Source organism: Melozone crissalis, unplaced genomic scaffold (assembly GCF_028551555.1).
Source record: "Melozone crissalis strain CALT ecotype California unplaced genomic scaffold, PUWL_Pcris_2 ptg000005l_1, whole genome shotgun sequence".
Taxonomy (NCBI): domain Eukaryota; kingdom Metazoa; phylum Chordata; class Aves; order Passeriformes; family Passerellidae; genus Melozone; species Melozone crissalis.
Genome location: NW_026535783.1, coordinates 31,630,925 through 31,765,487, shown reverse-complemented (window position 1 = coordinate 31,765,487; position 134,563 = coordinate 31,630,925). Strand labels below are relative to the sequence as shown.

At 39.3% G+C, this 134,563-nt stretch overlaps 1 protein-coding gene across 3 annotated transcripts; it reads right to left on the bottom strand.

Moving 5' to 3' along the window:
• Positions 1-51,790: 51,790 nt before the first annotated feature.
• Positions 51,791-132,488, bottom strand: CDC42SE2 (CDC42 small effector 2). 3 transcript variants are annotated; one of them, XM_054283511.1, is made up of 7 exons: positions 132,197-132,488; positions 131,233-131,298; positions 116,961-117,043; positions 83,482-83,794; positions 57,403-57,504; positions 52,841-52,958; positions 51,791-52,415 (listed from the first exon to the last, which is right to left on the bottom strand). In XM_054283511.1, the coding sequence occupies exons 4-6, from the start codon at positions 83,533-83,535 to the stop codon at positions 52,860-52,862; spliced, it is 255 nt and encodes an 84-aa protein (XP_054139486.1). In that variant the 5' UTR covers positions 83,536-83,794; positions 116,961-117,043; positions 131,233-131,298; positions 132,197-132,488; the 3' UTR covers positions 51,791-52,415; positions 52,841-52,859. The 3 variants fall into 3 exon arrangements, with proteins under 3 accessions (XP_054139486.1, XP_054139502.1, XP_054139494.1); XM_054283527.1 differs by lacking the exon at positions 132,197-132,488 and adding an exon at positions 131,994-132,012; XM_054283519.1 differs by lacking the exon at positions 132,197-132,488 and adding an exon at positions 131,835-131,918.
• Between the last annotated feature and the right edge of the window lie 2,075 nt (positions 132,489-134,563).

Below are 134,563 nucleotides of genomic sequence, written 5' to 3'. Positions count from 1 at the left end.
CTCCAAAGGTTCATATTCTACATATCTTTTAGCCGTTATCATGCAGGCCCCTTCTTGTAAGAATGAAACTGGAAGAGAAGCAAAGAAATATCAATCCTGCATCAATTACATTTATTTACCTGAAGAATTTGACTCCAGCCTCATACAAAGTGTTTTAGAAACTCTCTTGCCATCAGTGTTTTCCATACTTACTGTTTTGATGTAGAAATTTCAAAGGAGTATTTCATCTGCTGATGCTCTGACTAGGTAAAAGCCATGTGCTAATGGAACCCAAATAGACCTTTAGCCTCTGTGTGTTTACATAAAGGTCACACTGGTTTGTACAAACCCCTCTACTTTTACAGCACTGCTATCCACTTGTTGTCTTGTATAAAAGTGGGGTCTCTAATGACTTCTTCTGCAACAACAAACACTGGAACCATTACTTGAAGGTTTTTATGAGGCATAGGGCCTGTAATCTCTGTACTCAGAAACATGAAAATGTGATGCATGCAGTCTTCACGTAGTTGCAGCTAGATGCCTTGGAGAAGGATACACTAAAAATAAGGTGAGATGAAGTGAGAATTTGGTTGTTGTTGTCAGATACAGGTGTCTTTTGAAGCAAGATGATTTTTTTTTCAAAAATTCTGCAGTGTTTATTGTAGATTTTGTTTGCAAATAATAGGAAGATGAATAGTCGACCGCACAATCATATTATTATAGGTAGGGGCTACATCCTACTACAGTTACAAGAGGACTTACAGAGTCTGTGAAAGTGGTATCCATATCAAAGACAAGCTCGTTCCTGTACTGGACTGTGATTGCAAGATTGTAAGTGTTCCCTAAAATTAGCTTTTGAGTGTGGTTCAGATGTAGCAAATCTAATGGGAACCGTGAGTGGATTTAAAGCTGAATTTTTAAGATTAAAGTGGTGATTCTGTCCTCTTGATACACAGAAATGCAATAGATTCCTATTTTCCAGAACCATTCTTAGTGAATTGGTTTGGCTCAGGAGCCTCAGACATGAATGTTAAATTCATTCAGTAAGCTGATCATATTTGAATATTAACAACAGATTTAGCCTTCTCATTCTGCCACAGTTAGTTGACAGCAAATCTTTGTGATGAAAAATAGATAAAGAACTATTGAACTTCTTGAGGCCTACAATATTGCAGAACTCAGATTAAAACCAGGATGAAATTGTGCTTTGTCCAGTGACTATTTTTGTCTGCCATGGGAAAAAATAGAAAGATGGCAGATAGTTGCAGATTTTGCTAAAAGCAAAAACAGCTTTTGGTCTTACCTTCATTGTGGCTCACATGGCTCAATATCTGGTAGATTCTTACATCCATGTAACACTGCAGGGCTTTGAAGCATTTTAGAATCCCATTCTCTCTTAACCACCTCAGTCTAAATGTTTGTTTCAAGTTAAGCATTTAAGCAAACTGTAGATCTTCACAAACGCTTTCCAGGAGCTTTGAGAGTAGATAAAGCTGTCTGTGATGACACAATCTTTTTCTCCATAATGACTGGGTTTTGCCACTGAGGTAGGCAGAATAACGTGCTCTTAGTAACACCATTGTGCTGATTAAAGCAAGCATTGATTACTAATGCATCCCCTGACACCTTCTACAAATGGTGGGACTTTTGTCTTTGTGTTGTCTTCAGTTCATCTCCTTTGCTGTTTAGGTGGCTCTGTATTTTAATGGTAAAATTGCTGTCTGCAGTGTGTCTTACTAGCATACTTGATTTTAGAAACAATAGCATTCAGGTGATGTTATCGGAGTAGAGAGAAGTTTGAAAAGTCATGGAAACTTCAACTTTTTAATGCACAATGTTCACCATGGAGTTTGCTTCCCTGAAGGTACATATGTAAAAATGCCTGTGGAAGAGGCAACTAAATTTCATCCATAAAAATACAAAGTATTCCTTTGCCAGATCATCATTCTTGCCAATATACTGAAGCACAGAAAAGCACTGTATTGTTTGCAGGTCCGTGTAATGCATACCAGAGCACTAGTTGAAATTCTTTGTGGTTATAGGTAAAACGTGTGTGCGTGTGTTGGCAGAGTTAGTCTAGTCTGACAGGCAACACCTTGCATATATTTGTTACTCAGAGAGTTGCCACATCTACAAATTCAGACCAGATGTGGCTAAAAACATTTTTTTAATTGATAAACCAATGCCCTTTTGAGCATCTAAATTCTTACCTGGTTTTTAAATAATATGATTTTACCTGAGCAAGGCCTGAGTAAAAGCACAGTTCTGCATTCAACTACTGTTTCATAGCAAATTTGTGGAATACAATCTCTGTTCTCCATAGTCACCCCAGGTATTTCACAAAACAAAGTAATTGTAAGCTGTCAACATCTAAAAGATAAAATAAAACTAGAGAAAATGATAATGTTGGGGAATAAAGTGACTGAGAACCCCTCCAAAGACTTTCCAAACTTAGGGTAATTGTTGAAATGTAGCTTTCAGAGAGACCTGAACAGGGTAATTAGAGAACAATGAAGTCCTTGTAAATGGGTGGTTGGTGCCCTTATAAGACAGAATCTTACCTTTCTGACACCTCTGAAAACCTAAGTCTGCTGAAATCAAAGAAGAATAACTTGTTTTTGAAGCTTTTCAGAATTTCAAAGTGCATCACAAAACAATGGGTTTACAGCTTCACTTCTGTAAGATATTTGGAAAACAGTTTGCTGTAACAGTTTGCTTCAGCTCCAGTAGCTGAAGCTAGTAAACAGTTTCAAGTGAAAAAATTGTCACAACATAGCTTGTGCTCCATCTGAATATTCTCCTAATTATTCCTGAATTACCCTGACAGATTTTTCCCCTTTCTTGAAGAAAATGGCTTCAATTTTGTTGTTCTAACGGTAGGATATTTTCAATATAAATTCCCATTTATACCATTTTTTCACTTAAATATTCACATTAAAAATAGGACTGCTGATGTCTTAGAATAGGTTTCTGAGGAACACAGTGGACTGGAGCTCACCTAGCTTGTGTCTTTTTGGTTTTGAAAACAAGCAAGCTGATTTTCAGTTGCTAATTCTTCTTTGCAAATTTTATTTCTATACTGCTGAATTAGATTCTGAGTGATTATTTTAAAAGACAACAGTAGTCTTAATTAATATGTAAGAGGAAAAAGCAGCTTATAAGCAGTTTGTATTTGCTTAAACATAGTAAATGGAACAACTCCAGATATAATGATTGATTTTTCCAGAAGACAGGAAAGGACAAACATGTTCACTCTCAGGGCAGTTCACAACTGGAAAAGAGCGTGAGATGAGAGCTTACTTTCTTCAACTTGTGTCTGTAACAGGGATCACTGACTGATCCAAATGCAAATAGTTGATCCTTTGTGGGAGGCAAAAAATTTGGAGAAATGTCTGGTAAATTATTTGCCCTTGGAAAATTTACTTTTTGCTGAATTTCCATACAAAGAAGCTGATCAGCCCTACCAGCTCTGTTAATTGCTATCAAAACCAGGAAGTAAAGTAACTCAATCACTTTCTGTCTTCCTAAGCTTGTCACATTTTTCCAATTATAAAACATTCACATTTCATCAAAGCCAGAAAACAATTGATAACATTTAGAGGTACTTATAAGCAAATCTTAGTTCCTTCTGTACCTGGTAGGTAAAAAGTCTTGGCATTATTAATTGGAATATGTTTGTAGTTATGTAGAAAGAAAAGAAAGCCACTTGTTAAATTCTGTGGCATTTAAGTAGTGCCTGAAGATTCCATGTTCAGTTTTGTGATGCTGTAACATTGCCCATGTTTCTTTCTGCTCCAAGCACAGCTGGTGGAAGAAGAATAACACATTGTTTAATTGTCAATAGTCTTATCGTGAAACGGGTGGCTTTTGCAATAGGAGCTTTTATAGTCATTTCACATTTCAAGGCTTTTTGTATATGGATCTCATCAGGAAGTGAGTGAGACAATAAGAATTTGGAATTGTGGCACCAGCATTCCCAGACACTTCTTTATTCCATATGGAGAAAAAGATGCTTAAAAACATTTGCAAAATTACAGCACATTTTCCAAGTGATTTTTCTGTTAAATATTTTGACCAAAATCGGACACATGTAGCTAGCTACAGAAATAAGGCTAGTCACTGCCCCTCTTCCCTGCCCTTAACCACACAAATGTTTAAGGGTTTGAAAGAATAAGCAGGGTTTGAAAGAATATCATTGTTGGGTAGATCCTGCGGTCTCACCAAATAAGCAATTCTTGATGAGTGCTGTAGACTTCTATAACCTCACTGAAGTAGCTCTAGCAGCCTGTTGTCTGCAATCACTGACTCAGGAGGATTACTCTTGCTCTCACTATCTTAGAAGAGCCGTAGCGTCCTGGTATCCAAAGTGGAAAACTTTCCTTACTGAAGTAGTGCACACTTGGAAATTTAGCTAATCTCAAAAATGCAGGGTTAAGTAAAAGACATAAAATCCAAAATTCTCCAATTTTTGTACTTGCTTGCTGATTTGGATCCTTAATCTGCCAAAACCAGGATGTGAGGATGGGTTTCTAGGGGATCAACTACAAAAATTCAGGTTCTGTGTTAGAGGTGAAATATACCAACCAAGGAATCCCAGGGAAGAAGATTGACTCATTATTTTTGTGGCAAATTGGAAAAGTTACCTAAGAATAATCCTCCTCCTTTTTTGTTTTTTTTGTATGTTTGTTTGAAAGCATAAAGTGAAAACTGAATTAAGATTTACAGAATTTTAGTATTTTCTCCTGATCCTTCAGTCTTACATTTACACAAACATAGAACCAACACATTTTGCCTATTCTCAGACCTTTGTGGAAATCAGTGAAGTAAAAACATTATGTTGCTCCGCAGATGAAAACATGCCATTTTGCAAATAGGCTTTTTTACAGATGCAAAATGTTGCGCACATGGGGACATCTGCTGCCAGCAAGAGGCAGTGCACTGAAGGCACTGAACATTGAGTTCATGCAACAATGTTGAAGGAAAGTAAAAGTTACAGATGTCATCAATCATTGCAACTAAATTATTTTTAAAGTATATGGAACTTGTGTGGGATTGGTTAGCAGACTTGATCCAATACCTAGAAACTACATCAATGGACAAAAGGCAAGAGTAATACTAACATACTTCTTTAAAATCTGTTCAATATGTAAAGTGTGTCAGAGCAATTGTTAGGGGAATTTTAGATTGGGGCATAGTGATGTTTCACTGGAAAAAAATGTACTATTTATTCTTGATATCGTGTCTATTTTTAGTTGTGTAATTTTAATGAAAAACTGTTATGTTAGTTTTCCATTTGGAAAATCTGTAGCACACATTAGACAGCTGCTGAAGCTTCTTTCAAACATATATTTCTGTGTATTTATGGTGTTGTATTCTTTAGGAGGCCAATAAAATGCATTTCTGATCAGTAAGAGTATTTCTAATAATTTGGGCCCTTTAGCCTAAAAGTTAAGAAACAGACAATGTATTGTAAAGACAAAACTGAAATATTAAATATAATTGTGTTGCTTATATCTGTCATAAGGGGATTTTCAAATATTTTTTTGACTTCCGAGTGCAGCACATTGTCAGTGTGTTCACTAGAAACAACTATAAACATTATCTCATGTGCTTTGTTGATGAAAATATTGTAGCAGTAAGGAGCTGCTCAAGCTCAGCTACTTAGAGCAATTTCAGAGAAGACAAATCAAAATAATCATGGAGATCAGAAAAAAATGTGAAAAACATATCAGAGCTCTGAACTATATGGACTGGCTCTGTTTAAAGAAATCCAACAAAACAAAAACCAACAAAAAAACCAACCAATCTTACAGAAAACCCACAAAACACAAAGGTGTGTAGAAAAAGGCTCAGAATAGCATGCATCCCCTATTTTCTAGACTACATCTATGATTTAGTGTATTAATGACAGAAAAAATATGCATACACCACAGATTTAGGACACCATACTCACTGTACATAGATCTTAGCCTTAATAGTGCTCAGAAATTTAATATTTCCCTGCTTGGTGCCTTGAGTCAAGTTCATAAGTAGTTCTGTCTCTGGTTTCCACCAGAAACTCTGGCTATTGGAGCTTTATCTCTGACCCTGACACTGCTGTGACTGGGGTAAGACCATCTCCCACCCAGAAGGTAATACTGTAGCTGCATGTGGAACACCCTTGAGTGTGCTCTGCCACCCGCCAAGGGAACACTGCTGACTCAGTTTGTCAGGATGAGTCTGAAAAAATTTCCATGTTTTGGACCAAATCTCGGATAAAATAATTTTTCACCTGGGCCACAAAAAACCCACAATAACAATAAAAGCAAACCACCTTGAAAACAGAGGTCTTTACACACATTGCCTTCCTGGGGGAAGGATGAAAGTACAAACAACATATGGTTGATGTTAGCCATGCTGTTTTAAGCCCTAGCAGAAGCTCAGACAGCATGGGAATAGGTGCTGAGTGAGAACGCACAAGCAGTAGAAAAGTGGTCTTTAGGTAATTTCTGAGGGAGATTGCAAGTGCTGAAATGGAAAGACACACTGATGTTGCAGAAAACATTTTTGCTAGGATTATAAGAAAATAGACTGTTGAAGGGGGAGTTTAACATGTGGTGAATAATCCATTACCTGGTTTTTATTATTCAAGTTACAGCAGTTGGCCCTCAAACATTTATTAGCCGTTTAATGCACTTACATTTAATACAAGTGAAACATTTTTCTTGGTTTTCATTGCTGGGCCTTTTGAGGGAGGAGTTTGTGAGTTTTTGCAGGAACAGAAGAGGCTTGATGTTTTTGCTTTTAGCGTTATTGATCTATGTTCAAGTCAAGGAATTAGTAAATATTTTAGCTGGTGAGGAAAAGATTGCAGTTGTCAAATTTCATTTCTAATATTGCGTGGACACCAGAAGGAAAACCAAAATATAATTCTGGGCCCCATTTTGGGCTGTTAGACAGTTTTCAATTCTTATGAAACATGTTTTATATTTTATTATAAGTCACTAAACATGCAAGTCCTAAAGCAATGAATATCCCTCGAAGGATTATCTCTTGTTATTGCTCAAACTGCCAATTATATTATGCTGTTGAGCAATTTTTCTATCAGAGTTTGAAAACAAAAAGCAACTAATTTGTGGAAAAATATCAAACCGGAAAGGTTTCACTGGAAAAAATATAATTCCTGTATATGATACACTATCTTAAATTCTTCCTGTGGCTAGTCACTTATTCCTGACTGTCCTTCCTGTGAAGAATGTTGTCTTAACCATGAGGTCTTCCCTCGCTTCTCCACTGTTCGATGTTCAATGTTTCTACTTTTTGTGATCACCACTCACTCTCACAGGTTTAATAAAAATGTCTTAATACAGCTTGATCCCCACATGAAAATCTTAGTTTGCATATATGCATGTCTTCCATCTTCCTTCTCTTTGATCTCCTGCAAAACATTATCCCAGGATGATAGCAATTTCTGTATTCTGTGAGAACAGTGCTGTGACTCTATTTTTTCAATTCCTTTAGAAGCGCTGCAAGTATGTCTGACCCAGTGCTTCCTAAAAACATCAAGTTATTTTAGTACTAATCTTACAGTTACAGGATACTACATATGCAAGCAGTGACTTACAAATGTATTAGCTTTGAACTGGCTAGCTAAGAACAGCCTTTTATACTTAATGCAAATCTTTTATTGTTGTGCAAGTGCTTTTAAACAATACTGTGCAAAAGAAAAATTACAAAGTGGTAATATCCCATTGTCAGAGAGTGTGAGTAGAAGTGGAAATCCTTGGTTAATTACAAAAGGTGATGTGTATAACTCAAATCTAAGGTACACTGTCACCTTATGAGCGCAGAGCATGAGGTTTCCTTGTAGACTTACCATGTGTACTTATACAGATCAGCCAGGGAACTGCAGATACATATGTTTCCTTAACACTCAACTGTCCTGGGTAGTCCAATCAGAAAATTAAGGTAACTTTGCTGAACTGTTTTGTAGCGGTGATTCCACAGGAAATAATCTCCAGATTTTTTTTAAATTTCAAGTCTCAAACTGTATTAAAAATTTTTGTCTTAGAATTTGACATGCATCCTGATGTAAATATTTGTGTATTTAAGTTTCATTGGTATCCTTTGATATTACAGTATAACTTTGAGCCATGATAAGTTTAAATTTAGTGCTGCTGGGTTTTTTTTTTTCATACTGGAATATAATATTGTGGGAAATAGCAACAGACACTTGGACAATGGCCATCTAAGATATATCTGGAAGATAACAGCAAGATGTCTGGTTCTTACACAGTTGAACAGCTTGCTTCCCCAGGAGCTAGTTTGCCGTAACTACATTGTTTTCATTACACAAAACAAAATACCTGTGTCTACTTCACACAGGACTTTGATTAGCTTTGTACAGCAGCCTTGTCATAGCAGAAATCTGCAAGTACTGCAAAATGCAAAGAGTTTTATGCAAACATGAAGCAATTTTATTGCCCCCTTTAACTCTCCAGGGAGAGCATCTTCTACACTGTGCCACCATAGCATGTTTTTGCTAGTTAGGCAGCTGCTGCTCTGTTACGATTTTGGTTATAGGGACCATTCTGTCTGTCTCTCTCACCCTGGTAATTATGTTCAGCAATTGACACTTTGGTGCCTTAGATTGCTACCTGTTTGGGACAGGGATCAGCTGGTTTTATTTGGGGGTCATCTCTAATTATTTTATAAGGAGTGCGCATCAAAGGACTATGTGCAGTACTACAGTGCAGAATATATCAAGGGGAAAGTGCTAAAGGATCAGCTATTTATAGCTGTTCTTGGTAGACAGTTGCACAGGTTAGGCATCTGTGTGCCTTTACACATGTAAATGAGAAATTAGTTTTTCTTTTGCAAAACAAGACTCAGGACTTCAGATTATATAAACCTTTTACCACAGTGTCTAAAAAGAGAACTTCCAAAAGCTGTTGGTCTTCCTTCCCGAATGTAAGGGCTGGAAATTAAGAAAGTCAGCATGCTCTATGAAATCTCTGATTGTTATGAAGCACAACCTCATGTTTTGTATTCACCCACTTTTTTTTCACTCTTTTTTATTTTCCTTTTACTGAACATCTGAGAAACCCACCAAATGTCAATACAACTTCATTGATACAAGGAGAACTCCAAATATTTCTTAGAACTGTTAAATCCTCTTAACTGTTTATAAAATTCAATTTTATCCTGCCAATATTCTCAATTTTATTCTGCCAATGTGCTCTCAAATATCAGATGCCTTGGAGGCTATGGCAGTGGCAGAATTGGTCATCACCTACTTTTCTCTGCCAGTCAAAATGCACACTTGGCTGCTGCTGAATTTCTGCATATTAAAATGGCCAGTGTTGGGTAGCATTTACTTTCTGGACTGGAAACTAGTGGTTCATTCCTCACCCATGTATCTATTTCAGCCAGGTACTCACCTGTGGAAATTGTGGTAAATTTAGTTACTCTGCTGCAGTTTAATCTACCAGTGTTCATAAGTAAGCACACATCCATGTGTGAATTACTAAAATGAAGAATGAAGTAGCTGACAAGCTGGAAAGGGTTGTGCTACCCAGTCTAATCTAAACACAGTCATGATGTCAGGAGCTAATAACAAGGTGTAAGGGTCTTCATAGTGAAATGGGCAGACTTTAAATTCAGTTGTATTCACAGTCTTTCTTCAAAAAGTCTCCCTTGGAAACTTCTGCAAGGAAAGATGTAATTAGGAAATTATTGAAACGATCTAATGACATTGTTATCTCCTATTTCTATGGTTACTTCATAGTTTGAAGAGGAAGAAATGTTACTGACAGGTAATAACCTCCATGTGCATTGACAATTGACATTCCTTTCTTACAAGCTTTTAAGCTTGTTGATTCAAATCTGCCAAACTCAATTACCATTCATGCCAGTAGTACATTAGCTTTCCTGTGTTTTTTTTTTATTTGTTGTATTTCTTCTTATGATTTTCCACTATACCTCAATTGTATTTTAAGCTATATTAAAAGAGATTGATCTAGCACTGATAGAAAAATTAACTGGAATGATCAGATCTGAACAGAATTACGTACTCTCAAGTTCAATCACTCAAATATCTATTTCGGTTTTTTTTTTCTTTTACCCACTCTGCAAAACAACAATGAATTTACTGAATTACCTCAGGATTAACTAAGAATTTTTCTATAAAATTGTTGTGGTAATTTTGGCCACTAGAGAGCAGATTTGCACTGTAAAGAGTAATGCACGCTCATCTGAGATGTCAAGGCTGGGAACAGCATCCTGTGAATAGAACTTGGTAATATGCATATATTAATATCTTCTTCTGAAAGCTACTTTAGATTCTTTACTAATTATTATAAATTGTTTCTTTCAGAAACTATAGTGGTTTAAAGTTGCATGTGTTTGAGCACTTCAATAAAATTCTACAATTCTCTTCACATTAACCTGAAATTCAGGAAGGAATAAAACATTAATTATACTGTATTTCAAGTATACTACCCTGGTAGATGTTGTATGAACTGATAGAAGATAATTAACTCAAATTAGTTTATGTCTAATTCTTAAATTATTCACTATCTTAAGTCACCTTTCCTTTATTTGGACTTTCTATTAAGGTTTACCTAGGAGCAACTTGGACACACCTTTTTGCTATTGAGGTATTGCAAAGTACCTGTGGTGGGGCAGGGCAGGGCTTTCCCATTCTGTTTTCTGACCATCTGAAAGGAGCAAGGACTTGTCAAAAAGAGGAAAAGCTCAGAAACCCTGTTGTGTGTCCAAACACATCACAGAACTGTAATATTCAGGGGGTAATTCTTAGTTTGTTAAAATCAGTAGTTGTGCTAATTCTTTGATAAAATAGGTGTAAACCTAAGATTTACAGTCAGACAAATACCCTTACACATGTTGCATCCTTCAACTGAGGACACCTAATACATATAAAAAGTGATATTTGGTATATAATTTGTATATATTTAGAGATACTATTATGATATATATTTTGATACATATTTTTATAACAATGTTTATTTTTAAACACTTCAAGATGTTTTTAATGCTTCACTAGCACACCATGGAGAAAAAGTGCTGCTGAACAAGCTTACAAACTGACAGGGTCGGTGTGACAACCAAGATTCATGGGCCAACAGTGGTTTATCCCTTACATTATTCTGGCAGTACATACTGGTATACTAAGTAGTACATATTCTACACATGCAGTTTGCAAGTTGAGTTAGAAGCCAAACATGCAATATCCTGTGATCACTGCAGTATGCTTGAAGAACTTCAACAGTTAATTCTTCTTCTACTCAATTTTCTTTGTTGTGTTCTGTCCACTCGAATCCATGTACTGGTATTAAAAGGCAGTATCATAGCTCTAAAGAATTGAAAAAATATCTGCATCAGAAGCAGAGAGTGTTTTAAGTGTCCCATGATCTCATTTAAGATTACATTATAGTTTCTAAGTACAGAAAATCTAGCCTATATAACAGTTGTGTATCTCTTGTGAGGTGTGGCTTGAATGTTAAGAACCACAACAATTTCAAATTAAATTTTAATCACCTCTGAGTTATGTGACAGATCCCTTCTGTGAGGGGATTTAGAGACACATTTATTTCACTTAATCTTGTTATACTCAAAAAATTGATGAATATATTCTTGGACATTTTTACCATATGCTTGTTCTCTGGTTTGGGTGAACTGACTGTGGAAAAACAAATTAAACTGAGATGTGTAAAACATGACTAGGAAAAGAAATTCAAGTGCATGTCCTCAGAAAACTTCAACCATAAAATCTCGTGTTACTCAGATATTCTAAAATGCTTCTGCACTGAGTCCGTTCTCCCAACTATAGTCTCACTATTTTTGCCTTTGTGATATCTACTTGCTACTGGAGAACAAGATGATGGGAAGCAGAAAACATATCTCTCTACTACCCCAACAGGTACAACTTCTTGGTTGCTGTGCTGTACATAGAAATTATGTAATTGTTTTTTAAATACTAGGGTTTAATGAAAACCTAATATAATTTAAGCAGGGTTGAAGGTTCCTATGAGTAAAAGAGAAGAATGGTGAAATCCAGTTCTCTTCAGTGTTTCAGAAAGGAGATATGAGAATGATGAGCTATGGCTCAGTCTTGTCATATAATGTGCAATGATATGATGTCTCATTTGCTTTCTTCCTAAATAATTAAAGAGTATGTTCCCTTTGTCATTCCATGTGGTTTATTTCTCTAGATCTCCCTAGAGTCTCAAATATGCTAGGAGATGTCCCTCTCCTTGTCTAGTAATTTCTCTATCCATGATGAGGATCTGAGAATTCCACAACCAGCACCACAACCATAACTTTTGTGATGTCACCTTGACAATGTCCCCTAGGGTTCACTGAGATAAGAACTGGACACCTCAACAGCTGCTGGCAGAATTCAGCTCAGCAACTTGGGTCATGGCTGCCTATATTCCTTTACGGCAGCTACATTATTATAAACATTAAGTAAGGAGAGAAGCTTCAGCAGAATTTGTGCCTGCTACTATATCCAACTTAGCTGTGCTAGGACTCTCAACTGGATGTACATGGTACGGTTTAAGTATTATCCCTTTGGTTAGTTGCCATGCATTCAGCCCAACTACAAGGAAGCAGAAGTTGGTCTTAAGCATAGCAAACTCATCAGAAACCAGCTGATCAGAAGCCAACTGTTGCCCTGAAATACTTATCACAGTAGGAAAGTGTGTTAGGTGTGAGTCAAAGCAGTATTTCTTTGGGCACTAATGAAGTCAGATTTATAGCGCTGAGTAGGCAGTGTATTACTGGGCTTAATTATAATTACAGTATGTGCAACTACCATTTCTTCCCCACTTTATCATTAATGTGGGAAAGTGGGATCAAGAGGAAGTGTTCCCAGATCAGTGGTTTTATAATTGCAATTTTATTTACTCCATCAACACAATGGGAAAATCTGATTTTTCATATCACCTTTGCACCTTGGCTAAGGCAACTTTGCAAGATAGATCTTCATGTATTGGGCGTTCTGGTATTGATATTGATAGTAATACCCTGCATACTTCAGTGTGTACAGCGAATGATGAACAAAACGGTCTGAGAAATTTTTGTCATGCAAGAGAGAGAATTAGGAAGTAGAAGTACAAAGAGTGTTCGAAATCTCACGGAGGTAGTCGATGAAGGTGTAGACATGAAGGAAGGTTTTGAATTAAGACCCTGGAATCGACCAGAGTTTTTCAAACAATGACTTGTAACTATTGTCAAACGTGACTCATATCTCTTTCAAGGACTGGGCCTTCACAGCATTAAGTTGCTGTGCTGTAACATAGCAATGCTGAGGATCAGCAAGAATAGGCCTCCAGCAGATAATAAGCAGAAATTTTACAGTAGAGCTATGAAACACAAGTAGTAAATGACAAGAAAATGACAGTTTCTTTCTGAGTCAACAGAGAGGGGGAATTGCTGGGATTCATAAAATTAGAGGGTCTTGAGAAGGTGGTTAAAAAGGCAGGCCTCAGACAGCAGATTTGTGAACATTGCTAATACAGCAAAAAGTTTTCTAAGCAGTAGAGCAGACGTGAGAAATAGCACAATAGACTTCTGTAATCTGTCCCCATAGATTGCAACAAGGTTATTTAATGTATATCTTTAGAAGGTTAGCAGTATATCTTTAGAAGGTTAGCATGAATGAGTCTCTGTGCCATTGTGTTAACTACCATTACATGTGTTTCATACAATTGGATAGAATTTTTGTCAATATGTTTTGCTGTATGTGTGATTGGCTGAAACCTAGGCTGAGATGGCTTTATGCTATGCTGTAATGCAACACCTCCTTGGCATTCCATTTGGATCAGAGAGCTGTTAATATCCTGTTTCCATTGTCCTGAGACTGATGTGCTAAATAAACAGCTCACGACCCTGGTTCGGATTGCCCCGCCTCCGTTCATGACTGTATATAGATTGCCGTGGCAATCACAGATAGGAAAAAAAAGAAGCAAAACACAACTTCCTCCTTAGTCTGTCCAACTGAATTTCCCAATATTTGCAGTTTTGCAGAAGCTAATATGCCAAGCCTTATGTTTTAGTTCTGCTGACAGAGTACAGGAATGTTTTAAAGACTGATAGAAGTCAGAATATATCTTCTACCATCGATTGAAAAAAAAAATTCAGGCTAGATTAGTAGACTATTTAGATATTCAAATTTACAGCCTAGACAAATAGGTTGTTGCATAGGGTGAAATTAAGCACTGAGACACAGTGGATCATGGAGAGTCGACCAGCCTATGCACGAAGTTTTGAAGTTGGATGGAGTTCTTACATCTCTTCCTTCAATTCCATATGCAACTTTTTTGTCCTCCTTGGTACAGTATTCCTCCTGTTTAGCATGGAAATGCCAAGCTCATACTCCCACAGATTTTTGAAAAATAGATCTGTAACTAGTCAGAAGCTTCTCCTTATTGCAGGGAAGTGTGATTTCTTCCTTCTGTGCCAGAATGATCTTTGAGATTCAGGGGGAAAATAGCAGGGGCTATTTTAAATGTTGCAATATTAATCAAAAGCTACCATCCAGTACCAGTTCCAACTGAGAACAGTATCAAAGTATTTCAGATTCTTTCTAATACTGCTTTCTATGTGCCAGAAATATCTAGGACTATGTCATAGTATTGACTTTGTTCTTCTCTCTAGGACATATGGTTTCACAATGTGAAAGAGTATGTGAAACAGCCTCTGAATAACAGCACTTAAAAATTATAACTCTTTTTTCATGGAGTAGTGCATGGAGAGTACCTTCAAACAGTGGCTAATATTAAATATTCAAACCAAGACATCTTGATGTATTTCTAGTGTTAAGGTGCCAAACTGCAAAGATAGACTGGCAGTGAAATGTAATGATATATAAATATTGGAGTGTAATAAATAAATATGTCTTAGATGTTCAAATTAAAGTGGAATAGATAAATTTTAGTTAATAAGATTTATGCAGATTATTTAGGCTGGTTGAAGATTGTTGTGTATGTTCATTTCTTAAACTAGGGAAGACTCCAGCAGAAACTTAAGTAAGGATTCCAGCCATTTTTGCTCCTCTCTAAAGGCCTTCAGACTTCCAGCATAGTAAATATGTTTATTTAGTGCAGTACCTTCTTACAGTGCTGATGACTTTTTTTAACCTTATGTTGATGTTAGATAAAAAGTTTGTTGTGTATGTGATACTGCTTTTCATTACTGTGCAGCATTAGCCTGGAACTCAGGAGAATGATGTTGGATTCTCAGCACAAATGAATATTTCTAAGTGTCTCAATCTTACTTCGCTTTCAGAGAAGTGCAAGAAATGTTATTTCTCTAGTATGATACATCATAGAATTTTGAGGTACTCGCATGAGAAAGAAGCAGAAAAAATATTTAATATTGAGTGCAAAATTTTAATATTTGCACAGAAGAGCTAGCAGAGGATCATTAACTTTCTTTACCTTGCAGATGTTCAAGGATGTGAAATAAGCCTTCTATATTAATGTGAGAAGAAAAATACCCACACATAATATATTTCCTACAAGCTTTCTTAGTATTCATAGCATACAAAAAGAAAATTATAGTTTTGTTTATTTGACATACCAGTATATTTTCACAATGGTTTCAAATATTAGCAGCAGTATTTCTGAAATATTTCTGTCCTGGGACAATTTCAAATAAATAAGTAGTGTTTTCTACCACTACAAGCAGTCATCTTTTTTTGCATTGCTAGCCCTCTTCTTTGAATTCACGGTTTATTTGCTTTTATTAACTTATTTATGTAAGTTTAAATTATATACATTTTCTTCTGAAAAGAGAATCTATGCCATTGTTTTGCCCTGTGTCTTAGACTTAAACTGTTGCACAGTTTGAAGTTATTTGGTTCTTTATGTAGAGATAAAAAACTCAGATATGATGGTCTTTTTCCTTTGAAGATAGTTTAATAGTTATTTTTAAACCAGTAACATAATTAAAAAGCACTCTGAACTTCCTTTCAAATTATTCCAGTTTAATTTGTCCATATAACTATTCTGTTCTTTTTATCACTTGTTAAAGACATGTGATTTACAATACTTGTTATTGTGCAATGCTGCTTTTGAAGAAATGCATTAGATTTCTGAAAGTGATTGCATAAAATAAAAGACTCTCTGCCTCTTGAGGTTCATTCATAACCAGAACAGAAGCTGAAAAAAATTTTCTTCTTTTAGACACCTCTCAAAATATCTGTGTCACAGAATCAGTTCTGCTTTGTCTTGCTCAGTTGACTTCTTCTGGAAGAGGAGGAAGGGCAAATCTCTACATGGGTAGTTGTGGGAAAGTCACTAAAAACTTGTGCTTAGGCCTCTAAATTTAAAAAAAAAAAAAAAAAAAAAAAATTTTAAAAAAGTCCTCATGGGCTTAAATGTCCTTTACTAATGAAATGGTTTATATTTGTGCATTTTGAATAATTCATTATCATAATTTCTTTATGCAAACCCAGGAAAGAGATGATAAATGCTTATTCTCTTACCATTGAGCTCACTTTAACCAGAGATCTCAAATGTTTTATCTTTTTGGAGAACCCACAGGTCTATGCTTTAGCTTTTCATTGCATTTAAAATAAGACATATGTAATCAGCATGAAAATCCAGTGCCTTCTTTATTCTGAATGTTGTGTAAGTGAAAAGCTGACCTCACCGGGATGTTTTCACAATTAAACACTTTGAAGTAGAATGTGCATTCAAGGAACACTGGAGTGCCAGTGGCTCAGCTGGTGTGTTGAAATGAACTGGGAAGCCTGGTCGGTTAAGGCTGTTGAATGAAGTATTTGGGGATTATGGCAAAATACAGGGTCAGTTCTTCTGAAACTTTTTGTGATAGGGAGGTCCACCTTCACATCCCCCCACTGTTCCCAAGTCCTGAACTTTAGAATGGTACCAAAAAATCTTCTTAGTCCTATTTACCTCCTCTGATAAGCACAGAGAGCAAATGAGTGAAGTGCAGCATAGCAATACACCCTGAAATACACACCAAACCAGGATATACATCACAGGCATCAGTGGGGAAGAGGATTCTGCCAGCGCAAAAGCAGTGAACCTGTATGGGTTGTTGTTGCTGCTTGCTCTTTTTGTAATGGGTGCTGGTGAATATTGTCATCAAGAAGCAAGAGATACGGGACCAAATCAATTTCTGTAGATACTGAAAGATCAAAATAATCATGACAAACTGAATTCAGGGCATTCTTCTTCCACCTTGTCTGGTGCTGCCACTAAGCAAGGGGGAAAGTTCTACTGCCATAAGAAAACACTAGAACGATCATGGGTGATTGTCTAATCCTGATTGTGAAAAGCTGTGGATTAGGGCTACAGTTTCCAACCTCTGGGAATTTTTTTACTTGGTTTGACTGAGATTTTTCTTGGTTTGTTGGTTTGGTTTTTGGGGCCAGGGCGGGAGTATATTTTGTATTTGTTTGCTTATTTGTTTGCTTTTAATTTGGCTTTTAGAATTATTTTGTCAAAAATCAAATTTTAATGTAAAATTGTTCTATGAAGGACAAAGTAACCTTGAAGACATGCTGGAGTCTTCATGTGTTCCAGAGGAGCTAAGAAATGAGAAGAGTTTTAGTTGAAATCCTACTTTTTAGTAGTTTTTCAGCTATTACAGAAAAAAGCTATGGGATCATCCTTGCATCCTCTGGCCTACTCCTTTGAGAAATTATCAAAAGTATGATTTTATTGCATTGCAGACCTGGAGGCCCATCTTCTTTCTTGAGTTCCAAATACACGTGGGGTTTTTTGGCAGCCTTCCATCCTAAGCAGGTTTTGAAAGTGTATTTGGCTGAAATTTAATTTTGTCTTGCAGCAGTATTTAATTAACTTTGTCCCTCTGAGATGGAGATTAAAAACTGTCAGTAAGTCTGTTATCTATCTCAGTTTTCACAGGTAATTGCTAAATTGAGCTGACAAAATACTCCATCAGATCACTGTCAATTTTGGTAGCAATCTGTGAGGAGCTCTTCGGTACTAGTAAGCCTGTAGAGGCAGTAACTGATAAAACAAATATAACCATCTCACATTGTGTGTTCAGCTTCTACTGATGACTCAAGCTCTTTTTCTATACAGAATGAAGTCAGAATTATTGGCTCAACTACACATGTCCTTTCACACCAGGCACAGTACTGTAAGTACTGTTTAATGCATAATGCACAGCACAAGGTACTGCAAGGAACAAGGCTGCCTCTCTATACCTTATTTATTCTAGGCAAACCACATAAAAGGATGGATTAAAATGCTGACTCAAGATATCCCTAAATTATGTCACCATTTTGTTAGACTTGTATCAGCAAAGATGACTCAGTTCTTCGGTGGTGAAGTAATTTCCTAGATTGAAACATAGCTGTAGAATGTCGCATAGATTGCCCAGAAATTACAGTGGAAGGCAGAAGGCAAGAGAAGTGATGCAACTGTTTTTCTTCTCTAGATTTCTCCCTGGTTTTTTATTTGGTTGGTTTTGGCAGTCTCCTAAGATGTTTCTGTTCAGCTAAACACCAGGTACTTAGCTGCCAGTGTGCAAACCTCACTCCACTGACTTCAGGCTCCATCTTCTCAAAAACTCTGAGGTCAACAGTCAGCTACTGATCTTGGTGACAAGTGCAAACCCAGATCGATTTTGTCAGCTGCAATGGAGCCTTCCAGGTAAACCATGTTTTAATAGATTGGAATCTGGCCTGCTTACTAATTCCTTTTACTATAGTATTTTTGGAAAGTGGAAAGAGAAAATGAGAGAATTCTTGTCCAAGGAGAAGAGTTGACTCAGTTGCCTAGTCATATATGAAGGAGGTAAGTAACAGGACCCATTTTTTACCTCAGTTGCAGCACCTCAATGTCCTGATGCAGGAAGACCACAGAATTAATCACAGAATATGCTAATTACTTTCTTCCAAAAAGATATTTTACTTAAGGACTTTATTTGGTCAGATAAAAATGATTGATCCTTAAATTTATGTATTTCTTCCTTTCCTGGCAAAAAAGGTATCAACACACACATGTTCACATAGACTTTCAAGGTATCTGTCTAGTTTAGAGCAGATACTCCCAGTATTTTATGTACATCTTGAAGCTGCATTTTACAGTAAATTTGCTGTCCTTGGAGCATCAAGGCATTCCCAACCACCATGCTGTTCCCCTCAAAGGCCGCTTTGCAACATGTAAGCCTGGGAGTCCTGCAACTTGTCACCCTCAGCTCTTCAGTCTTCACTATTTTGCAGCAGATTTAAGTGCATTGATTTTACTTATTTTGACCTTTTTTTTTTTTTTTTTTTTTTACAGCACTTTGCTTTTTTTTTACAAGTGTCTTTTGGCTTTCCTGGAATAAATCTGGGCAATTTCTACTGTCTTCTCAAGCTCTGTAGCTCACTATGTGTTACACAGAGCAATTTTAGTTGCTGCATTCATGTCCTGCTTCATTATTCATAGCATGTGGTGTTTTTCCCCACTAGTCACACAAACCAGGAACAGGTGTCTGTTAAAATCTACAAATGTTCTTTCTTAATGAAAATGAAGACAATAACACCTGTTGGTTACAATTGTGTGCTCCTTATCTTCAGATACTTCTTAATACATAAAATACATGTGAACTTGAAGGAATGCTAAGTAAGTCTGCAGATGGAAGGCAGAGAGGCCTTGACAAATCAGAGGGCTTGACAATGATCAGCTGTTGGAAGTTCAACAAGGGCCAGTTCTGGATTCTGCATCTGGGAGGGGGCAACCCTGGATGAACTGGCAGAAAGGGGAATGACATGATGGAGAGCAACACTCAGAAATGGACGTTGGGGCCCTGGTCAAGGGCAAGTTGAACAAGAGTAAGCAGTGCCCTGGCAGCCTTGGGGGGTAACCCTGTCCTGTCCTGGGGTGCATCAGCCACAGCCTTGCCAGCCAGGGTGATGGAGGGGATTGTCCTGTTCTGCTCTTCACAGGGGCTGCCTCACCTCAAGTGCTGGGGCTTTCTATTTTGGCAGTTTTGGGTACCAAAACATAAAGAAGTAATTAGGGGCAAAGGTGGGCTACAAGGATGGTGAAGGGCTTGAAGGGGAAGCAATATGAGGAATGGCTGAGGTTACCTGGTTTGTTCATTGTGGTCTTCTACATTCTCATGTGGGTAGGTGGAGGGGCAGGCACTGATCTCTTTTCTGTGAGAAACAGTGTCAGGGCTCCAGAAAATGTCTTGAAGATGTGTCAGGGGAGGTTTAAGCTGGATATGAGGGAAAGGCTGGACTTGTGAGTCCCTTCCAACTCAGAATATTCTTTGATTCTACATATTAGTAGTCAAAACACTGGTATGTCATCAACACCCTTCTAGCTCCAAATAAAAAGTACTGCGTTATCAGGACTGCTATAGGGAAAATTAACAGGCCCAATACACAAGCTGGACATGATACCACAGTGAGTCAGTGGTGGAAGTTTTGCTTGAACTAGTTTTGGCTCAGTTTCCACCCTCTTAGCCTTGTGAAAGAGTAAATCTCCCTGGCAGTTCAGACAAATTAGATTCCTAGAAAATCCAAAAATTTATCTAAGCCTATAAAATGAATGCACCCTTAAAGGAGAGAGAAATTAGCTGTAAATAGTGTTTTCTACATATGTTATTTGGAGTAGTATAGCTCTGTAACAGGCTGCAAGTGTAGGGAAGAATGAGTAGATCCATATCCTGGAGTCAAATGTACAACGCTGTAACCAAGTGAGCTCTGTTATTTGTTTGAGAGTAGCTCCAAGAACATGGGAAAATTATTGTGGTAAGCAACTAAAGAAATGTTGTGTAATGTGGTGCTATCTGGACCAAATCGCTATCTAGCTGTACAAACTTAATACTGTCCATATGCACGAACACTGAAATAGTCCCCAAGAAATGCAAATGCAGTCTGCATTCAGCAAACCAGGACCACAGTATGCACTGGGGACCTAGAGCTGTAGAGGAACTTTCCAGCTGGGTCATGAGTGAGGTAAAGCTAAAAAATGCTGATTTCTTTGGAATTGTCAGTGATCTACATGTTTTTCTGTAGAAAATGCTGGAGTATGTGTAAAAAAAATGTGTCTGAAATAGCCTGCAAATTATTGTGAAGAAAATATTTTGTAACCTGAAGAATATATGTAGAGGTCCCAATTTAATATTTAAATTTAATAGCAGCTTCTTATCTTGTGTCTAAAGCGTACTCATTTTGATCTCTCATGACAGCACAAAGAATTTTAAGTGAGAATTTTTCTCACTGGGAGCTGTCAAACAAGCCTTAATGAACTGTGTTAGCTACTCCTTATCCCACGCAGTTATATTCTCAAACATGAGACCCTCTACAATCATGCTGAGCTGAAAAAGTTTCAAAGTCTCACTGGTCTGAATTCATCAACCACCCTGTGTGCCAACACAGAAAACAAATGCATGTTTCAAAGATGTACACTATGTCTTTTTACCCTACTCTCTTTAACCCCAGTAAGCAGAACAGGGCCTAACCTGTTAAGGTTTTTTTCAGATCAATCAATCTTTTGATACAGAATGTTACCTTTTGGTACCAGTAGTGAATTTCTTTAATGGGGAGGAAAGACAGAGCTGCTGATGCCAGTTCTGCTGGCATAGATATGAATAAGAGGCCTTCAGAGCAAGTGTTTACCCATCGGCGGTCAGGAAATAGGGAAGGCTGGAGGCTAAGGTCATGACAGCAAGGATTTAATATTTTACTGGGTAGCAGCCAACACTACACCTGCATGAATATATAAAGCTAAAATTTTTGAAGAAGTAGCAGCATTGAGATGTCTCTCCCAGCACCTCATCTGTTACATCTGCTCTCAATTCCTAAACAGCCATGTACATGCAGGAAGACTAAAGTGATTGATTCCATCTAAGCTGTTAGCAGAGACAGGACTGTGATACCTGATCAGTCTGATTATTTGCAGTTCTCTGCACATACGTAAGGAAAGCTGTACTGTCTTTCTACATTTATAAGCTTTCCAAGGGTGTTTCCTACAAAAAGTATCATAAACGAGATCACAAGATCACAGTGGTTTATTTCTATGGTTTATTAGTCGCAAGCAATGATCTCATTATCCCAGCAGAGGGAAATCTGGAGACATTGTCAAAGCAGATTGAATTTTACAGAAGTGAAAGCAGCTCAATGTCACAAATATACCAGAATTAGCTAGTGAATGCCTTCCTTTTCAATTATATGACTGCAGAAAATGAGTAGCTGATGTTATTGCTTAGTATGCATTAAGAAATATTCGTTTTTATGCTGCAGTCCCAATAGTAGTATCTGGAACCTTAAATTCATTAGTGGTATCACTTGACTTCCTATAAAAATTACATCTGCTTTTGTAAGTTATTCAAACTACTAAGTTATTGATAGAAGTGTGATATAGTATTTGGTATTTTTTTTCCTTCTTCTTTATGTATTTTACATGTGCCAAAAGTAGGTAACAGTTCTTCACAAAAAATAAAGTTATGCTTTAATATATTAAAAGGTTTTATAGAAAGGGATGTATATTACTTAATGAAAAATCTTCTGGTGCTTAATAGAAAGTTATGTTGTGGGCAAAAAGATGGTTTTTTTCCTTTCTTTTCTCTCTCAAGTTTTCATCTCCTGCAGAAACAAGAGAAAATATAATAGTATGTCCAAAAGGGAATTCTGCTGACCTACCTATGGTGGACAGTAACAGGAACTTCTGATGTCTGAAAAATGTATAAGTGACCAAAGTCTCTAATGTAAAGGTAATCATGAGAAAAAAAAGCCTCCTGATTAGTCATGAGACTGAGAAACAATAATTACTTGATTATTATTAAATGTATTGAAACTAGAATAGAACCACAACTGAGTGGCTTAGGATAAATTTGATCTCATTGTTCTAAAGGAAAAGTCTGGCAAAAACTACACAGTGCCAAGTTAGAATTATTCTGAAGTGATAGGAAATAAAATATTTGCAGAAACAACCAACTACAGACTCCTACTCAATTTACTGAGCAACTCTCCTTGGCCTTCTAGGCAAGCCCTTACCACAAAACTGCACTCCAGAATTTGAAATTTCATTTTAATACTGCTAGTTCTGAAAAGAAAAAATAAACATATAAGAAATGGAACCAGAGGCACACTGCTACTTGAAGCTCAAGAATGCTGACTCACCATCACAAGGAACTTCAAAACCAGTGGTTGATTTCTCTTCCTTCCTCAAGCCTTCCCCACAGACTGGTGACCCCAGCACTGCAGGAGCATGCAGTGCAAACATATATATCTTCTCCCTATTCTCCTCAGTTCATAATATAAACTAAGGTCATCAACAGTTTATATATGTCAGGCTGGAAGCAGTGGTAGGACTGTAAAGAGTATGCCATCCTCACTGTAGAGGTGATGGGTCCATGGATAGCTGGCTCCAGAGCAAAGGTACTTTTTTAAATTTGCTTATTTAAGAGTTAATTTTAACCTTAGTCAGTTCCTTGGTTTTGTCAATTGTGGCTTTAGAAGCAGTCTCACCAACTTCATAACCACCAAAACTGAGGGAGGACATGACAGGGGGGAGATGCTGGGGGACAGGGAGGCAGGAACTGTTGGCTTTAGTTTTGCCAGGAAGCAAAACTTTGCAAAGCTGTGACAGAGCAAAACTTAGCTCTGTTACCATAGCCAGCAGCAGGGCAAGGGACAATGCTGATTGTGGAAACAGGAGGTCTTCTGTGCCTGCAGCTGAGCCTACTGCAAATACAGTTTAATAATGTCTGTCTAGACAGCATGTGAACTCCATAATTTGTTTCAAGGATAAACTGTCCCAGCAGTGTATAGCAATTTGTGTCACTAGTCAGCTGTTCTGCAGAATACCTTGGTAATCTTCCTAGCCCCATTCACAAGAGCCTTCTAGGTGTTAAACTAGAATATTGAATTCAGAAACTGTGTATTTGAGAATCATCATTAGGATTTCAATGTTAGACTCTTCATCATCAGCACGTAAATCTGCAGTGACCTAAAGATATGGATGAAAAAAACCCTACCACACTGAAAAATCATGTAACTGTATTCTAATTTTAAAAAAAGAGAGAAGAAAGAGCACGTTGATTTTTAGAAGTTGGTTGTAATGGTGGAATGACTTTTAATTTTCTTAAGCAAGTTGACTTTATTCCTGAGACCTTGAGCCCTGGTCAACAAAGAACTACAGTGTCCTCTGCCAGATTCCTATAACCTGTGTATCTGTGAAGTTTGTCTGTTATGTCAAAGCTGAGGTGCTTTTACAGAGAGATGCTCTTTCCCTGGGGACTTGTTATCTGGCCTGCAGAGCAGGGCATAATACATTGTGCTTATATATAATTGAGGATAAACACAGACAATTCCTGACTTTGCATATATGTTAACTAGACACATTGGCTTTTTAAATTGCTGCTTCACATTTCATAGGTGATGAAGGTGCCATGTTCTATGCAAATACTCATGAGAAAAATCCCATTTCTGCATCACCTAAAAACAGCAAACCATTAAATTATCAAAAAATGGGTTACAGGTGAGTCAGGGGAAGAGGAGGATTTTACACCTGCTAAGCAAACCATTGCCAGGCTAAGTTAGTATATTGTCAATTTATTTTGCTCGTGGCTATTTAGAATAGAAGAGTGCTTCACATTTGTTGGCAGGAAAGAATCTTGTCATGTGGAAGTACCACAAAAATTAACTAGGATGTGCAGTTTAAGATACAATAGCTAGATAACAGGCCTTCCTAACTCACAGCGCTGCCCAGAGTTTTGATTTATCTCTACAAGGAATGAGTGTTATATGTGTTAGCACTAACACTATATGTGGTCCCCCAGGAGAAGTCTTTACTCTTTGGGACAAAGCCTCTACCTGATCAGCATTTCAAACCTATCTGCAAGTGCTAGGTCAGCAGGTTAATTGGAAATTTGTGACTGGTTTGACAATCCAGGAAAACTAGAGGAACATCTCACAGGTTTGTATTTGTAAGACACAAGTATGTTGAGGTCAGTAAGTCAAAGGCCTTACAGAAGCATCCCCAAATTTTTTCAATTCCTGTGTCAGCAGAGCACTCTTACTATTCAGTATTTTGAGATTTACTGCCAGCAGGAAACCTCTAATGCAAAAACCCCTGGGGCTTGTGACTGTATAATTCTAAACAGTGTAACAATATATTTTGTAGCTTTTATTGCTCTGACGCCTGAGGCTGACAAACTGCAATTCTGTGAGGTTTACTTCCTCAGAATGATTTAGGAGAGGGTATTTGAGTAGTAGAGATGTTCAGAAGCCAAATGAGAGTGAGTGGTCTGTGTCAAAAAGGGAACTGAACATAAAGGGGTTTCCTTAGGCAGACATCTCATTCTGTTTCTTTCTCTGGCTGCTACTCTTTTCCCATGCAAAGCAATATGCTCCTTCTGCACAGTGATTTGGTGTTCCTGTAGCTCTCCCATTGTTTCTGGCATATCTTTTCCAGCTGTTGCTTGGCAAGAGCCTTCCTGTCACCCTGTCAGTGTCTCAGTCTCTAGTGGAATGTTTGAAATGTGTATGCTTTTGGAAAGGCATGTATAATGATGGCCCAGGCAGCCTCTTGATGGTAGCTTCAGGCAAAAAAAGGACAGTGTGACTAATACCCAGTCCACATTTTGTCCTTTTACTATACATCACAGAACACAGTAATGCTTTCAAAATTTCTTATCTCTTTCATTAAATAATTATATTGTGATTTCTTTTATAAGATTCCGGGATGTTCTTTTTCAAAACTGAAAATATAGTTTAAGCCTTTTTCTTCAAATTTATCATCCTCCTTCTGTATGGATTATTAACCAAAGTTAATAATCCATACAGAACGAGGATGATAATTATTAACCAAAGTTAATAATCCATATTGAGGCAGATAATAATAATCCATATTGAGGCAGATACCATAAATTTTTAGGGACTAAATGTATTCATGTTGACATGAAAAGTTCCCCTCTTTGTTTCTGAGTTTCCTGCCTCACAACAGGCCAGATTCTTTAATCAAGAAATGCAAAGAAGTAAAAGAACCCCTTGTGGTCCATCCAAAGACAAACTGATACTTTGAGTCAGATGCTTTTAAAATCTGCTTTTGCCCTTCCTTCAGAGACTTACCCAATTTTCTGTCTGTAGAATTTCTCTGCTTTGGAGCAATAGTTACATGAGAAATTGTTTCCAGTATGTGTTCCGTGCTGTGACGTGCCTTATTTTCCAATAACTCTCCATAGAAGAGGTAGTTCTTGCTACCTGCTGAACTTGCTCTGTAGCTTTAGGCTGTTTGGAGTAAACCAATTTCCTGTCCTCTCCTCAATACTCCGTTAAGTCATCAGCTACTGCTAGTTCTCAGATGTGTCATGTTTGGTTAGCAAAACAGAAAACAGATTTAATTCTGTTGTATAACATTTCCTTGGATATGGTCTGTGTATGGAGAAAAAAAAGGATCTGCTGCCTTCACTATCAGATATTTCTGCTCAGGGCAATTAAAAAATTTATTGTCAAAAATCATATCTCATTTCTTGGAAGACAATAAATGTGGGTAACAAGAGTGAATGGCTGTTGGATGAAACATTTAATTTCCTCATTTTAATCTTCCATGCTAAAATTTAGTGCTCAGTTTTTAACAGTTCTGCTGGGAATTCACAGTAAGAAAGGACACATTTTGGTGGGACAATGTCATTATTCCATCACTGGTGAGCATGATCGTAGCCCAGAATGTTGATATCTTTGTCCATCAAGATAAACAACTCCTTTATTGCTTGGATTCTCTGATCTGTATCCTTTAAATATTTTACTGCAACATAGGAACCAAAGAGCTGGTTCCTCACATTTTCCTTCTTTATCAAACGCCACAGGGTCAATTGCAAAGAATGCAATGAATCTCATGATCTAATTTATTTCCAGATTTATAACTGTTGTCTTGGTGTTCATAAAATTCACATTTTTCAATAGATTCTGAATTTTGTCTAATAAAATTCGAGAACAAATTGTTTCGCTTGGGGTGTTTTGTTTTGGTTTCATTTAAGGTCTTTTATTTGTTTGTTTTTGCTTTTTCCTTTCTAATCTTACAGATTTGAAAGAAAATTGCTATACTGAATATGCAACACTTGTGAATTACCTAATATACTGTTTTGGAACAAATTATTTTGACATTCATGACCTTTTCTCCCTTGCGAATTTGCTGAAGATTTTCCTGACAAATCTGAAATGAGTACATTTCTGCACGTATTTTGTATTGTCAGACACATATTTGAAAATATGGAGAAACTTGTGTTTCAGCAACCTACCCAGTGTGCTTTCATCTAGCATTTTTTACAGGCATGGAAAATATCTCTTTGCACGCATGAGAGTAATTAAATCTCTTGTTTGCAGTAGCATTTTTTTTTGCTGACTGAGAGGTCTAGCATCAGGCAGGCTTGCTTCAGCCTGTGAAAAACTTGCCAGCCAACAGAACAGCTGACTTAATGTACTAAACAAATAACACCTTTATTAAGTGAATGTTTTTTCTGCCTTTCTGTACATATACTCCATTATTTGAGTAAAAGCTACATATGACTGTTTATTGAGCCTTTCTTCAGCCTTAGGACTGGGGATCATGAAATATCACTTTCCCTCATTAAGTCTTCTTCTAGAAGAAACTCCTTACTGATACCATTTGTGCATGGATGGCTCTGCCTGAGCTAGACAAAAATCACTTTTTTCTTTAGCAAAGGGATTGGAAAGGCAGAAATGCTTTGATGCCTCTGAACAAGAGAAACGTGACACACTGGATCTCTTGATGTAAGAGGACAAGGAATAAGAAAAAATAGATTTGGCTTGTTTGCTATGAGGTTATTCCAACACCATTGTGTAGTAAAATAAGGAAATAAAACATAAGGAAATTATGAGTGGAATGTACATCAGATCTACCAGATATGAGCAGATAACACACTTTTGAAGAAGGCAGATTATTTTCAGATGAGAAAGCGCATTGGAATGAACATTCCCTCATCTAACTCCTACTTTTTTAGTAGCTTTCGTCTAAAGAATGTTTTTTCATTGGGAAGGATTCCCAAGAGCTATTTCTAGGAGAAATGATAGAGAAACCATTGTGGTTTTCCTTTAAACTAGCATTCAATTACATCAGATGCCACCTACAATGTACTAAGCCATCTGGCTTGTATTTCTTTCATTACTGTAAGTTGGCTTATGGAAAAAGGAGAACTAGATTAATGTCAGTTCAAAGCTTGGACTGGCACACCTACCACCTAGAGAAAAAGCTAAGGTGATGTTAAAATTATTAATCCAGCAATTATTGTTCACTGTGGGCATAGTTATATTTTTTAATAGAATGGAAAGGGAGCACAACGGCTTTATATTTTATATGTTTTTAGGACTGGTGAAAGAAAATCACAAACTATTTCTGCATAAATACTTCCCAATTTGGCCTGTTATCTCCTTCATGAAATTATGCCACAACCTAAAGGCACTAAATTTTTGGGGTTGAAAAAGGGAAATTCCTTGTATTTTTGATCTCGCTCCCAAAAACGATGTTTTATCTCTTGTTTTGTTGGTTCAGATTTCCCTGGAGAGCTTACACTGACTAAACTGACTATCCAGAGCCTATTGAAAATGGTGTTCTCAGGCAGAGCTGGAGCCTCTAGGCACGATTCTAATTCAAAAAATATTTTAAAAAAATCCAAATTCACTGCATAAATGAATTTGATATCCTAAGGCCCTTGTTGTCCCTTGAGAGTTATCTTAAGTGTATTAACTATTTAGCAAGCATGACATTGCAGAGGTAGTCTGAAGACTGCTGCTAATACACTTCTCTGTCCCATTGGTTGCTACCTGTCCTTGAGGGAATGCATGCACTATTCATGCTTGTAAGTCAGGATATCAGCCTACTCTTCTGACATTGTTTGAATGTTTAGTTGGCTTGAGCAGTTAATAAAGATTTATAGTTGAGCAGAGACTTCAGAAATGTACCAACCCCATTATTAGCTGGGGACACTATGCTCTTGTATTTTGGGTTTGCTTCTAAGTAGAAAGGAAGAGTGGAAAAACATAGAAGAGGTCAGAATGACCTGATCTCAGTTCCTCTCAATCTTAGTCCTACGCTTCTTCCTCCACAGTCCCCAAAAATGTCAACAAGAAACACTCTCCAAGTTTCACTTCAAAATAACTGTCCCTTCTCAACCTGCTGTTAATTTAAAGCCAACATTACAGTATTCATACTTGCACATGGTAGTGATTTACTTAATTTAGCAAGACTGATAACTATCTTTATAGATATTTGTTAAAACAGATATGTAGCGTGGTACTGAAAATGTAAAAAAACCCCAAACCTAACAGCTACTAAGGAAAGGAAAAAGCAAACCAAAATTACACTTTTCACATTCTTGGGAGGCAGTTATTTTTCTGACCCTCTGGCTCCTATTTGGACATAGCTCAACTTTTTTGTCAGCATATTCTTGCAAAAACATCACAAAAGGTGTGCAACACTTTCAGAAGTGCCTGTAATTAGGATTCACTGTTTAGGGGAGCACCAACAACTGAGAGGGTATGTGGATCACATAAATTTCTTTCTTACTGCATTTACTCCTATGAGTCATGGAAAAGAAATGAATGGGTGATCCATTGGAAAACATCCAATGCATGTTTTCCAAAACTGCAGCAGCCAAGTTCCTTTTGGTAGCAATTGCTCGCCTACATATGCATATTGTACATAGACAGATTAATTTTGATCTACTTAAATGCAAAGGGAGAATATTTTTTTTAAGACAGAGAGCCCAAATGGAGGAATACCAAATATAGGTGCCTTGTGTGTCTCATCAGCTACTGGCCAATGAGTATATACTTTTCACCAAGCTGTTCAATCCTGGCTTGCCATGACAAAACTATTTCAAAACAGTTCACCCATATATGAATGACAGAAAAGAAATGAGAGAAGCCTGACTATCCCTGATGGCATTTGCCCATTGTTACTTCCTTTTGTTTGAGTCCTTACATATTGGAATATGAATCCAATATTATCAGTTAGATGGTGCCTGGGCCAGTCTGACCCTCGCTGCTGGGCCAAAGGCAGCAACTGTGGTGTAAATCACCCCAGAGATACCTTGGCTGCTGGAGATTGCAGCTGGGCACTGAGCAAGTCCAGGCTTGTCAGGAACTCCGTTTACCTCAGGAGAGAGAGCTTCTGGCGATGGTGAAGAGAAAAAGGAGAGGATTCCGCTGGAAGGTTTAATGTCCAGAAGTTTATTCCATGGTTACAGAGGTCTGGACGGCAGCAGCTGCTCCAGCAGAATGATCGAGCACATGGCCTGATCACCTTTTAAGCTCCCGGGGCAGGGGGAGGGGGGGACAGGTGAGCACCAACCAGGTGAAAGGGGCGGGGTCTCAAGGGACGAGGGACACCTAGACATAGGCCAATGACCCCTGAGCATAGGGGCATCTTTTGAACTTGACCAATCACAGGATGCCTTGCTGGAATGTTAAGCCTGACTGACACGACTCACTCAGCATGGGGGCAAGGGGGAAGGGAGAGAGGTATAGGCACACCTGGGAAAGGGACCGGGAAGCTCAAGACACACCGCAACATCTCCCCCTAGTTTTGTTTAAAAAGAAGAGGGCTGTGTTTGTGGTCCAGCGTGATTGCCAAACCATGGTTGGTAAATCAGTTCTTCCTCTACAGGAGGGTCAGTGTTTTCCACTGAGGCTTCCAGGTCATCCATTGGAGCACTGAGGGCTTCCAAATGGTAGACCTCAGGAGGGGGAGATGAGCTTGAAATTAACTTGAGGACCATGCGTTTGATTAGTCTAAAAACAATGCTGAAAACTACAATAACTATAGCTAAAATAAACAGCACTAAAAGACAGTTTTCAGAATAGATCCTAACCAGCCCGAGAGTCCCCAGCCTTTGAACAGTCTATTCAGCCAGTTGTCAGTTTCTCTGTTGATGTCTGAGAGCCTTTGTCAAGGTAGTCCATATGTGGTTTGGGCTGCGGCACTATGCAGGAGATCGCAGGTGGGATGATCACGAACAGAACGAGAAGCAGGCTCGGTCTCATGGCATCTCGAGGCTACACACGAACAGTGGGATCTAAACTGGTACAAAAACTTGAAACAAACATATATTACAAACTATTCCAGATAGGAGGCTTAAATGGAATTTCCTCCAGAGAACGCGTGCGGCGTTTTCTTCTCCAGGCAGCATGAGCAACCTGGGGTGCTTCTGCAGATTTCTCTGAGACCTTGGGAACATAGGGCTTTACCCATTTGGAAGGAACCCACCTTAAACCAGAGGGGGTGGACACACAGGCGTATCCACGTCCCCAAGTAACCAATTTGTAAGGTCCCACCATTTTCCAAGTCTCAGGGTCTTTTACTAAAACCGGAGGCTTTTCTTTCATCAACCTGTGACTGCTCCCCCCAAAGTGGCGTAGGATGGGTGGGTTCAGGCTGTCAAAAGAACAATTCAGAAAATTGATTGTGAATAGCGCCCTGGATAACCGGATATGGGGAGGTTCCACCTTCAGAACCTGTTGCTGCTGGTCCAGGACCCTTTTAATATCACGGTGAGTTCTTTCTACAATGGCTTGACCTGTAGGGGAGTAGGGGATGCCAGTTTTGTGCTCTACTCCCCATTGCTGCAGGAAGCTCCCAAATTCCTTGGATTTATAAGCAGGCCCATTATCAGTTTTCAGCTCCTTGGGGATGCCCATGAAAGAAAAAGCCTGTAAGAGGTGCTTAATAGCATCAATAGATGATTCTCCTGTGTGGGCAGAAGCATAGACCGCTCCAGAAAAGGTATCTACACTAACATGAACATATTTTTGCCGTCCAAAAGACTGTATGTGTGTTACATCTGTTTGCCACAGTTCACAACTGTTCAGTCCCCTTGGGTTTGCTCCCGTACTCACTGTAGGGAGTGCATGTTGTTGGCAATTTGGGCATGTGGCCACAATCGCTTTGGCCTGTTCTCGAGTGATGTTAAACTGACGAACCAGGCCAGGTGCATTTTGGTGGAAAAGCTGGTGGCTGATTTTTGCCTGTTCAAAAACATTTGGGAGAGTGGCCATCACTGCAGGTGCAGCAAGAGCATCTGCCCTTCTGTTGCCTTCAGCGATAAACCCTGGCAAGTCAGTGTGTGACCTGACATGCATCACATAAAATGGTTGCTCTCGGTGAGTGACTAACTTTACCAGTTTTGAGAGCAATTCGAAAAGTGCGATGTTAGATACATCTTGCAGAATTGCTTGATCTGCCCTGGATACTACTCCTGCCACGTATGCAGAGTCTGTAATCAGATTAAATGGTTCTGAGAACCTTTCAAAAGCCCTAACAACAGCAGCCAATTCAGCAACCTGAGGTGAACCTTCCACCTCAGCAATGTCCGTCTCCCACTGCTGGGTTTGAGGATCCTTCCAAGTCACAACAGACTTGTGGGACCTCCCAGACGCATCTGTAAAGACAGTCAGAGCCCTTTTTAAAGGTCTCCTACTTAGAGCACTTCTCAGTTTTAAAGTAAATTGAACGTCTTGTTCAAACAATTTGTGAGCGGGCCGCGCTACCGAAATTTGTCCTGAGTAGGAATCCAGAGCAAACTGCAACACTTCATTTTCTTGAAACAATTGTTCTAGTATTTTCATAGTATTTTGACCTGATTTTAACTCAACTGGAATGTGAATGCACTTAAAATCACATCCTGCTAACTCCATGATCCGGGTCCTTGCTTTCCGGATCAGTTCTGCTACCAGCTCCTGAGGCTTTGTCAGTCTCTTGGACCTTTTGTGACTGAGGAAAACCCACTCTATGATCAAAAGAGGGTCCCTCTGGTCCCAGTCCTTTTTTGGTGCGTCTTTTGCTTTAGGTGTTTGTTTTTCCTCCCACTGGAAAATAATTCCATGGAGGTGTGGCAACTTACCTAGAATGATAAATTTGAATGGCAGGTCAGGCCGGCATCGGTTGGCCTGTCTTGTGGACATTGCAATCTGCACCTTTTCTAGAGCTTTCCGTGCCTCTGGGGTAATAGACCTAGGAGCACCTGGGTCCTCTCCCCCTTTCAATAAATTGAAAAGAGGGGCAAGGTCTTCATTAGTCAGACCGAGCCATGGTCTTACCCAATTCAAAGACCCACACAACTTGTGGACATCCGCAAGGGTCTTGATCCTTGGATTGATTTCTAGTTTTTGAGGAACAATGGTCCTATTTCCAATTTCTAAGCCCAAATACTTCCAAGGTGGCATCTTTTGAATTTTCTTTTCCTGGAGCTCGAACCCTGCAACAATCAATGCATTGATCGTTAGGTCAAGCGCATGTGTGAGTAAATCATCATTGGGGGCACACACAAGGATATCATCCATGTAATGATAAATAATGGCCTTCTCTGCGGCTGCACGTACTGGGGAAAGCAGGGAAGAGACATACCACTGGCAGATAGCTGGAGATACCTTTAATCCCTGAGGAAGAACGGTCCAATGGTACCTTTTCATAGGGGCTTCCATGTTGATGGAAGGGACCGAGAATGCAAAACGCGGTGCATCGTCAGGGTGCAAGGGGATTTGGAAAAAACAATCTTTAATATCAATAACAGCTAATTTCCAATCTTGGGGAAGCATTGTTGGGGATGGCATACCAGGTTGGGGAGAACCCATATCTTCAATTACATTATTAATTTGTCGGAGGTCACAGAGGAGCCGCCATCTCTTTTTGTCAGCTTTTTGGATGACAAACACTGGAGAGTTCCATGGGGACATGGTCTCCACAATGTGGCCCTTTTTTAGTTGCTCTTGCACTAGTTCCTCAAGCGCCCTTATTTTTTGTTTACTGAGTGGCCACTGTTTCACCTGAACTGGTTTGTCTGTTTTCCACTTCAGTTTTTGGGTGGGGCGCTGTTGTTCAATGACTGCTGCACAAAAATGCTGTGGAGAGTCTGGAATATCAATTGTGACACCCCACTGGGCCATTAAATCTCTCCCTAACAAAGGTTCCGAATAATCTAACACAAATGGACGGATATTTGCCAATTGTCCGTTTGGACCCTCAAATTGAATAATACTTTTGGATTGTCTTGCTAATTGCAGACCTCCCACACCTTGAAGGTGACCGGCAACATTTTGCAAAGGCCAATGTGCTGGCCAGTCTTGTACTGGAATCACTGTGCAATCTGCACCTGTGTCTACAAGCATCTCAATGCATTTAGACTCCCCACCCCCACTGACATTGCACCATAATTTGGGTTTATCTTTCCCAATAACTTGGACCCGGGCAACTGTGGGCCCTTGTTTTTCGATATTTTCAGGTAAAGATGGCACAGGGATAGCTTGTGCAACAATTTGTCCCTTGGGAAGAAACAGGGGTGGGTGGAAACAGTGCAGGCCGAGAACAAATTGCTCAGGATCTGATGTTGTCATTCCTGGAGCAATTCTGATCTCTTGTGGTGTGTGTTTGGTGTCCCCAATGACGATGTACTTACAACGAATTCGGTTCCAAGTACCCTTCTGTTCAGGATTTACAGAGACAAAATGCCAGTTACTGTCCTTCAGGAGAAGTGACTCTGTCAGCTGCAACCTGTAAGGCTCATTGACAGAAGACGTGGTTAACACAGGATCACTTAAATCATAACAAAGGTTATTTTGTTTCACTTTCAACAAAGTACTAGCAGACTTGGTCTTTGAAGCACCTGCTTCACTTACACAAACATTAATATTATCGCGCGCTTGATTTGATTTGCTACCCATATTCCCTTGGCCTGCTCTTTTTATGTCTGCACGCCTGGCAGGCCGGCGCTCTGTTTTCAGTTTTTTTGTTGTTGTTGACCCCCAGGGAGGGCTTGTAGTTCTCCTCCCCTGCCATTTCTAAATTCATCAAATTCCCTTTTCAGGGGGCACTGGTTACTCCAGTGCCCTAGGTTATTACAAAGCAGACATGGTTTTGTGGGCTCAACCATTGCTGGTCTCCGCTGCTGCCCAGGGTACTGCTGTGCTGAGGGGAAAGGTGCAGGGCTGGCAACGGCGACACGCTGAGGTGGTCTTGGCAGCAGCCTTGGTCTGGAGTCTTCAGCCACACTCATCAGAGGCACTTTCCTGTTACAGACTAGAAGCATATCTTTTAATGTAGGAGTAAGTTCCGTAGGAAGGCTCAGGATTGCCGCTTGACACTGTGCATTTGCATTTGTAAATGCCATTTCCTCTAAAATTGCTTCTCTAGCATTTTCTTTTTTAACTTGTATTTCAATGGCTCTAGTTAACCTTTCTACAAATTTCACAAAAGGCTCTGATGGTAGCTGTTTAATTTTACTATAGGGCTCAAAAGGCCCCTCAAGTTGGAGGGAAAAGAATGCTTTTTCAGCTGCTTCTTTTACTTTCTCGAGTGTTTCTGCAGGAATTGCAGTAGCTTGGATTGAGGGGGAAGACCATTGGCCCTCACCACAGAGGTGCTCAATGGTGATAGGGTTACCACTGTTGTCTTTGGCTGTGTTTGGATCAGCATGCAAGCCTGGGAGAGCATCTTTTAGCAGCTGTTTCCATGCAGTTTCCCATAATTTGAATTCCGTGGAAGTCATGAGACAAGAAAAAAGCTGTTTTAAATCATGTGGAATCACTACAGTCCTACTCAATTCAGAATTTAAAAGGCCACGGAAATATGGACTGTGTGGACCATATTCTTTATGAGATTTACAGATCTCTTTAATCAATTGTCGTCCAAAAGAATTCCAAATAGCAGTCGGGGCTGCCCCCCCTTGTGCTGCAGGCTGAAAGGTAACAGGAGCCAGTGACAACATGGGACTATGCATTGAATCTGCTGTTCCCTGCTCTGTATCCCTTGAAACAGAAGCATTGGGATCACAGATACAGGTTTGGGGATAAGCAGTGGGTGTGTCCCCACCGTGGGAACTCGGGGAGGGGGCGGGGAAAGGGGGCAGGCAAGGGGCGGGGACACCTGGTGACATCACGTCAGCAGACGCCCCCTGGGAGGAGTAGAGGGGCGGAGCTGAGGGTACTGCAGGAAAGGGAGGGGGAGGGGGGAAGGGGTCACGAGGAACAGGAGGAGAGGGGGATGGGGCTGGAATTTTGGGATGTTTAAGAGGATTTTGGGAAGAAGAAGACCAGGTTTGGGAAGGTGCCACGTGGCATCCTCCATTTTGCGGACCCCCTAGGGATTGGGGGCCATTTTGGGCATCACTACTCTCCGGAAAGCTAACTTTGGGTTTCAGAGTGGGGGACACAGGGGATTGGGAAAGGTTCCACGCAGCCGGGCCAGGGCCTTGTGGACAGGGCAACTCAGGTATTTCAGCAGACTTTGAGAGTCGACTTCTCAATGAGTTTGCTCTCTTTAAAATACCAAGTTTTGGGGTAAGAGGTTTAGGGGTTTTAGAGCTAGGAGAGGGAGAAACAGGGAGAGCAGAGGTACATGGCTTGGCATTTGGCTTTTTCTCCATTTCCCTTTGTTTGAGCAATGCAGTTTGAATTTGTAAACTCCAGAACACAAATTTAGCTGAGGGTACATTGCCAGATTGTCCTAAGGTTATCAATGCATTCCCAACTTTATCCCAGAATTGAATATTGTGGATTTCTTCAGGGGAAATTTTTGGGAAGTGGAGGAAAAGCCATCTTATAAACTGTTTTAATTTTCCTTTAGAGAACTTCACATTACCACTGTCTAAAATGCTAACAATATTATAATACACTCCTTTTTGTACAATGCTGAGTTTGGAGCCCATGTTAGATGTAAAAAGCAAAGTACTTAATCCTGCCTGACCAAAAACGAACCTAAAATCAGCTACCGATTTCGAAAAGAAACCACAGATAGAAAGCGATAACGAACAGACAAAAGCTTCACAATGCAGCTGTATGTACTGCTTTTAAAATTCCCGGGCAGCAACAGCAGGGCACGCCCTGCCGAGCCGAGGTGGAAACAAAGCCTCCCCCGCCGTGGCAAGCCGAAACCGGGGCCCCCCCCCCCGCGCCGCGTGTACCGAGAACACCCCTCCCCCGCACCGAGAGAGAAAGAGAGAGAGAGCTCCCCCCTCCCCCGCACCGAGAAAGGGATCCCCCGGCCACGTGGAAAGAGCCGAGCACGCTGCGCTGCCGAGCGGGGGGGAAGGGCAGAGCACTCCCGCCGCTCCGGCGCGAATTCCAAAAGACAGTGAAACACACGGCAGAAAGCAACAGCTAGAACGCAAAGAATTCTTCTGTGGGGCTGCGCAGCCAAAAATGCAAAGGCAAAAAAAGGAACAGAACTCACGGCAGAGTCTGTTTTTGAGCTTCTGCTCCACTGAAAGCAGAAATACTCACCTGAAATGGAAGCTGAAGCTGGCTGGGTACAGGAAGGTCTCCTCACCGGACAGGACTTCTCTCTGGGCACGAGAGAGGCTCCCCTATCCTCCCTCTGGAAAATCTGCTCACCACAAAAGAGCTGGGCTTTCCAGAGGCACCGAACAGTCCACGAAACTTCTTCTGGGAATATTCCCAAAGTCTCTAGCTGAGGGCTATGCAACCAAAGCCCTTCCAGCTGGATGCACGGCTGCCGAAGCTTCTCCGAGGTGTTGGGAGTCCGTTCTCGGGCTGCAGAGTCGCTTGCCCACCCAGGGACGCCAAAATATTGGAATATGAATCCAATATTATCAGTTAGATGGTGCCTGGGCCAGTCTGACCCTCGCTGCTGGGCCAAAGGCAGCAACTGTGGTGTAAATCACCCCAGAGATACCTTGGCTGCTGGAGATTGCAGCTGGGCACTGAGCAAGTCCAGGCTTGTCAGGAACTCCGTTTACCTCAGGAGAGAGAGCTTCTGGCGATGGTGAAGAGAAAAAGGAGAGGATTCCGCTGGAAGGTTTAATGTCCAGAAGTTTATTCCATGGTTACAGAGGTCTGGACGGCAGCAGCTGCTCCAGCAGAATGATCGAGCACATGGCCTGATCACCTTTTAAGCTCCCGGGGCAGGGGGAGGGGGGGACAGGTGAGCACCAACCAGGTGAAAGGGGCGGGGTCTCAAGGGACGAGGGACACCTAGACATAGGCCAATGACCCCTGAGCATAGGGGCATCTTTTGAACTTGACCAATCACAGGATGCCTTGCTGGAATGTTAAGCCTGACTGACACGACTCACTCAGCATGGGGGCAAGGGGGAAGGGAGAGAGGTATAGGCACACCTGGGAAAGGGACCGGGAAGCTCAAGACACACCGCAACACTTACATATAGGTTTTCATTGTGAAGGTTGGAAATTTTTGTTGTTAGTAGCTACAGGCTGCATTTAGTCCCTATTTTCTCGTATGTCCACACAACCCTCAGCCTCACAGCTGAGTTCACACCTGTCCCATGATCTTGCTACATTGTGCCTCATTTATTCCTTCTTATAAGATGTGCTGCTGGGGCACTGTTTCCTCATCCCTAGTAAAACTCTTGCCTAAGGAATCAAACCACAAAAAGAAAATACAAGAAAGAATTTACTGTATACTTAGGAGGCTGTTTTCTAACAGGCTCATTCCCTTCACTACTGCCTGCAGAAGAGGTCAGCAGCAGTTGAGGAAATCACCGTACTTTGCAGAGCATACTTGACGTACAAGTGCAAATGCACTATCTACAGTGCTATTGCTTTGTCAGGCCCTCTGCTCTGCCATAGACTTGGGAACTCTCAACATTAAAACTTCCTTGCATCTTTCCTCAAGTGTATAACCACTTCTTAACTACTCAGGAAAAGCTCATAGGTTGAGTACGGGTAATCAAGGCACCCTTAATTAAGTTTCCACCCCAATATACACCACTTCCTGAGACCTGCCAGCCTGAGGATGCTCCCTTACAGTAGATGGGACCCAAGAGAAGCTTAATCACAGGAGATAATGATTTGTGGAAATAACAAAAGCATCAGAGGTGAAGACACATTTCACCAAAGATCGAAGTGTTCTAGTAGTTGAAATATTTCTCTGCAGAGCAGCTTTTGCCAAATGCTTCATTGCTATAATGAAGAACCTTAATTATATGAGCTCAAGAGTTGCTAGAGTATGTAGTTGCTGGTAGCTTATCACACTTATGGGACAGTGTACTATTATTGTAGTTCCAGATGTGTTGTTCATATACTCATTTAGTAATCTTCTCTCCCCTGATAATTTTTTCCTCTTTTTTTCTATGTCAAAGGTTGAGAAAATAGCGTTGTGCTTTGCACTGTCCTTTTGTGGTCATGCATAGAGGAACTAGAAAAAGGGACGCACACCACAAGGTTCTGCAAGAACACCAGAATAAAATAGGGCAAAAAGAGAACAAACAGAGAATCACCATGAAAAGCATGAGGGTGAAAAAAGTACAGTGTATGAGGAGTCTGGGAACAAGTAGAAGGCTGGGGGAGAAAGCAATTGCTGCACAAATATCTTGAAGATTTTCATGCTACAGATGGGCACAAGACAATGGGTTCTATAGGCAAATGAAATGCATGTGTGACAATTTTCCTGCCCTATACTTGCAGCGTACCTTGCTCTGGTTATTATATTACAGAATGCTAACTTTACTTTTTCTTTACTGTGGGGAGGATAGGTCCTATCTGTGTGATACATGTATCTGACACCTTCTAACAATCCAAGATGTGCAGACAAATGGAGCGAAGCGAGGGGAAAACTGGGCTATGTGTAAATTGTTGGAGCAATGTACCCAGCAGTCATGCTGCCACCATTTTCAGTGTGCAGGAAACAGCCAAGATAGCAGAGCTGCATGAAGCACAGAGCAACTATTCCCTTTGTAGCTGAACAGAATAATACCTTCAATGTAAATGGCTTCATCAAGAGTTGCAACAATGCTCTGTAGATCACCTAGGCAGCTTTAATATCTGCTCTCAAAATACTTCATGTGTCTGCAGAGCTGGTTTCTTATCCTAAGTGAAAATTTGGAGAAGCATGCATATGAGCTTTGCTGTTGCGCAAAGCGTATATTCCCAGGGCTGAAGGATGGGGAACTTTCTTTTCCTAGTGTGGGTAGGGAACTTCTACATCTGGTGCTAGAAACCAGCTTGTCCTCATGGAGCAGCATCTCAAGGCACAGCAAATCTAGAGGCCCAGAGTGGGGAACACTCAGTCACTCTGCCATTCCCTAGTGGAGAGAGACTGGAGCCTTCCCAAGGGAAATGGCAGTATCAGAGCAGCATGAGGCCCCTTGGGATTACTGCAGATATGATGTGCTATCTGTGTGGCTCATTCCTTATGCTTTATGCTGTTCATGCATGTTAGTCCTGCATATCCTACATTGCTAGATCAGCTTTAGAACAAGAAAGATGGAGTGGGATGTGAGAGCAAAGCACTGTAGGAAGACCTGAGTTGAGGCACGAAGGCTAGTTGTGCTCTTTTACACATGCAGAAGCAGGGTCTTGTGCAACTTATGCAACCGCTCTCACAAGCAGTTTAGAGCCAATGAAGCTTTGAAAGCCAATACCAGGCTGTAGCATGACCTGAGAACCAGGCATGCTTATGCCTGCACTGCTTTGTCCTGTGTACACTCTTGTACAGCATGTTTCAAAAACAGTATATTTCCTATCTAGTTCAGAATTGCCTTTATTCCACCTAGACAGAATAAAGGTGGTTGCACAAACAGCTCTTTGCATTTATCTATAGGGAAGTAATGGAGATGAAAGATGTCAAAAACCAACAATGGTTTCAATAGTGCTTGCCAGGTCAGCTGCTTGCCAGGTTTAAGATGGGACAAGAGATCAAGAATTCAGCCAGTCTTGTTGGAAAATCATAGTATCATAGTTTGAATAATGCATTTTCTTCTGCCTCATCCATATTTTTGTACTAACTAGGGCTTATTTCTGAGAGCCAAATGCAGCAGAAAATGTGTAACACTTTTCTTGGTCATGCACATATTTATTAGAACTTATTCGTCTCTTGCTGTGGGGGAAGGAGGAAAAAGCATTGTCACTAGTTATTTCTTTGGTTTGATCCTCAGAGGTTTGGGACAGTCTTAAGGGACATGCAGAGAAGCTTTTGTATTTCTGAGGTGGGAAATAAATTAGGGCCGTAAAATATTTCTTTTCAGTGTGTCTGGTGTGAAATGGGTAGTCTCTGGGTGGAACTGGTACTAAAATGCCTGGGAGCAAGGCTCATAGCTACAGTAAGGAGACACAGTGCAACAGGAGGTAGGACTGCCAGTAGAAAGCCACTGGCAGTGCCAGGTAGGATTTTCAGCTTTAGCTGAAGCAAAAGATTAGAGCCGATAGTAATATGGTGCATATGGCACTGTGTCAAACAAGAAACTCTGTTCTACCTTTTAGAAGGGAACTTTGTTGCTTTTTTTGCCTCTCTGTTGAGCTGAGGGTTCCCTGAATGTCATCGCAAAGCTAATCATAGCAGGTGCTAAACTCCGCCTGCGCTGCTGAAAGGCACAGCCCAGAGGAAGAAGGACTCACATTGCAGATGGGCACATGGCAGGAGTCCCAGTCTCACACAGCTCAGCTGAACCCACTGTAAGCTGATTTGATAAGCAAAAGCTTATCAAGTGTTTGGAATCTACTGGATAATGTCACACTGGGTTTTTTCTTAATTTACATGATTTTTCAGGGATTTAGACCATTTTAAGACAGACAACCAAATGCTCAGTGATAAATGGGGTTGCCCTGTGTGAGACAAGTCTCTGTGAATCTGCAGAATGTTCTGCAATGGCAAGAAAGTGAAGTCAAGGGGCAGAAAAAAAGCATTTAGGGTTTTATTATCCTGGTCTTGATCCATGTGTTTCTATTATTTTCTTGGAATGAGAAACCTATATACCAACAAAGTCAGTGTGCTTCTCACCTGTTCACGGTGCCTTCTTCCAGAGGGACATGCAGAGGACCAAGGGCAGCAGCACACCACAGAGACTTACATGGTGCCTCCCACCACCACTTCAGTATGCCAAAGGACGTTGAGGTTGTGCACCAGTTAAAATCACCTTTATACGTACTCTCAGAGGTAGGTCACCTGTTAATATGAATTTTGGTAGCAGACATCTTACACCACCTGTTCCATGCAATGTTGTGAAGAAAATGAAGCTTAGCACTCACCAGTTCACCTTGTCCAAAAGAGGATAATGTCAGCCCATCATATTTTTCAAAGAAACTCTCAGGTATAAAGGAGACCTTAATAACAGGGGTGTATTGGGGTTGTTTCGTTTATGCAGCAAGGTTTTGATAGAAGGGAGGACTGCAGGGATGGCTTCTGTGAGGTGATGCCAGAAGCTGCTCCCAACAGACAGTGCCAGTTCCAGCTGGCTCTCAGATGCACCCACTGCTGGCCAAAGCTGAGTCCATCAGGAACACTGGTAGCAACTACGTGACATAATTAGGTGCATAATTTGGAAAGAGTAAAAGAAACCCCACTATGCAACAGCAGCTGGGAGAGAGGAATAAAAATATGTGAGTGAAAGAACTCTGCAGACAGCAGGGTCAGTGAAGAAGGGAAGGAAATGAGATACTGCTGCCCTACTGCCGCTGGCGAAGAATAAGGCAGGCTGTCCCCTAAAGGATGTCCATAGTGGAGCAGGTATTGACTGCAGCTTGTGAAAGATCCCATGCTAGAGCAGCCCGAAGGATGCTGTAACTCTGTGGAAAGCCCATGCAGAAGCAGGGTCTTGTCAGGACATTTGGCCCCATGGGGGACTACACTGAAGCAATCTGCTCCTGAAGCACTGCACCCTCTGGAAGGGATACAACAGGAGCAGCTCTCACAGAGCTGCAGCCAGTGAGAAGGATCTGTTTTGGACAAGTTAATGGAGGACTGTCTCTCATGGGTGGGACCACTAACTGGAGCAGGAGAAGACTGTGAGAATTCATCTTGCTGGGGTGGAGGGAGCAGCAGAGACATATGATTCAATAACCCCATTCCCTGTCCCCCTGTGCCACTGCAGGGGAGGAGATGGAGAATTTGGAGTGAAGCTAAGCTTGGGAAAAGTACTTAACTAAATTAAACTGATTTCCCCAAACTGAGTCTCTTTTGCCTGTGATGGTAATTGCTGATGATCCTTTCTTGGCCCTCTCTTGATCCATGAGCTTTTTGTTATGTTTTCTTTCCACTGCCCAGCTGAGGAGGGGAGAGATAGAGCACCTTTAGTGGGCACCTGGTGTCCAGCCAGAACCAACCCACCACAGCTGGCAAACTGACACAAGGGTCAAAAGTAGAGGGAACGGAGCTGGACAATATAACTGTTCTGCAGAGTTACAATTCCTCAGACTACATGGCACGGTGAAAAAACCTGATGGGGAAATCAGGGTTGAAGAGTCCTGCAACAGTCAAAGTATTTCAGTTCATCAGCAGCTATCACCATGTCTTATCACTATCACCTTAGTCGCTTCTGCATCAAACCCATCACTGCTCCTCCTGAAGGCAGCTGCTGCTGTTCAAGGTCAGTTTCCAGTTTTCTGTGAGATTAAAGAAGTTAATGTCACTTAGCCTGCCATCTTCCTTGAGTCCCGATGCTGACAGTTGTGTCATCTGAGACTTTCCAGATTGCCATTTGTCAGTCCAGAGGACAAGGTGTCTGTCCCAAAAGGCTTCTTTCCTTCAGGGACCAGGCGTGGCACCACTCCAAAGACTTTTCCCATTTTCCTCTATCTAGGCAGTTTTACCTGACCAAAGAAAGTGAAACCTGGAAGTGCAGTAGCTGCTGTATTTTCCTTTTTTCACTCTCAAAAACTGCTGCCAAGGTCGGCTTGTATTTGTGGGCTTTTATTTTGAGACCTGTGCTCAGCCTCAAGGCAGCTGGACAGCTTCACTGTGGGTCTGGCTTTTTGGAGAACTGCTGATTCTGCAACATCTTCTAGTGTACTTTCACCTCCAGGCAGGCTGGGATTTTTCTGTTGTTTCCCATAACACATGAATGCAAACATCAAACCCACTTGCTGATTAAGGAATCTCAAACAATCAAAATCAATATTGAAGCATTTAGCTCTGATGAGTACATGGTGCCAGGTTCACAAAAGCATTTCTCAATTAATCACTCTGCAAGGAGAACAGGTGGTATGTTTTTCACACCTCTGTTCTCAGAGATAAGAGGTGAAGATGGTATTACATCAGTAACAATGTTGTGTCATTGGGGCTGACTAAGAGGATTACTGTTGTAAACAACTTCTCTGATGATCATATGCAGGCATAGAGCAAGAAATATTTGTCAAAACCATGCAAAGTTGCACAGCCAAAGAGCTCTGAGTCTTGCAAAGAGTTGCTGACATACTGTGACACTATGATCAAAATGCCAGATGAGCAGCCTTTGTGGACAGAGCTCTCAGTTGCAGTAGTCATGACTGTGACAGCCACCCTCCTGCTCTTCTTCCCTCTCTCCCTGGATGTATTGCTTACAGGAACCAGAAGTTTCCAGTATGGAAAAAAAGAAGTATCCCATATACCTGCTTAAGTTCCTGAGACTTACTGCCTATGTTTTGGTGTTTCTTTCATTGTGTCAAGATGTCAGTAGCAGGACTGTCTCTGCAGAAGCTTGGCAGAGGACAGATCTTTTTCCTGTGTCACAACAAATGAATAACTGATATATGTCACTAAAAGCTGTATCTGAAGCTGTATTAGAAGTGGAAGTTTCTTTCTTTTTTCACCAGATGATTCTAAGTGTTCTTACTGACATAAATGAACAAAGTAAAAGTAAGTTGCAAGAAGAAAAGTTGTCCTATCCTGGCTTAGTTCCTGCAGTCCTTGTTCAAATAAATCTTTTTATTAAAACAAATGAGACTTTTTGACAAGAATACTGTGACCCTTTATACTTTTCTCAGAGGATCTATTTTTTCTTATGTCATGGTAATTGCTTGAAGCAGCAGAGAACTCTCTTGTTACCCTGCTGCTTCTGCAGTAGTCTTATCTTTCTGACTGCAGAACATAGGCAAGGGACAAGGCAATTAGTTTATGGAAAAAATGGCTGGTTTTATATAATTATTACTAAATAATAGATGAGTTTTTCTTTTTCAAAGTGTCTTTTATGCCCTGTGTGCTTGTGCACCTCACTAGGAAGCTCTGAAGTAATCTTACAATAAGTATTACTGATGCAGTGAGGGTAAGGTATGGGATGCCAGTCATTTGATGTTACGTTACAAAAGCAGTAATGGTAACTTTTAAAAGATTTTAACCCTCAAACAAATTTCAAACCACTGCTGATGCTACTGGTTGAGGAGCATTGTAGGTATTTAGGGGCAGTTCTCCTATGTTTGCTGTTTCAAGCCTCTCTTAAATTCATTAGCTCTGGCTGCATATTCCTGACAATCCATTGAGATACCAATGGCTACGATACCATTTGTGGTGGGAGAATTAAGACATCTCTCAGGTGCAAAAGAAGAAGCAGCAACAGACATAGAGTCTTTGGAAATAGTTCTCAGGAGCCCTAAAACCTCAAGCAGTACACAGTGAAGGAATAAAAACGCAGATGATGTGGTGTACCTGAAATTTGGGCAAAAGGTGCTAAGAGGAAAAGGCAAATCATTGAAATCCTGAACCATGGAAAAGTATTCTTGGTTCTGTAAAAATCCTCTAAACTCTTTGCAGCCCTCTAATTCTGGATTCTCTTGGTCTGATTAGAAAAGGCCATTCTCATTTGCAGGTTCATTCACGGTCAGAGGACTGGACTGTAGATTTCTCAACTGGGAAATAGTTCAGTGTGCTGGGAAACTGGCTTTACCCTGAGACAATGGGGAATCTAAAGCAGTTGCCCATCCAGAAAGGCCAGTGCCCACTTTCTAATTACTGAAATATTTATTAAAACTTTTAAACACATTTTAATGTGAACATCAATATTGCAAATAAAGGGGCAGGGCAGGGAAAGGTTATGGGCCCTGTGGCATGGTTTGTTGGACAGGGCTGTGGAAATTTCTTGCTTAAAGAACTTAAATTTAGAAGGCATGTCTGTTCCCTGGAGAACTTTTCCTCATGGGTGTGGATAGCTTCCCTCAGTGAGAAAGCTATTCAAATAGCTTGTGAGCAGCTGCACATACTTGATCAGAGTTTTCTAAGCAGTGACAGCTCTGATTATTGTATTGATAATAGACAGCTCCAGTGGCCCTTCCATGAGCTGACTCTGCTGGCATAACCCTGCTATATGGGGCAGTGAGCAGGAGGATCTGACTTTCTTCACAGCATTAAACAAATGCCCTTTCTTAGAAAATGTGGTTTGAAAAGGATTTTCTTAGTGCAGTATTGTGCAAATTTGCACATGGAAAGACCGCAGTGCAGCCCAGGAATGTGATGTAAATGCCTCACTTAGTGTGTGTGGAGGCTGGGGGATGCCTCAGCTGCCCTTGAGCAGGGCTTTACCTGTTGCAAGCACTCAGAAAAATAGCTGCAAGTGCCTTGCACGAAACGGCTTTGGCACTTCAGCTTGGGATACCATGTCTGTCCTATCAGTGCTGAGCTGGCCTCCACATTGCTGTGGATGCTTGAAGTGCTGCTCCAAAAATGAGGACTCTCAGATAGCAACTGCCTTGTGCTCTCAGAAATTGCTAGGCACTCTTAGAGACAGAATTATTATGTCCCATTACGGCACATACATTGCAGACAGTATGGGCCATTGCACCAACAGAGATCAGCAAATTTTAATTTCGCTCTTTGAGGATATGCAAGTGTGTTGTAAGAGGCTGAAAATCCTACTTAAAATTGTTTTAGAAAGCCGTCATCTTCATATAACTTCACAGTTCAAGGTTTTATAAAGCTGTTGTTTTAGCCACAGTATTTCTTTATGTCATGTGTTTTCAGTGCTCTGGTTGTGTTTCAGAGAATAAGCAAAGAAGCTCTTAAATCAAATAATGGCATGGCAATTTAGTTCCTTTCCATGGACTGGGCTGGGTGCATTTTGGCAGTCTCTGAGGAAAACAGCATCTGTGCAATTGCAGTTAAATGTAAGCAGATATAAAAATGGGTAGTTCTAGTGGGACTAGAATCTATAGCAGTAAGTCCAAGTATCATTTTGATTTTGTCCAGCTCCAGTAAATGAAACAGACTTCTGAGAAAGTTTTTAAAGAGCTGTGAAGCTACTTGGCCATCTATTCACCATCATTTGCATGTTCACAGTAAGAAAAATAGTTTACATTTAATACAGACTTTGAAAATTGTCAAAAAGAGTCTCATTTCCCAGCTCTGTTCACCATGCAGCCCTGTTGCCCTTGGCTGTTCTACTGCCCATTCTGACAGATCCTGACTATGCCAGCTGGAAACCAAACAAGCACTGCAACTTAGAGTAATTGTCTTGGAACCTACTACCTAAAACTGTGAAAAATGAATAAACCTTGCTGCACTGAGCTCTGGTTTTTGCAGCTGTTGCCAATAGCTCCTTCTCAAAAAGGATGCCATGGAGAATACATACAGTGCTTGGTCATCTATCAAAAGTTTAGCCTTCCCCCCCACTTAATCTTCTTTCTTTTCACTCACTCATCATTTATATCTGCCCTCCCTGCTGTCCTCCATCCCTCCAAACCCAATACAGCTTACTGAAATGTGATTTTTTTATTCCTTATTTCCATCCTGGGAAATGTTTCTCTTCATTACAAATGTGAAATGAAATGCTGTGCAATACCCCCATACCAATGCATTGCTCTACTGCTTAATGCATATACCACACATAAGATTATTTTTAATGTTGCAGAAGGTGGAATTTTGACAAGTAAAAAAATCTGTGGAGTGCCAGAATTTCCATTAGCATCAACCACTTTAAAATAGTACTCTTTTCCAAAATGTATGGCTCTTTGAAAGTTTTATTGAGAGTGTAAAGACGATTTCCTAAGGAAAACTGTTTCAGATTAGCCATTTCCCTAGAGATACCACATTTCAAGAAAGCTGAGGACTTCAAAATCAATTTCAAACAGTACTCATTTTCCTCCTTGAGCCAATGTTTTAAGAACTGGCCTTGCACAACAACAGCCAACCAACCACACACATTGGATGAGGGACCATGGTGAGTGACAACAGGTGCAAAAGATAAACCTAGGCTCCTCTGTGGTGCATTAGAGTTCCTCACACCACTGCCCCATCAACTGGAGTCATTCACCTGGAGCATCCCAGCAGCAAGGGCACAAATTTGATAAACGTTCATTTTGCCTGGCAGATTATTTCAAACCAATTAAGACCTACAAAGACTGATGAGAGATTTAAAAAACCGAAAGCCAACAACCCCTTCCTGGAACTGAAGGCATAGTATACAAAGCATATTCCTGGGAAACAGGGATATGCTGAGGACTCAGACATGCAGGGCACAGGTAGAAGACTAGTATTCCTAGAATGCTGACATCAATGTAAAGCTTTCTTACTGCTTAGTGACATTCAGTCCACTTGAAAGAACTGATAAACCAAACATAACACCCTACTGTTGGTTTCTGGTGATAGGCTCTGTTACTATCTTGTATATAAAAACACACTACCAAATTTCTTGAACAACCCTGACAAACCATGAACTTGTCTATAGACAATGAATGCTAAAAGCTCACACAAACGCTGAAATATCTACAAATGAATGGAGCTTTTGCATGACAACTTAGTTATTTTATAAATGGACCATCTGCATCATATTGAAGGAAGCAAGTTTGGTACTCATCAATTTATTGCCAACTCAACCAGCACTTTGAGTTTTCCAGGCTTAATAGAAAACTTGGTTCAAATCTGAACTTATAATTTCTCTTGTCTTGTGTGAAAGTAGAAAGTGATTTCTTGCAGAGTGCTGATAGATGGAATTACCACTGATAGCAGAAATGAATCATACTGCATGAGGATGGCTGACTCTTGATGATGATGTGGTTGTTCTTTTAGCAACATGTTCAACGTGCTCTGTGTCCCCAAACCAAGAAGAATACTCTGGACAAAGCTGGTGAGCACAGTGCATGGAAAAAGAACTTTGAAAATGTGGAATTAGTCTTTCCAATACATGTATTCATTCGGGCTGCAAAGCCTGAATGTTCTGTTTTGGGTGGGTTTTCCTTTTGGTTTTGTTTGGTTTTCTTTGTTTGTGGTTTTGTTTGGATTGTTTGTGTTGGTTTTATCTCCTGTTATGTTTCTTGTTGGATTGCTGTTGTTTTTTGTGTTTGTTGTTTTGGGTGGTTTAATACAGAAAAAGCTTGATGTTTTTCCATGGCCAAATTATCAATGTTCCCTGTAACAGATTAGCTCTGATCCCATGACACTCACTCCCATGCTCCCATGCTTACTCTGAAGAAGCATCAGGAAACTGATCCAGGTTGAAACTAACCAATGTGGTCATACAACCTTTCCTAGAGGTCAGCATCCATGAGTTAGCTGCCAAATCAGTGTCAGCGCTAGTATGGACTGTAAGGGTAAGCAGATGGGACCAGTCCAAATCAGTTTCATGGGTGTGCCTTTGAAGTAATCCTACTAATTACTGGCAGAACTTTTAATGTCAGACACTGAAAATGCATATACAGTGGAACACTTGGTCTTCAAAATACATCTTTGTAGATATTTTTAAGTGTCTACAACCTCAGCATTAAAAAAATAAGAACTCTTTAGCTGAATGGTATAGCATGGATTTATCTCCATCTTTATTTTACTTTAAAACCTTATTTCCTTCTAGCTGTCTTTTTTCCCCCTCAACTGGCAATTTAATGGACTTGACATGAGCTAAAGAATTCATTATCAATCTTCATAAGAATTTAGCATGAAATTTAAAGTAGAAGTTAGTACTTAAGGAATAAACTTTGAGAGTGTCAAATATAAAAATTAATTGACCCAAACAGTAGGCAATACTGTGCCTTGTGGGTACTTTTAATGCAGGTGAGCATATTATGGTGACAAGTCTTTTACTGACCACCACAGTAACCTGCAGCACAATCAGGAAAGTAACACACATATGAGCTGCAGTCAAAAAGAAAGATTTCCAAAGTATTTTCAGGACAATCTGCCTTCCTGGCAGAAGCCCCTGGCATACATGTTAAATCAATGTGACAATAATACTGATAAAATTACGGGTTAATCCATATGGCAACAGAAGGGTCAAGTGCGGCGAAAAAAACTCAAGCCTGCAATTTATTTATTGACACTAATAGGTTACTCTTTTCACCACAAATCTGTCTGTAAGATGCAAGTGCTTTTCTAATGCAAATATAATTTATGGAAAGGAAAAAGGGTAGGCCACCAACTGAAAGAAAACATTTATTGAATCAAAGTCAATACTTTCCTTTTAATATCTACAAGCCAACACTGAACTGACTTTATTCAAGAATGAACACAATGTACAAAAAAAGTATGTCTGTTATAAAAATATGTCAATTTTTTTCCTGGCTATTGAGCTGAAAACATTTTGGCAAGTGCAAGATAGTTTTGGCAAGCAAATTTAAGCTGCTATTACCAATAACAAAGATCAAATAATTTTGTAATAATTTTGTAGTATATTTAAGAGTCATTGTTAAAGTGGCATTGGAAATGCTAACCCCCTAAAAAAAATATATGTATCACTGCACTGCCATGTACTTATGCATCCAGACAATTGAACATCTCATCAGGAATCAGAATCTTTATCAGCGAACACTATCCAACCTACTTTGAACTATTCAACCAGATAAGTGACATCTACCACTGAAATACAACCTAGGGAAGGCAAACTACCTCCATAGCTGTGTATTTTATGTGTTGTTTACAAACAGAGAGAGAAGCGTAGGTAGATTCATAGATATTTAAATCACCAGCTGTTGCAATGTGAAATCAGGGAAAGAATAGAGAATAAAGATTCATTTAGGACAGCAGTCTACATGCATATTTGCACATAGAAATGGATTTGATTAGGATCAGTTATGCCTTATTTGTTTAGATGGTTTGGGTCTTTTTCCCTCATAAAAATCTAATGTAACCAGGTCTCAAATAATTGACTTCTCTAAAACCACCAGCAAGAAGCAAAAAAGGGACCACTTATAGAGATAATCTGAAAACAGTGCAATATTAAAATGCAGTTTCACAACATGTGAAAGAAACATGCTTTGGAACCTGAGCAAAAGGCATTTTACTGACTTAGTAAAAAGTCACCCTGTATGTTGTTTTCATTGGCACCTGTTCTGCCAGATTAGTATGTTGCTCTTAGCAACTTCCATGGCCCTAAATATTTAGTACATAGATACTGCCAACTACTTAGAAAGGTCTACTAAACTTTTCAGCCAATATTGCAGGCAGTCTGACATGCTGCTACTGGAAATGACTGTACAGGTTGAAATTAATTGTAGAAAGAAAAAGAAGCAGTCAAACATGTTGCTCTTCTGTGTAAATAGACTAAAGCGATTCCACAACACTTAGATACGGTACTACACTGGTTTACAGTCTCAAGGTCAGCTCTTTCAAAATAAATATACTGAACATTTACAACAAATGCCTCATGAATGCAAGCTGTCTCTTTATTATTTCAAGACCAATTGGATAAAAACTAAAATAAAGACATGACTGAAGCAGCTAAGTTACAAGTCCTTTTTCAGAAACAGGCATGACTTGGTGCCACAGCAAAATTTTTCACATCTGCAGTAAGCAATTTTTTTTTTCTTTTAGCACCAAGCAGGCCACCATAAAAAGCAACCTCACAAAGCATGCGGTCATCTACTCTGTTGATTTTGTATGAAATAATTATTTGTGCTTGCAGGTCTCAGACCTTTAAAAAATTCAGTGAACATTAGGTAATTGAAACTAGTGGAAACTCATTCATTTCTAAACTATTTGAGTCGAGAAAATATTAAAAGACTAAAAAGCAACAGAATGTTGTGCATTAATGCAAGGGTTAGGAACTTACGTTTTACAAAGGAATTTACTTGCTGCGGCAGTTACGTCTAGACATACACAAGCTGTCTTTTGAGAGAGTTAAAAAGATGGCATTTAATGTTTGGCTTATAAAGAAGAAATACTTTTCTGAAAACCCTCTAAAAACCCTCTAACTTTATAGATTCCCACACATTAGTATTTCTAATGGAAATGGAATGAGGAAAGTTAAGATTGGTACTTTAATGTGCCTTAGAACAACTAAAAAGCGACAACCAATCCTAAACAGCTCTGTTGGCATCCATAAAGTTAGAGGGTTTTTAGGAAATGGTTAAAAAAGTATAGGCCTCAGACTGAAGTTTTGTTAGCATTGCAAATACAGCAGAAAAGTTTCCCAAGCAGTAGAGCATACGTGACAAATAACAATAGGCCTCTGTAGAATTGGCTTTTGGATGGCAACAAAGTTATTTAATGTATATCTTTAGAAGGTTAGCATGAATAGAGCTAGTCTGGTTTGTCCAGTGTTGTCCATATCTGGACGTAACTTCCGCGGCAAGTGAGTTCCTTTTTAAAACTTGAGTTCCTAACCCTTGCACAGCTCTACGTCCATGATACTGCTAGAGGCCAATGCGTGCATGCCACTGAAAGGCACAGTCGGACCAATCTCATAAGTGGCATCATCAGAGCAGAACAGCAACTTTTCACTGGACTAATCACGAAGGGTGAACAATGAGCCATCACTTCTCTTGTCATGAGCACAGAAAGCAGTCACCAAGGCAAAAGAGAGGACACAGGAAAGAAGATACAGGAACTCACATAAACCTAAAAGACAGAAAACATGCATTAAACCAAGTTTAGAGCATTCTGACCATCTTCCAACTGCAATACTGCTATACATTGACTTAACACCATACATCTTATGGAAGCACTGCAGGAGTGGTACCATAATCACATCACAAACTTCTTATGAGATTTGTTTTACAACTAACTTCATCTGCAAAGATCAGCCTACAAGATCACCTTTAGTTAAAACATACTTAAGGTCAGACTGACACAGTCAGAACAATCTGCACTCCATTCTGTGAAAAAGTAACATTCTTACAAGATAGCTAATTTTTTACTCAGAAATGGATTTAAAAATTGGACATCCCAAGGACACAGATTTTTATAAGGAGATAATTATAAGGCAGTATGACTGTTTTTCATACTGCTCTAACAGCGCCTAAGAAGTAGAATGAAATACTTACAGGAAAGTTATCCCCAAGGTTATCCTGCCTTTGTATCTACGAGTTGCATTTGAACATTTGCAGATATGCCACCACCATAGCCTCCCTTGGATTGCATCTGATTCTGAATTGAGCTGACCTGGAGATAGAAGGGAAAAGAGGAGTAGAGGAAAGATGAAGAACAATGAGTTGTAGCATCTTCTTGCTTTTGATTTTATTTTTTCTCTAGGTTTAGTTTCCAAGTTGTCCTTTGTTACCAGTAAAGCTATATTACTTTTTCACAAGGACACATGCATCCAAGGCTTGCTGAAATTTTAACTTCAGCATGTAGCTCAGCAGAAAAGATCAAAGAAGTGGTGCTGAGGCAAAAGTTTTTCCTCTCTCCTAAAGAAAACTGGCTGATTCATGGTTTCACTGACCCACTTGATTAATAAAAAAAAATAAAAAAATCAAATCTTTTACAGGCCTTGACTCCACCTGACAAACTAAAATTTATCTTGTTATAAGGAAAACGTTCTCAGGCAGGTATAATGAACCATACATTTATCACTAAGTAAACATCATTATATTAAAGGTATAATATCCAACTTACAAATATCTGTGTGGCTAATTCAGATCATTAAAACAGGGCTAAACTAGGATTTCCTAAATCCAAAAATGGACCTTTTGGTTTGTGGAACATTTTTGATTTATCTATTTACGTGACAATATACAATGCTTGCCTTAATTGATACTGATCCTTTAAATGGAGGACATTTACTTTTCAAATCACAGTAAATCTGAACTTTCTTGAACATAGCTTATTTGAAGGTATTTTTAGTCTGATGCATATAAATCTTCGTGTCCCCCTTTTCATGCCTCGTGTTTCAACACATGCACATCCTGCTATGACTTTCACTGCCTCTATCACCAAACAGAAAAGGAAACCCATAGTTCTTTCCTGCTTGTGTTGCATGAGTCAAAACAATCATGGCCAAGCGCCTGCAGGAAGACAACTTGAATCTTAAAGGTTTGGCCCTTTTTTCTCTGCATCCCAGAGCATACATAACAACTACACAAAGAGTGGAAAATAACATTCATTCAAAGCTATGCCTGCAGGCCACCACTTGCAATTATTTCATCTATGCTCCTTCTTCACAGAGACCTAAAAACACCACTGGAATATCACTGTGCTGTATTAAAACAGCACAGGAGCAATATTTCCAAGCAGCTTGCACGATATCCCCTGTCTACGAAGATGAAAGAAATGTATTTTCTTTTCCACAGCAAGCAAAACACATGCACAGAATACATCAGCAAACTCATTCTTCCACGTGGTTTTTCAAACCTGTGTGAAAAAAGAGCCTGTTTTATCCATCTGTATCTTCAGTGGCATATTGCTATGCAAAGGATCGTGGGTTTTTTGATGTATTTAAGCAGCACAATGTAAAACCATTTTATGCTTTGGCCTTTTGCTGAAATAAGTGATACAGTGGCAGCAAAGCAATACTACCATCTTATTTTTCTTCAAGGAAAAGTGTTGAGGGCCAATTTTCTAATGCATCTGACATCAAAGACTACAAACTCAGTAAAAGAGTGTGCTGTAGTGCATGGGGACGTATTTAAGAACTTTCACATTTTACCAAGCTGCTCATCTTCTTCACTAAGCATCTTTTGCTGCCCATGGCAAAAAACAAAGTCTGAATTCAAGTTTTTTCCTCATAAAATCATGAATCTACACATAAATGTATTCAAAAGAGTGAATATAGGATGCTGATAATTTTTTCTGAATGAACTCTCAATCCAGCATAAAAAGACCTATAAAAATCCCCAGGCCACATCACCTTTCCACCTAAAAACTTGCTAACAAGACTTGAAAATTTTGGAAAGCAGCAAATCAACACAAATTGCAAGACTGAAGTATTGGTTTTCAAGAGTATTTCTAAAAGTTAGACTAATTTCATGAGTCACACATGAGCACCTGGATAAGGAAGTATCAGTCTTAAATTCAGAGATTACTGCCCTTAAAACAGAGAATGCAACAGATGGAACTAGTCTGCATTAACATTTCAGTAGGTATTTTGTACTTGAAAACCTTTGTAGGAGACATACAATTTTAAAATTGCTACACAAAAAAGGTCTAACGTTTGTAGGCTTTTAAGGTGCCATTCTTTCTGAAGCACCCTCCTTTTGAGGCTGAGCAACAAGAACAAGCACTGTGAGATGCAATTTTTGGTTTTTTTCTTTTCCAAAGATGCCATTGCCTTTCTCTGATGACATGCAAGAGCAAGGTTCTTCTCTCTTATGTCTAATTTAGATGGGACTTAAGGATTTGAAAGATTTTAGAAAGGAAAGAAGATTGTACCCATTAAGGGTCATGCAAACTGTTGTGTTGCTTATGCATCTCATAAAATTTCCCTATTTCCTTTTTGTTTTGCCCTCCCTTTCTGAGTTAGGAAACAGCACAGACAGATCTTGAGAAAGAAAACAATGGAAAACTACATGAAATACATGAAATCAAAGACTGAACTGAAGAACATGAAGCATCAGAAGAAAGAAATTTCACGATGTACTGTGAAAGCAAAATAGGGAAAAAAGGGATGGAAATAAACAAGAAACAGTGCACAGAGGGCTCCTGCTGTTTAAGTACACCTCTGACAAAGAGGCAAGGCACTCTACAGAGAAGGAAAACAAAAAACCAAAATATTTCAGAAATATTCTGAGTAGCCAAAAAAATTATTCAGTCAGAATTGTTAGGATGTATAACAAAGAATATGCTTTTGAAAAAAGGCACAGGACAGACAGAAAGTGAATAAAGAACCAAATATAAATGGGAAAACAGTAAAAAAATGGCAGGTATTCACCGAAGTTACTCAAAAAAAGAAAGCACAAAGAAGTTCCTGAGGGAATGTAATGTCCATACTATAAAGGAAATTATGCAGCAGAAGAACATGTGAAGGTTAACATAGTAATCTTGGAATTTACACTGTGAAGAATGAATGTGGAGACCACCACAGAAGAGGCAGAAAGTATGCAGTGTGATAAAACAGAGATTTGAGCCTCTGAAGCAGGGGGAGTGGGAATGACTATTTTTCAATACAGATACTTTCCATCTAGGATCAGAAAAATCTTGCTGGTCATTGATGCAGCACATTATCCAAATAAAAAAAAGAAACAAAAAAGAGAAAAAGAGCTACTTAGAAGCATTCAAAACGAAAAAGTTTATGTAGAGAGACAATAATGATTACCTACTATATGGGGATAAATTGGGTATTATGCAAGAAAAGGATGAGAGCAAACAGGCAAAAAGTGAAAAAATAAAGCTTCAGGCCAACTACACAAATCTCAAATGAGGCAGCTCAGCTGTGAGACTGAGGAAGGTTTTCTCAGGAGAAAAAACAATTACTGAAAAAGCATCAAACAAGCTGGTCACATTAGTCTATTATTTCAATTTAAAATGGCTTTAAATATTAATGTAATATATCACATTAAAGAAGGAATCAGCTTTAACTAAATTTTGTCAAGTGGAATTTGTGTTTGGCCATTTAACTTGCTTACAGAGGTTTTATTAAAAATCATTTCCAGCCCACAATGTTGTTTTCGAAAAACATTTTATGATGTTGAATTTTCTAGCTATATCCTTCCTCATTACATGCCAAGTTAAAAAAAAAAATTTGTGTGATCTCAATAACACCAACTTAAACTAGTTGAAGTTACAAATGAACTCCCCCTTGCTTACATTTAAGCTTTTTTAGCTCTGCTTTCCATTCTGGTATTTCTGACAGACACAGAGATTTTTCCTCTTTGTCAACAAGTCTTCGTCATCTCCAAGTATGTTTTCCTTTAAAGACTATTAATAAAGTCAAGAAGTACTTTTCCTCTACATACAACCATTTTCTATATTTTTTATTATTGACCTTAGAAACAGATTGATATTTCACAAAAATTTGAAGCTCTAAAACATACACCTCCTTGCATAAGCTCATTTTCATTATTTATCTTAGCTTCTGTTTTTTCACTTTCAGACAGCTAAAAATATTTATTGCGGCCATCTTTCACAGGAAGCTACAAAATCTTACTGTGACACTGCTTGCACTTGAAATAATTCACACTGCAAACAGGGCTACAGAATATAGAAAAAGCTCAGGAAGAACACCCAAACATAAATTTGTTTGCACCATAAACTGAGGTAAGTTAGGATTCTACAGGAACTATATTTAAAACAACTTGAGGCAATTAAGGTAAGAAATCTAGTTAACTATAAGACACTTGGGTTCTTCTATATAATACCTGAGTATATTTTCAAGTTTACATCTGTTTTGGTTCATACATATAATCAGAGTGGATTTTTAGTTTAAAATGTATTCTATATAATTTATACAGCACCTAAAATGTGTTATCAATAAATATAGGAATTAAAAAATAATCCGTATTCTTGAATGCTAGTGTTTAGGACTTGGAATTAAAATGCTACAAGGTCATTCCTCAGTTTCATACTGATGCTTTCTTATAGCTGAAAAACTCATTGCTTCAGCTACAACATACAAATACAGTGTTCCTGTATTCTGTCTAATATGAAATGATGTTCATCCATGCATGCTTACTGAATTCATTCCACTGAACAGGTCTCCAGATCCTACATGAGCTGTGTGAACAAAGTTTGTCGGCTCCCCAATCATGCTTCGATCAATCCGCCGTCGTCTTTTCTGAAAGGAAGGTAAAGAAAATATCTGAGATTCACTGAAAAGGCAAAAAACTGTACATGTCATAAAGGCAGAAGTTAACCATATATAGGAAGGATACTGCATATACTGTAAGGTATTTTAACAGAGTCAAAAAACAGAGACCAAATTCTGAGGCTAACCAGGACACTAGTATTACGGTCCTTTTTACTCAGAAGATGTGTACTGACAAGCATGGATACCACTCCCAACATTTAGGCCAACAAAACATTTGTTAATAACCTTAATAAATTCCATATTTATTAACCAGTCTATGAAGCCTCTAACTTAGAGAATTTCTTATCTGCATGCCCTGGTATTATTACTGTTTGCAATATACTTCATGGCAATGTCCAGAACAGTGCCTTGAGTTTGATCAGGGTTAGCCACAGATGTATCTTTACTGAACTCTGAACCCACACACTCAAGATCACTTCCAGTCTGCATGATTCTCAACTGTGAGCTGAAGGGGTGCAGTGCAGTACTAAGGCAAAATGCCAGCTCAGGGACTCTTCTGATTCCTATACCATGTGACAGAAGGCAAGAATTGCTTCAACTCTGCTTCCCAATTTCAGAGTCACAACTTCATTTTTTAGTAATCTAATAACATGCAAGTAAAAAAATCAGAGGCAGTAAAGAATTTCTCTAATTAAAGCTGCTTTGGTTGCCTGCCTCCAGCTAAGCATTGCATTTAAATGATAAAAACAAGAAAACCCTATCCTCATTTCTTAGGCCAGAGCCAGGAGCTTACACGGAGCAATTCATGCAGCGTGCAGTCACCATATGCCCATACTCTGAAAAATGTCTGCATTTGGAAAAAAAAAAGCCATGAAACACAGTTCCAATATCTCACTTTAAGGTATGTTGTAAAAGTAGAGTTTAAGAGCTAAAAACCTACTTGAGCTCAAGTGAAACCTTCCTATTACCTTAAAGTTCATTCGGTCTTGTTTTTTATGATCTCTATTTCTAAATGGCTATGAGGTTGTAAGACCACACAGACTCAAGGCATGAAGGTACATGCCTCGAGTGGGCTAACTACTATTTCAATAGCTACAGATGAAATCTTTATGAGTCAGAGCCCATATCTATGAGAATACATCATAAGGTTTAGCCAGCAAGTACAGAACACATTTAGTCCTGTCCTGCCCCTTTTCCCTATTACAAAAGGAGATTTCAGTAGGTTTCAGTACCTTCTTGCATGCTATGAATAGCTGGGATGAGGAGGAACACATAAAATTCTGTGGCAACAGCTAAATACAGTGATCTGATCTAAGCTAAAACTACTAGTTTTCTCTAATTCCAAAGAATTTTGCAAAATCAATCAACTGATCAAATAAAATATTCCAGCTGTAAAAAAGTTGTATTTACACCATCCTCTACTGTAATATGCTGTAATGTTGACACAGAAAGATGATCTAGATAGCTGTATAAAAATACACTGCTTTAATTAAAACACTTAAAATTATTTAATGCCTGCAGCAGTTGCCTCCCTCCCTCTTTTAAAAAAAACAGCAACCAAATGTATCTACACAATACACCCATAATTCATTTTAATAGATTTTTGATGCAGAGAAGATATAGACAAACTCAAAGACTTTAGATTTTTCTTATCTTGTTTATGAGTTTTTAAGACAATTTAATGGGTTTTTTTCTGTTCAAAGTAACTTATTTTACTCTTTAACTTGTTAAGATCACTGGCATGCCATTAACAAGTGCTGGATCTTCTGAATGACTGTAAATGATTCTCCACTAATCATCAGGTAGTCAACCAGTAACCACTACTTAAACTGCACTGCCACCAAACCATGTCTCTTATCTTAACTGAGTTCCTTATCAGAGACCATTAGCCTGCTACATCTGCCTGACATGTGCCCACTGATGTGAGCTCTATGAAACTGTGGAACAGTACTTAAATGCAGTGCCACAAATTAGTTCACTGTGAAAGTGAACAAAAAATTGATTTCCTTTTTTTTTTTTCCTGCAGGAGTACCCAGCTTGCATTTACATTACTGTTTTAGCTTGGATCCCAAGAATGCTTTTGAAGCAACTTTACCACTTCTCACTTATCATGATTCAGTTTTAATTTTAGACTAACTCTGGAGTGCCAAAATTACACTTTTTAAAAAATGAAGCTGAACTAGAAGACTAACTGATGTTCTCCCATTGCTATCAGACATTGAGGCCAATGAACCAGGTGAGCCAGGCTGGAGTAGATCACAAGACATTTAATACACATTATGACTCCCCAACAGCAACTATTCTGCTGTCCTACACAGCTGATCCTATTAGAATGTGCTGTTCCTGCAGGCATGGTCTCAGCCACAACCAAACTCACCAATGAGAATGTGTAAAGACATGGGGAGCACTGCAAAAAATAATCTCTTTACAAGGAGTGTAACACAGGAGAAAGCAGTAGGGGAACATGCTTGAAAAGGTTACAAAGCTTTTACAGAGGACACTAGAAATATAAGCTTTGCCAGGATTTCATTCTGAGGTTGTATTTTTTGAGGCCTTGTATCTGTAATAATACATGGATAACAATGTATGTATGCTAATGTAAGAATTAACACATGAGATTGATTTTTTTTCAGTAAACTGAATTTGAAAGAAGCAGCACATTCATCTCCTACTTAGGAAGAAATTAAACATAGTTATGCTCATTTCTCTCTACCATCTGTGGTTTTCCATGCTCTCTCCTTGCGCAGCTCACAAGCCTTCTTACATGACTGATTCGTTGTGGTGAAGGACTAATTTTGTGTTCTGCGAGTTAAAAGTGCACTGCTTGGGAAGTGGCCCCTGTCTTCTTCAGGGCCACAGAAGCTGTGGCTGATCAGCTGAGATAATCACCATGACTTTCAGGAGGGAGAGACACATCAAACACTTCATGTTAAAAAGAAATAAAAAATGCCGACAAGGCTCAGCAAAATTTAATGCCACTAGGCTTCACCCATACCTCAAACTGCCTGACATCATACCATAAGTAATTACCCCTAGAATACATTTACACACCACTGATTAAGTAATAAGTAGTAATGAAATGTGACTAAAGGTCATCTATAAAACAAATGAATGTTTATGACACTAGTGCAAAGAACTTCAACATACACGCCCCTGAGTATTCGTACCATCTAAAGCTTTGTTTTCAAATGTTTCTGACTAAAGAAATAAACGCTCCAACCTAACTAAATGTCAGCCTAACTACAATGAGTCCTGTGTCCTCTATTTGGATTCCCTGTGGATTCTTTTCCTAGCAGGAGGGAAACAAAAGAAGGTTCATATTATGATTAGCTAACTTGACTGTTATCTTTCCTGACAGTTTAGGTCAAGTTGCTAAAACACTCGGTATCAGTGGACAAAAAACATTTAAAATCTGTATTACAGTATTTTTTCCCCTTTGCCTTGCGCCAAAGCACTTCCCCTTTTACTAGGAGGGCAAGGAGTGACATGGTTGCCTACCTTCAGACAGATGAGATGAGAGGAAAAGACCTGTATAAAGGATCCTGGAAGTGTACCATGAAGTGCCATCATTAATGGCTTTAGTCAGTTTTTTCCCTTGACAGAAAGCTTAAGAATTTGGATTGCAAAGTACATACCACGCAATTTTTACATCATGAAAAGAAAAACTGATCTTGAAACTGAAGCAGAAGAGATGCAGGCTTGTGTGTTACATGTCTTGAGAGGAATGGAAATAGTGTGAAGACCCACCTAAGAAGCCCTGTTCTGAATGTGTTCTAGATGCAATGAAACAGGATCACATTTCAGTTACCATAGAAATAAAGTAAAAATCGATCTTTTCTATTCTTAACCTGCAAGTGACGCTTTGCACCCACACACTAGCATTTCCTTTGAAATACAAGATTAGAAATCAGAAAGCCTCCAACAGTTGCATCACACAAAATATTTTAAGCCTGCAAGTTTCTTGAAACTTTAAACAATTTTAAACTTTTGCCTAAAAAGTTAAACTAATTATACCGTTTATTTAACTTGCCCTTCAGCAAAGCCACAAACATTTCACTGAAATGCTGTTTTTCACAGTTCCAAAGACTACTTATGGCAAGAAAATCAAAACTGTAATTTGTTTCTTTAAACATACTGATGGGTCCAGAAGTATGTAAAATTTCCTTTCTATTCCCCTGTATTTTTGGCTTTCAGGGAAGAAGTTATCTTTCTTCACTATCTCCAGATTTTGTCCAGGGTTCAGGCTGCGCTTCTTTAGCTCATGCCCTTTCATACGTGATGGCAACACTTCTGAATTAGGCAAGCTCTCTGCCTGTATGAAAAAGACAAGTTTGGGAATTTTTTCTCCTTCGCGTGTTACCCCTCTCTGCTCTTCACGAGAGGTCCTCTCAAAAAAAAAAAAAAAAAAAAGTTAAGACACAGAGTAACACCAAGGTCTCAAACATATTAAAAAAACAAAATTGGGTGATGTCACTTAGATCTTGGAAGGCTGACAATTACTTTCCTGCTAGAAGCTGAAGATGCAAGTGAAGTCAACTTTAGTATGAAGTTTCATACAAAGATATTCCAAAGTCAAGTGCCAGCCCACATTTGGTGGGTATCAAAAGCAAAGCAATCTGTTAAGCTCCAGAAGAGCACATTCTGCTAATTCGACACCAGATATTTTGAGATGGCTGTGACAGACATATCAGAAATCCAAGTCTAAGTGAAACATAAGTGACAACAGCATTCCAAAGGATCCCACAACACAAAAGTCTGCGTGGGTTCTACCTGCAGCAGGCAGACCTCAAATGAAAGGGGTACTGCAGGTGCAGATGATGAATGTGCACTAAAGTACATGGTGGAAACTGAAGAAATTCAGGGGAGATGATGTATTATGGCCTTATTGTGAATACAAAATTGCTGAAAACAATGCTTCTTTATTAAAATTCACACACATGGCATCTTTCTCCTATTGCTTACCCACTTAATTTATCCCACTTTACAAAACAAGAAAAAGTGCCAACTCTTTTTTTCCACAGAGAAATATTCTTTATCCAGCTATATGATGTCCTGGCTATTTATACCTTAGGATCTCAGTAAACTAAACTGTAAGAAACCAGACAACAGAATGCCCACTGTCCTCAATGTCTACATGAGCAAAAAATCAGTGGCAGGGACAGGCTGGATCTTTGTACCTCACTTTGAGAATAACAAAATCTGGTATGTAAGTCACAAGTAGTAAATCCTTGTTTTAATCACTCTTCTCTAAAACTAACAGAGACATAGTTATGTTTGGATTGAGGAGAACTTTTTTTAAATTAATACTTGCTAATAGCATCAAGCTATCACAAGGGAAGGGTAACTTTCCTACTGCCAACTTTTTAGCATTTACTCAAATGGTATGAGTAATTTTTAGTAATTGTTTTATACATATAGTTTTTACTTACTTCATATGCAGTAAAAATACACTGCACATAGCATATTTATGAGTTACTTAAGTTATATTAGTATATCATGCATCTAAAGACATTTTTTATGTCATTCCATATTTATCTGTGTCCCAAAAGTACAGGGCACAGTACAATACATTAGAGAGGAAGTAACATGCTGATCTGATCTATCTAGTCTGATTTTGTGCACTGTGTTTCCAACCAGATGCAAATCAATATGAAGTATTCCATACATAAAATACCAAGTGATGTACCTTCCTTTTTGTAATCAAGATTATCTAGTCTTTCATTTTAACTACCTGTAGAAGCGTAAGTTTTGTTCAAATTTGTCACAATTTCTCCTTATTCTTCAAGACACGATTATTTTTCATGACATATTATTTTGGCTTGATACATAATGAGGAAAAGCCAAAACTTTGTACCATGCTTTGGCATCTCAACTGATACAGAGTAAAAAGATCAGCTTCCAAGATTAATTTTGCAGTCTTGCATCAATTTCTTCTCTAATATCAGACTATTAAAAAAATGAAAGGAGTGGAGATTGTGTAGACCAATGTATTAGTAACACTCCACTTTTCAGTAGGTTATGGCAGGACCATCTGTGGCTTCAGCGGGCCCTGTTCACCTGCTAGGCTTGCCTTTGTGGAGCCAGCAATGCTTACTGTTGGCTGGCAGGCTCAGCAACCTTGCCAAGCCAAAAAATAGTTTTCCCCTTCCCTTAAATGAATACAGTTACAAAACAGGCTTATCTCTCTTGGCAAATGCTAACTAAAGAAGATTTAATTCCTCTCCACAGCCTTATTTCAGATTTAATAAATTTACTTGCTAACTCCCTACATGGAAATTCTCCCTGGTGAGCAGAGAACTAAATGATCCATCTGCACGTTATAAAGAGTTGCTTTGCAGAATGGGTTTCTGTGGTCAGAGAATAATCCCTTAACATTGCCTCCAAAAAGTTTTCTTTTTTAAAAGCAAAAAAATGACTGTGCATTCATAAACACTAGAAAGCTACATAGCTTTTAATACTTGTCTCCACAACATGAGGATGAATTTTGACTGCTAGCTCAGTCACTACATAGGCATCAAATACAATAAGAAACAATTCACTCTCTAATACTTCCTTGCAAGCCTGCCTTTTAAGTAACAGTATGGTAGTTAGAACATAATGAAATACAGTAACTTTTAACATCATCTAACCTTTGTAACACTAGGAGATCTAGTGTCAATATAGCTTTCCATTCTAAACCAATCCAAACCCCCAACTCTCCTAAAGCAAAATAAATCCCAGTAAAGCCACCCAACTGCTACTCTTATGATAGACAGGGCAAATGCAAAGAAGGAATATGCTCCTAGTTTTCCTCTGTATCTACCTGCTATATTTGTTTTCACTATATTTTGCTTTCACACTATATGGGTGCAATATCAAGACACTGATAATACAGATACGATGTGGATTTTTAAAAATTAAATAAGAACTATCAGACTATAGGTTCTCACATCTATTGTGCTTGACGTTTCAGAAATAACCTTCAATCAGCAAGCCTTTTTGGGAGAACTTCTGTTGCCACTTATTCTATAAGAAGTGGTAATGGAAGTTCTCCAAAAAAGTTGTGGTAGATGTGATAATTTCATGATTACCCAATGCAAAAAGCAAACTCTTAATCTGCAAATTCCCTTTGGGTTCTTTTTACCAATCAAGATAAGCATCCCTGAGGACATTTCAATGATAGAACTGTATTAAACAAAGCCATTTGCTGGCTTTGTATTCAAAAACTCCCCTGAAACTTCAAAAGCAGTTGCAGGCCAAAGATTAAAAAAAATTCCCAAGGCAGAAAGCTAAGGGAAGGATTTAATCAAAGATAGTCAAGATAGTCAACAATTTCAAGATGGAGAATTTGGATGGTCAGAGGAGAAACTGAAATGCTTCCCTTTATTTTCCTTCTTTGACCTTTCACACTTTTTGTATCTGCTCTTAAAAAATACCAGCAGCAAGACTCCCTCTGCTTTGGCACCCATCTGATCCTCCAGACACTAACACACAGGAAGGGCTAGGTACTTGCTCAAAATAGGCAGTATCAGTTCACCCTGCAGAGGTAGTTTTCTGTCCTCCCACACACATGCTGTTCTACTTCCAAAATAGTCTCATAGACAGAACATCTGAATGTGTATCAAGACAAGCTGTGGTCTGAGTCTGTGTCTCAGTTCCCAACAGTGACCCATCAAAACTGCCTAATAAGGTTGTAGCATCTTGCATCAAACTCTACATAAGGGGGCTGTAAGGCCAAGAGTACCCCTTGCATTTGTTTTTGTGCATTGAATATTAAGATGCCTTTCTCCACACTTTCCACCCTAATTAGGAACCTACAGATTCATGTCAAAACCAACAAAAAGTATGTATGCATGTGAAGCTGAAAAGCTAACACCCATCTCTACCAACTAGGTCATTAGGTAGCAAATTAACACTGTGAAAACAATGGCTGGATGTAGAGGATCATCAAACAGTCAGTGTGATATTTTTGAAGAAGAAAGGTTGCATGTTCCCTAAACATTTCCCTGAATATAGTGGTGTTCTCATTTTTTCAGCTGTTTTAAATCTGTGATGTTACACTGCAGTCCATCATTTATACAATCTCCAAGTACTATATAAAAGTTGATGAAAGAGACACCATACAGAGTAATATTAAAATTCCAGTCAGCAATAGCATATCTTTAACATTTCAGTGTTTAATTCAATTTTTGAACCATAAAGTGACAATAAGCATTTGAAGTGTAGGAGCCCACATACTCTCTCAATGAGCCAGAGCAGGCCTATGAGTTTCAAATGCCCCATGTCAAAACATGTCCCACACAGAAGAAACACAGAGATGCACACCTAAGGTAATGTGCTAGATAAATTGAAATGCTAGGCACTGCCTCCAAACTACTGAATTTTAGTGACAGATTTATTCTAAAACAGTAACATGTGATATCTAAGCCCAGCATAACGATGTTCTTACCAATGCTGTGATCTCCATCAACAAGATACCAAAGCCGCTGCCCTCACTAAAACACATTTTTCTCAGTCTCCTACTTGGGCAGTTTTTAGCAGATTGTTTAAAGATTCCTGACTGGTTAAGGATTTTACAAACTGTGGCTTCATCACAACAGAAGCAGGAGGAAACCGGCACAGGCCTTCATGCCAGCTCGTAAGCAACAGAGCTAAGTAGCAGGTCTCCAGCACACCCAGCTTTCATTAAGTTTCCAAAAGTTCATGATGCCTCATGATTTCTCTAGCTAAAGAAGTTAGGAAATTGAGACTAGGGAATGAAAAGACGTAAGTTTTTTAATAATGTGAGCTGTTACAACTAGCATCTAATAAGCTGATTATCATGTGTACACTGGATTTAGCTTTTACAGCAAAATCACTTGGCACGTCCTGACTGACTCAAGTGGAAAAAAATGATAAAATATGATTGTCTGAGCTCATCAGGAAAACAACTAGCACTTCCATTCATATATATAAAAAAGCAAAATTAAAGGAAAATAAAATAATCTGAAATGCCAGCAAAGATGGCATCATTAAATCTTTGCAAAATCAGATTGATTTTAAGTTTCAATTTCTCATCAAATTAATCTATTTCCTAACTTTATACATCAAACTGGATTGCACATAATCTCAAACAGCTCCTACTTTTTAGCAAATTCACCACCCTCTAGCATCTTTTGAAGTATAAGCTTTTTGGTTTGTTTACACAATATTCCATTATATTATGATGATGTTAGTCATCATATGACAAAATTGGCAATTGTAGCCTATGTTTTCTAAATAAATAGGAAATAATTGCCAGATGAGGTCAAATGACTCTGAAAGACAATAGGTCTTTTAAGAAATGTGTTTAGCTCACACATCAAAGGGAACTTGTTTCATTCCAGATGCTTGAACCACCTTTAAGTTACACAGTAAATCCGAATCTATTCCATCTATTCCTTGGCATTAGCTAGAAAACACTGTCCTTTTCAAAAAACACATTAGTAAAATTTTACGTTGACATTTGCAACTTTCAACTTGGGTGTCATTTTGTCCACAAATTTACTTATCCTTCTAATAATTTTATTTTTATTATTTTGGGTGGTTAATGTCTCTTTAACATATTTTTTAAAAAAGGTATTAACAAAAACCCAGTAATCTAAAAGAATCACACCCATTTTTTACTACAATAACCTTACTGCTTTAATGTCTTTGAACTGTGAAGTCTGACTGTAGATTAATAGGTAACAAATCAAAGGACAGTAGAGCATGATGAAAGCAACAAATCCTAGACTCAGAGAACAGTCTGGATTGGAAGAGACCTTAAAGACCATCCTCTGACCCCCATGTTTCCATTGCCCTCCCAACACTTTCCACCAGAACACACTGCTCCAAGTTCCTGACAGGAATGTGGCAACAGTAACTTCCCTGCACAACTTGTTCCAGTATCTCAGGATCCTCACAGTAAGTAATTTCTTCCTGATATCTAATCTAATCTAATCTAATTCTACCTTCTTTCATTTAAAAGCCATTCCCCCTTGTCCTACGACTAGCTGTGCTTGCAAGAAATCCCTTCCTAGCCTTTGTAGGCATCCATGTCTGTCATACCAGCTTTAGTTTCTCAGCAAAAATCAGAGTATTACCATATTACCTCTACCCTTACAGCTGAATAACTTCCAATGCTTTAGCTGTTGCGTGGATTGAGTGCTCATTATCAGCCTGCACAGATGAAAATAAAGTCAATCACTGAAACTACAGAGTCAATCCGGATCTATTACATGGGTAAGGAACAAAAACTGCTGTACAGGACATAGGAAGAGAGACTGTGATACTGGGTTTGCTCATCTGTAAGAAGTGAGACATCTCCTTGTGGTCTTAATGGTCTTCCATTACCTATATAGGAGGGAACAGAAGACAGAAAGCCATGAAGGTGCACAGTGGCAGTTTGAGAAGTTACAGCCCAAAGTTACAAAATAGAAAACACCAATTAAACATATGAATACAATAAACATTTATGTAGGTGGTCAAACCCTGCACCAAAACCCCAGTGAATCTGCATGTCCATCCTTTGAAATCCCCAGAATACAACTGGTCCTGCAAAGTCTGGCTGGTTATGCTTTGAGCAGCTGCATTGCACCAGATGGCATCCAGAGGTGTCCTGCAGTCTAGACTACAAGCCTCTAGCTTCAGATGGTGATAAAGAGCGGGCTGCAACTGACTTTCCTGCATATTCTCCCCCTGTTGTATTTTTCTTACATCCCCCCATAACCAAAAGTGATAAGAACATAAACCAGAGGTTAAACGAATGATAGAACGACGCACCACAGACAAACTTTCTGGGAACTTCTAATAGCTTCTTATAAAAATCAAATCACAAAGTCTTGATAAGAGCATGCCACGAACTCTATCATGTTGAGCTTTCTTTCCATTCGCTTACTGACCTTTCCCAACAAGAACACAGGAAATACTTGCAAGATCATCTGACATGATGAGAACTGTAGTTCTCTAGAGGATGTAGCCAGGATTACGACATGTAGGCTGCTCAGTCAAATGAACGTCTCCTTACTTCCAAGATACAAAATGAACAAAAGCTTTGGGTGTGCCTAAGGACACTGAGCATTGAAACAGTTTGGTTAAGAAATTATCTTCCATGCTGTAGTAAGACTTCCTAGAAATAGCTGACTAAAGAGGTTTGTTATGTCTTGTGTGTGCAGGTGTCTGAAAACATTTGCATCTTGAGGGAAGCACACATGTGGCATAAGGTACACTACATGCAAGCCTTCTCTAATCCTTTGTACACTCTGCATCTTCTCCAACACAATGATATGCACATACAAAATTTCACTGCAGAAAACTAAAAGAACAAAAAATAAGCTGAAGTATTACCTTAAACAGGTAATAGCCACTGTCAGACACAGGATCCTCATACTTACCATATAAAACCAATCCCTTAGTAAGCTTAACACCTTCTCTGGACTAACTAAAGTATCTACTGCACTGAAGGTAATACCCCTAAAGGCACTGCCATATGTTCTCAGAAGCCTGCACATTCTGATTCACCTTTAACTATGACAATAAATCAGGGCCTACGTGGTATTTTCAAAAAATCTCTTTATGAAATTCATTGTAATTCCCTTACTGGGAAACAATGGATTTTCATGAGTTATGGCACTGTTTATTTTTTAGCAGTAGGATTAATGAATGGAAGATCTAGTACTTTTGCTACAGGCAAAGACAAAGACACAATATTTAATAGCAATATTCTCAGGAATCAAAAAAAACCACACATAGTGAATTCACGAGTTTTTAAACACCTCTGTATCATCTTAGGAACTTGGCATTAGTTTGCCCAGACAGCAGCAGCTTCTTGTTGGTATATGTGTGTATACCTATATATGCATATATATGCAACAAAATACCTGAATATTTTCCTAGTTTTCTAATAATATACTGTATAGACTACTTGCTCCTCAGTGAAGTTTTACTAAAATGAACTTGCTCTAAATGTAGATACTTTCTTTTTGAATTTTTTTTTAATACAAATCCCTTTTTAAGGGAAGTGATCCCATTACAGCTTTCTGTGTCTCAGTCTGAGACACACTCCTAACAGCTAACCTTTCTGCAGATCCTCCCATTGGCATTTCCTTGCTAAGGTATTTGTCACCTGAGTGACCTCAGCATTGTCTTGGGCTTGTCCCTCCTGCTCCAAAGGCATACTGATCAGCTACAGCCTCAGCATGAGTGCTGTCACGTAGCCTTGGATACCCCTACTTGCAGTAGGGGAGAAGAACTTGTAAGCATGGAATCACAAATTTCCTTCAGTGGCAATCCCATTTCTTGCTCTTGTGAGGACTTCTGCAAAGCTGCCAAATTTGACTGCCAGTCTGTTCATCCAGTTCATTTTAGGAAAATCAGTTTGTAAAAAATAAATCCCAAAATACATTATTATGTGAAAATCTGTCTTTGCTTGTGCTTGAGGCATCAAAGCAAAAAATACTAAGAATCCACACAAGGGAAGGAGGAACAGCCTCCCATGTTCTTCCCATAATAAGAAAAATAGTCTCACATCTGAAACGTGATCTCACTAGTGGACATTGAAATGCTGACACTATGCACAAAATCATTAAAATACAATACAATAAGCAGCCAAGACAATTTAGCAAGGGGTGGCCCAGTAGGTATTTTAGAGATCCTTACACATCAAGCCTACACACAGCATGACTAGAAGCATCTCTGGAAGAGCAGTCTACCAGAAAGTCTTAAGGAATGTTCAAATCAGCAGCTGTGCTTAGACTTAGATTAGCTTTCTGCTCAGCTTTTGACAAATTCAGAACAGTAACTAACACAAAAGCCTCTGTCTGATGTGTGGCTAATATCCCCAAATGACAGAAGGGAAGTTGTTCAGGCACCAATTAACAAGTTCCAACAGAAACACGGCAGCAAAGGAGGAGCAACACAGTGTGCCATTGAAAATCTGTCAGTGCAAACGACAGACAATAAAGACAAAAGGACATTGTGTAGGAAAACTAGTCAAGCACTGCAAGCCTACATATTTTATTACAACAAGGAACATAAAAAGGAAGTCCTTTCAATAATTTTCTATTTTGTCTATGTCTTCTACTTGCATATGTTTTGATAACATTACATACAATTCCCTCAGCCTACTATTGGCAATTCTGAGGCTGAATTCACTGTAGAAATCCAGGAAATATATAGTGTGGTTTTCTCAGTGTGTCAAATCCAGTCATCTTACAGACTAAAATGAAATATTGGAGCTTCTTATGATAGGAAGAATAGGAAAGCATGGTTTCCTACTGACAGCTGCACAGGAAGCTTTGGCATTGCAACACTGAGCACCATGGATAAACCCAAGATTTCTCCGGGTTCATGCATTATTGGCAACTTCAGGGCAACTGCTTCCCAGTTTCACAAGTGTAGCCAGCTTCTCTCAAAACCAAGATACACCCAACATCAGCTTTTGGCTATAGATTTGCAGTGACTGGCAGTTAAAGTCAGAATGAAGAATAAAAAAGAACAATAAACATACAGAGCAAAATCAGGTCTTCTGAAGAGCTTCTGGCTGGGAATTTTTAAACTGGCTGCATAATAACAACTGTACATTATTTATAGTAAATATTTTTCATTTTACTCTTCAGCAAATGGAACCATGGGATATCTAAAAGGACAGAACATAACTCCATATTCCTAACAACTAGAATTACGAATACAAAATTGAATAGTAATTTTTGGTAGGAAGATAGACATTGTTCCTAAATTAAAGAAAAATGCCAACAACCAAGATAAAATATTTCCACCACCACTCTGTGTTTCATAATCTGAAAGACAACAGGTACCCTTCACTAACAGCCAGGTTTTCAGTGGACTATGGTACCTACACTAACTAGAAAAAAAGCTTTGAACTACTGGCTTGGCAGCATGACAACTGCCAAATCTTGACCATGTTTGATTATTTTAGGAGTTCCCTAAGCCACAATGTCATCAGGCTATATACCACCCAGAAACACGCTTCCACGATCAAGGCACAGAATTTGCAAGAATTTAATTCTCTTCCCAGATTTCTTGCATGGTTTCTATGCCTAAACCTTGCTTCATCACCTCACCAGGTTTCCCTGAACATCTGTCAATGTCCTTGAACAGAGGCTTTAGAGTAGCCAACTACAACTGCTGTTGTGTAGACATTGACAATGCTTCTCAACTGTGGTAAAGTTTTAGACTATGGAGAGATGTATACTACATCAAAATAATTTAGAACAATAATTGGATCTGGTTTTCTCTATAGCATCATTACAGACAATTTTAAATGTAATTTCTTAAGCCTTGAAGGTCATTTTAATGCATACTGAAAATGCAAATATATTTTGAGTACAATTTTTGAATACAGTATTTGCCAAAACCCAAGGGAAAATAATATTCTCCACTAAGAACATGACAAAGGTGTTTGCTTTCCAGCTGCAAAGCTAAAAAAAAAAAAAAATCAACATTCAGCATTTTCATGAGACTCAACATATCCTCTTAGGGATTACTACATAAAAATATTGAGAAATTCAAACCTTTCTGCCCTTCCCAATTGTTTCCCAGCAAGGTTTACTTTCAGACCACTCTTCTGGGTTCAGGAATTGTATAGTTACAGTTTATTTTCTTTTCAAGAAACTAAACCAAATAAATTTGCATGTGGCTGTTTATCTGTGATAACAGTAAAAGTACAAACCATACCACAGTCTGCGTATCCTACAGAATTTCTTGTCTTCAGCATTACAAAAAAAGGTGTCTGGTATGTTTGGGTATAAAAAATACTTTGTCAGTAATACTCACCCCTGCAATGCCTGCAGAGCCAACATTGCTAAGAACCTAAGCTGAATTCTATTCCTTATTGGGCATGACCAAATTATTTACTAAATTCCAGTGAGCTGAAGCAGGGGGATTGTTCACAGAAAGCTTTCTGTACCCGTGTGGGAAAAAGATTCAGCTTGACTCTCTGAACACAGTGGGAGCTTGTACAGCTGGCAACTGGAAGTTCAAAAGTGATTCCTTGTCAGAGTCAACCACTTGATGCACATTTTTGTGATCAACAAAGAACTTCAGGGTAAAATAGGTTTTTGAGCTGTCTCCAAGCATCCTTCAAATGGAAAAGTTAGCTGGTCATTTAGACGAAAGTTACAAACACACCAATACCAAATAAAATCTCACTCCCTTTATGATTTTTCTTTCTTTTTCACTGGGGAATAATGTGACCTGACTAATTCTAGAACACTAAGTTACATAAATTGTTACGTGATGTAAGGTATTGTAGGGCACCTGGTCACTATTCCTATAACAAAGATAGATCAGACTAGTGTAAGCTCTTCTGTTTTCTTTTACTATACAAAGTGAACTTTATTTACGCAGGTGTCTAGTCTAGAGACACTGAGAAACAGACAAAGATATTGCAAAATATGATTTTGGTGATATGAAACATGCTACTAGTATACAAGGAGAATAATTTCACTGACTCGGGGGACGATCAAGATGCCCTCACATTTTTAAGGTGTTACAGCATTTGTTTTGCAGCACTTATGTCAGGTGAATACTGGTCCTGTCAGAAACTCTTCTTGTTTTATAATATGATTAGATACAAAAAAGCTGTTTACAATGAACATTTAGTAAGTAAATCAAAAACAAAAAAAAACAAAAAAAAATCAGAACCAAACCATGTAATCCAGAATTAGCACCATCCATTTTAAAATCTAGCTATAATAAATTTTTGCCTTAGCACTCAAGATGAGCTGCCTTCAAAGAAAACCATGATGCTTATACACATGCCCCATAAAAACTACTAATAAGCTTCCAAGAGTATCTTTGCAGCCAGCAGGATCCCAGGGAAGCACCAAGGAAAATACTCTGGCAGTTGGGTCAGCTGTAATTCAGCAGATTATCCCAAAACAGAAAAAAGAACCCAAAGCAAACAAAACAGCCCCACCAACTAAGCAGCAACAACAAGAAAACCCCAACAACAGAAAAAACAAAAAAAAAGACCACTACCACCAACAAAACTCCAGTCAAAACTCCCCCCAAAGGCCCAACCTACCAAAACAGACCAAACGAAAACCAACTAAACAGCAAAATCCAACCCATAATACAACAAATATTTTCACAAATCGGAAAAAATGTCTGTGCCATGTAGGAGAACCTGAGGTTCACAGCCTGCAGAAATCCCCACAGTATTCAGCTCTTAAAACACATAATCAGCTAACACACAATTATCTTCGTGCCTCAGTCACTTTTTTCTCTGTTTTTAATCTAGGTGTGTATCTATGAAAAGGTGTGAACTTACTCTTCATTGTCTTCTCTGTGTAGGAACATTAATCTCCTTTGATAATGGAAATAGTGGCATTTTATTCCTGAGATCAAAGGAACAGCTGAATCTCAGTGATGTAAGATGCATGGAACATGTTTTGTTTCTTTAGGGGTAGGACCATGCAGAGGCCTCAACTGCACCATTCTGGTTTTCCAACAGTCAGTTTAATCCATGCTTTCATTACAACCACATCTTTTAAAGGTTTTTAAATAGTTTTTTAAAGCAATAATTAAGGAGCTCACACACAAATCTTGTTTCTTTATTCCGTGAACTACACAGATTGAAGCTTTTCTCCTTCCTCCCCTAAAATTTTCCTTTCTTTGCATTATTAACCCAGAAGTAATTTAATTTTCAAAATCTAGTTCCGATGTTAAAAAGAGAAAACATGCATTTGATATTCTTCCATGGAGAGTAAAAGGCCTGTGAGCTCTTTTGCCTGCTACTCTGTGGATGAGCATGCCTATTCTTGTAGTGGCATTTTTCCACGCCTCACAAGTTCAGCAATGCCAAGCTGCTGCCACAAATAAAAGCAATCCAGTAGGCTGAATATGTGCACGTATGTGCGTGTGTGTTTACATATCCTAGCATATTTGTCTGGAATTGTGTCTGGCAGGATTTATTCTCCCATTTTAACAGTAATCCATTATTTGCCCACCATCCGAGAGCCTAGGGATTAATGGGGTTTTAGTATCTGCAATACAACAAGCTGTATTTAAAATAATACTTGTTCCAAACAGAATAAAATAGGACATGTCCTGCATAGATGTTAACCCTTTTACTCTAGTCTTTCAAGAAATATACTTGAAGCGCATTTTAGCTTGTAAGCCACCTACCTTTAGAATATCATAAGAGTAATTTCCTTCCATAAGTAATACACTCCTTTGATACAGAACTCCAATTCCCAGTTGAACACAGACATATGAGCTTTCTTTAGGCAATTTAATCCCTGAAAGCATCAGCTTTTCAGTTCACAAAATAAAAAATGCACCCCAAAAGATAAGCTTTATGCAAATATACATAATGAGGTGAAGATTAGTAACTGCATTTTGTAAAACTGTCTTAAAATTTATTTCCCCCCTCTAAAGGGGGGAAATGATCCTTGAAGTTTTAGTTTTCATAGTTTTTAGATTCTGCACTGCCTAGGTGTCTAGCTCTGATCTTCACATTAAATGTAAGTAAGTTCTCTTCACATAGACAAAACAATCATTTTCCAGCTTGAGACCAAGGGCAACTCTTAGAATTTTCAGTCCTAAAAATCTTGAAAGTGGACTGAAGAGAGAAAACAAGAAGGATGGGACTTCCTAACCTGAAGCTGTAATTGGACAATTCACTCCAATTTTCAAAGAGATCAAAACTTATAAAAGTGTGAGACCTTGCGACCAGTTGTCTATTTTGTGACCATTTTGGGTTCATCCTGGGTGTAGCCCTGGCTGGGCTCTTGTACTGCCCAAGGTGTATCCATTAAGACCTTTTAATAAATACCTACGTAATTCCTTTAGCCCTTTTCAGTCTCTGTTCCAGGTCAGCCTCCCAAGACATCATTTCCACCTCTAAAATTCTATCATTCTGCTGTAATCTCCAATTAACATCTATTCATAAATCCATTTTCTTCCATTTTATTCAAATTAGATTCATTTTTCACTACATCATCCTGTATGTCCCAATTTTTCTGTTCTTTCCTAATTTAAGGTCACAGGTTCTGAAGCCTCTGATGGCCCATCATGCAGCTCTCCAAGTAACCAGTCTAACATTTTCCAGCTGTAAAACAAGAATCACAATGTTGAGCCTTCAAATGAGTCAAGCCTGAACTGGGAGAAAACAGAACCTGGCACCAGAGACAGAACTGAAGGGTTTCAGCAAAGGCAAGATTCGAACCTACCTGGAGCTGTCTGATGCCAGAACAAAAGAATGCTAAATTCCCAGAGCATTCACCTACACTCAGGAGTCAAGACACACTACCCACGGGAAATGTTTTGCTTTTAAGTAAGTACAATACTTTAAGGTCACAATTCATTTTAACAAATCTAAAGTACAAAGCTTTGTGTTACAACATATCCCACTCAGAGCGCTGGATGTAAACCAGAGGGCATGCAGACACTGATAAGCAACAAGTAATAACTATTTCCTCCTGTGCACTGTGATGAGATGTATGTCTGCTCAAGAGATGGAAAACTCCAGGTGGCTGAACAGTACAGCAGGAAATGCCACCCTATGTCAGCAAAGAAAGGCTGGTCTGGGCAAACTTAAAAAGATAAATCACAATTGGGGCGCAATTAAATTTCTCATTCTCTGGAGATAAGGCAGCCACATACCAACTTGAAACCATCCTGAGCAGATGAGAAACGCGTAAATTGCAATGTGCCGAAGATAAGGTATTAAGAAGATAAGATTAAAACAGTTTGATTTGAGAGCATCCCAGTACCAGAACTTATGAACTGTGAAGTAAGTAGTCCTTTACAATACACTATCAAGCATCAAGGGTGGTTATGTTCACCCCAAAGAAGTTATATCACAAGCAAGAGAAAAGAAATTAAAACCCTGTCCATACTAAGGACAACATATTATAAGCCCAGACTATTTTCTAAGCCTGAGTGAACTGAATTTACAATTGTAATAAGAGAGATAATGTAGTTTAAACTATTTAAAAAAATTCCATGTAAGCCTCATCCCTTTTAATGTCAAGTCACTTTCAGAGCATAACTTATTAACAAATCACTCAGTGTTACACATTCCTTTGAGAGACTAAACACAAAGAGAAATGGTATCTTTTCCTGGCTACAGTTAACTACAGCTCTCTTCAGGATACGTCCAAGTAACTAAAAAACCCTCTAAAATTATTGGACAAACAAAAAATACCCAATGCGTTCAGAGAGTCATTACTTCCCTGAATCCACATCCCAGTGCAGCTGACAGCTTCAGTTTTTCTGCCTTGCCTCCACTCTTCTGTTCTCCTTACTCTGGAGACTATCCTCCTGTGGCAGGATATTCACCCAGAATTACAGCAGTCAGCATTTTAGAGTGATCAGCTAAGCCACTTTGAAGACAAAGGCAAGAAAATAATTGCAAGTGATTACCTATTAAAGTCTGACTTAATGGATACCTTATAAATTCAGGATCTTTGAGAACAGTGAAGAATAGCATTATTGTAAGTAAATGGGAACTTTGGGATCACACATATCTCCTGTGTAAGTAAGTGTCATGACAGGAACCACAGAACCAGAGGTTTGAGGAACAGTCTGAAAAAGGAAAACTTTCAGCATTGTGAAATGCTAATGCTGGGAATTGAAAATGCAAGTGCAGGCAATGATCTTTAAAACCGCAATTTAAAAATACATATTTTCTGAGTTGCACATTGGTCTTAAGAATTATCACCAACAGAGTATCTGAGACCCATTCCAGAAAAGTTACAATAAAAATACAGTAAGATAGCAGCAGAGGAAGCCTCTAATCTCAATACTCCCTTTCACATCAAAAGCAGTCAAAGCCAGAAGGCTGAACACGTAGTTTCAGGGCAACGACTCACTTCTCTATTCACTAACACAAAGCACACTTCCAAATAGTGCCAGTGAAAGTGCACATCTCTCAGGCTATGTCCAGATTACTCCTGCCTCTAGCTGTTGGCAAGTAGAAATGCCCCTAAATCTTCATGCTTCCCCATCTCCACTGCTCTGATGTGAAAGGCAGAATGGGATAAAACCACTGAACTGACAAACAATGGAACTAAGGAACACAAAAAACACCAGGGCTTTATAGCTTCAAGTTCCATTAGAAAAATTATAGAAAAATTACAAAAAATTGCATTGGAAATGCTTCAGCACAGTCTCCAAGGGTGTTTGCAAAACTTATCAACTTTTGCTAGGCAGCATCAACTAGTTCTTGTGGAAGCTCCTTTTGTCAGTGACTCATACCAGGGTGTTGCTCTTGAAAATGCCTTCTCATTGAAAAATTTGGAGATTTAAGAGAAATAAGAAACAAGCAATTCAAGGGCTCTAGCACTAGTGTCCAGATCAACAAACAGCACAATCGACTTCCTGCCCATGTTTAAGTGGAAAGCCTCAGCTCCGTGGAGCCTGCAGATATTAAAAGCATATTACGTCCTTCTTCAACTATGTTGATAATGGCAAGACACATTATCATCAACAGAAAGCTGGCATAATTCTTGTTTCCAACATCCTTCAAAGAGCTACTTTCCATGTCATCAACTAGTATCACATTAAGTAAACAGCAACAATGCAGCAAATGAAGGGCTAAAAATTTCACAGCCATAATAAAAAAGAACATAAAATATTCAGTTAATTTTATTCAGGTATTTATACATTAACACAAAACACTTCCTTTGTTTTCTTTGTAAACAGTTTAATACTTGAGCGTCTCCAAAGATATTTTAAGATGTGTGGTGGCTAATTTAAAGGTAAAAGAAAAATCTAGAGCAGCTCTATCAGGCTTAAAGCCATACAAGCAGATCAGGTTTTATAAATAAAAGCCAAGCATTTTGGTGCTTTTTTTGATTCTGCCCCCTTTGATAAGGTGTTCCCTCAGGCTACTTCTAACAGCAGCACTGAACAGGAAAAAGAAAGAATTTGAAGCCTCTAAACTGGCAGCTCAAAACATAACTCAGCAGGGTAACTCTGAAATCTGAGGGCTCTCTAAGGTTGTCAGCTTTTACTGAGTCTTTCCTAGGATTACTGAATGCAGTAGAAGGATTGAATTTAATGAAAAAGAAAGCCTGAGTTTTAGGTATTTTAAGCCAGAAGCAGCACTTTCACAGAGCACTTGTGCTGAGCACAGAGCCTGCACTGAACCAGTACTTCAAGCAGCAAGGTGGTATGTGTGCCCTGCTGGGGGCGGTGATCTGTTCTGCAGTTACAAGGCACACGAATGTGCCTTGTGAATGTTTAATGAATGAATGTTTAATTCTCCTTTATAAGAGTTGCATAAATTACAGTGTTAGATGTATCCTTAGCTGTATCTATGACTCCTTTTCCAGAAAGGAAGCTAGGGCTGAGAATACCCATTCATGGATAATTTCCTTAGGTAACCAGGGTTAGGATTATTTATGTCTTCTGAAGCATCCAGCAGTCAGTGCAGCAGTATGTGCAGGGCTTTTCCTGCCTCTTTTTAAGACTGGCCTCTCCACTCTAAACACCTACCTGTTGATCCTCTTCCATACATCAAAAGAGACACTAAACAAACTTCACTTTCCAAAGCACTTTAAACATTTATGGCATAGCATGCAACAAAACTGTAAAAGCCCCTTGACAAAACACAAAATGGAAATAATCTAAACAAGAGACAAACAACAAAATATCAACAAATTAACTAGGGAAGGAAGCCTGAAGCCAGAAGTAAGAGAGCATAGTTTATTCTTTTGTAGCAGAGCAACAATTTTACTGCAAGGTCAAAGCAAACTGCAAAGCTCAGCTGTACTGAGCTTTGGCCCAAATCAGGTGGGAGTGCACCAAATCATGACCAAAGGCTTCTCAGACCAAAAATTAACTTTCCAAGTTAAAAATGGACAGACCAGGAAGAAAGCAGTATAGGAAAATAACAGATTCCTGGTGTAGGTGACAAGCTTAGCCTAAGAAAGAAACCATGGACACTTCCTCTAAAAACCTGTGAGATTTCTAAGCTTCTGTTATCAAGCAATGCATCTGGTAGTGGGAATTTGGCAGAGTTTAGTGAAACATGGCAGTGGATGAGATGAGAGCACAGAAAAAGCATGTGAAAAATGACTGATCTTACACTAGGAAACAAAATCAGCTTACAGAATCTATAAAGGATATCAGTGGGAGGTGTAAGAAAACCTACAATCACAGAAAGTGCTACTTTTCCCAAAACAAAGGTCAGATCATAAGAAACTGAATTCAGGGTACTTAAATCACCAAGAAAATCTGGACACGGTTATTAATAGATTAGTATCTCCTCCTTGGTATCATGAAAACAGATATGAAAGCAACTTGTTATCTGCAGTCTTCATTGTGGTAAAATACATTATGAATCAAAAAAAAAACCAACAGTGTGATACAAGAACATTCTCCCTTGGCTTTTGTTTGGATTCTACTGTGGTAAGAACCTCAGACTAGAAGCCACCACAAGGAACATGCTTCTTTCAGCTGCATCCCTAATTAGGTTTGTTACTTTGAATACCTGCTTTCTTCATTTTATCACTCTGTTTCAGAGAAGCTTAGGGCATCCAACCTGTGTACCTTCCATGATGGTGAGTACTGCTGTTTTGGATACACCAAGTGACATATTTAGCAACCAAAGTAACACTTAGGAGAGAGAGCAGAACACTGCTTTCCAAGACAGGTGTTTTATTTCACAGCAGCATGGTGCATACAGTTAGCACTGACAAAAGACTAAAAGCTGTGCCAAGATACATTTCACTAAAAGATCATGGTAATACGTGAACACTTGTCTTTGATTTAAGGAACAACAAAGAACACTAATATATAACTGCAACATTGTTATTGCTCTGCTCTGGGGTATGCTATTCACAAAGTAATGTGTTCTTATCGGACTCGTGCATGTGCAGTTCTCATGTTAAGTGCACTATAGCTGAAAAGAATACAGATGATGTATTGGACCATTTCAAATGCAGTGTGTTAGAATTTTGCCAGCAAAATTCTGAAAGCAGGGACAATTCTGGATTTCAAGAGAGAATGAAATTCCTTAGCTCAACAGATGCTAAAAATACCACAGAAACATGCAACTATGAAGACTTTCTTTTTACTTCCCCCTCTAGCAAGGAGGGTTAACATTTATGTCCATGACATTAAAGGTGCCTCAGATATCAGCATCTGCCAAAGGCATTGAGAAAAAATAATCACTTCAGAACACGTCCCCTGGCAGAAGGAGGGTACCGAGGAGACCCAGAGCAGAATGGAAGCAGGTTACTACTGCTTGCAGGGACAGGCAAGTTCCCTCCCCGCCTGCCTCACCTTCTCAAGTGCCCTTACACAACAGGCGTGAGGCCCTGGAACAGGATGGACAGACAGCTGATGATGTGGGCAAGGTTTTCCTGCTGTGCTGATCCTCCTTTCTCTGCTGAACAGTGACAGGACCCGAGGGAACACATGAAGACACATCAGGGAAAGTGTAGGCTGGATATAAGAAAACATTCTTCACCAGAGGGTGTTAGGGCACTGGAGCAGGTTCCCTAGGGAAGTGGTTACAGCACCAAGCCTGACAAAAGTTCAAGCAGCATTTGAACAACACTTCTGAGCACACAGAATGTATTTTGGAGCTGTCCTGCACAGGGCCAGGAGTTGGACTTCATGATTGTTTTGTGTCACTTCTGACTCAGGATATTCCATAATAAATAGAAGTTTCAAAATAGAAGGAATACTTAAAACACCGATCAGAACATTTAGCAAATTAAATTCCTGCTTCCAAGGTCTATTTTGAAAGGCTGGTGGTTGCTGGTGCTGCTACAAGACCCCATTAGTCCTTCCCCAGAAGATGGCCACTCAACATGCAATGGCTGAACATGAAGTGGCTGGGACACTTAGGCAGGCCATGGAAGTGGTTGAGATGCAGGAGTTAAAATGAAAGAAGGCACATGAAAGGAATAAGTCTGGGCAGATGAGGCATTTCTCCTTAGAAACTAAACTCAACTGACAAGTTGAATGCACAGCAGGGGACAGACTCATAACTTTTATCCAAGTTTGCATGTTTCACTTAGTTTATGATACAATGGGAAAATATGTAACAGTATTTTGGGGCTGAAAATTAGCATATTTTTCAGCAAGTCTCTCGAACATGCAAGCACACAACATCTGCAGAGACAGGGAAAAATGCTTGCTTATCACTTGTCTCATTTACCAGACTCATTTACCTCAGAGTTACACTACACACTTTGCTATTTGTCAGAAATGGAAAACATTCCTGTACTTACTCAGAGGTACAAGTGTCTGATTAAACACTCCACTTAGTGCAACCGAGCATGGCAGAACAAGTGCTGTACAACACAACACAGCAAAATGAGATGAGTAACTGCAGGGAAAGGACAACTAAGTGCCTTTCATCAAGCATGCCAAGGAGGGCATGCATCTCTTTTTTTTGAGACATATCCTGAAGAATTTTGGCACTTAGTAACAAGCAAGTCTCCTACAACACTTGAAAGACACACTTCAGAAACTAGGTTAGTTAGTGCTCAACAACACACTATTAGGATCTTAAACACAAGGATTGTTTTAATCATCAAGCCAATGCACACCACTGTATCAGCAGAAACAGTGCGCTGCTTCCCTTTCCTTCACTTTCCACGTACCATCTCCTCCTGCTTCATGAGTCATTACTCACAGACCACTGCATTAACATATGTGGATTTCTTGGGCAGTAACTTAAACAAATCACAGAACTCAAGTCAAGATTTTTTAAGGACTGAGCCTTGGGATTCTCAAAAACAAACAGAATATGCCATTTTGCTATCTGAAATACTTTGAACTTTCACATCATATTCAAATGTATGTTCAAAAAAAGAGACAAATAACTTTGACTCCATATGAGTACAGCTAATGTTTTAAAAGACTGCATGGTATTCAAGCAAGAGAGGAAGATCACAGCTTCCCATGCTGGTATCTCAGAGTTAATCTCCCACAAGTCTGCTTGACTAAGACTGAAATAAAACTGCACTCATTAGTTCAAAATGTTAATGGTCACACTTCAATATTTGCATGCCATCAGTCTGGCATTCAGGCTTTGTGCAAGGACAATGCCTAATGTGAAGTTCTTTTTTCCAAACTTTAGTTTCCCTAGAGCCAAATATTAGCAGCTGAGCATATTAATGTGAGGTTTCTTTATTCACTCTGGGTTTCTCTTGGTTACTGTAATGCCACCAGTAGTAACTGGGTTTTTTTTTAACATGTTTGTAAAACTACTGTATGACCACTGTAATTTCTATATGTTCACTTAGCTTGATCTAGATGCCACATCATAAAATGATGTTTCTCACAGTCCTAACCATATTCCTGGTTAATTCCACCTTCATACAGGCAGAATTTCGGCCAACAGCACTGGACTCAGAAACATACTCTAAAGCTACTTAAAAATATATGAAAACTAAGAATATTTCTGTTTTCCTAACATATGCTCTGAAATTTTCTTTTATGTAACAGTTTGCTATATACTTTTTCACACAACAGCCATTTTAAATTCTATTTTTTTAAGTATTTATAATATGAATGCATCCCTTCATTCTTCAAAGATTTAATCTAAAAAGTAAAAAAATAGTTAAAGATTAAATCCTTTTTTAAATTAAGGTGGTAGAGGACTGAATTTCACTTTGGACTTTTTAATGTAATCATTTTCTTCTACCATCATTGTCTAGCCACACCCTAAGGCAGGCCTCAACTCATACAGAAGTGAGGACATCTCTACACCTCCACTAAAACGTTATTTATTCTAGAAAGACAGTTTACATCCTCATTGCCCTTTTCCTTTCCCCTCCTTTTCAATTCCAACAAATATAGGCTCTTTCCAAAGACTTTGGACAGATTCAGTCTCAAGGACAGGAAAGTAACAGCAGTTTAGAACAGACTTTTTTGATCCCCATCCAGGCAGGTTATCAGTTAATTGCTTAATTCTCACCAAGGCTGGTCAAACAGCCCTTATTAAAAAAAAAAAAAAAAAAAGAAAAAAAGAAAATTCAAACTTTAATAATTTACTTAATTATATAAAAACAAAGCAGTGCCAATATTGATACTTACAGGCTGAGGCTGTTCTGCAATACAGCAGTTGAAACACAACCAAAACTCACTCATTGTTTACAGTCTGAAGTGGGAACACAGATGAAAAGCAGGACTCAACCTTTGTAAGTCTGCCTGTTCTTTGAACAGGTTTATTTTTAATGGCTCCAATGTGAAAATTTTCTTTTCGGATGAGCTCTTCTCCAAAGACAAGTCAGTCCCAGGACAAAGAACTTGAAGGCAAAAAGTTATTTTAGAGTCTTCTTCCAGAAGGTTGATCCCAGCACCAGAGAAATATTACGAATGCTTCTTTGGTCCCTAGCGTTACGTGAACCTGAAAACAGAAGCACACGAATCAAAAAGAGAGAATACAAAGAATCTCAAGCTCCAAGCCAGCCACCCACACCATTGATTTCTTGGTAATACCCTGAATCAGAGATTGAAAGACTTTAGCAGACAAGTCAGGTGCTTTTTTCTACAGCGACTACCAAAAATGGCATATAACATAAATCCATATGAGACTTGCATTCCAGTTTTGGTTAGACTAAGTGATACCAAGAATTGGTTTTCAATCTTTTGGCAGTTATCTCTGTTTGTTTCTAACTTTCAGAAAGTGATAATTGCCCATACACCCCTTTATCTTATTAGAGAATCGTGCCTGTTAACACATCATACTTCTCAAGGCATACATACTTCTCATCATACACTCACAGTGTGAGATTTAAATGGTATTTAACCTCAACCCTGTTACACAATTGTCAATTAAAGGTATGCTCTCCTAAATGTCAAGGAAACAAATACATTTCTGTATATAGAATATTTGCAAAATGGCTGGACCTGGTCAACACAATGTATTTTCTTTCCTTCCACCCTCTTCTACCCTATGCCTCATTTACAGTTTACTTCAAAATAGGGTATTAGTTGTAGACCTTGAAATTGTTCCCTTAAACCTCTAAAACTCCTCAAGTGGAACAAATGAGGCTCCAGATTCCAACAATTCCTTTGCTCAAATAATGTTTATTGGTAAACCTCCATTCTGGTTTCTTTCAGTAGGAGTGCAATAAAAATTCCTGTGAGACTTCATTTATCTTGCAACATATCAAACTTTACTTGCAGAGAAAGCGAGATAATATTGAGAAGGTTTTTACTAGCATACTCCTTAACAATTCTTTATACACTTGCATCTTCATTTACACAGATGTTTGCACAACTATGCAATTTCTATTTCTATGCAATTCCTCACAGTATGAAGTGGTTTGGAGACTCCATGCAATGCATGAAACTAGGCATATATCAGTGTACACCTTCAGTGGCAGAGCAGCTCCACTTTGCTACCATCTTCATTAGTTTGCTACGTGCCAAGCACATGAGCAAAGCTGTCCCTCATTTATTTACACACACACCAAATCAGTGCGCTGTGTGGCTGTGACAGGCCACGTACTTTCCACAACTACTCTCTACAACACGCACAAAAAGAATACAGCAGAACCTTTTCCATGCGATCTCCAAAGCTTTTGGGAAGCTCTCACATTTCTTGGTTTTTAAGACACTATCTGAAGCTCCTTGAGAAAAAAAGGCATGCTGCAGTAACAACATCTAAATAGCAACACCCCATCTAAAGTATTCTCATCTCCTAGCTTTGCAAAATCAACTGATACTGTCAAAATTAGGTTTATCTGCCTGCTTCTTAGATTCCTTGCTTAAAGACCAGAACAGGAAGCAGTGGGGGGGATATGCTTTGCTAGGTTATCCTGTTGCTAACACCATATAAAACAAAGCAACTTTATTAAACAGGATACCTTGAGGGCAAGAAGGAAACATAAACCAGCAAACAATCCCTGCGCTGACAAAAATACTTCTGTACAACCTTTTGCTTGTCAGATACTTGAAAAGAAGGTCTTAGAACAGAGCTAACATGATATTTTTTCACTACTTAAATGATGTTTTTCCTTTCCTTTTCCTGGTTTAAAGATCACCATTTAAATCCCATGAATGGATCACGAAATTGCAATAAAACTTGGGTTTCAGCAACCAGTAGTGTGAAACCCAAGACTGAAAACAGAAGTCTCTACAGAAGTTCTCACTCCATACTTAGGTGGTCTCAGACCCATTTTCTCAATTATTCTGGCAACTGAAAATTTCATTAACTTTAAATAGCAAGAGTAGCAAAGAAAAGCTTGACAGAAAAATACTCGGCTGATCTCTACGGGCTCAGAATTTGCACACCACACAATTATTTACTAAATTTGATTCAGTATGTTACAAAATCAAAAGTAAAATGCAGTTAACTCCTGTTAAGCATGTAATATTTGATACTTCTAGTCCCGTGGCTATACAGCTTATGTCTCCGTAAGAGCTGGTTAATTCACTTCTAAGACGGGCGTGAAGTTTTTCTGAAACACAGCAATGCCCTTCCCAATGCTAGTGGTTCAGATTATGAGGAACTGAGAAATCAAACACTCAAAGTTAGCATTTTCAAGTTTGATATAGTGTAAGCTGTAGAGCAAGGAGTGGGTGTTGCACAGTTAGCTTTTCTTGCTGCGCAAGGAGTCTGATTTGTGACTCCTGAAACTGTGATACTTGTTGCTTCCTTACAATCTCTTTCTGACTAAGTCCAGAACTGACGTATCAAATTCTTACTGTCACAGAGGGTTAACTTTGATCTGCGTGTTACACCCAAGTACAGAAGACACATTCTGAAGGGCAGGGAGATTTGTTTTGTTGATGTGCCTCTGTGTTTGCTCGCTCAGAGCTGGCACACTCCTCCAGCTCACCGCAGCCTCGGGCACCGTGCTGAGCTGCAGCCCTGGGAGCAAACCTGGAGGGCTCTGTGTGAGCCTGGAAAGCTCTTCCTGGTTACAGAACACCCAAGGGTGCAGAAGCCTTGCTCTACACAGCCACTCTCTGCATGCAGGACTTGCGACCTCCAGGACAGTCAAAACTGACTCCCGGCCTTAGATCTAAAGCTTTTGAATGACAAAGCCAAGCTAAAGATCGTAAATAATAATCTCTGATTACATGCTTATTCTTAAAAAGGCATTTTCAACTCTACAGACTGTAAAGTGCTACATTTGCCTTTAGTTTGGTGGTTCAGCAATCACCAACACTTTTTCAATCTGTTGACTTTTAATTAAAACACACAGTTGACATATCAGTATGTCTGGAGAAAACTGACATTAACTGCACCTCTTAGAAGGAAATGAATGCTTAGCTGTACTTTTCAGAGCTCTGGAATTTCATACATATTCCCAGTTTGCTAAACAAATGATTTTTACAGGAATCAAGTCAAAATAAATATCAAGTATAAATCTGTTGCACCAATATGGAAAGAAAAGCAATTAAGCTGAAAGCAAAAAGGTGTATCGGTGCTAACGCTGACGTTACTGACAACACACTAAAACTTCTCTTACACTGTCAGTTGCTTGTTTAAAGATCAAGTTGAAACAGGAAAATTCTGCAGTTCTTTTCCAAATTATTGGTTATAAAGAAAGAAAGAGAAAAAAAAAATATAGTGGCCTACAGCTTCTAGTCAGGTAATTATCTAACATTAGCACACCAGCAATCTTGTAGGAAATTGTTCCTGCAAAGCTTGAATTGCACCCCAAGCCTAGCTGCAATTAACAAGGCCCCAAAATATATGCAGTATTTCATATCTAGTTCCCTCCTTTTTTACAGGATTAAGATTTGAACCACAGAACCACAGAATGGTCTGGGTTAAAACGGACTTCAGAGATCATCTTGTTCCAGCCTCCCTTCCACCAGCCCAGGTTTCTCAGGGCCCCATCCAACCTGGCCTTGAACACTGTCAGGGATGGGGCATTCACAACTTCTCTTGGCAACCTGTGCCAGTGTCTCAGCACCCTAACACGGCATGGTTTGCAGTACTGCTGCCTTTGTCAGAGCAGACTTGCCAGATACAGAGCACAACAGAGGCTGAAGAACACACTCCACAGTGACAGCTCTGCCACCCTTTGGTTTTGCTCTTTGCTCTTTGCTCAGTCTATGGTGCTCAGAGTGGCAGAACACCGTAGAGCTCACATTGAAAAGACAAGACAATTGCTCTGTCTAAACCGGAAATTTATCAGTGATGAGTGGTGAAACACCAATTTGTTTTTCCCATGTAAACTTTCTGAACTCTCAGTGCAACTTATTTTAGAGTGGATGATTCACACTGCAAAAACACACAGGATTATCATGCTGAACGACTCTGTTGCATCTTAAGGCCTTTATACCTTAGTTATTATAACAATTTAATAACGTATCTAGAAATAAGTATAGAGAAATCAAGATTTTAAAAACAATACATTGTTTAAAATTTAAAGTGAAACACCAATAAGGTAATTTTCTTCACTCTAAGGTTAATTTCATGGTGGCTGGTCTAATGCAAAAACCAAAACTACTGCTTATTGTTAAATACCAGTCACAAAGGCAGGAAGTGCAAGCACTGCATTAATGATTAATGGGCAAAGTACACTTTATATTATAGTATCACCAATTTTTCTTACTAAAGCAGCATTAGCTTTTTGGTGAGAAATATACAGAGCAGGAAAGGTAAACTAAGACATCAATTTTCCCTCTAAGCTTTTCAAATTTATTGATATGGAACAGGTTAGACAGCATTTACCTTAACTGATCCAAACAGGAATATGCATTATGCTGTGGAGCGTCAGTTAGAATAAAACTACTTAATAAATATACAGTTTGAGAATAGCCTGGTCTTTTTAAAAAGGCATCCTTTTAAGGATGAATTTTCGATATCTTTTGACTGTATGCTGTTCACTGTGGCTTTACACAGGAAATGTGGTAACAATGCTCTTTGACAATCACTTGAAATAAATAAAACCACAGGAAGAGAAAAAAAAAAAACTACAGGTGTTAGCATCTGAATTTAACTAGGCTTGCTCCAAAGCTCAGAGTATTACTTAAGAAGAATGGGGGGGGGAAAGTGTAAAAAAAAGAAAAAAAATTTTGTTCAAATCATGAATGAAAATCATGCCATGCCATGGTATGTCCTGACACAACATGATGTGCCATAATAGGCACATGTAGGCACAAAGTCACAACCAAGCCCACTAACAGTATTTTAGTCTCAAGTACTTCATAAGAAAAAAACCTTCCAGTTGTTCTTGCTATAGGAGATTCATCCCAAGAAATACATGGGTATTTTGATTTGGTTTTTATGCCTTAAAGGCTTTGAAAAACTGTTATTTCTTTCAATCCTGCAAGTTGTAAGTAGAAAATTATCATTTCTGAATGTACTTCTAAGACGTCTTTCACATTTTGCACTTTAAATTTCTATTGTAGCCACACTATTTCGTCTTGACATGACTAAATTAAGTCATGTGGCAACCAGAAACAAGAGAGGAAGAGGATTAAGGTGTGTCCAAGCCAAGAGAGAGGCTGAGCTTGTGCACACTTATACACAGCTACAGCTGTAGCAACCGGAGGACACCCTCCAACTCTCAAAGGAGAGAGAGATGTTTTCACTTGCCAGCCTGATTTTTTGAAACAAACCATCGACAAGAAGCAAGAGGTTTTAAACAAATACCTACAGAGAAAGTTGCTTCCATTCATGAATTTTGTATCAAAAACTTTATCTCATCAGGGCACTGAACTTACAGAAGCACTCTTCCTCCATTCCCCCCTACAAGAACAGACACTTCTGGGCACTTTGACACTGATTTTAATGCAGCAATTGTCTTCTGCACTTTCAAATCCTGAGAAACTTGAGCTGCAAATAACTCTTGCCACACAGAAGATAACATTCACCATCAACATAGCCTGAATAAGGCTGAAATTTTTTTTTAATTTCCTCATAATCTTTCCATATTGATTCTGCCTCAGTGCCTCCCAAGTCCCTCAAGGTTTAGTTTCAATACATTTAACAGTCTTCTTCAAAGTCTGAGTTAGGCTTTCTTGTGCATTTTTAAACCCTGAATGCATATGTCCTGACTCTGTAAAAAGGCTACTTTTATTCATGTCTTTGTGATACAATTTTTCACATTATTATTAAAGTGGTAAGGCAATAGGTCTTGATTTTGGGATTATTGGTCATCTGGAGTAAATTCTTATTTTTTGCCCCTATTAATACCAAAATGGTTTTCACTAGTATATTTCCTGAAGCAACTTAGAAATAGTTTGTACTTCAAACCAAGCTCAACACAAACTAATAGCCATGAAAAATTACTAGTATTAGAGCAATTTTCTTCTGAGTTTAAGGTTTGAAAGACTGTTGAAAACAGGGCAATAGTCTGAAGGTACTATTTTACAGCTTACTTAGAGGAGACAGATGGGGTGATTTTTTAAAATTGTAGTTGTTGCTAATAGTACAGAATCTAGCTTTAGGAGCAATCACATCTTTCACTGAACACCTCCAGTTTTTGTGCTTTCAGCTTGCAGGAAGCCATCACAAGCTCCCCTGCAATAAATGTATCCACCTGACATAATACATGGGAAAGCAGCAAAAGATACAGGAAGGAAACCACAGCAAGTTTCTAAGGAGAAATACTAGGTTTTCCTTATCAGGTTGCTGATAGCATGAGAGGGAGCTGTAAAGAAGGGGACAGCAGGAAAGCACACAATTCTGTCAAGGAAAGTACAGCTCACCAAGTGTGGCAGTAAACACATTTGCAAGTGCCACCTGTGACCTTAAAGCAGAAAGGCTTTAAACAATTTTTTTTTCACTCCTATCTGCAACTCCCTGAGTTTTATTCTGTAGCCCTTCACTTAAATTTATTTATTTCATGTGAGGGATCCAGCCCTTGAAAGGTGCTTACTATTTTGGGCACAGAACCAACAAATGAGACAGTACCACTAAGTCACATTAAAATTCTTCATGTCCAGTTCTTTTCAAAGCTTCCTTTATTGTCTTTAATTATAACTACATTTGACATATATGGGTTCAATGCACGTTTCTGAAACAGTCAATTCATAGCTCATACTATTCCCCACACTGACAAGCCCACAGCAACCTACTTCTCTTGAAACCTTAGCACTAATAGTTCTGCACTATGAAAATTTAGAAAGACTAACAGAAAACTAATAATCCAATTTTTTTTACTAAATAACTGGAAGGCAAACTGTAGGTTTGTTTAGTTCATGGGCTGTCAGTCGGTGGTCCCCATCTCCCTCTGCCAGAATTACTTTTTACTAGTTGGAGCTGGTCTCAGCACAGTTGCTGTGTTTCCTTTATTAGTTTCTTCCTTATCTTAGGAGTCATGCCAAAAGTCCCTGTGGCACATAAATTCTGCTTTGTTTTTGTCCACTATCAGTGGTACATCCTTCTTCCCAAGCTTTGTCAACCTCCCCCTGGGTCTGAGATCACAGAAGAATGCCGATGCTAAAATTTAACGAGGCAATTCTACATAAAAGTAATTTATCTAATACCTGGACATCACCTCCCTCTTGATTGCAAAACAATTATGAGACCAAGTGCAGTAGGCAAAAGCAGTGTCACATTTTGTGGGACTGGGTAAGTCAATGTTACCCCATGAAACTACCCAGGATTCACATGGGGCCATGCGAAAAGCCAGATGAATTTTCTCTGTTCAAGTCCTCCTCAGCATGGACAATGCATGCTTCAAATGGCTAGAATGTATCAGCAGGATGTCTCTGCTTTAACTTTCAGTTCCACAGCAAAAAACAAAACAGAAATAGGTTTTTGTTAAAAACACAACAGAATTGGGTATTTTTAATCTACTATAATTTAAGCTTGTTTAGATGACTTGAGCTTTGTGTATGCATCCACGTGTAGGCACATGGGACATGGCTTAAAGAAACTTGAAAGCTAAGACAAATCACATTTTCAAAGGCACTTTGGGTCACTCTAGAGTAGAAGTGCAATTTAGGACTTCTGGAGCGGGTACTCAGAGAAGCTGTAGGCAGAGGCCTGTGAGCTCATGCAGTCATTTTCTCAAGTGTACCAATTCCCAAGATGCAGTACATTTTCTTGTCACTGCCCATTGTGAACTCACTTAAATGACCACTCTGCAGCTTAATACAGGCGACATCTCTTGGCTTCAATGTCTACCTCCGTTACTGTTGGCTCATGTGAAAAGCACTCACACAAGAGCCTCACACACACAAGTCTAAATCAGGCCTTGACTGGTCTGAAGTGATATCAGTTTTTCCTGACCAGACACTTGAGAAAAGTATACCGAACACTCGGTTCATTTTACAGGCAGTCCATCTTCAGACTGAAATTGGTACAGAAATATCACCCAAGTTTGGCAGAAAAAGTAGGATGTAACTGAGGCATATGGCAGAGCCAGAAAACAAATTTTAGAACTTGTGAGAGGTGGCAAGTGCTAACTGGGCCTGTTTGGATTTCACTTTAAAGATAAGCATGGGGAGCAGCACGAATAGACTCCCAAAGCAATAGACTCACGAAGTCTCATAAAGAATGCTCTAGTCAGAAACCTGTATTCATGTAAAAATCGTGTAAAAAATTATGTGTGGTTTCAGACCACACCATGTGGAGAAGAAGAAAACTGGTAAAATGTTTGGCTTTTTCCTATTCTCCATCAATAGCCCAAGATTAGGTAGCACATTAATGAGTAACATACAGCACAAAGTGATGCCTAGACAGGAGGGTCAGGTTTCACCTTTTCCTAGCAGTATACAGCAGTAAATGGTTTTCTCCCCTGCCTTCAGACTTCAGTTGCTATAGGCAGGTACTTTAAGTGTACTTGTTTGCCTTAAGTGACTTTAAGAAATGTCACTTAAGGCAAACAAAAATCCAGACATACCTATAGCAACAAAGAAATCTGGTCCAAGTACCATAATTTAAGTAATCCATAATGCAGGTAAGAGTGTTCTAATTCTGTAACACTTAAACAAGTGCAAAGAAAACAATGAACTGAAATACAGCCCCTGAGAAGCACACACAGAGCTCCTACGCTTCCACAGCACAGAAAGCTCCTTTCAGCCACTTCTACACACAAGAAACCTGCTAAATATTGTGACAGCATGTGCATGCACATGTCCATACAAAGCCACACACACAACTTACAACTAGTAACTGCAGCAATCAAAGTATTTCATTCCTATGGCTAAGGCTCTCATGCTATATCCAGCAAGTATGAAAACCACCAACTAGAAAGCTAATAAGCTTTTGCCTCTACAAACTTCAGATAGCCAGATGATATTAAGGAGAACAACTACCAATTGAAAAAAAGTTTCTAGGGATATCTAATTAGAAAAAACCAAACACATATTAGAGTTGTAGTCAGTATGAAATAACATTTTTCAGGTCAACAGCACAATTTGATTCTTTTGCTGGAAGGAACACTTATTTTTCAAAAGAGAATGAAATTCAGGAAAGGGAGAAAAATCAGAAACTCTTCAGATTTTTTTATACACAGAGTTGCTCTCACTCAGGCATTACACATGCACAAAGTTATACCTCCTTACCAGCAATAACAGCAGTACCCATACAGGGTTGTTTATCACAGAAGAAATACTGTAATTTCCAAAATATCTTCTTTGGTATCTAATCTTCAAATTTCAGCTTGATTCAAATAAAGCACATTAATAAAATGCACATTAATTAAAAGGAATTACTGTTCTTTGCTTCCCCCTTTCCTAAACTGAAATTCACTGCAAATGATCCTTAATGTTGAGTAGAATTTGAGTATTTACTTTACTCTTTAAACTAAGTACTTGATCACAGAGAGCTCTTGCTGCTTACACTGATAAAAATGTTTACCTCCACAGAGTATGAAAAAAATGTAACTACAAACAAAATCTTGAAAATCCTCACTGACTTTCATTTTGTGAGAGATGCTTAGTAATTTTTCGCTTAGAGATCTTGTTTTTTGGCAAGTCCAAGATGGATGAACCCATTCTGAGTGAAGAGTGCTTTGATCCAGACGGACATCATCAAGAAAGTCTGACTGAAGTCAGCCCTGCTGTGCAGAACTCAGCTAGGCCACATCTTCACAGGAACTAAGGAATCTAGGCCATGTCCTACCACAAGCTAACAGAACCAGTCTGAGCTGACTGTGATGGGGTCATTCCCTCAGCCTTATCTTCTCCAAGCTGAACAAACCAAGTCGCCTTAACCACACTTCAGAATTCTTGCCCTCAATACCTACCACCACCTTGGTCATGTTGCCCTCTCTAATAGCTTTAGATATAAAGATATTTAGGTATTTAAACTGTGTAACCCAAAACCTAGCACTCAGTGTGAGGCTGCCCCAGTGCAGAGCAGAGTGGGACAATCCCCTCCCTTGCCCAGCTGTGATGCTGTGCCTGATGCACCCCAGGACAGGGCTGGCCCTCCTGGCTGCCAGGGCACTGCTCACTCATGCTCATATTCAACTTGCCAGAAAAACCAAGCCCCAGATCTCTTCCCAACTCTCTTTCTGGATGGTTGCTTTTCAGACTCTTGCTCCCTAGTTTGTATATTCAAGCAGCATTATTTTGGATCAGACACAGAATGTGGCATTTGCTCATTTAACATTCCATATGGCTGGTGATGGCCCAGCTCTCCGGTCTATCCCAATCTCTCTGAAGGGCCTCCCTAACCTCAAGGGAGTCCACGACTCCTCTTAATTTAGAATAATTGGTAAAGTTACTTCATGTAGGACAATTTACTTAATATCTGCATTCAGAGACCATTTCTTACTGGTCTAAACACTAAAGAGCAATGTCCCTAAGACGTAGCCCCATGGAACCCCACTAGTGACAGGTCACCCCAGTCTGATGTCACCCCATTCATTGCAGCCCTTTGTGCCTGACCCCTGAGCCAGCTGCTCACCCACCACATGAGGTGTTTATGCAGCTGTGGGCTGGACATTTTCTGCAGGAGGTTCCTGAGAGAGACAGTATTGAAAGCTTTACAGAAATCCAAAAAGATCACATCAACTGGCTTTGCTTGGTCAATTGAGTAGGTTACCTTGTAAAAGAAAATTAAGTTTGGTAAACAAATCTTTCCCCTCATGAGCTTATGATGGTTGTGACCAATGACTGTGTTGTCCGTATGATGTTTTCAGTAGCACCCATACCAGGTACTGAACTGAGAATGACAGGCCTGTAGTTACCACTTCTTCTCACCTTTCTTGAAAATTTGGTTAAATCACTACTTAGTTTGCATTCAATTACTGCTTAATTGATTACCATTTAATTTACATTCAATCACTGATTAACAGTAATTTGATCACCATAAAATCACTAATAAAAGCCTTTGAGTTAACATTATGACCATGACTTCTCTAAGTTCACCTGCCACTTGGCATTTTACACATCGGACAATAGGAACAGTTTTACCAAATTAAGTTCAAAAATAACTTATTAAAATTTAGAAAAGTAAAATAGAGAACCAGGTAGTGACGTCTAGCTTTAAGCCCAAAAGACACTATGCCATCTTTCCTACATATGCAGAAAAATAACTAAGAACATATAGTCAGCTTAAAATAAAACACATGGTGCACAAATTTTCAACACTTCAATGCAATTTCATTGAAGATATCAGAATTATTGACCTAGTTAAGAAGCAAAGTGCTATACAAAAAAGGAAATTTCAAAATGTTCCAGAAACATTTTAACAAAGTATATATTCTCAGCAGAACAGTTACTGCTATTCTGCAATCTGAACCCAAAGGAAACTAGATGGTCTCCTCAGAAATGAGCTGCCTATCTTGCCAAGGAACACTGACTTGGCTTCCCTGTGTACCCACGAAAAGGTCACTGCTGTTAAAAATGTCCATTTGGGAAATGTCCTGTGGGTAATATCCCAGTGGCAGAGTAAAATTCACCAGGAGTTCTACAGCCAGTAAAAAACCACTGCAAACCTCAAACAGTTTGACTTTCACAGGAAACACCCACAAACAGTGGTCTATGGCTTACCTACCCTGGACAGGTATCCAGGGAAAGGAAAACCAAGAATAAACCTGTCAAGGCTACAAGCCACTTTTCCTAATAGCTTCAAATTAGCTTGTTCCTACCAGTAAATCTTAAACAGATTCATTTCAGCTCCCGAAACCAAAAGCTGCTGACAAAGCCATAAACAGCTTGCAGTACTTCACTAAATATGGAAGCAATCTCATGTCTCTCAGTTCTTAGCTTCTCACTATAAGGAAGTAAATAGGTAATGTGAAAAGCATACTCTGACACCAAATAACCATAGGATGACACTATTTGAATTCTGCAGTGAACTCCAGTTATAGTAATTACTCCAAATTGTACTGTCATATAGCAGACGGAAAATACAAGCAACATCCCCTTAAAAAACAGGCATATTCACAGACAGGATATAATTTGACAGATGTAAATTCAGCCTGCCAACAATACACTAATAAACTGCAGATTATCCCATGTCACAAACTCTCCTGTCTTATCCAAGAGCCTACTAACCGAATGTGTTTAAGCATTCAAACATACTTCATACCATAAAAGATTGCTCTTTTACATTCTGAGTTTTGGGGGTGTTTTTCATGAAAACAAAAGAAATCAACCAAACCTCAATTTCTTAAGTTGTCAAAATGACATTGCTATGAAATAAATTGTGAAAAATATGATTTATCAACTGACGAACCCTCTGTTCTCTGTGATGCAAAGTATTTTCTATAAGTTGCATTAATAAACATGAGAGGACTGAGACACTATACCTGGACACTTCTTGTTCTGTTCCTCAGAACACAACTAGAGAAACTTTCCAGGATACATCTGGATTCAGCACATGATCTCTTGCCCGCCCTCAAGATAACAACTTTCTTGGTTGTGTCTATTTCACCATTAGTTTGGAACTTTTCTGTGAAACAGAAGCATTTGGTTTGCTTAAGGTCTGGGCTGTGTGACAGCAGGGGACCACAGGCAGATCAGCAAGCACCCTGGCAAGATCTGGAGCAGGTTCTTTGCCAAGGGGCAGCCACTGGGCATCCAGCTGGCTCCAGATCCGCCCCAGGAGGCAAGCCCTGGGTCAGGGACCTCACACAGCCCTCCAAGCCCCAGGCACAGCCTTGGGGATGCTACTGCCTCTGCAAGCACCCCCAGTGCAGGTGATGTTTTTAAAAGCTTATGTTTTTAAAAGCTGAAGGAGAAAACAGATGGATATGTAGGTTAGTAAGGTTTTATTTTTTTCCCCACAAACAAAATCTGATTCACCTGAATTACATTTACACATTCATTCTGACCACGGATGTACTTCAGCCAGCTGGCTCTGATATGGTCATGCATCTGCTGTTAATTCTCTTCCTTAAAAATGAATTTTGCTTGCTCTTAAGCATATTTTGCACCAGAAACACCCTATTATTTTTTCCCAATACATTTCAGATTAAGCTCACATCACACAATATGAATTATATTCACTGCAGGCAAACATGACATTGTCAAAGCTGAGTCATGACAGCTACTAAATACAATCTCTTTTAAAGAGGATTTAAAGAACACACTTTTTTTAAAATCAATTAATCCAGGGACTGTAGAGGTAAACTGTTAACCTTATTGTTGGTAGAAGATGTTTTCTGTATGCTAAAACCTAATTCGCCACAAAGTTACCTGCTTCTCAATTAAATTCAGTTGGAAAAACTCTATATCCTGCTACCCTGAGCTCGGAAAGGGATCTTCTGAATGCAGAGCCAAAGACAGTGCTGGAGTCCTAATCAGACCCCAATTTCATTTAATAAAAATTAACAAGGTCCCCAGCTCTTCTTATCAGGTTCATGTTCTTGGACTGATCAGAGAGTTCTATTCTGAATTAGTAATGATCTATCACAACAAGATGTTCCCAAAAAATCTTAACCTCATAAAAGAGTCCACAAAGAACCACATCACAATCCTCCCTGCCCCCAAAATAAGGATATTTAATTATTTAGCTCAAGGCCAGACAGCATTTGCCACTTAATTCCTTTTAGCTTTCAGTTACTCAATTCCTTTTAGCTTTCAGTTACTCATGTTTTCACACAAGAACTTCTGCCTTTGAATGTCTGTTCTTAACATAACTCACAGGTTAGAGACCAATTTATTAACTAAGAAATCAGAAAACATATTCTGGAAAGGAGGAAGAAAGAAGGCAATGAGGAACACAGCGGATATGAGGCTAGATCTGCCCGTGGACAGACACACTGTGCCTACAGAAGAGGCAGGTGTTTAGCTGCCTGAGGTGTGATCTCATGCACAATCACTGCGCTACACTTCATCCACATCCCCTGCTGGCACCTCGGGAGATGCCAGGTGTGGCTGAGGGAGCTGGCAGTGCAATCGCTACACCAGACAGAACTGTGGAGCAGACTACAGAAAGTGAGTCTGGACCAGCTGCTGCAGCTCCCACAGACAGACACAACCCAGACTAGCCAAGCCTCAGAGCAGAGCCTCTCCCAAAATGCCTCCCTGCCCCTCACACATTCTTGTACATCCACCCCTTCATGGCCATCCCTGTAGCGTTGACAGCTGGGCATCCAGAGCTAAATCTAACTTTGTTTTTTTAAGATGTGATAATTGCAAAGCAGAGTCATGCCATATGGCCTAGCTAAAAATTAGTTCAGACAAGTGTTTTTTCTCCTGAAAAATGCAGTGTATTGCTATCTGGCACAAAGAAATCAGAGCGGCATCATGTCGAAACTAAACTATTTCCATATAATCGTAACAACAACAAAAAGAGGTACTTAAAAGATCTTGAGTTTGGCCTAACTAAATGCTCTACAGCAGCAGTGTGCTCATAAATTGCTTCTATTGTAAAATATTGAATTACTTGTCAATAGCTACTACATAGCACAAACAAGCTCAGAGCATGTTGCCAAGTCAGGCACATTGCAGGACACTTGTCTGTCAATTTCACAGAACGACACTGCTGCTCTGAAGGGAAACGGAGGTGCCTAAGCTGAGCATAGATGTGGGTTTCTCATTTAGTTGATGATAGCTAGAAAGTCCTTTGTTAACAGAGTATTTTTAATCACTGTGAACCATGAAGAGACCAGTACAGTGTTTTCAACAATAAATAAAGAAAATCAAAGTTAAATTACAAGGGATAAACATGAGATCAAATTATCTAGCTTATTTATCAAACATAGGAGGTTTTTATTTGCATGCTCATGCTTTCAGATGAAAGATGGAAGCATAAAACAGAACTTTAATTACAAAAATAATTATTATGTCCAAAACACAAAGGACATTGTTGATATAACTGGGTTATTACTTTCTAAGGCAGGTTTGCAAACAGCACTTTTGTACTCTGACATGCAGACTCCAGGCCCCCATTACTACTCTAAAACAAACTTAATCAATTTATTCATGAAATCAAGTTAAATGGTATAGGGGAAAAAACCAGAAAGCTATTACCAAAATACATTTCCTAGAGTGTTTTTTCTAAATTGTACAACAGTCTCAGTAGGCAAGTAGTGGAAGTTTCAGCCCATTACTCAGTAGGGGAAGAAACAAAAAAGTTCTTGATGTATGTTAAAAAGCTATATTACAAAAAAAAAAAAAAAAAAAGAAAAAAGTTAATTCATTAACGATTCAAAGACTTTGCCAAAACTATGAAAAACAGTACCAAGCAAGTAACCAGCTTTTGCTTTTTCCCCGAACAGACATGATTCATCATCTTAGATCCAGTGACTTCTTTGATAAATTTTGTGGTGCCAATTTTGAGATAGAATTGTCACAGCAAAGGCTGGTAGTTACTGTAAAAAAAATCATGCATTTACATAAGGACTTCTGAGCATAATCAATCATCATGAATCCTATTTCTAGTATTTAACAGGAATTAGTTTAAATGCTAAAACATAACAAACAAATAAACAGGAGGCTCATGGCAGGAATAGGCTTTAAGGAAGCCTGACCTCTGCCTCTTTATGTGTGTGGGAAACTAAGGCATGCAACAACTGTATTTTAAGGCAGCCAATAACATGCATAGTCAACTTTGTTCTGAGCACACACATTTCTACCATTTCAAGGATTTCCATGTGTATCTTCTCAGAGATAAGGCATTGGGACTGCTCACAGATGCTAAAGACAGAGATCCTTTCAACAGGCCAGCAGATATCTACTAGTTTTTGAAATTCTGTGTATTAATCTTTTACAATTTTATGAACAGACACACTAACAGTAAAATGTTACCTTTACCTAGAAAGCAACCCATATATGCGTCAGCAGAAATTGTTCTATACTCTGCTCACAGAACTCTGCAGTTCATTGAATAGCATGCCTTGAAATAACCCCCACTGAATATGCACTGCTGATTACTTTAATCTGTGATGTGTTTAAAAAGAACTCTACACATCTGCCTTGGTATCTGTTTTCATTGCATTCTAGCAGTACAACTATAAAGACATTCAGACAATTTCATGACAAAATCGCATTAGTTTTAAAGGGAATCTTTTCAGTTTTACAGTTTTACTGCTCAGAACAAACAAGTGGTCCTCTGCATGTCTGTTAGTAACACACACTGCTTGTAAATTAACATAATATTCAGAGAAGACCAGGCTTCATCCTTCTTTAAGAGGAAAGACTGACTGAAGTAAGGATTTATAGTAGGAATATGCTGCGGTGGCTGCAGTGTCCATGGAAATTACTTTTTTACTAGAGGGGCAAAATTACAGTATCCACAAGGCGAGTTAAGAGTATATACTTATCAAGTTTTATGTACTCTTAGCAGCGTCATTCCCCTTATGTCAATCTTGTGTATTTATAAAAGCTGTGCAGAATCCTCAGCAGCTCTTTGACAAAACCATCTAACAAATCCCTAATGGATACAGGGAGTCTGTTCTTTAGGTAACACTAGTAAAACACATACACAGTTGTTAGAGCTGCCAACGCTCACTTGCCAGATACACACCAAGCAAAACGTAAAAGAAGATTTGTTCTCTTTGCTACAAATAGGCAACAATACAGGACTGTAACTGTGCCAGATAACACTTCATTTCTCACTGTTTATTAATACAAGGGTTTGTGCAAGTCACTAGAATATTGTATTCTATTTTGAAAGGGTTCTCATATGGCATAACAGGATTTTAAAATGCCTCATTTTTTTCTCAAGATACAGATGTTATACTTACAGCTTGAGATTACGTATAGAAGTCAAAAGCCTTGTAAGTGAGACGACTCACAGAAGAAAAACAGCTTTAAAAAAAAAAACAGTTTGGAAAGAAACCTTGGTTACTAATGCTGACCTATGGAAGTTACAAAAAACCTAATAACATCCTGTTTTCTGATGGAAATATTTGCTACAACTGCATTTCTTTGCATAACTGCTCTTTGCCAAGCATTATTAAGTTGTAAGTATGTTTTTTAAAAAACAAATATATAGTAAAGTCATTGGTTAATTTGTGGCCCCCTAACATGCTTGTACTGCTTCAAATTTATCTGAATATTCATTTCTTCTTTCATGTTTGAGAGTTTTGTCTTATTTTGTAAACTAAGAAGCAGAAAAAACCTCCCTGAAGTTTGAAACTTCATTGTGTAAATAAATGCCAGATTAATGGAAGGTAACCTGCCTTGTCTAGTTGCAAACAGAAACAGCGATAAATGGACAGGTGTGCTTCCCATCTGAAAAGGCCTCCACAACACCATTAACCACTACTCTACACAAACAGACATTGAAGTAATAACTGAAGATCCTGAACCTCTAGTCCATTTGTATCATTTTATTAAAATAGACATTCAAATGCCATTTGAAGAAAAGAAGCGATGCAGTAACCATTAGAAAGTTATTCTGATGATTGAGCCATCTAAGTCTGAAGAATATGCCCCTTCATTTCCCTACAGCTCACAAGCACTTTCTCATCCTGCCCTCTTTCCTTAACTTTTTGCCCCTTTTTCTCAAAGAATATTTTCTCTACCTCCTCACTTTTAAAAAGGCAATATACAGGAAGAAGGACAAATAAGCATCTGAATAGGGTGCACATTAGGGAACTAGTGCATCACTAGCCTTTTACTATTATTTTCATTATGAATGACATCCCAAGTAAAGACGTACAACACACACTGTTTTCTTTTGGAATAAATTAACCAAGGCTTTATAGTAATTTTCCCCATTTCACAATTTACCTTGACATTTTTGCCATGAATGTATTCCATATTTTTTGGGTTTTTAAAAAATTAATAAATATTCTATTGCTCTTGTGTATGTATCTAGCTTCTTGTAGGATGATCAAACTGGTAAAGCTCAAATCTCAAAGAAATAAAGACACCAGAGTGACGGACAATGCAGACCTTGGGAAAAGTAACCCCCAAACTACTAGGCATATTCCTCAAAATACCTACACTAGTGTGCTGCTGTTAAGTCTGAAACTAATGTTAGAATTGAGTGCAACTTTTATCTTTCTGCTGGTGCTTCAAACAAACAAAACAATAACCCTCAAAGTGCATCAAGCTACACAATTCTCAGTCTCCTAGCGCTTTTCCTTTTGTGATGTCTGCTCTTTCCTTTCTGCACTGTGAAGCAGGCATGTTAGATCCTGAGGACAGTAAGGGTAGGAGCCAAAAGTTAGAAAACAAAATAGAAAGAACAAGCCAAGCAGCCATGCTGTGTTCAGCTCTTTATGCAGTGATGGTGAGAAACAGCCATTGAAAGAGAACTAGGTTCTTTTTGCTACTGAGTCCTTTTATACTTATGCTCCTACAACTTCTGTAAGTAGAGGAGCCTGTGCTTTCTGCTTCTGCTCCATGTTGTCCAGGTCTCCACACTAGCCCAGTCTTCAGACATTTCTCTTACCTACTTCTTGATTTCTCCTCTTTCTCAAGAACAGCTGTTCTTCTCCATCGAACACATGTGGCAAGGAAAAATTGTCCATTAAATATTAATTTTTGTACCAGTAAAAATAGTATCTACTTACAGCAGGTGTTATCAGCGTGAAATAAAATCTTATTGCTGTAAGATGGCACAGTAATGAAGTTACATTCTTCTCCCCGTTGTGGGCACTTCAATTTGGTGATCACATTACCTGGCAATATTTGCTTATCCACACTGAATGAACACTTTCAAGTACAAAGACCTCACTCTGGAGACTTTGTTTGGTAGGCAGGAAAGGGGAGTAATTAGATTATTTGTAAGAAAACATATCTGAAAACAGTATCAACAACAGTATCAACAACAGTATCAACACATCAGAGGCATACTGTCTCCAAGAGATCTCTCTTGCATTATTTCAGTTAGTTGAACAGGTAAGGAAGGCAAATGAAATACACAACATACTTCCCTCTAGTCCTCAACCTTCTGACCTAAGCAGAAACCCTAAGTGAAGTCTAAAAAATAAACTATGTTTTGACCATAGCATTTCTCATGCCAAAACAATGACAAGTCATGGAGTACTTCTGCTGATAACTTTAAAGTCCTGAATAACAAATGTGAAGTATAATACTTGTGCTGCCTCACTATGAAAAGAATGCTGCTTCCACACCGAGTAAGAATCTCAATAAATATAAGCATGAAGACTCCAGCATTTCTCACATCATTCAAAACCATTTACCCACTTGCAACAGGGAAATACAAGTTACTTTACTCAAGATCAGCTACAGATTTTTCAGACAGCCAACACAACAGGCAGTTTTTTCTAACATACATGACAAAGTCATAAGGAAAATGGCAGTGACAACTACTGTGGCTCTTTGTATTGGGAAGGATCACCAGGTTCCTTCACGACCCAAACTGGCCACAAACAGCACAGTAAATTACAAGGCTTAGCTCCTGATGGACTTCATATCTGATGCTTTCAAGTTTAAGCCCAGAAAACAAACTCTTTTCCAGAACCTTCTACACCACTCTCACCATCTGGCATCTTTATGACAGGGAAACTTATTAACTAAATTATTTCTCTTGGTGACTATTTAGTTCCTTGGACCACAAGGTAAACGTATATTCAGAGGCACCTTCCTGGCTCCAGCTGTTATTATGGTGAAACAAGACAAACCATAAGAATTTCCTAATATACAAATCCACTACTTTTAGTGGTATCCATGGTGCTGCCATGGTCAGCACATGCTTCCCTTTCAAAACAGAGACGAAGTCTCATTTAACACAGCAGAACTTGTCCCATGCCCTCATTGCAGCAACGAAGAGAGAGAAACCACTGACTAGTACAACAGCTTCATTTTCTCTCAAGAACTACTGCGGCAAATGACCACAAAACAGGCATTACACAAGTTTTTAAAAGACAAAAATAGCCCAAACTAGCCGCTGCCTTTTACAAAAGAGGTACAATGAGAGATTTTTTGACTTGGAGAGAAGAGGCACTATTTTCTTCAGCTCTATGGAGATGCTTTCCCCAGTCTCCAGTTACCTTGAACTCCTAAGAAGCTCTGCAGATGCTTTTGAAAAAGATACTGTAGCATCTCTGAAATATACAACTGGTATTTACAACTGGTAAATATCTTCATACTGAAGGTTTGCTTTAGTGCTCTGTCTGCACACTACAGAACTACTGCAAAACTCCATTATCAGACAAGTTAAGTTGTAAAATTCAGTGGAAGCCTCTCTCTATCACAGAAAAAAAGAAAGGTGTTTCCTGCCTTCACACTTGTCTTAATTGTGTCTGGTTTTGTTTGTTTGTTTTGAGTTATTTACTACCATAACAGTATTTCATTTATATAATCCTTCCCAGTGAAAGATCTGTTGCTGAGTCATAAGAGTTTTGCTGGAGGGTACAATCGAATCTGCATGTGTAATTGGTTAAAGTAAATAAACTCAAATGAAAGAAGCAATTTACTTCGACTAAATTGTCAAACAGTTGCACGGTGACAATTCAATTTACCATAAAAAGTTTCTCTGTTTTGAACAAGGTCCCATCTCTCCCATTTCATTTTTCCTTCTCTGTGTGTGGGTGGGGTGGGAGATATTTTCCTTGTATCTGCTGACAAAGATTCACTCTGTATATTTGGAAACAAAAACCCAAAAAAACCACACTCCAATTCCTTTGCCTGGGATAACAGTTTTTATCCAAAAGTTTAGATTAAGTTGTAAGAAGTATGCGCTTAGATAAAAGTTGCAGTTGTTCTTGAACGTGTTTTTCCTTCTCAAACAAAGGAAAAGGACTGTTAAAGATGGTGTCAAACTTTAAATCTGTAGCTTTGATTTCACTAGAAACTTCTGAAAGGAGTGCAAGATATAATTACTCAATTAAATATTTAAGTACAGTCTCAAGTACTCTCCCAAACCAAAACATTTCCCTCATTTTTCCTGACCCCCACAAAAAAATACAAAGAATTCTACAACTTAAGTATTGAGGTGTCTTCAAATATTTTAACACTTGACCTTTCCCTCTGCACTTTACAAGTCAACAAATATACTTAGTAAAAAGAACATGTTTTCCATAGCTTTCATTTTCAGTGCTCATGTCAAGAGGCAACAAAAAAGGGAAGCCAAGAAATCAGAAACTCATTCATTCTACCATTAAGCTTCATTAAATCTTGCTTGAACAGTTTAGTGGGATGATAGCTCTTCACCCAGCTCCTGTGCAGGACAATAGTGCCTGCGTAGCACAGTCAGTGGAAGTAAACCTGGTCCTGAACTTGCAATTCCCTCAGGTCAGCATTTTGGCCTGATCCAAAAACATCCTGGAATCTCCACATCAGCTGCTCCATTTGCTCTGGGCTGTGACTTACAATCAGCTTGTAGGACAAATATTACAGACTGCATCTAGGAGGTATGAAAATGTAAGGGAAAACAGACAAAGACCTGTACGTAACATCTTAAAAAATGTCTACTGCATTTGACAAAAGACTGGAAAACAGAACTAAAATAACTAAAATTTCCTCATTACAGTAACTAGATGCGCATCACGCAGTCAGTAACAGCACCTTTACCAGCAAGGTGCACTTGCTTCCTAAGCAGATTTGATTTCCCCTTTTTCTCTTATTTCTGGAGAAATAAGGAGCGACAGCTCACATGCGCAATTCAGCATGCAGGCCAGATATGGTTGCGGCCCTTTCACACAGAATAATCAGTCACTGCCCCAAAGCCCTCTTTGTCTGCCACTCAGACACAGATCATTTGGTTTAAGGTATTCATTATTCAGTCCCTCCCTCAAATGAACGCCCCCTCTCTCTCAGACATGCAGCCCAAACTGTGGCCTGTGAATCCCTATCCACAGCAAGGTAATTAATGACGCCTATTGCATTCTGATCAGTAGAGTTATCCTCAACTCATTCATGGAACTTCCCATGGAAATAGATCAGACTGCTCCATCTAAAAAATGAAGTATTTAACATCAGTTTCTGCGGAAATCATCTGTCACAATAAGCATAATCACTTCGGAAGCACCAATGCAAACAACCCTTTGAACTAGTTCACTTTTAAAAAGAAATTTCTTTCTTAAACCATTGCATCTTTAAGGATTTTGTGCACCTACACTACAAAAATCAAAACTGACTTCTTTCATGCTCTTTAACTGGTGACAATGGACTGTCTGCACTGTATCAAAGAACACTGAATTCTCCAGAAAATGCACTATCAAGACCCTTAAAAGCAACAGAGACACTGACAAGTCCTTAGTAATTGGTTTATTGATGTACTAAAAGACACTTGGATATATTTCAGTCTAAGCATCAAAATTAAAACAAAAAAATATATATTCCTAGTAAGACTAACAGGCACACAGGTTCATCTAAATACTATGCTACCCATTCAATTTGCTCATCCTTAACCCCCTGGCCATCCTGTGCTGGGAAGCTGCCCTCTTTCTTGTCTCCAGGCCCTTGTTGCTAGGGTTGCAGCTGCACAGCTCATTGCTGCTGAAGCTCATGTCTCCGGAGGGGGACACAAAGGGTTTCATTATCTGCTCCTCCCAGCCCCAGATAAGAGCATTCCGCCCTCTCCCCCGCAGGAGCAGGCAGCAAGCCTTTGCCAGACGTGAGCACTGGCATGAGGAGCTGCAGAAGGCACAGTGCCCTGCTCAGATGCCTGTCACCACCAGCTCCCTCCCTCCGTCCCAGGGACGCGCTGCAGAAGCTGCTCATTTGTGATCCAGTCTCGAGTCATGACTTGATGGGGAGCTCACACTGCAATTCAACTTAAGAACTCCTCTGAGACAAGACCTGTATTTTTAAAACTAGCGAGCACAGTCTCCCAATAAACCCAGTCTTCAAGAGAAGTGGCCTTCTCTGGGGAATACAGATTGAAGACAGAAAACAGGAAAGGATTCAATGACCAAATGAGCATACTGTGCTGTGATCTCAAGCACTGTTCATTTGCAATGAACAATCCTCCCATGGTTTAATTTAAATATTTACTGGCACTAAGAGCTAGATTCATTCTGCACACTTCTGAAGGAGAGGGCTGTAAGGGAGTGTTTCCATTTAAGAAATGTAGCTGAATAAACAAAACTAGAAATATTTTAAAATTCATTATTTCTTGGACGGGTTTTGGTATCTTGTTATTCTGGCATTGTAAATGCCAGAATATTGTGAGCAATTTCCTAAAAGGAAGTTGTTTAGCATTTCTGGTGTCAGAAGAAAGAAAACAAAATTAATTATTTTCATTTTGGATTTCCCTTTCTCAGGGCAAAAATTCACTGCTAAAGAGCAGAAAATTATTAGAGAAGAGAAAGATATTAACTCTTCATGAGAATCCTGAGTAGCAACACACAATATCTCATTATATATGGGGGTTTTTGCTATGTACAAGTACTTTACAATGGAAACAGAATATTTCGTTCATGTTCATCTTACACATACACTTTAAAGATTATCAGTTCTACATTAACAGCAGATGCAGAGATTGAATAGTGTACAAAAGCATTCCCACTCAGGGTGCCAGACAATCACACAGCAAAAGGTGGAAAGGAAATCACAGTTTATCTAGGCCTCTACTAAAGGCCAGACCAGTTTTTCACTTTATGTCATCAAATCAGCAGTCCTGTTCCTGAAGGCCTGTTTTTTCACAACAGTGGACAGTGAAGGAAACATCTAGGACCCGTGCCAGCTCTGAGGAAACCCAGTCTCCATAGAAGGCAACATGAATTCCATTGTTTCCTGCCTGTAAGATTACCAGAGCAGGCTGGCAAGGCTGTGCACTCACTGCACTCCTGAACAGCCAGCGGGTGATGACTTCCAGACAGTCTGGAACCAAGAGGCTGGCACCTGTCCCATGATGGGACACTGTGACCTGGGCCACAGGCAGCAGCATGCTGTTTGAACTCTGTGTTAACAAAGGACAGCCCAGTCCTGTCCACGGTAACTTTTTGAGAAACAGGTTAGATCTTCCCTCATGGGTTTCCCCTCGGTAGTTCTACTGAGGTCTTCTGGCCTCACCGTTATTTCTGAAGGGCACGAGGAAAGCAGAGCTGAGCAAACCACACTTCTTTCAACGAAATAAAAGTCCACATTTTGAAAAAAGCAGCATATTTACAATTACGTGTCTCAGTTCTGTGTAAAGCATCTAATCCTGAAGAATACAACCGGTATTATTCAAGGGCCCTGAGTGAAATACTTATAGTACAACAAAAGGTTTATTTTTTTTTCTTACCCTACAATTGTGGGCTTTCTTCCACCATGAGAATATATCGTAAGTATTTAAAGCAGGAACAAAATAAGATCAAGGAATGGCACAGGCATCATTGTTTACTTGTAATACTATGTATTTCAGTATTTGATTCCACCTGCTCTTTCATCTAGCCTTATCTCATATCTCTGTCTCCCCCACCTGCTGTGCAGCTCTGTAACTCAGATGATAGAACAGCTAGGAGAGAGAACTGCAATTTCCATGTTAAAGACATACATCAGCTAGAGTCCAAGAAAAACAAAAGCAAAAAACACCAAAAAAACCCCATGCATTTCACATTAGGCAGCCAACAAGGCAGAACTAACTAGAAAAATAAAGAGGGATAAGAGAGGAGCAGTAGAATAACACACAGTGATGCTGAAATAACTGCAGTTCTTCAACATGCAATGTAGTGAATAATGTTGACACCTGTCAAAAGAGAGTGAATCTTCTTTTTATGTCACTAGTACATCCATTATTGAACGTCTGGAAATAACTAGCAGGTATGTATATTTTTACATAGCTAGATGGATACCTCAAGCATTTCAGCTGCTCTAGTGAGATGTACACAAACCTATCACTCTCAAAAAAAACCCCAAAAAACTGATTTAACTTGCTTTGTGCTATACTGATATCCCAGACAGCTGCAAAATTTAGACAGTACTGGTAATACCAGCAATAACAGTCAGTGCATAGTGGTTGTCAACTTTGACAAATATAGACTGGTATTTTGATGGAAAAAGGCACAGGCTTAGGATTTTTGCAAAAATTCTGAAAACAAGTCTAAAATACACTCTTTCACTTCCTGATGAATATCCCATTTTACTGTAATATTGAAAATGTAGTTTATGAAAAATGAAATGCTCTTTAAGTGTACCAATACTAACAGCACAATAATGAGATAGTGAGAAGTCTCTTAGAAGCTCTTCTGAAAAGCTACTGCTCTTAATTTGTCAAGTAATGGAGTTTTGTTCCTTTTGTAGCTGCATGTTACTAGCAACTGTGCTATTAAACACACCCTCAGAATATCAAAAGCTTCTGCAAAACAAGCTATTATTTCTGGATATATGTGAATCTTGCTTCTAGAGGATTCTCAGGTATTTGAAAAGGAAAAAAAAATTAAAAAAAAAGGCAGCGAAACAAACAAAAAACCACTTCCACACTTGAGCTCAACTTGAACTACCAAATTAGCAATAGCTGCAGTGCTACTCTATTGTAAAGCTTCCGGTGAGTAAATGCTACGTGACTTCTTTAAATACATATGGGAATGAAAGTGTATCAACCTCCAGAGACTGGAACAAGCATGTGCTTTTTAACAGTTTGTTTTGGGACACAGATTTTTCTGCTACAAAACTTCACACTGGGGAATTAAGACATCTGTTTACAAGGGGCTACCAGTCACAGCAAAACAATATGTAGGACCAATACATAGGTTAACAAAGAGTACCCACGAGTCTCCAATACTACCTTAAAGATCCATTTTAGCCCAAACCGTTCTGTAATTTATAACACATATCAAGTCCCTTCCCCATAAATGGCATGACAGTCAGTATTTGCAAAGCTCTCAACTTTTTCCTGGGCTTTAAAAGCAGAGATAGTTACATACAGTCTTTCTCCTGCACCACCCACCACAAAGGACTAAACGATGTAATGCTATCCATCAGCCTTCAAATTCTGGATCAAAATAACAGAATCACCACAGTGGTACCAACCTCTGTAGCTATTCTGAGTTGGAAGCAGCAGAAAGGTAACAGGAAGGGTTAGTGCAATACTGGAGGTAACAGGAAAGGCTGGTGTTCTAACAGGGGAAAGAGATGAAGAAGAGAAGCAAGGCAGAACAAGTAGAGAGAGAAACTACACTTAGGAAACAGGTCTGAAGTTTACATGTGATATAAAATAACTGGGTTGATTTGTTTCAATTTAAACAAAAAAAAATCTGAAGAATGGAAAGTAAAAGCACAAGAGATAACTACCACATTAAAAAGCTTTGCTGAAATATATCTTAATATTCACAGGCAAAGATAGTTGCAGGAGATATGAAGGAGTCAGATGGAGAGCAAAAGAATGAGGGTACAGAAACAATGGAACCATTGTATTTACGAGAGAGCACTTGCTGGCAAAATCATTATATGGACTGGGTTATCTGAAGGTAAATAAAATTTTGACAGTAAGTTGTGTTTTTATTCCACAGAAATTCTGTTAACAATGAGAAATTTCAGCGAACCTCCATTAATTTGTTTTCACTACAACAATAAATCAAGTAGTAACACCTATATACAAACTGCTCTGGGGACCAGCACTTTAAAATCAGTGGGGACCAGAGATTCATGTCACTGTGTGGCTTTTCATTTACTTGTTAAGTCACAGTCCATTAAAAGGCAGTCAATACAGCAGTCTCTTGTGGCTTCTCAAGTTAGGGCCTTTATGTTAGAAGCATCTCAGAACTCAGATGGAAAGTTGGATTGCGAGACTGTCAGAAGTGTCATGTACCCCTGCAGCTTCCACTCAATGCCTGACAGATTTTTTGAGATGCAGGTGCTACTCAACTTCAGATTCAGCTTGCTACGTTGTAAATCAAATAATTCCTCCTGCCTCCCAGTAATTAATTATAATGCTTTTCTGTGCCTCCCATCCCTCTTCTGCCTAGGGTAATTTATGTATACATAAAAACAGATATAATACATATATCCATATTTATATAGATATATATGCTGTAACAAGTAACTATCACCCATGTAGTCTTCTTTAAGAGAAGGCAATTCACTCTTCCTCCTTACCTCAGTAAAAGCATCTTTCCCATAATACTAGCACTAACTTGAACAGACCACTCTTTGAAGGGAGTTCGTTTAGGGTAGCCTTACTATCCTCATTTTTTAATACACTCATATTAATTAAAAAATAAACAAAAACCCACTGAAGCTACTGAAACTCCTCACTGTTTTCCTGCCTGAGACAATCGAAAGCAGCAATCCTCATTTGCCTGTCAGTGGGATTTAAAGAAGTTCCAGGTTGAGGCCATCCACTCTTAGAGGTCTTCCAACTGTGCAGCAAGGAGTGAATATGCCCAGGATGCACAAATGCAGCCCAGCCTCTGAATGTGATCCATAACTAAGGCCCAACATGACTGACAAAGTAACTGTTGACAAATACTTGAAATGAAGTTTAATAAACCAGCCCCAAACGGAAGGTCAGCCATGCAAAACACAGTCACAGAGAGGCAGATCAATTATGCAACAGGAATAATGGAAATACTGGCCTACTTACCCCTCCTCCCCAATTTACTCAGTAACAGAAAACATTCCTGGTAGGATTAATAACTGGGAATGAAGAAAGACTAGAAGGATTAAAGACTGATTTCAATGCAATTGAAATTACATTTCAATGCAGAGCAAGATTTAAAGACAAGACGGGTTTCTTTTCAATTGCCTTGGTCAAAAGAAGAAATCAGATTCTTGAAAAATCTACAGCCACTACTTCATACTAAAGGGGGCCAGGAGCAGCAAGAGAATTGCTTCACTCTTTGCATTTTACAAAGAAAATTACATAACTAATTGGTGTCCATGCAAAGCATAATATGATATGAATGAAGCATATTCCAAGAAATAGATCAGTCTCTTCTGGACCTAAGGTAGCACACAAACAGTCCAGTCAAATAATTCTGAACATCAGTAGACATGTCACAGACAGTCGGTCTGTGTGAAATGACAGAAAGGAAGAAAGAAGTCTGTAAAAACTGCACCTCCAAAGAAAAATGTTACTAAAATTTCCAAGACTGTATTCTGAATCTATGTGCAAAACTCTGAACAAGTGCATATTGGAACACACCACTCCTTCAAGGGACACAGGTTAAAGTGCTTTTCCTAGCAAGGATGTAAGCTGCACATAATGTTAAGAACAAAGCTAGAACAAAATCCATTCTGTGTCCTGCAGTGTGCTATTGGTCCAAAAGACAGCCTTGTGTGGCAAAGACAAACCTGAGAATTAATTTCTGCTATCAGCACAAGTCTGTTCATTACTCATGCTTTCCGTCCTTATATTAGATCATTCATACAGGACAGAACAGGATCCTTTCCTTTCAAGAAAATGGACAGCTGTATGATTAGAAGCTCCACCCAGAACTCAAGAACATTTAGACATGTTAATGGAACAAACAGATCTCTCCTGCTTGTGCTCACTTTCAGCCAGTTCTTAGATTTCACAGGAGCTTTTCTCTGCCTCTGAGCTACCTAACTTACTAGGTTTTAAGTATTTCAAGTAACTTCATGCTGCGGAATGGGAGTCTTTAATTATTTCACAACTACAGCACTCTAATCTGACTGTGCAACACCATGGCATTGCCTGGCAGCTTTAGTGAATGCATAGTATTGCATACACAAACCTAAAGTACAGAAGACAAACAGTAAGCACTGAACATAGCAAGGACTATTAACACTCAGCCCAGGATGTCAGTGTTCAAGTACACCCAAGACATTTGTCCTTGGCATTCTCTCTGCAGAGAGCACTTTGTCCCAAACATTAAGTATTGAATGGACTTTGGGGCATTTTCCGTGGAGATGTGATTATTCAAGGTGGGGAAAGCCAGAATTGTACTCTTAAGCTTCTCAGGCTTTGTGCCAGAAGTACAAAATGGCAGGGTTTTTTTTCCAGTATAAAATCACATATTTTTAAAAAAAAATATTCGTTGCAAAGTACAGTGTAAGAGGGCAGGACACAGGTTTTTCAGAAGTCTTATTTCCCACTGCACATAAGATTAGCCAATTTAAGAAAAAGATTATAGCATACAACTTCCAGAAAGGAAAAAAGTCTTATAGAAGAGAACTACTGGATTTGTAAAATAAAGTGGATTCTAGAGCGAATTAGAAGTCTAATTAAAAAACTCCAAAAATGAAAGATCTCTCAGGTGTATATTCAATATTTCAAATTACAGAAACTGGACATCAGGCAGGTATATTTCCCAGGATAATTTCTCTGGGGTGTTGTGCTTTCCTTCTCTTCCCCATTACAGCACAGAGGATGACAAACCATTTTAAGTATCTTATTTAGACATCAACCAATATTCCCTACACACTTTTCTATTCTTTTTGTTTACTATTCTCTGCATATAGACAGGTATAATGAAATTTGGTTACCATGACTGCCATTGTCCTATTGACAAACTTTGTTTCCTAGCTTTCCTCTGTTTTATGGTTTCCAATGACACAAAGCCTCAGAGAATTCGTATTTCATGTTCCACATGCTGTGAAAAGTGAGAGCAAAAGGACCATGGGCTTTCACATTAATATAGTTTAGCTGGATCAGCTATGTTCTACCTTGAAACGCAAATAAAATGTTTCAGGGAAAAAAAACTAAACCATTTCTGAACCCTTGGGAAGCTGGATCAGCTGGATCACATAATTCAGCTGCACCCCAGTGATTTGCCCCAAGTTTAACAATGGAGGAAGCGGAGGACAGTCAGATACAAATACAGATGGTACAAGAGTCAGCAGTAATGGAATGGTTGCACAAAAGGGCATCTGAAATAGAGTAACAGAAGGACAGTTTTCTACCTGTGTTACTTTAATTATTCTACAGGATTAATATCATTATATGAATTTAGAAGTCAAAGGTAGTTAAGCTACACTGAAAAACAGAAGTTCTTAATGAAATAAAACGTTGAGAACTAACATCTTATGTGAGTTTCTTTCCTTTCCTTCTTTCCTTTCTTTCTTTCCTTTCCCTCAGAGTAAAAAGCACTGAATTAAATTTCAATTACGTAAATGAACTAAAATTTCTCTTTTTGGCATTGCTTCAAATTAACGAATCAACTATTAAATTGAAAATTAGAATCACAGAAAACTAATGAAAGTGTGGTGAAGCCTAAACGTTTCCTTACTCAGGAAACTAAAATCTTGCACAGGTTGGAGACCCAATTTGAAAATCATATACTAAAAAAGCACGAGAGCATAAAAGACATATCTGAGATTCTGAAGATGTGTGTTTGTTCTATGGTGGCATCAAGATGTGCGCACAACATATGAACAGTCCACCAGCATTTTAGGGTAATGACTTCTGGAGGCAAGGAGTAATGCAGAAACATTGCACCAGCTTTTAGTTCTAGACATGAATGGAACAAAGGTTCCCTTGCCAAGCTTCAGTAATTTACAGTTTTGACATTGCCTTCACAAGAGAGAGGTTTTTATCCATCTTTTCCCTCACCCCAGTATCCTAGAACTTTAGTGAATTAGCAATAAAGAGAATGGAAAAATTGAGAAAAACACATTTTCAATTTTTTTTTTTTCAGATTTTTCTGACTTTCCTCTTAACAGTTGGAAAGTGTATGTTTAAGGGTATCGTGAGGCCAGATGAGGAATACACTAACTATGAAGAAGAGCCACAATCCTAAATACTTCAACTTCACATGACTGGAAGTACATCCACAAAGCACATGCTCAGAGTCATGCGACAAAAGCCCTGGCATGTGAACAAAGTCCACCACACAACTGCAGAGAAGCAGGGAAAGGAAAAGCTGCAGGGTTCTAGGCAAACAGGCAGCAGGAAATGGCACTAGAGCATTGTCCATCACTATCTTACATACTTTCAATTTCTGAACCTCAAAACCTTAAAAAAATGAAGAAAAATATTAGCATCTGAGGCTGCTTTTTTTTTTTTTTTAATCTGGAATAGGCCACATAATAAGGTTTTAATGAAGATTTTACCGTCACCAACATCATAGCTGCCAGCAAGGAAAGTCAGGAAAGCTGCGCTTCCTGGCCTATGATTGAAGCTTCCTGGAGACACTCCTGGAGCTTGCACAGAAAGGCCAGCCAACAGGTTGGGAACACCCACTGCACTTCACTTGTCTCTGGCACAAGAATGAAACACGCATATTTTTGCACTGCGAGTTCTCTTGGCTTCCTGTCTGCTCCTGCTCCAGTGGCGATCACCACTCACTGAACCTCTGCTCCACAAGTTCTGCTTCTTCCTCGCCTGCCTTCCTGCACCAGTTGTCATCCATCCCCGTACCCTCCTGCTGCTGCTTACAGTACAGCCCTTACTTCCCTCTGGTTTTAAATACTGCTCCTCTTTTCCTCTGAGTTGTATTCTTCAAATAGGCATCACCACCATCATGTTTTACCTATCCTTATCACCCCTACACATGCTACCCAACTGCCTGCCTTCCTTCTTCCATCCACACTCACAGGACAGTATTTTTCTGGCTGTGAATTTTTTTGAGGTTGGCAGTTTATAAAACTACTTAAAAATGACCTTAGATTTGGGCTAGTTACTACAACTGGGCTACTATTTCTTTCCCTCTCCCCTTTCCTGACAGAGACGAAAGGACACAGATTCCCATCTGCACAGCACAATCCCATTCTGCAATGAAACATTTTTTCACTCGGTGGGCACATAAAACATCTGGGAATGTCCTTGAGTCCCAGCAGCAAGCAGCAGGCCAGAGGAGGAGCCGCAGGGTCAGCAACAGAGACAGCAGCTCCTGCTCCCAGCGTGGGATGCTATTTACACTTCAGTTTCTCATGCTAAGAATACAATCACCTTTCTGTCACATGCTTCTCCAGGGTAAATTCCTGTGCAGACTTTCTTCCCCAGACTCCCTGGCAGAAACGTTTTACAAGTAATAGTGAAATGAGAGCTAAAAAGATCAGGTGATAATGGAAAGGAAGTGCACAACACTAAGGATAAGCCCAAACACGTCTGGTATCGTCAGTCATACTGAAAACACTTCAGAGTGTTCAAAAAAACTTGGGGGAAGGGAGACAGAAAGAATGAAACAGAAAATGTAACACTAACCAGTATCTTAAAATGTAAAATGTAATCTTACCTGTATTTAAACAAAATTCAACATACTTTGAGTATTTTTAGGGTTAAGCATCAATTTTTACTGGTACTTGAATTACATACTACATGAATGGTAATTAGAAGCAGAGAGTAAGGTAAAATAGAAAGACACTTAGCTCCTGAAAAAGAAATCAATAACAAAGCCTGCAAAACACTATATGGAGAGTTTTTGCAATATGTTTCACAAGTTGCATCTCTTTCTGGGGAAACAACCTGCGCAAGGGATTTTTATATACATTTCCTAAGGTATTTTTTCCTACCTATCCTAAAGGATTCTTTTCCACAGCGTTTATTTGGATTTTTAAAAAGTAAAACATGAAAACAGTAAATAAAAATATTAAAGGAGAACTACAAGCTCCTAAAATTAAATTGCTATGTAAAATTGAGGTCATAAGAAATTAGCAATAGTTTCAGGGTTTAACTGTTTCATTGGTTATTACTGTAATCCCAGCAATTAACCCCATATAAATGTGCTACAATCATTATCAATGAGCAAAGTCAAATAGGAATAGATCTGAGTATTTTGGCGGAGGAAAATTCAGGTAATTAAAACTACTGTCCATTCCTACACATTATTTAACACTACACCAAAGCACATGTATTTGAATTAAAAACTAGAAAGTAGCGAATTAAAGTTGGATGAATCCTTAAAATCAGAGCAAAGCAGAATAAACAACTCTGTAATACACAGAGTTGCAAACTAAACTATTAAAGCCATAAAAGTTATTACACAAAGAACACCAAAAGAATTTTGTCATCTTATACTGGAATTAAGTATTGGAGATCTCTTTAGAAGCCTTAGTTGAAACAAAGGAAGTGAAATATGAAATACATGTAATTAGCAAATCCATCAAGAATTTTCCTTGATAAGAAAATTGGGAAAAGAAATGGAAGTGTATGTGGCTGCACATACCATGAATACCAGAGTATTGGGGCAACAAGACAATAGTTTGTCAAAAATAGTTTGTTAAATTTATTGAGCATTACAAAGTACCTGGACCTCCTATCACATTAAATCTGAACATTAATTTATTTTTATTGTGAGCACAAAGAACACTTGAATGTCATAAGTCTGCTGGACTTATTATCAGGGCCTGATTAGAGCTCAAGAGGCGCCATGAAACCACATTCAGACTTAGTAAGGTTAAAATCTGTATCATGCTTTGATGGTTTTGATACAACGAGTATTTATAGATCTGTCATACATATTTGCATCAACGTATAAAGTGAATAGTAAACCGAAAGTATTGCTTACCTGAATTTCCCAACTTCTGTTACTTTCTTTAAGCAGCAAGTTATTCAGTGAAGATATCCCCAATTTTAGAGAGCAATGAAAAACTGAAAAAAAACAGAATTAAGTTACTGTCTGTTACAGCACCTAATCCAAACTATTCACAGTGAAGAGCAATGCAACTTCATGGTTCCAGGAAAAAAACAGCTACCAAGAGGGAGAGTCAGGAGTTCCTCCAAGGCTTCTCCTTTGCAAAGCACCTCAGGTGTCAGAATAACTGAGCTACTTGCACTTGTAAACGATTCCAAGGATTACGACTACCTCATTTACAGCACTGCTGAAAGAAACAATCACCGACTTGTGCACTCTCAGGTCCTCTTAACCCTTATATCCCAGTATGCTTATACCCTGTTTAAGTTACATAAATTATTTTTATATATATATATACACACATATGTTTGACGAAGTTAAATGATGTAAATAAGGAGCATGGGTACAAAAGCAGGACCTACTTAGTTTTGGTTGCTTCCTTTGCTAGGGTCAGACTTTTATATTAGCAGGGGTGTGTGGAAATTGTATGTGTATTCCAACATTATTTCTTCACGAGTATAGCTAGTGATCAGATTTCAATTTACTGGCAGTACCAGGTCATTCAGGAATAACTGTTTTGTACTAGTTCCCAATAATAATATGTAACATGGCAGTTAAATGTCACAAAGTGTGTGAGGTCTAGCAAACAAGTTTTTTACTGAATCGCATCCATGACATCTGCTAACGAGTTCAGCAGCTCTCAGTTGAAGGAAGGGTGTATTGCAAGTACTGCAAGCAATAAAAGAAACACACTCATAAGAGCTGGCTCTGAGTGAAAAGAAGAATCACTGCTACTTGAAGTAGCAGGAGAATATTTAGTGCTGTTAAACCTCTATTCAAAAAACTCAACCCAAACAAACCAGAAGACTCTGGTATTCGCAGAGCATCCACCTGCAATGACAGTCATGAAAGCACTGATATATCAGAAATGGGTTTCAAAACAGACAGAAGATGTGAGGAAAGGTGAAAATATCAAACAATCTAGTTCACACTTCACAATGTGCATATAAAAATAATGTAAATGTGGTAGTAAATGAAATTTTGTACATCTCCTGTGTTAGATAGGGCAATGTTTTGCAGATTTCACTAAAATAAGCAAAAAAACCCACCCCAAAAAAGAGAAAAAGAGCAAAACAACGCCCCAGACAAAGTTCCACCTCCCTTCTACACTTGAGAACCCCAATGTTTTAACCCTCACACTATATGATAAGGCATTTGCTTGCAGACTTCTACTGGGGGTTTTTTATCATATCTGAGCCCTTCCTTGCCCACACACTAGGGAACCAAGTCTTCTCTTTCTTCTCAGACTGACCTAAGACAGATTTTAAAGGTAAAATTAGGGGGTGTTTATCTTTACCCATGTCATTTTCAGAAAAGATCGTCAGAGAAATTATGAACTAGGAATGAAGAGCTAAGGCAGATGAGAGCAAGTAGAGCAAACTACTGTTGGAGAATTTTGCTCAGACATGGCTTGAAGGAAAAAAGGCCATGAAAATATACAGTTGATTGAAAAGTAAAAGGCAGCTGTAAACAGCAAAGTTCTCAGGCACATTCCTGTAAACTTGTTTTTTAAAAGGCTTGTTTTTTAATAGCAAGTAAATACCTTGTCCTTGGATAGTGATGGGAAAGCAGAGTGACAAACATGGAGGCCTTGAGAACAGTCAATAACAGGATGAGAAAAACAAGTTTTGGTCTCAATAAGAAAGCACAGGTATTGAAAACAAAAGGAGGGTTGGTGTGTAATCTGTAGCCAATAATGAGCTCGGGTTTTGCAATATGTATGAACTTAATTAACACAGTTACAAAAATGTGCATGTTGTATCAATAAATCGGAGTTCGATGCTGATCAATAAGGGTGGGTCGGCTCCCTTCACTTCCTCAAACTATAAATGCAGAAAAATGGTTGCTGAAAAGAAAAATATTGTGAAGGAAAAGGGGAAAGGGATAAACTTCTCTGCATGGCATTGCATGGCAAGAGCTGTGAAAGTCCAATATGAAGCAAATAAAATCCTTAAAGCCAGAAAGGCAATCATGTCTTTTTAGAGTAGATGTCAACTTTATAACAGAAGTGTTATTGAACTTTATAACAGAAGTGTCACTGAAATTTAGCTACCTTCTAGTTTAAGACACTGTGGACAATAGCTGGTACATAGATAGGAGAAACAGCTCATTTAGCTGCAGTAAACACAGACCTCCTCACTCAAATGCAGTGCAACTGAAAGCAAAGTGGACAACGATTTACTTTGGTAAATTTCACTCAGAGAAAACTGCATTATGAGAAATTAGCAAAGAGAATACATTAAAAGCACACATAACATCCTTAGCATGTCGAGACCAATTCTGTATAAACAATTTAAATATGTAATAACATTTATACAAATGAGGAAACAGTAGATATAAGAATATCTATATTTACAATCTCTAAGCCAAATGTTTTCCTCCACCCCTCTCCTTAAATAAAAAAAGACTTCAAGACTTTCCTAAACTTCATTATTGGAAATCTAGGGACATGCTGTAAGAGCAGCAGGACAGAATAATGAAAGCCATCCTTGTACAACAACATCTTTAAAAGTCAGTCAGAAATGAGATGATCTGAACCAGTGGCTGTAAGCCATCATGTCACAGCTATTTAGAATTCCAGATGTATGAATCCTGGAGACTAAATATACATCCTAATGGACAATTTAATTAATAAAATCATTGCTATAAATGGTAGAGTTTTGGCTTTAAAAGGCTATTAAATGACAGCAGAGTGGAAAAAGTAGTTGTTTGCAGGTACTGCCAAGGCACACTACTTATCCAGCAGTGCCAACTCTCTATTGACTCTGGAGGGCTTACTGCAGACTTGCCCACATCACATTCTTTAAGAAATCCAGTTACAACAAGCATTTCTCTAAGTGGTATCATTTGTGTGAGAATTTGAAGCTGAATGCTTCTCTGAAGCCTTCTTTTCAAGCCCGTATTTCTAAATAATAATTACATTACTGATTTAACCAGTTACAAAATTTCACTAATGTTGCATTAGTGATTAACAGGTCATATTAACAGATGATTTCATTGTCATCCTGATAATATCTCTCAGATGATTTCTTATTTTACTTTGTCCATCCCAGCTTACAAGTCACATTTGCCTTCTATGAGGAGTTCACTATAAAATCTGTGTATGAAAACAAAGATGACAAAAACCAAATCAGTAGGGTTGAAAAAATGGGATATGGGTGCCCTTAGAAAAGTGAAATGTATCTATTAGTACAGTGCTTCTACTGAAGAGACATTATTTCAGAGAACCTCAATGCCAAGGAAGTATATTTTAGCGGAACAGCTATAAAAGCATCATAAGCATCAAAAGAATCAAGAAAATTAATACTGCTATTCCTAAGTATCAAATTCAGAGAGTAAAATCATTACTGTAGCTCCACATAACACCTTTTAAGTTGTTTTCTAATTATACAAAAGAGGTTGGAATTTGATACAGAACTTGAAAACACAACACATGTGCACTGTAAACTTTAAAGATGTATTCATACCATAAAGAAAGAGATTTTCTAAGCTAAAGAACCTGTGAATTTACAACACATGAACAGCTAGTCTGCAGACATTCAGTCCTGTCTGCTAGAAGAAAAAAAAGTGAACTTCAGCAGTTTAACTGTTTTATCCATTAAAAAACAAAAATCTAAAGTTTGCATTGGGTTTCACTGTCTTCATTTGGAAACTTTTTCATCATTTTGAAAGTTATTAAAAACAAAAATAGAAAAAATACCAATTGTTTATTTTGTACCTGAGTAATTTTATCTCCATAGACATATACCATATATATAAACACAGCTTTAAAATCTTCATTCTATTGTAGTCAAAGGCAAAGTCACATACACACAGGAAATTACAGACAGCCCATAGAGCATATTTTATTATTTCACTATGAAGCCTGTAATTGCAGAAACATAATGAATGGAGTCAGTGAAACATCAGTGAATTCAGACCTGTGCATATTTGGCACCAAAAGAGACATACAGTATATAACATTAAAGATAAGTTGAAAAAATTGAGAAGGTTCATTTCAGTTTCTCCCATTCCTATCAGAGGGATATAAATCTCAAAATCAGAGCTCCTTAGAGGACAAACTAGAGATGGAGTTTACACTTAAGGCATGTCTTTAGGAGAAAGGCACTCTGTTTCTCTAGGAGAAAGATACTTCTGTTCACCAACTTAACCCTACAAGAGGACTTGGGACAGTAGCCTACTTAAACTTACCTCAGAATGCCTTTTCCTCACCTCAGACATTGTTTTCAAGAGATCCTTAAAAGACAGCAACACCAAGACATTTCAATACTTTACAATGTTTGCATTTATCTTGGGTGGCCTCCAGAAAACCTCCCAAGTCAGAAAAAAAAAGGCAAATAATTCTCCCAGAAACTACTAGGGGTCAGACACCCAGAAGACTGGTGTCCACGTCCTGTTTATCTGTACTGGCATCAGGCTTTCCTATTTCTCCTCTTTCTAATGAAATTCCTTGGCTCAGAGACACACATGCTTGCTTTAGAAGATGAACACATCACACTGTATGAACACACTAGGGAGAAGACTGAAAGATACTCTGGGATAAGAAGCAGAAAGTGCAGAAATTCAGCTACATAAAGGGTGAAACCTTGTATTTCACTTCAATTAGGCACACTGAATTTTGAGTCTGGAGAAACTCAGTAGGTATTAAAAAGTTTGAGAGGCTAAACCTTTCTAAAGTGAAAGAAGTAGTATCCATGTACTAATATTTCTTTTTCAAGATTATTTTACTACCATAAAGGCTTTTATTTTTCTTCTAGACAGTGGGAGGAAGGTGCATTTAGTAGCATGCTTTTCAGAGCAGGTACTCTGTTTTCACACCTACCAATACAGACTTTGAAAACCTGACATAAGTAACTTCACTGATTCATCAGATAAAGCACGTAGTTTACTTGAATTTTTTCTTCAAAATCTAATATGAAAAATCTGTCTGCTTTAAATCACCCAGATGACAATCAATCTGTGTGGGACTACAGATCCTGTACATAACAGAAACAGGTCAAGGGAATGATGGAATGAAAAACAATCCCACCCAAAATTACAACAGTTCACTGTCCAAAGTCCTACTGACCGACAAGTTTTGTCTTTTAAAGACATTTAAAGAGAGATAGTCTAGTACATGGTAAGTATCTTTCTCCTCAAAATGCAAAAAAGGACCTTGCAAGTCACTAGATATACAAATGACTACACTGCGTACACAGCGATGTTCAGCCCCCGCAGAAACAGCCTTGAAAAAGCAGCTTGTTTTCCTAAGGCAAAGACTGTCAAAGCCATCACTTCCCACACTTGCACTCTCAAAAGGAGGCCTGGCATTTTGAAGGAAAAATACCACAGTAATAAGAGTTATTACTATGACAGATCGTGTACAACAAGTGAATAGCATTGTAAAAACAAAATGCACCAAGTAACGTGAATGCACACAGATGGCTGAGATCTCCGGATGACCTCCCAAGTTAAGAAGAACAGTCTGAATGCTCACGTCACGCCAGACTAACAACTCTGCTCTACTGGTGGCAAAGGCAGCTCTGGTGAACCTCCTGACTCACCTGAACCTCGATGCAGCAAGAACATCTCAACTCCCCTTGGACCCTTCTTGCTTGTTTTGCTATAAGGTTTCCCTATGCAACGACATAGTTAAGAAGCCCACTCCCTCAGGCCATATAACAAAAGTCATCATGACTTGGTCTGCATTTTGAACCCGTATCAATGCCTGTAATTCTCAATAGCAGTGAGTCAGTATTTTTAAACTAGTAAGTTATTGCAAGTAATTGAAATTTCATAGACTCATATAATGTGCTGAACTGAAAGGGAACCACAAGGATCATCATTCCACTCCTGGCCCTGCACAGGACAGCCTCAAGAGTCACACCATGTGCCCAAGAGCATTGTCCAAACACTTCTGGACTCTGTCAGGCTTGGTGCTGTGACCACTTCCTAAGGGAGCCTTTTCCTTAGGAAGCAAGCACACAACCTTTTCCTAATATCCAACTTAAACCTCTCCTAGCACAGCACATTCCCTCAGGTCCTGCCACCGGTGATCACAGAGATCCATGCTGCTCCTCTGCCCCTCACAAGGAAGTTGCAACGAGGTCTCTGCCTCTCCTCAGCCTCCTCCAGGCTCAGCAAACTGAGCGACCTCAGCCCCTATTTGAGTGGCTTCCCCTCTACATCCTTCACAGTCTTCACTCTTCTCCTACTTTGAGGTTTGCGACAATCAATATAGTAATGGGGAATATAAATCATTCTTCATCCAAGTCTCCAATTTTTCCAAGTTTATTTAGACTACAGTAACAGAGAGACAAAAAAAAGTCAGCTTTAACTTTTCTCTCGTCGACTTTTCCAACAAATTCATAGGTATTTATAAGTTTATCTGTAATCAGCACGGACTAAGGGCAATTAAGAATCAGTTTCAGAACAGAACACAGTTCTTCTTCATTAAAGAAAACAAATAAACTAGCACTGAATTAGTTCTGATGCTTCAGAACTAATTCTGTATCTGAGAAAACAATAGCAAGTACAGAAGAATCCAAATATGCTTACCCAAAACCAAGCAACTTAAACATTCACAATGCTTTGGCAGAAATCACCAGGACACGCATTATGAGTAGCAAGTGTTCTCGGTAGATATCCCTAGCTGTAACACAATGACTTTTAAGTCTATCCATAAGTTCTCAGAGAGGGAACAAAGAAATTGTGGAGCTTCTTTGCTACTTTACAAGATCATAATTGCATTTTCCGAACAGAAAGAAGACTCCACAATTACCTATATTTTATTTCAGTAGAGTTGTTTCAGAAGCACACATACACAGAGAAGAAAAAAAGATTAAAAATCAGACAATAGAGGCTTTTAATTCCATCATATTACTTTGTTTTTAATTAAGCAAAGAACATGCAGTCAAAGAACATGCATGTCAAAGAACAAGCAGTGCTAGTGCCACTGAGCATATGTAATATTAACAGATTCTGTTAATGCAGGTTCCAACTTTAGCCTTCCTCCCACATGCCCACACGCACATTACCATAGTGATCTGCAAAATTTGCTGCCTGGGACTTCAGAACGGTACAGCATTTGACCTCAGCATCTTTGAACAGACACAAACACAAGTTACATTTTAAAGGACACTAAGTCACAAATAGCTTGATAAAATTGTCTGTACAGAAGAACAATGACAAAAATATTTGAATATGATCTCAACCAGTAGAAACAAAGCAACAAAGCTTTCAGATCACACTTTCTGTCCTTGAAAGAAATAGAACAAATTTTAAGAATTTGAAAAAAGAGGTAGCATATAAACAGTATAAAAAACACAATCTAGAATCATCCATTACCTCTGTGAATATTTGAGTACCTATCTAATATGTGGAAGAATCACTTTCAGAACAACACATTTTCTTTAATGGAATTCTTAATTTGCATACTATTTCACTAAAATGCACACTTGTTTGGACTATCACAGGTCTGTGCCTGCTGTGAGTTTCTCCCTCTTAATGTACTCCTTTTATCTATTACAATTTTCAACTGATCTAAATAATAATAAAATAATCTTAAGAATTAAGGATCATCTTACAATGAATACATATATATCCTGATAACACAGAGGACAAAGGACTGGGAGCAAAGGTGACAATTGTGCCCCAACCAAATAATAAATACGTTAAAAAACAAACCCACCACAACCTCCAGTACCTGTATTTTTCTATATATAAACTGATAATGCTCACACTTTGGTTTGTAAGCACTTCTGGATACAACAATTCCACTGCAATTCCACTGAAGAAATATGACTCCACCATAAGTGCTGGTTGATGGCCAGGATCACTCTCGCAAACGCATTCTTGCAGAGATGCAGTTAACTTGCTCTGCAGACCTTAAATTGCAATGAATTTAGGATCTCACTGAAAGCTTCATCACTAATTTAGTCATAGCCAGGGTCTGACCTGCAATGCTTTAGAGCTGAAAGGAGTCATCACTCCTGCTGACTTCCCAGGAAAAGCCGGCACTAAGTGGAAGTGCCACTTTGCAATCATTCATGGAAAATACAGGCACCAGTGCAGGGATTTAGAGATTCTTCTACAGAAAAAGCTTACAGGCAGCTTGGATACAGTAGACCCTAGAGGATGGTCTACACGTGAAACTGTCTGTACTGATACACTGCCCCTTCAAATCCACCTCAGTGAATTCGCAGTCTCAAGATGAACTAAGATTTTTGAAGAGTACCACAAGGCTTCGCCATTTACAAGACAGCTTAGAAGAAAACGAGGTACAATTATACGAAATAGCAGAGCTGAGCACACCTAGATTTATCCTTTCAAAAAAGTCCCTATTTCAACACTGAAATAAAGATTTGATTACGTAGCAAACCATGGCCGTACCAGTGACATGCTCCTACTGTGAGCACATCACCTAAACATTTGTGCAAGACGAATTTTTGATAGGACAAAACCAACCAACCAAAAAGAAATAAAATAACAGAATGCATCAAAGCTTAGTTTTCTATTACCTCTGCAAATTTCTCCTCGCATATGCTTGAGGACAAAACCAAAACAATCAGATGAGCAAGAGTGCATGAACAACAAAAATAACACTTTGGTGTAATTTGGTGAAGACTACTCCCTGCTCCCTTTTTCCACCCTTAGATGTTACTTAAAATACACATTTTAAGCCTTTTATCCAGTCCACTGTACACTGACTTTTTGAACATGTCTATAACAAATAAAATGGGTATACTCCTATTTCTGAAATACTTATACCTAATTTTGGCTGAAGGAAACAGCTCCTATTGTATTCCAAAATCTGTTTATACAGTTCAAGTGAACAGGACTACTTAACTTGAAACTACATTCTCACATCAATTTTAGGCTTTTTTAAACTATATCAAGGCAGAACAACCCTTATAAAACTCAGCTTACTAGAAAAGAATTTCAGTGCAAATATATCAGGGCAAGATACCATTCACTTGCAGGGTTAAGAGAAGAAATAGGTAGTTGAGCTCAAGTGAAAAATTGTTCTCAGGAAGCTTTAAAGGAGTAGGTGGAATTCCTCTATCAACTGATGTTTGATGCTAATAGCTACATCACATAGGGCCAATTAAAAGAGGTGTTATCAGACAGCACAAGACTTACTGAATATGAGCTGCAAGATAAAAGCAACCAATAAATGTAACAAGACACTTTCTGCATATAATATTTCAGTACTAAGCAGCATGACTGTTTTGACAAGGAAGCCAGCTGCAAATTGGAAAAGTCCTATTTTTGCAAGAGATTTAAACAGTTGGTTTCCAAATTCAGTGAGTGAGTACAAAAAAGATGATTAGAAGGCCCCATTCCAAAAATGAAGCATGGGAAAAGTATATAAAGCCCATACAATGATAAGCCAGAACTTTAAGACAGAGTTCACAAACCTCTGTGAAGGCACATATTTATTTCTTTTATGAGGACAATTGGGATTTTAAATGGGGAGGCTTTAGTGACAACATGCTTTCTATTCTGTGAAAAGAAATTTTTCTTAAGGAAACATTTTCGAACTCTTTGTAATAACTGATAAAGTTCAAGGCACATACAGTTAGAAAAAAACAGGTTGAGTTGTACAGCAATTTGTAAAAAAGTACAAGATTCCAAAATACCCAGCGAACCATGATGCAGTCCGTAATCAGTTACTGGGTTCATGCCCAGTTTTGCCCTTGTACTGTTCATGCACTGATAAAACAAATAGCTCCCTCTTTCAGCCTAAATAGATAGAGATGCTTACAATATTTTATCACTGCTTGCCTAAAGTGCAACTTCAAGGCACTCTAACTGTTTAGCTGTGAAAAGTTATTAGATGAGAGCGGTCATCTCCATGTGCAATAAATACCCTCCCAGCACTACAAGCCCCTTACTGTTGAGAACAAACTTTCTCCTTTTCTATAAAGATGAACTGCAATTTTTCTTCCAGCACCTCTTCCCCAACATAGAGGCACTAGCTTATACAATGCAAAAACCCTCATCACAGGCCAGCACACGTCTGTTACAATCTGTATATGGTGGGGAAAGGATTCAAACTGTCCAGCGAAGCACTGAGATAACTCTTTTCTAATAAGTATGGTGTCAGAACAAGGGCTCAGGTAACTGCAATCCAACAGACTTTTGACATGACTAGATGTCAGCCCACAATATGATCCCACAGTACCAGAATAGGTAAACCTTCGAACACAACAGAGAGCCATTTCAGTTGTTTGTTGAATATTGTTTAGCCATAACACAGAAGCAAGCTGTGCAGCAGCTCCTAGCTCTTCAGGCAGTGCAGTCAGCAGCAGCTTGCCTCCTCCCTAATGCACGTGCAGACAGAAGGTATCACAGAATGTGCTGAGTGGGAAGGGATGCCCAAGGATAATCAAGTCCAACTCCTAGCCCTGCACAAGACATCCACAAGAGTCACACCAGCAGCTCTCCCTCTGACATCTCACAGCAAATACTGCAAATTTGACTGGACAGAAAACTAAATAAATTAGAAGAGGAAATTAATATAGCTCAGTTATGTTTCAGGAAGAAGCCTGCAAAACCTGCCAACAATTTCATTTACACCTTATGTCTTCCTCCTTACACCCCTGTCCTAAGACATCCTGCTAATGTGAAACTGACAAAGAATACATAAGACTGCTTTGAAGGAGGTCTGCACCCCCTTAACTTTGCTTTCTATATGGACAAGGCAGCTCTTCTTCCCCTTGTTGTTGAGGTGAAGCAGTCAACAGAAACTACTGCTCCTCTTACAACTACCGCTGGTCTAGTAATTTCATCTTGCACATCCACTTCTAACCACACAAAACATTCAATTTGAGAAAGACCAAAGGAGTCCTCAGGCAGAGCTACCCATCTATGTAATGGGCATTGAGCCAAAACCCTCTCGTAGGATGCTCACCAGCCTAATTTTCCTACATTCACTTTGCTAATAAGAGGCAGCCTTCTTGCTGCTAAACTTCCTGTTCAATCTGCCCTTTATGTGAAGCCCCCACTTAAACATGTTCACTGCAGCTGTTTGATTGCTCTTTTACCCACGTTCAATTGCCTCAGGTTGCCTCTTCCTTGAATTCATCATCAATTCTTATCACTGCTAGTCATACAATAAAATGAGACGCTCATCATGCAAGACAGACTTGCTTCATCAAAATAACCTCTAAGTGACTGTGAATGCTCAAAAGCCTCTCTTCAGATCAACTGATTTCCTTTAAAGAAAAATTAATCCAATCCACCCAGCTCAAGTTCAGCATCCTTCAGAGCAGTATTCCTCCTCCCCCTCTCTCCTTCATTTTCCTCCGAGGCTTGGCTACAGAAAAGAACAGCATGTGCCTGCTTTTCTAGTGCATCTACATCTAGTCTATTCAAAAAATAAAATAATTTATTTGTGCAGTGATAAACACTTTGCCTCAGTACTTTTTAACACAAAAGTAATACAGCAGCTGTAATATAAAAAATAACTCCTTCATGTCAACCCTGCTAAGTATACTCTGAGCATTGATAAAATTGGACTGGGAGACAGGCATTCATGTTTCAGCAGTCAATTGTCTACAGTCCTTCAGAACACATTAGAAAGCAATTCTCCCCCCTTTTAAAGTATGAAAACAGTGACGAACACTTTCACAACACCCCAAGTTCCTCTAAAACTCTTTTAGGCACTACACAGTACAAGGCCAGTCTTAAAACCAGGAGACACAAGATGGCTAATATTAAACAGTTATGGCAGCAGCAAACACATTTTAATGAACATGGCACAGGGAACAAGGGCCACACCAGCCCTCATCTCTATCTACAGGCACACAGAGGCGTAGGACGAGGAACACACACCCAGGGGTAAGGCGGTGACCAAAGATAAGTGCTTACATCTGTTTACGTAAGGCAGCAGTCTGTAATGCTTGCTAGAATCATAGCTAGGAAATGCACTTATTGCACTAATGAATTACATGATAAACTGCTATTCACTACCTGGACTCAGGCTGTCAAGCGTAATCAAGAGCTGCAACTGAGTTGCTGAAAACTGATTTGAATAGGCAAAGTATATCACTCAAAAGTGAAAATTAGTCTCATTCGAATTCTATCCAAGCACTCACTGACACTGACCAGAACCCCGTGGGTTTCTAAAACGAAACATGATGGAGTATGCAAAACAGACTGGCACAAGATTTTCCTTAGCACTATGGTATGCTAAGTTTACATTTAATCTGTCAAGCTAAGTTCACTGAAAATAAAGTAACAACAACTAAAAAAAACCTCATCGGGGCAGTATCTCAAGGGATTACTTCAACACCAGGGTTCTTTTTTTCCATTATTGTCATTTAATTCCACATTATGCTTCATGTCTAAAAGGCAGATCTATAAATCACATGAAGCAGTGCAAGTATCTCAGTGCTGTTCCTAATAGTTTGAAAATATCATCCTGAACTTCAGGAAAACTGTCACCTCAAAGATGTATCACAGAATGAAATATGTTCTCCTTGTCAGTGGTGTAAAGGAAAAAGTATTTTTCTAAAAGTGCACTGCAATTCCAGTGAGGACAGACTCAAGAGGCAAAAAAAGAAGCCCCTTCACCTCCACCTCAGGGTCAAAAGGTCTGGCAAAAGCATCTTCAGGGTTCGTGCAAGCTTGCTCAAGCTAATGGGTGTTACACGGACTCCTCCGCAGTGGACAATCAATTACAGCAACAACTGCTGATTAGCACTATTTCACCACCAAGAACCACTGCTCCCAGAAAAGCAACTTCTTGTTGAGCAAAGGGATTACATGAGACATTTAATCCTTCTTTTTCGCTGTAACAACTCGATGGAACATGATCTGATTTTGTGAAACCATTTTAGGGCTAATATTTTATCACCGCAAAGAAACCTCTGATATACAGGTTAAAAAAGGCACAGTAAAATATACAGAAAGTAAGCTGGAATACATACTCAATTTCTCATCTCCTTTTTCTGATTCTAAATCAGCTCAACTTTTTTTTTTTCACTTGATGGGATATTTGAAACATTTTTGTCTTTTCCCTATTGTGACCAGCCACCATGTCCTCAAGACTTCCCACAGACCACCACACTACCACAGAACTTCCAAAACACTCACAGCATCAGAACTACTAGCAAGCTTCAAAAGAAATTTATTTTGTATGGTTATATGACAGCACAAGTAAACTGACAATTATTTTTTTGCAAAACAGAACAAAAGATAATTTAACTGTAATATTTATATACAAGCTACACAAAACAACGGAGTGCTTTGTTCCTCTGGTGCACAAATGCCATATAACATTATATGGACTGTGTGATGTAATTTTTAAGCTATAAAACTCTGGCCTAGATATACAGAAAATTCACCAGTATCTTGAACGTTGAATAACTCATACTTGTTAGCAAAATCACTTTAGATGCCCAGACAGTTCTGTCCAGGTTCCAGCTTCTCACTCAAGCTAATGGGAGAACCCAAATTTAAAAGAGCAGTGATATAGCCATTGACATATAATGAATTTATGTATATACTAAATTATCTCATTGCTTGTTTGATCTGCTACTTATTTTATTAGTGGTTGTAGTCATCTGCTTGATCACTACCTGCAATTCCATCTACAACAGCCCTTTTCACCCTTCAAAAAGCCCCGTTACAGTATTACAGTAGAAATTTAATATTTGATTACATCTTTCAAAAATGCATCTATATTTTAACACTGTAAAAAACAGCTCAGAAATACATCTATACCTTCAACGAGCTGCTATTAATCAGATCATCTAAGTAAAATATTTGACTAAATATGCGGTATGAGTGAGGAAAAAGCAGCAGCTAATCTCACTCATTTCCATCAAATGTAGGGAAACACACTAGTATTAGTTACCGGTATTTCCTATACACTGATTTAAGTCTAAAAGATGACTGTCAGCCCTAGAGGATTAAGTAAGAGCCATCACCACAACCATACCTAAAGCAAGCATTTAAGGCATTACTTTTTCCCAGATTTTCTTCACTTTTTTATTTTTAACCAGTTATTGCAGTCTAGAAGAGACATATATACGCAACAGGCATGGGAAAAGTCTGCCTAGGGTCTCACTTAAATTATTTCTCAAGCTTTTATCTCGCAGACATGAAATAATCACTCCATTCATCAATGCAAGTTCAGAAACAAAACCAGAAAACTTACAGTTTAATGCATATCCAGCTTCAGAGTTAAATGCCACAGAGCTTCACGTTCTCCTGGAACGTTCTCCTACGGAAGAGTTACAATTCTGGTAAGCGCACAGGGTCACACAAACGGAGGATTTGCCTGAAAACCGCACGCTCACCCCAGGAGCCAAGCCAAGCGCCACATTTCAAACAGCAGCTGTTAAACGCTAATTTACCTCTCTAGACGCGCACGGCAATCCCTGCTGGCTGTCGCACCCCAGCTCCCTCCTTCCCCGGCCGGAGGGCCTTACACCGCTCCCGGGGGCCCGGCACGCCGCCCCGCCACGGCGGGAGGCTCGGCGGCGTCGCGGCATCCCCGCCGCGGCACCACGCCCTGCGCCGGCCGCAGCGCGACCCCAGGCCCGGGCCCGCCGCGGCACCTGCCCCGCCGCCGCACGCTCCGGGGACGGGCCGGGGGCGCACGGCATTAAAGGGAACGAAAAACCTTCCAGCCCAGCCGCCAAAAGCCTCTCAACAAACCAAAAAAATCCAGAAAACAAAACCCACAACATCCAGGAAACACAAACCCCTCTGGTTTGTTTTTTTGTTTGTTTGATTGTTTTTTTTTTTTCCGCCCACCACGAAATTTGTGGCTCGCTCCTCTTTGTCCGAGCGTCGAGCGCGATCGCGGCTGAGCATCACCCGCCGCGCCCGCGGCACTGCCCGCTCCCGAGGCGGCGCGGCCGGAGCCTCCCCCGCATCGCCCCGCCCAGCACGGGCCCCGCCGCCCCCGGGCACCTCGCTCGGCCCTCGCTCGCCGCTGCCCGGCCGCGGCGCCGGCGGTGCGGAAAACACCGGCGGTCCCCGGCGGCGGCGCAACGCAACCCCCGCCATCGCTCCCAGCGGGCCCCCGGGAAAGGGAGTGGCCGCTGCCCAGCCCACCGGCAGGTACGGGGCAGGGCGGCGAGCGCGGCACCCCGCAGCCCTGCCCCGCCACTCACCGCTGCCCACGGCGGCGCCCGCTCTTTTGTGTGCCCTCCGCGCCCCGGCACCTCCGTCTCCCGCTGCCGGGCGCCCCGCGCCCCCTCCCCGCCGCGCCGGGGGCGGAGGAGGACGCAGCCGAGATCCGCGGAGGAGGCCGCTACCGCCCGCCCGTCACATGCAGCGGGAAGGCGCGGCGCAGGCTCCCGGCGGCTCCCCGGGAGCCCGGCCGGCAGCGTCCGAGGCGAGCTCGGGGGTGAAGATGGCGACCTCGGCGGCGGGGGAGGGAATCCCCGGGCCGGCCCGCTCCGCTCCGCGCTGCCGGCTGGGCTGGGCGCGCCGGGGAGGGGAGGGGACAAAGAGCGGCTGCCGCTGCCCGTCAGCGCTATCGCTGTGCCGCCCGCTCCTCCTCCGCCGCCTCCGCGCCGGCCAACCTCCGCCCGCGCCGCAGCGCGCCCGGCCCGCTCCGCTGCCACCGCCCGGGGCTCGCTGCGCACCGCAGCGCAGGGACCCTTCCCCAGCCAAAATGTGCTGGCATCGCCACGGCCTTAAGGGGTGGCGGAAAGCAGGTCACGAAAGCTGATGTGCTTGTGGTGGGACAAGGAAATGAGAAGGGGATCTTCTGACCCCCTGCTGTTGACAGCAACAAGCCTACTCTGCCTGTCGGTGACATTCCAGCGTCCTACATCCCCCGTTCCCCCGGCAGTCATTTCAGTTGCTCACAGAGAGGTGGTGAGTCATCATGGGTGCTCCGCACCTGTAGCTGGTTTAGTGATTCAAAATAGGTATGGTGCCCCTGCGACTCTCAAAGAGAGCTATCTCCACTCCGTTCCAACAAATCATACCTTGTCTTTTAAAAGTGAAAAATAAGGGGAAAATGCTGAAGGTGGCACGCCTGACTCAAATATGAAACACGATGAACCTACAATATCACATATTCCTTGCCAGATGCAGAATTATGGCTGGAAGCTACACCTGGTGACACCATGTTGCTGCCAAACCATAGTTCTTTACAGAGTTAGGCTTCCATCTCTCCTGTGCACAACTTTTCCTGGTTTTGCACATCGTGCCACTCATTCTGTGTCATGAGTTAAAGTGAAAAACGTGCCAGATACCTTTTTTTTGTCAACATATTTATGGTTTATTATTTCTTCAGGCTGTGTTTTTACAATTTTGGATATTTTTCTGAGAGGGCTCTGTGCCTACCAAAATACTTATGTCTAATTTGCCTTCAGAAGGACATGGTGTGAGAAGTGCCTCCATCAGGCATACCCTGACTGATCTTCCATTCAAGAGTCAGTTGCTGAAAACCAGTTTCGGCTCAGTGCCCTGCAGATGGTGTTTTTGCTGTGTGTGTTTAGAAGATGAACCCCCCTATTTTAGAGCCCTAGAATCATCAAGGCTGGAAGAGACCTCTAAGATTGTCAAGTCTAACCATCATCCCAGTACTACCATTGTAACCCCTGAACCACTAACCCACATCACCCAGCACTGAGTCCAGATGCCTCTTAAACACCTCCAGAGATGGTGACTCCACCACCTCCCAGCACACCTATTCCAATGCCTGACATGTCCTAATAGTGAAAAAAAATTTCTAATATCTAATCTGTTTCTTCTGTCTCAGCTGAAGGCCATTTCCTCTGATCCTCTCACTGCAGGGACAGTAGAAGTGACCAACTCCCACCTCACTACAGCCTCCTTTCAGGGAGTTGTAGAGAGCAATGAGGTCTCCCCTGGGCCTTCTCATGACTAAACAAACCCAGGTACCCCAGCATCTCCTCATAACACACGTTTGCTAGACCTTCATGAGCCTTGTTGACCTTTCCTCCACCAGCTCAATGTCCTTGTTAAAGTGAGTGGCTCAGAACCAGACTCGAGGTGCAGCCTCAGCCACGCCAAGTACAGGAGGATGATCACACCCTTGTCCTGCTGGCCACACTGCTCTGGTTCAGGCCAAGATGCCACTGCCTTCTTGGCCACCTGGGCACACGGTGGCTCACACTGAGCTGGCTCACAATGAGCACCCCCAGGTCCCTTTTTGCCAAGCATGTGTCTCCCCCAGCCTGTAGTGCTGCAGGGGTTTGCTGAGACCCAAGTGCTGGGCATGGCACTTGGCCTTACTTTATGTCTGCAAAGAACAGCTGCAGTTGTTATTTCCATTCTGCTGAAGGTTATCATTACTGTTCATGGATTTTACTTCGTAAGAATCCTGTTAGGTAGAGAAACTATTATCCCTGCTTTCAAGATGAGAAATAAAGAGACAGTATACCTTGCCTCAGGTCATATATATATAGTATGTAGTAAAACCAGAAACTTAATCCAGAATTTTGGTGCAGATCCATTAGTTTAAAACCACAAGTTCATTTTTTTCTCAAGCTCTGCTTCTC

Excerpts from the sequence above, each read along its gene's own strand:
- CDC42SE2 (XM_054283511.1), bottom strand. The coding sequence starts at position 83,535 with ATGAGTGAGTTTTGGTTGTGTTTCAACTGCTGTATTGCAGAACAGCCT. Across the intron at positions 57,505-83,481 it reads TTGCAGAACAGCCTCAGCCT|AAAAGACGACGGCGGATTGA; the intron begins GTAAGTATCAAT and ends CCTTCCTTTCAG. Across the intron at positions 52,959-57,402 it reads TGTTCAGTGGAATGAATTCA|GTCAGCTCAATTCAGAATCA; the intron begins GTAAGCATGCAT and ends TTCTATCTCCAG.